Raw genomic sequence first — 110,090 nt, 5'->3', positions numbered from 1 at the left:
CAAGATTCCTTTATTGCTAAAACCATGTATATCCCTAGTGACTTTTTTGCCTGCTAATTACATCAATTTCTAAGTCACATTTGTTATAATTTCCTGCTGTGTTTGTGAATTTGTCCACTTCTCTTGTTTTTAAATACCACCCTAGGAGGCATATACTTTTTAAAGGTAAGAAGAATGAGTCTCAAATAATAACATGTCTTATCTTAACAAAGTTTGCAAAGAATGGATCCAGGATTCTAATTTAGTTGTCTCAATTATGGTAATATGAATTTTATGACTGCTGTCATATGTTTTGTCTAATATACTTATCTAGTGATAACATGAGTCTCTCCCCAACCTATGCAAATCTCCTCCTCCCAGACTAACTGAACTCCTAATCAGAGTTCCCAGCTTCCTGGTCAGCAGTGAATGTTCACAGCATTGGCCATCATAGTATCCTGGGCCACACAAAACAAACGAGGCCTAAGAGAGTGCTTCCTTTGGAAACAAACATATCCATCTTTGCCATATTGCTTCCCAATAGTTATTGGGTTACCAGCCATTTCTGAATGTATCAAGGTAGCTAGTTAGGATATGGAGAAGGCAATGGCACCCCACTCCAGTACTCTTGCCTGGAAAATCCCATGGACAGAGGAGCCTGGTGGGCTGCAGTCCATGGGGTCGCTAAGAGTCGGACACGACTGAGCGACTTCACTTTCACTTTTCCCTTTCATGCAATGGAGAAGGAAATGGCAACCCACTCCAGTGTTCTTGCCTAGAGAATCCCAGGGACAGGGGAGCCTGGTGGGCTGCCATCTATGGGGTCACACAGAGTCAGACACAACTGAAGTGACTTAGCAGCAGCAGCTAGGATATGTTAATGATGTTAATTTTTATTTATCAAAGAAATGTTTCTTCTACATATGATATTAATCTAATCTGAAGAGATCCTGCATTTCCTTATTATTTCATCTCCACAGTTAGGATACATAATGTTCCATTTCTTTTAGTTTAAAAAATTACAGTGCCACCTAGAATTTACTGCAATGTTGAATAAAGCATGTTTTATTTTAAAAAATGATTAAGCATTACCACTTCCTAGGCACTGTGTTAGGAGGAATTGTGGATTTGGAATGGACTAAGACACAGGTCCAGTCTGAAAGGACATACTGCATACAAGTCATATTAACTGTGTGGAATTTAGGAGAGATAGGAATGTGGACAGCGGGGACAGTTCACTCTGCCAAGGGGAAGGCAGTTAGGGAAGTCTTCACAGAGGAGTCGACATTTGAGTTAAACTGCATCTTGAAATAAAAACCGATCAAGAAAGTATAATCCAGGAAAGTGAAAAAAAAAATCAGCAACGAGAAGCAACAAGATTCTCCACAACAAACATTAAACTGTCAAAGTGAATTTTAGTTTATTTTTATTCTTTTTTTGCTTTTGGCTGTTAAATTCCCATTTCTCACTGGCACTCAAATCAGGGTTTACAAATACGTGGTACCTCTGCTGTCACTATCCTGCCTCTCATACCCACCATAGCAACTACCTCTAACTGAACACACAATTCTTTCCTCAGAGAGTCTACTCAACACCAAGTTCCATGACTAATAAAGTAACAATAGAAACAGTCAATCATTATTAATAAAAGAGTGTATATGAAAGAAATTTGCTTACCATTTCTAATTCACTTGGGCAGAGACATGGGAAGAATGGACATCCAGACGTAAGGCAGGGAGGCCTGCGTTTTTTAAAGGTCCAAATCTTAGGACTCCTCCCAGATTGACTAAATCCTAATTTGCGGAGATGGGGGAAAGGCTTCAGAATTTTTCAAGCTTCACAAATAATTTCCAATGTATTGACAAGCTTGAGGATGACTGCCATAAAGGGTCTGTGTTAGAAAAAGTCAAATTCATCACAGATTTAAAAGAGCTGGGAGGATTACTGAATTACAACTCCTAAGAAGAGAATGTTCTAGGGCAAGAGGGAGGTCTCTGAATCTGGACTCTGGTTAATAAGGAGATACCAAGAGTGAAGATCCAGGGGGACAGGGCCAGAGATGTGAGCTGTGTCTATAAAGTTGAGCTGAAGAGCTGGCCTTCAGGTATCTTTTTTAAAAATCGGTTTTCATGACCTGATGCCAAATCTTAGAAAGGGTCATTTCTTATTTTCATTTCTATTTTTTTTTAGAAATGAGTAAGCACTAAAGCTTTAAGAGCAGTCAGCATCACAATTGAATGAGCTAAATTTTGCCACATTAAACTTTCTTTCAAGGTATTAAATTTGCATATGGGGGAGCCCAGATACTTACAAAAAATCAAGGAAATTACATTATGCTGAATTTAAAAGAACATGCCTGTGTAAACAGAATACTCCATAGTGCTACTATTTATTTGCAAGTTATTTTGATAACTCATTGTTTATTTAAAGTAATTAGAATTTTGGGTTAGATAAAAAGAGTATAGAAAGCACTGCTTTGAAAGCAGAGCCAATATCAAGACTATCTGAATCTCTTACCTTTAATTATACTACAATGACTCAAAATCTTAAGCGAGAAAGTCTTCAACTCTCAAGTTCATTCAGAATTTTAAAATCGCTCTCATGGGAGGACAGGAAGGATGAGACAGTTTTCAAGACTTTCCTATACCTTAATGTATTTTTTAACTTTGAATGTAAAAGCGTGTTTGTACTGACAGTACTGTGAAATAAAGATCAATTCAAGTCTGTACTGAAGTTCAAAAGCACCTCCTCTTTTTCTGTACAGGTAACAATTTTACTGATTTAAATTAGAAACTTCTACTTGTGGGGAAGGAGAACAGGAAAGCAAAAGAGAGAAAACAGGTGATCTGTGGACCAGAGCTGATCCTTAACTGCTCCCTAATAGAGAAGACTGAGGATTTCTGGAGCCAAACAAAAGTAATGAAGTGGAAAATGAAGTTTTAAAATTCACACACATCACTGAATTTATCTATTTTCTTTTAGGCAAAGTAATTTTACAAAAGTAAATTCAATCTCACATGATTTCACTCTTTTTCAATCTCTGAACTGAAAAGAAACAGGTCTAAGCCTAGTCTAAAGTATACAAGTTCAAAATACTTAAATGGTCCATACTACCTGTTCAGCACAGTGCAAGTGAGCTATACTAATGTCTGATTAAAAATTACCTTATTTGTTCTTGGTTAAAAGCACATTATCTGTTCTTTGCTCCCTGCAAATTCCACTGAAGCATGCTCCCTAAGAGACAAAGAACTCCGTAAAATTCAGTTCCCGATATAGGGACCCTCTAGCCTGTCCTGGTGGGATAAGTACTGTCAGGAATGAAGCGCCCCCTAGAGGCCAGTATTCCAGATAGTCCCTTCTCATCCGTAAGAACAGCTTTTCTCAAGAATACTCCCTGCAAGAACAGCATAGCATTACTCGAGAACTAGTTAGAATGCAAATTCTGAGGTCCTATCTGGGCTTACTACTTTTGGACTACTATAACAAGATATCACAAACTAGGTATCTTAAAAAGAACAGAAATTTCTTACAGTTCTGGAGGCAGGAATGGGAGCCCACTTCCTAGTTCATAGACTGCACCCTGTAGCTATAATCTCACATGGAGGAAGCAGCAAGGGAGTTTTCTTGGGCCTCTTTTATAAGGGCTCTAATCCCATTTATGAGAGCTCCATCCTCATGACCTAATCACCCCAAGTGCCCCACCTCCTAGTATCATCACCTTGGGGATTAGGGTTTTAACATGTGAATTCTGGGGACACAAACATTCAGATGATGGCACCACCTTAGGCCGACCTTTGTTATGAGTAAGAAACCTTTGTGGTGAGGTGCAGTAGTCTGTTTTAACAAGCCCTCCAGGTGATTCTGATTCTCATGTTTGAGAATCTTCTCAAACATGTCAGAGAATGAAGGTGTTACTGTGTAAAAACTTATAGAGGCATGAATTAAGCTAACCTGTCTTGCCTCCTAGCAGATTAAAAAAAAAAAAAAACTAAGTTGATGCTTGTATCAAACTAATACAAGGAGTTATAATTTAGAAAATGTCATGAGGCCAAACTGTGGTTTAATGTACGAAAAAAAAGCTTTCAGCAACTCTGGAATTACCCTGAAAATATGACTTTAAAGAATGATTGTGTCCCTTGACATAAACAATAAAGTAATGTTAAGTGTATATGATGCCATAAACACGAGAAGAGTGTAGGAAACCTTAACAGCTATTCCACCACTGATGAAGAGGACTGAGTAGCTCCTAGGACCTTTACCCCTTTCCCTTTATTCAGGACTGCAATCTTCCATAGACCAGTTCGTGGTTATCTGACTACAGAATGAGGCTAAACATATGTACAGCTAAGAAGGAAATGAAAATAAGAATAAAAAAAAACACTTTCCATATTTTTCATGATTTTATTTAACATACATAGTACATGTAAACAACTGGCATAAAATTCATAAAAATACAATTCCCCTATGCATTATCAATTTACTCTTGATACATTCTTTCATTTTCTCCTTAGTATCACTGTCCTATTTTAACACCACACTGTTCCTGCTAAGCACTTTTAAGAGGCTTATCTTTTTTTAGGAATACTGCCCCAACTTTTTTTTTCCTTTCCTACTGTCATAGCAATAGCTATTTTTATCACTGCCTTGCCCATTGTAACCTTCCTCACACTAAACCAAAAATATTTTTAAATGCTAAAAATGCATAAAATACTGAGCTCTAATACTGTTTATCATGTGTATCGAACTTACTACTACTCTGTGTTGCCATAAAAGATATTTATAACCTTCAGCGCCGGCTGCTACAGATGTGGCCAATGCCGAGTGTGCAGTGCAGCCCAGGGCGTCTGCTCTAAACTGACTGGCCTAAAACATAATCATAGCTTGCTGGTGGAGCTACCTGAATAAATACTGCTACGGAACGAATCTTCTGGAAATAATAATTAAAAAAAACTCTAATTTGACTAGTTTTATCTTTTCCCAGCATATAAAACAGTTATAACACTATTTTAATGTTTTTCCTATGTGGAATTTCAAATAATTACATACATGTAAACTTACTGGGAAGGGAATTATTTAAAGGTGGGAAAAATAGAGAGTGACTTTAAAAGTAAAATTTTAAAAAGGTAGTAAGTGCTGGATGTACAAAACACATTTATGTGAGAAACAATGGGAAATAGAGCAGAGCACACACTTCTCTCCCCACCCATGGTGGCTTTCGTCCTCACAGGCCTCAAGTGGCCACTTCCCACTTTTCTGCATTGCTGCATCACTGCTGAAATTCTACTCCTAATCCAAACTCCCCAGATGTTTCCTTGTTTTCTAAAACTGGCTAAAGACCAAGACCAAGAAATAAGTCACCCAGTGAGCAAGAACGAGGGAGAGGCACCTGAAGTCACTGACCATCTCAGCCAGAAGGAGACTCCCTGGGAAAGACGGGCTCTGGGGCAGGCTCGGGGCTGCATGTGCTCAGCCTGGGCTGTCTCGGCAGCTGTCTGTTCTAAGCAAGCTAGTGCTTCCCCCAGACCAGGCTTGTCCTTGGGCTCTGGAGAGAAGGCAGAAAGAGAACAGCTCTTCAGAGGCTCCCTGGAGCGGGCACCGGAAACCAGCCCTGAGGACTCAGGTCTCAAGGACAATCCACAATGAGGTTAATCTGCCTGCGGTTAATAAAGAGAACACTGTGTAATTAAATGTGTAGTCTGCCAGAGTCATGGTTTGCTTAGAACGTTAAATCCGAAAACCATTTCTCAGAACTATGAGGGTTCACTGTTTCGTAGAATCTCATTTCACACAAATTAACTTCTAAGAAACAAAAATTCATACGAGGAATTTAAAGCAAGTTGGAAAAGTTTCAAGACACAAGTAAACAGATAAGAAAAAAGTAAAAAGGAAGACTGAATATATTAGTTCCTCATAGTGAAATGATGGTTTTTTAAACCAAAATTATAAGGTTTAAGGCTTCGTCTTATTAAAGACAGGCAATTTTAAAAGTAAAATATAAAAACTCCATTCATTTATCATTATTTATTTACTGTGTGACCAAAAAACTAGTCATATTTTATGGTATCTTAACAATAAAAGAAAAATTACCATATACTACAGTCTTCCACTATAAATTATATCTACTCACATATACATTAGTTGCTAGATGCATCTGTGGTTGTTCAAAATAGCTTTTCTTAAAACAATTATACATGAAAAATTTTAAGTGGTTTAAAGTTATTAAAATACAAACATTCGAATACTACCAAAAATGCAAAAAATACACAATTGTCATTAAACTTTTTAAACCAAGAATAAGTAACTGATAAGCAATTAAATGAGTAAATAGCACTTATTTGACAAAGAATATTAAGAAAGAAACAGACAGGCCAACATACACTAATGCCACATGGTTGGCAGTTATAGGAATCTGGTCCTAATGACTAGGTCCAAGAACTTGGATTTATAACGGGCGGGAACTGCTTCATTAACAAGAGTGACAGAGAACAGAGAATGTGAAGAAGGGAAATAAATTATAGGTCTACGTAGCAAATATCCATGTCTGCCCCAGCTATTCTTACTGAAGTTGATGACAGGGGCTGACACGACTGAGGAGCTTACAATAATCACTGAAATGTTCCAAAGACAAGCGCAAAAGGCAGAGAACAAAGCAAGGGGCATCAATAGTCCACAAACTGTAAAATCAGCCCCTACACAGTTCAGAAGTGACTGTATTTTCACATCACCCTTGTTATGACCCATCATATTTTTTTATACAGGTAGCTTTGCTCACTTTAGGACAAATATTTAAGTCAAGTACAAGCATATACTCATTTGCATAGCAAATTTTAAGGGGGTGCTCTGAAATAGTAAGGAACTGATAAAGGTATAAGTATTTTTACATTCAGACTGACCAAATAAGACGTTTTCTATTTGAAAACAGTTACCTATAAAAGTTTTGGGAATCTGAATTAAAAACAAGGCATGAGTTATTAGCAAAACATGGAAACCATTACTGGTGGAATTCTCTGTAGGCAGCAGTCACTCCTCTATAACTTCTAAGACTTTGTAAACACTGTTCTGGAATACAGTGGTGAAGTGAGGCTTGGACTCCTTTACTAAGAGGTTACATAAGGGAGGTTTCCCAGCATTAGCAGGATCTTCCACATCCCAGATTTCAGGCATACTGCATCCAGGCCTAGAAAAATTAAATGTGCAGATTAAAAAAAAAAAAATCACTGTACGTTACATAATGAAAGATAAAGGAACACACTTTTTATGTTCCTACCCTCATTTCTTTTTCCACTTAAAATAAATTAGCTTTAAAAAAACAAAAAACAAAAAAACCCCTACCATAGTTATTTTTATTTAAGCTATCATAAATCCTTTCTAGAACAAGGTGAACACAGCGAAGGTGACAACAAAGCAAGAAAAAGACATAATACACGCGAGTTCAGGTGGTAGGGTAAAAGGTCTCAGGTGAATTCCGCCTCAGCTACTTACCACAAATGTGGTCTTGGGTAGTTCACCCAATCTCACTCTCCACATTGGTAAAATGGGACATAACCATGATGTAAGGGACTAAGGGGGAGACTGTATCCAGCATGATGCCCAGCACATAATAAGAGGAATACTGATGCAGATTATATACTGCATATACTGACGCAGAAAATTATACAGGATACCTCCAAGAGATCCCAGGTTTGGTCCATACCACCACAATAAAGCAAATATTACATTAAAGTGAGTACCCAAATTTTTGAGTTGTATTGCCAAGTGCATATAAACTTTATGTTTATGCTGAATTCTATTAAGTGTGCAATAGAATTACATATCCTAATTTAAAAAGTCTTTAATGCTAAAAAGTATGTTAACCATCATCTGAGTCTTCAGTGATAAGGCTTCAGAATCTTTTTGCTGATGGAGGGTCTTGCCTCAATGTTGATGGCTACTGATAATCAGGGTAACGGTTGCAGATAGCTGGGGTGGCTATGGAAATTTCTTAAAATAAGACAATATAATGATGCTTGCCACCTTAATGGACTCTTTCTTTCATGAATGATTTCTCTGTAGCACACAACGCTGTTTGATAGCATTTTACTCACAGTAGAATTTTTTTCAAAATTGGAATCAATATTCTCAAACCCTGCCACTGCTTTATCAACTAAATATATGTAATATTCTAAATCCTTTGTTGTTATTTTAACAATCTTCACAGCATCTTCACCAGGAGTAGAGTCCATCTCAAAAAACCACTTTCTGTGCTCATCCATAAGAAGTAACTTCTCATCTGCTAGTTTCATCATGAGATGGTAGCAATTCAGTTACATCTTCAGGCTCTACTAAAGCTGTCTTGCTACTTCCACCACATCTGCAGTCCCTTACTCCACTGCAGTCTTGAACCCCTCAAAGTCATCCAGGAGGGGTGGAGTCAGCTTCTCCCAAGTTTCTGCTAACTCTGAGACTTTGACCTCTTCCCAGGAATCACAAATGCCCTTAATGGTATCTAGATTGGTGAATCCTTCCCCAGATGTTTTTCAATTGACTTTTCCCAGATCCAATAGAAGAATACTGGCTATGGCAGCTATAGCCTTACAAAGTGTATTTCTTAAATTATAAGACATTGAAATGGAAATTACTTGAACTGTGGGGCTGCAGAATGGATGCTGTGTTAGAAGGCATGAAAACAACATTAATCTCACTGTACATTCATTCGAGCTTTGGGGTGACCAGGTGCATTGTCAATGAGCAGTTATATTTTGAAATGAATCTTTTTTTCCCCCAAGCAGGTCTCAACAGCTTATCATAGTCAGAAACCATATTGTAAACAGTTGTGCTGTCATCCAGGCTTGGAGCACAGGCAAAGTAGGTTTATCATAATTGAGTAGGGCCCTAGGGTTTTCAGAATGATAAATGGAGCACTGGTTTCAGCTTCAGGTCACCACCTGCTTTAGCCTCTAATAATAGAGATCAAGCTCCAGCAGTTGATTATGGACAGTGAAGCACGGCGTGCTACAGTCCATGGGGTTGCAAAGAATTGGACACAACTGAGCAACTGAACTAACTGAAGAGAGACAGGCTGTTCTTGGAAGATTTGAAGCCAGGTATTGACTTGTCTTCTCTAGCTATGGAAGTCCTAGATGGCATCTTCTTTCAACAGAAGGCTGTTTCATCATTGAAAATCTGTTGCTTAGTGTAGCCACCTTCAATAACGATTTCAGCTAGACCCAGATAATCTGCTGCAGCTTCTACATCAGCACTTGCTGCTTCACCTTGTACTCTGATATTATGGAGATGACTTTTTTCCTTAAACCTCATGAACCAACCTCTGCTGGTTTCAAACTTTACCACTGTGGCTTCCTCACCTTCTCAGCCTTTACAAAACTAAAGAGAGTTATGGCCTTGCTCTAAATTCGTCTTTGGCTTAAGGGGATGTTGTGGCTGGTTTGATCTTTCATCCAGACCACTAAAGCTTTCTCCATATTAGCAATAAGGGTGTTTCACTTTCTTATAATTCATGTATTAACTGGCGTAGCACTTTCTTTCAAGAACATTTCCTTTGTATTCACTATGTGGCTACCTGTTTGGCACAAGAGGCCTAGCTTTTGACCCATCTTGGCCTTTGATATGCCTTCCTTACTAAATTTAGTCATTTATAACTTTTGTTTCAAAGTGAGAGATTTGCAACTCTTCCTTTCACTTGAACACTTAGAAGCCACTGAAAAATTATTAATTGGCTTATGTTTCACAGAATAGGGAGGCCCAAGGAGAAGGAGAGAGATACGGGAACAGCTGGTTGGTGGAACAGACAGGACACACAACATTCACCTATCAAGTTTGCCATCTTACATGGGTACAGTACAAGGTGCCCCAAGACAGCTACAATAGTAACAGCAAAGATCATTGGTCACAGATCACCATGATAAATATGAAAATGAAAAAAGTTGAAATATTTTGAGAATTATCAAAATGTGACATGAAAGAGATGGGAATACCAGACCACCTGACCTGCCTCTTGAGAAATCTGTATGCAGGCCAGGAAGCAACAGTTAGAACTGGACATGGAACAACAGACTGGTTCCAAATAGGAAAAGGAGTACGTCAAGGCTGTATATTGTCACCCTGCTTGTTTAACTTCTATACAGAGTACATCATGAGAAACGCTGGGCTGGAGGAAGCACAAGCTGGAATCAAGATTGCTGGGAGAAATATCAATAACCTCAGATATACAGATGACACCACCCTTATGGCAGAAAGTGAAGAGGAACTAAAAAGCCTCTTGATGAAAGTGAAAGAGGAGAGTAAAAAAGTTGGCTTAAAGCTCAACATTCAGAAAATGAAGATCATGGCATCTGGTCCCATCACTTCATGGCAAATAGATGGGGAAACAATGGCTGACTTTATTTTTCTGGGCTCCAAAATCACTGTGGATGGTGATTGCAGCCATGAAATTAAAAGACGCTTACTCCTTGGAAGGAAAGTTATGACCAACCTAGACAGGATACTAAAAAGCAGAGACATTACTTTGTCAACAAAGGTCCATCTAGTCAAGGCTATGGTTTTTCCAATAGTCATGTATGGATGTGAGAGGTGGACTATAAAGAAAGCTGAGCACAGAAGAATTGATGCTTTTGAACTGTGGTGTTGAAGAAAACTCTTGAGAGTCCCTTGGACTGCAAGGAGATCCAACCAGTCCATCCTAAAGAAGATCAGTCCTGGGTGTTTGTTGGAAGGACTGATGTTGAAGCTGAAACTCCAATACTCTGGCCACCTGATGCAAAGAGCTGACTCATTTGAAAAGACCCTGATGCTGGGAAAGATTGAGGGCAGGCGGAGGGGATGAGATGGTTGGATGGCATCAATGACTCAATGGACATGAGTTTGAGTAGACTCTGGAAGTTGGTGATGGACAGGGAGGCCTGGCGTGCTGCAGTCCATGCCGTTGCAAAGAGTCGGACACGACTGAGTGACTAAACTGAACTGAACTGACATGGAGACACAAGGTGACCCTTTATTATTTACCAAATCCATTCTTACCTCCACTAAACAGTAACTGATATATTATTTTCAAATCTATTATATTACCGGTTTTATAATCACCAATGTATTAATAATAACTGATTCAGAAAAGTGTAAGAAGTGGATGAGTGGATTCAAGAACTACTTGGTGAAAGGCTTTGATTATAAAGGACATTTATTTGTCTCCTTAAAATGGAGAGAGCTGGGGACATTCTTTAATCAAGTTATCAAACTTACCATCACCAATAACAGAACAAAGTGACAGGTATCTCCAAAAGTGACATAATGGAAAGTACACAACACCATCTATTCAGTGTTCTTGTCAAATTTTGCCAGACTGAATCTAATAATGTGGAATAAGTTAGACAAATTCAAATGTGGGACATTCTTGCAAGACAACTAGCCTAGACTCTTCCAAATAAAATTTTCCATTTTAAAAATGTTAAAAAACAGAAAAACCAAGGAAAAATTATAGAGATATGACAACAGCTTGTGTTTTGTAATAGTTGCTTCACTTTTCTCTATAAGAGAAAACACCATTTCCAACAAGTCCCTTTAATTCCCAATGGCAGCCCCATGACCCTGCTCTTTACCGCGAGGCAAGCACTAGACAGGAATGCACATGCTTTCTCCTTTTCAATAACATCTTTAATTTAAAGGGAACCTTCACTCAAAAGGTGTCAAAATATGAACCTATCAACATAAACAAGCAGAAGCCACCGTCACCTTCAATGCCGTTCCTCAGAGGTGCTTCTGTAAACAATCCAGCACGCATTCTGCTTGACCTTTGTTATTCATCTTCAGACATACAAGCACACAAAAACATAGGCACAGACATTTATATTCACAGGTGCTCCTGGGTTGCTTTTACAAAACTGAGATTAACCTGGGACTCCTCACTTAGCAATAGAAAGTGGTCACTGTCCCATTCCATAAAGACCTACCTTATTCTTTTTCATAGGTGTAGTACTTTTATGCATTATTTAATCACTCTTTTATGGATAGATATCTTGTTTCTCATTTTTGTCATTGTAAAACAATGCTGATATAAATAATTTTGTGCCTTTATCTTTCTATAAGCTAAGTTTTTAGAAGCAGTGCTGTCACCATGTCAAAACGCTCTTCAATTTTCACTATGTGTCTATCAAATTATCTTCCAAAAAGGTATTACCAGTGAGTGTTCCCACAAAAGAGTGTTCAGTGCACACTTTTCTTCACACCCTCGCTGACATGAGATTCTATTAACCTATGAAGATATGACTGGGCTTGGGTTTTCTATCTTTTAATTTTCTCACACATACCAAGGCCAAACTGTTATTATACTGCAGGCCAATGATAGTAGAGAATGAAACACACCTGAAGCACCAGCTACTGAGTTCAACTGCTTTCAGGAAAAGAAGACGGCAAAGAGCTGCCTTAGTGAGCTCTCCTTTAGTCCTTATCTGAGTTTTCTTAAGTTTCCTGAGGCCAGTCAGCTGTGTATTTAAAACAGCATTAGTGAAAATCTCAATAATTTTCTTCTGAATTAATGTATTTTAATTTTATGTCAACTCTATTACGGGAATTAATGAGAAACAGCAGAGAACTGAGAATTAAAAAAGGAGCTAATTAAAAACTGAATCTATAACTTGTATCTGAGTATATTTTCCTACTTGTATTTGAAACACAGGGTATCAAGTATTTCAAGAATAATCAAGCACACAATTAAGCCACTCTGTGAAGGAGAACACATATATATAGTGCCTGCCCACCATGGCAGATATTAGTTTAAGCTCCAGGTGGATTAGTCCCTCTTCCTTTTCTTCTCCTATACTAGTTCCCCATTTGCTCCCCCTGTTCGGGCATATTTTTCTTTTCCAATCACATACAACTGTCTTAGGCTGGCAGGACAGAATTGGAGAGTGAGGGCCAAGGCAGTAAGGAAGGTTCCAACTCTGGTTGACAGCTCTGGCCAGAAACTCAGTGCTTCCTACTGTGAAAGTAAGAGTACTGAGTATTAGTCCTTCCCTTCCCTCTTCTGAGCCCTCCATTTGCTTCTCTGGCAGAACAGAGAGCACAGCTGTGTTTCGTTTTAAGCTCTGAGCGGAGTGCACCTGCCTAAGATTTCCTGAGACGTACAATCCTGTAGAAGATGGAGAGTGTCGTTACTGAGGGGTAAACCAGGTGAGAGGAAACCACTGCCTCTTTTTCCTCTCTCTCCACTCCTGCTGCTCCGAACACAACAAGGGCAATCAGTGCAGCAGGGGAAACCCAGCACAAACCTCCACCCCACCCAACTCTCAGCCTTGTCCCTGGAGGTGAGCTCCAAATGAAGATGATCAGAAGCCAGTTAATTCACTGCTGACTTTGTGCAGTGTGCAAGATTTATTGCCATACTTCCTAAATTTGTCTTTTGATCCTTTCTTGTGTACAAAAACCAGTGCTCTGCCCATCAGAACACGAGACTACAACAATTATGCAACTCCAAGGAGCTCCATCAACATCTAAGAATAAAGGACGCTAGCCTCTGCAATTGTCACATATTCAAATATGCATGGGTCTAGGGGACAATGAAGACTCTTGAATCAAGGTTCATCACTTGCTTGGGGAAGAGAGCTCACAAAACAATTTTTATGTTCCAGTAACCTACAGGTGTTTCAGGTCGGCATCACTGAACTGGAGAGTCAGAAGGCAAACCCTGGGACAGTAAAGATCCCAATGCTGGCAGAAATCCCTTCCAAGAAACTGAGTCCTTATGCCTGCAAGCATCAGGCCAACATTCATTCATTACAATGTCATCATCAAGTTGTTATGAGACATGCTTACTACTTTTTGTCCTAAATTTATACAACAAAGTTAAAGGTTATGTATGTAAGTTTCATATATATCCTTATGTTCATAAAGACGTGGAGCATTTTCTCAATTATGACTCAATAACATTCTCTGCAGATCTTGATTAAATTCCAGTCACTTGGGACATATTCACTGGAGAATCATTCAACAATAAACAATTATTTGAGTTTCTTTGTGGGCAACACTTGACAGATACTGCCTCAGAACTATTTTCACTCCTGAGTCAATATCATTTTATCTTAACACCTTCATGTATCACTGAAATACATGGTGAATGAGATTGATTAAGCCACAGATATAGCAATCTCCTGAAGATTTCTGTTTACTTAAAGAGCAATGAAAATTTTTTTAAAAAAATAGTGTTCCATAAAATATCCTTGATTTCTGATAAAAATTACTTCTATATTCCTTAAGGGATGATGCTTCAGTATTTTAATAACAAGCTATCGAATCACCTAAGTGCAACATTTCTAAACAGTCTACTTTAGAATTTACATTTGCTTTTAAAATCTTACCAACTCTTATTGCTCTAATCTGCTTAGTGAACTTCTCTGTGGAAATAGAAAAAATTTAAAATATAAACCCAGGAGAATAGGGGTTGCTGTAATGTTAATCATTTTCCCACTCAAATAAGATATAAACAGTAAGATAGAAGTTTCACTCTAAGTCAGAAGTTCGCCAACCTTTTTGGCACCAAGGACCAGTTTCATGGAAGATAACTGTTCCACAGAAGCGGGGCAGAGGAGGGTTTCAGGATGAGTTAAGTGCATTACACTTATTGTGCACTTTATTTCTACTACAAAGCTCCAACTCAGATCATCAGGCATTAGACCCAGACGTTGGGGGTCCCTGCTCTAAGGTGATGCTGGGAGAGGGTCCCCTCTATTCCAGGATAAATGCTGCAGAGATGTGGCATGGACAGAGCTGCTGCTCTTCATTACAGTGAGACTCTCCATTACTTGGTTTCAACTCTGCAAGTCTTTTGGAAGAAAATACAACCAACTTTGAATTAGAATTTTTCAAAAAAACATCAAAGGCAAATATGAACAATTTGGGAAATTACCAGTAAGTGCACATGCAAATCATTATAAGTTAAATAGATATTTATAATGATTTGAAAAGAACAAAAACTCCAAATATTTATCAGAAAGGTTTTTCGGCTTATACTTTGGTAAATATACAACTAGTAAAGCACTTGCCATGAGACTGAATTAACTTTAATGTCTTATGAATACAAAGTACTGTTGCTGAGTACTCACTTGGATCTTCTTATACACCACGATTCTTCCAGAATGTAGTAATTCACTTGTAACTTTATCAATTCTCGCTTCACTTCTTCAGCTGCTTTTCGACTATACATCGAATATACTATTTTTGTTCTGGCTCTTTAAAGAAAAATAATTAGGCAGAAGATTTTCAAGATCAAAAGAATGCAATCAACCTATTTGGACAGAAGTACTGAATGGAACTAGAAGACTCTATAGAAAAATCAGGTCAAGAGAACATTCTTCACAAGAGTTCCTGGCTCAGGGGCATTGGGGAGGTCAACCAAAAAAGGCACAATAGCACAAGAGTCCTGAGAGAAAAAGTTCAGTTTAATGAATCCTTTCATCTCCAAACTTAGTCTTTTGGTTTGTTTGATTGCTTGTTTTAAATTTTCCATCACTCTATCACTGATAAGAGTATGAGCTACACAAAGACAACTAAAGGACTACTTTAAAGGTTTGTTGTTAACTTTAAAGGTATGACAGTCCTAACTTTGATAACCAACAATTAGTATTAAATGGCTCTCCATTTTATTCATAATTAAAACAAAAAAATTAAATTTATTCAACACAATTGCTCCAGAAATTAGTTTGCTAAAATTGATTTTTTAATGAAAAAGCTTTTTATTTATAAAAGCTAGGTCCCACTGTTACACAAAATAATATTAAGATTCACCAATCACTTAGGAAATGACTAGCTGACGAACCTAGAAATTAAAATGAAGGTTTCATCTTTTTCCTTTTCAGACAGAACATGGGCTTCCCTGGTGGCTCAGACAGTAAAGAATCTGCCTGCAATGTTGGGAGACCCAGGTTCAATCCCTGGGTTGGGAAGAACCCCTGGAGAAGGAAATGGCAACGCACTTCAATATTCTTGCCTAGAGAATTCCATGGACAGAGGAGCCTAGTAGGCTACAGTCCATGGGGTCGCAAAGAGTTGCACATGACTGAGCATTAAACATTTTTGAAGAGAATACAACATTCTAACTTATGAAAAAATAGTAAAAACAAAAAACATGATCATTCCAGTAGGGCTATATTGGTGAAAACTAGAGAATAAAAAGTAAAACCTTTCCTTGAGTTAGATTCCATTTCAACTGACTCCTCAGAATTCAAGAAAAAATATCCTATGAGAAAACCTTAATAAAAACTATAGGCTAATGAATTTTCTGGAGGAACTTAAAGGTGATAATAATTAATAAGGACCTGGGTGTTTTGGAACCCTGTATAACACAGACACTGTGTGATTTCTTTACACTGCCAAGCAGAGAAGAGAACCCCAAAGACTGCAGCTTTCTTGTCCTATGGGGTCTTAACAGTTTGTACTGAACTTAACCATGTTATCTCAGTATTCTTTGTCCCCAACCTCCATATACTCCAGTTCACCATATCCTTTTTGAAACACTTCTTGTTATGCTGCTGGTTCTCTCACTCATTTTCTATTTGTATGAAACACTTGTTTTCAACAATGTGCTAATTGCGCACTCACCTTAAACCCGCATCTTCATAATGTGGATGATTCACAATGGGCCGAAGTGCGGAGAGTTTAACACTCGCCATCGTGGGCATGGCGCCTGCAAACACTGCATCTGCAAAGCAGGAACACAGGTCTTAGGGAGAAACCTGGGGGATGTGCCAGGGCGCCTCCCTCTGGTCAACTCAGGTACTTCCCAGGTAGAAAAGGTGAGGCCTGAATCGTGACGTAAAGATTCAGTAACAGAACCAGAATGAATTGGGTAGCTGATAAAATGGTGGTCAGCAACCAAGTCTGGATAAAATATTTTTCCTTGTAAGACAAAGCCTCATCACTGAGGATTTCTGTTTCTTTCGGTTGTATGTTTTTAGTGTCTTTTCCTGATTCTAAGAAGAAGTAACACATTGACTAGAGAAGTTTTACGGCACCAAGGAATTCTGGAAGATGATTTAATATTCAGTCACTTGATATTCGATGACAACAAAAAGTTCCCTTTGGATACATGAATCAAGTATCATATTCCTTGAGCTTATTTCAAGAAGGAATGTGAAGGACTGAGATTAAGAATTAATCAGGAAAATAAGCATACCGTAAATCATTTTAAACTGCGCCATGCAAAACTTTGGATATATTTTTTAAAAATTAGAATTTAAGGAAAACAGAAATAAATTATTAAGAAAATACTTACAACATTTATTTTGCAAATTTCATAAGCAAGATTAACATTTCTCTCTTTCTGGATAATCGAGAAACCGGGTTTCTTAGAAAGATTAAAACCATTGGAAGTAACGTTGAGTTGAGGATTGTGCAGTTGTATATAAAACCACAGGGAAAACCACAGCTAAATAAGACTTTTTTTACCTGGTTTAGTACTATATTTAATCCATTCTATAAGTTCTTCTTGTGGCAAATTGCTGAATTCCCCTACAATATTCCACTGGGTTTGTAAATTTGCAGAACCTTGTATTGACATTGCTGCTAACACAGCAAAAACAACAGCACCAGGATGCACTTTGCAAAAGAGCCATCCAAATAGCTGAAATCAGATTAAGAACACATTGACAATGGTTAGTACAAAGCAGCCTGCATCCTGAAATAAGCAAAAGTTCTTCCCAGAGAAGAATATAGTCTCTGCTAGCATCCCAGATACAGGACTAATAATTTGAAGGAAAAGTTCCAGAAACAATAACCTGAGGGGTCAAAAGAATTCTACCATTAGCTTTATATAGGTGGGACATGATTTAAGAAATTATTCTCTCAATTTGCTCTCTCTACTTCCAGATTCCAGTAAGGTCAGGCCTACCTAAATAATCTGCCTAACTCAGTGCAAAATAAAAACACGGGTTCGTTGTCTGACAATTTTTAAGAAGTTCAAAGCAGTGAGATAGCAATGCATCAATCTAGGTGCACAGTCCTTCTGAGTGTGGGCCCCTGTGTGATCACTGCTTTCTGTCAATATCTACATAGTTACCATTCATGAATTTAGCCTGCACTGAATGAATGTTTGTTGTATGCCTCGGACCATTTTAGAAGTTAAAAGGATAAATAATCTGCTTTGGCCACTAACCTTTGGAAAGATTATAACAAAACCATGATAAACTTTAATTATAACAATTTAAAGAACTTCAGGCTATTTAATATTATTTTAGAGCCACTTAGTAACAAAGGCTGGGGTAAAATTATCATAGCAGCTATAATACCAACATAACAATCATCTCACCTGTCTTGAGCAGATCAAGGAAGCCATAACGCACATGTGTGGTGTCAAGAAGAGTTTTAGTCTCATAATTAAAACACCAAGGACTGTATATGCTAGCAGTTGCAACGCGTGATAAACCAGCTGAAAGAGAACATATTTTTTACTCCTAATATTCATGAAGTTAATATATTGTTAAACTGAAAAAGAGTAAAAAATTAGAAAAGAGTACTTTTTCTTAGAAACAATATTTTGATTTCTGAAATAAACAAGTCTTAAAATTCACTTTCAAATTTCTCCATTTTATTAGAGGGCTAAAATTATAAAATTCTTAAGGCAAGTGGAACTATAATTCCACTCAGAATCAAGCCTAGGGTTAATAAAGCCTACACTTCTGAACCAGGTGGAAATATGAAATACAGTGTCATCAACTATAGTCACCATGCCATTGCTAAGAAAGAGGATCCTAAAAGTCTTCATCACAAGAAAAAAATTTTGAGTAACTATGTATGGTAACAATTTTAACTAGACTTACTGTGGTGATCGATCCACAAAGTATGCAAATTCAAATCATTATGTTGTACATCTGAAACTAGCATTATATGTCAATTCTACCTCACTTAAAAATAAACAGGCTGAATCACCAGGAAATGGGAACAACAACCAGTCACATCTCTGAGGCCTCTGGGCAAGGTGAGCAGAGAGGAAAATGATCTCCAATCATGTGAAAGATACTCTGCAAAAGTGCCTAAATGGACCCCAGCAGTGAACTGCTATTACCTTGATGATGATTGGAACAGACCAAGTGAGTTTCCTAGCTACCTACTTTAACAAATGAATGGTCATGTTTGCAGTATTCTCATAAAAACACATACAGGCCTATTTTGAAGATGATTAGTGACTTACCAAAAGTGAGAAAATGAACTAGAAAGAAAGTCCAAATATATACAAACATTAAAACAAACCACATTTTGGTGATATTAAGTCTTTACCTCTCCATGATCAAACTGGTGTTTTCTGAAACGGAAAAAGAAATACTACCGTTGAATCACCACTGAAGCACCTCAGTCATGCGCATTTTTACCTGACAAACATGAGTTTTACAGCTTCTGTAATATTCCCTCAGAACACATACGTGTAAACCAAAAGGACTAAAAGTTATAAACCAAACTGGTGCTACAGTCTTTTAAAACAGCTTATTTTGCACATCCTACATATCTGACTACACGGGTATTTTTAGGCCAACAAGACTTGCTGGCCGCCATGTATCACATACCTCACAAGTAATATCCTGACAAAGGAGAGAGTGGAAAGAAACTCTGAAGCCCTCACAGTCCCAGAGCCCTACTTCCTGTCTCCAGCGGTCCCTCGGCTCCCACATAAACTATAAATGCCACAGAGACAATACAGGAAGCCACATGCAAGACTTTTTTTACAGCAGCAGTTTTGAAACAAAAAATAGCCACAAAATGCCACCTTTAGTTTTGTTTGATGGTTTCAATTTCCTAAGAAAGGATACATCTTTATAGGTCCATCCTCCCCACATCTCACTCTGGTCCCCTTCCCAGCACCCCAACCCTGTGTTGCGTCTCATCACAGCACTGAGAGCAAATTTCAAAAATGGGAATCCAGATATGCCATTCTTTACTTAAGACTTTCCAGTTGGTTGTGGGTTTGGGGTTTTTTGGGTTTTTTGGTAATTACACATAGTCTTTAGATGGTCCCCATCTTTCACCCTTGAAATTCACCTTCTACTGTGTTCCCTCTTGACTAACTGTGCTCCATCACACTAGACTCATTTTATGCCTTAAAATATCAGACAGCTCCTTTGACTCCCTCCCATATTCAGTGCCTCCCACCTTGATCACGCACACTCCATTTCCCTGTTTTATCTTCTCATAGAAAATAAAATGTTCAATTATAGGTTTACTTGAGTATCCTCTGAATCCCCCTACTGAAATGAACCCTTCAGAAGGACAGGGTACAAATTCATCCATCCACTCAATTCCACTGAACACTGAAGACACAGCAGTAAATAAGATTGGGGGCGGGGAAAAACTGTGCCCCAGAGTTTATATATAAGTTGAAGGAGACAAACAGAAAACAAAGAAGCAAACATTAAATGGCAATAAACACCATGCAGAAAAAAGGAAACCAGGGAAAAGATGCAGGGAGTACTGCGCGTCCAAGGTGGTATATATTAATCTGTGTGGTCACCAACTGAGTGAACTCTGAGCAGAGCCTTGAGGACCCGAGAACTGGAGCCTGAGGATCCCCAGTGGAAGAGCACTTCAGGCAGAGAACAGACATGACAAAGCCTCATGGTAGCCGGCTCCTTGGCAGGCTGACAGTAAAGACAGCATGATTAGGGAAGAGGGAGCCAGGAGGAAAATGAGCTGAAGATCCCGCAGAAGTGTGCTGACAGGGAAGCACATTCAGAGGCTCAGTACTGCGTTCACAGAATTTGAGATTCTCACCAGACACCCAAATAGAGATGACAAACAGTGAGTCTATATATAAATCTTAAGTTCAAGGGAGAAGTCTGAATCAGATACAAATACACAACTTGATAACACATGCCTTCTCTATCCTAAACACTGAAATATTTCAAGACCTAGAACAATGCCTAGCAAATACAGTTCAATCTCTCTTTTTTTTTTTTGAATGAATGAACAAATGATTCAATTAACCCCTAATCTAGGTAATCTGGGTAACATAAAATCTGATTGGACGATCTGGTTTCAAAAAGACTGATGTACTAGCAAAGAGTAAACATATTAGGCAAATGAAGGAAGTGAATGGGTCCTCCTTTATTCTTTTTTCATTCCAAGTATAAATTATCCATTACCATTTATTAAGTACCTAGAATGTTAATATGACCATTAACATTACATTAACTCTGATCTTATAACTGTTTATTATCCCAACTGACAACTAAGGAAAGCAAGTCACAGAGCTAGTAAGCAGCAAAGCCAGGTCTATATATTGACTGGTTTCAGAATCAATACATTTTCTACTTCATAATGCTATCTTTATCCTCCTTTAACCCCTAAATCCCTGAATAAAGGAGACACTGGTACTCACATCTTGAGAATTAAAATGTGTATCCTACCCCTCCTCTTTTTATATTTGCATATGACTTTGGTACTTAATGCAAAACAAAATGTCAATGTGCCTTTCTCCTTTCCAAAAAACTCTGATCCTACCTATACTGAGAGCCCCATGAAGCTCAGTGTTTTTCTGTAATTATTTCTATAGTTGAGTTATTATTGAAAAGACTGTCTTGTTTCTGTGAAAAGTTCCACCTTTCTCTTCTGGATGCATATTATAGTTATAACCTTTAGCCCTTTTCTGAGCTCTTAAAAAATTTTCATCTCAATCGAAGATAAATTTTGGCTTTATGTACTAGCAGCTTTTTCCTTTTCCCCAGCCCTCAAAGGTGTCAGGTAGAAGCAAGGGTACAGTTACAATAAATTGCTTCTAAATGAGAACAAGGATTGTCTCAAGAGTACGTGCAATAATTTATCACTGGGTAGAGGTTAAAGAACATATATAAGGCTGTGTGTTATAAAAGAAAATATATAGACACACAAATTCAACAATCTCTACTGCTCCCAAAATAATCCCACAAAAGAATGAAACTAGAATTAAAACTTCCTTTACTCCATCCTCTAATCCCATCCCCTACTAATAATTATAAGTTTTATCTTTCCACATCCCTATGTACAAATAAACATATAAAATCTTCATATTTAAAATAAAAGTATAATCATCCTTTATATGTTTTATAATTTTTAATTCAAGGATGTATGATGAAATATCTCTATACGGAATTCTACTTTCTGACTGGGGTCATAATTAAACCAATACTACTGAATACGTTGGTTGTTTTCATTTTCACATTATACACACCACCACAATGGGCATCTCTATACCATCACCTCTGCATTTCTATGAGAGTTTCTAGGGGACATATTTGCACCAGTGAAACTGCTAGGTTAAAGGACAGGCCCACCATATGTTTTGCTTTATTGCCAAACTGCCTTACCACCCTGGCAAGCACTGGGTATCAATTTTTACAAACCTGTCAAGTAAAAAGGTTTCCACATTATCATGGGACTGAGCACTTTTTCATGTATCTATTTACTCATGCACAAGCCTTTATCACTCAACTACTCTTCTTTCCTCACATGCCAGGCACTGCATATAAACTGCTGAATTGAACAGAAATGGCCATCTCCCCTTTCGGGAGATATAGGCAACAACCCAGCAGTCTGTAAACACACGGTGATAAAAGCTGAGAGAAAGAAAAAGGGTGTGATGGTGGAGAATAACAAGCAAGGAGACAAAGGGTCTACTCAGAGATGACTGGCAGAGAAGGCTTCTTATAGGAGGTGACATTTAGGCAAGGATTAGAGAACTGAGTCATGCCAAGACAGGCTGTGGGAAGCAGGGGGCACAATCACGGGCTTAGGGTACAACCACTGCAAGGGCAGGAAACCAATTTTCATGGTCAAAGAGCACAAAACAGATTAGTGGGACAGGAGTGTAGTGGGATAGAGAAAATGGGAATGTGTTTTCTCAACTGCCTGTGTGTACCTTTCACTCATTTTTCAAATGGGTTTTTACCATTTTTCTTGTTAATTTATAGAAGTTCTTTATGTGTGATGGTCATTATTACCTTGTTATGATCTGCAAATATTTCCCCCAAGTTGTACTCGCTTTAAATAATGCTTACGGTATTTTACCAAAGAATTTATCTGGTCAACCATATCAACCTTTCCTTCTAGCTTATCGGTTTTATGCCATTCTTAACAAGGCCTCTAACCCTAACATTATAATAAACTCTCGGTTTATTTGGGAGTTTCATTTTTCTCTCTATTTAAATCTTTGATCTATCTGGAATTTATGTAAAAAGTGAGGTATGAGTCCACTTTAACATTTCCCTCTTCTTCTCCCAAAAGGCTATCCATTGGTTCTAAAACCATCAACAGAGTAATTTGCTTTACCTGCCAAACTGAAGCACAAAACTGTGTCCTTCAAGTAGAAATAAGTGTAGGGCTACTGTCAGAGCATACTGGATGGGACTTAGAGACAAGTAAGTGATGTGCTTAGCTCTGCTCAGAGAGGGAATAAGGATAAAAGCAGAGAAGGGGGATGGCAACAACTGAAACATCAGTTCACATAACTATAAAATTAATACACTGTAAATACCTACTTAATAAGCTGGAGGAAGTAACAAAGTCAATAATGCCATATTTACCTTATATGTGTCTGTTGTTTAGTTAAGACAACCCACATGTCACTAACAACCTGCAAACAGATTTTTAAACACTTTATAACAGCTGTATTGGAAAAAGAAAATTCAAGTAACATATGTTCTAGACTTTCAAACTTTTACTTACTCTAAAATACAGAAGTATGGAGATAAGAAGTAACTCAGAAATAGTAATTATGACAACAAAATCTTACATTTGTATAATCATATCTATAACCAACCCTGTTCAGATAGGTTTTATTACCATGTTATAGAGGAACAACAGGCTCAGAAGGATTAAATGATCTTCCTGAAGGTGGACAACAACTAAGAAGGGTCTTGAAACCTGACCTTTCAGCTTCTAATTCACCTTTAGTGAATTCCACCACATTCCAGTTTTTGGGAGTGCCTCTACTTAACTATACACATACAGGAATGATAACTATGATGCCCAAAGAGGAGGGTAAAGGGGCCATCTGATTCTCACTCTTCCCTTGCTTTTTAATGGAGATGATGTGAGGCCAGTAACAACCTCTCCCACCTTCCAATTTTGCATTTGCCAAAATGGTAATAATAGTATCTGTACCCTAGAATGTTATTGAAGAACCAACTGAAATGAGGTATGTGAAATATTTAGAGTGATTATAAATATATGATGTGAATAATAATTACAATATAGAATATTCCACAAATACATGACATTGTACTAACACAGAAATAATAGCTCTGAATTAAAAAACCTTTAGGGTCTATCATTTATTTTTCAATCACAGACTAATCCCAAGTCATTCACTTAAAACATTTGTAGTTATAAAGTTCACTAACTCTTAAGAAGTAAAAAGAGTATTATATCACTCTTTGCTGAAGACTGGAACTTCCTTGGCCTGATTTATATCTGGACTTAAGATTTCATTATCAAAGCTAAGCTGGGAGTCTATTTCTTTGGGTTTAGTAATACATTGTTAATATTTTATTTTTCCTTTTGATTAATAATAAACTCTATCCAGAATTTAATGAATACTGCACAAATGACTTAGAAAGGCATATGTTAAATATTTTAATAAAATATTACATAAAAGTTAAAAGTGAGTCAGTAATAATTTACATAAACAGAAACAACTGTATGTGGGTCAATATGATCTCTCTGATCCTATCTTTCAAAATATATGACTATCAAAATGTAAGTGTCCTTTTCTTAGGTTTACTTTATGTTGGTAACTAGCACAATATTTTTTAAGATTTATAAATATTCATCAAAGGCTATTAGTAAGAACATAAAGAATGTATTTCAATAAATCTATATAAGTATTGTGTTAGATTAACATGTAGCCTTGTATATGTAACTACTATGAAGAAATAAGAACATGTTTTATTATGAGAAAGTACTCATAAGGTAAAGGATAGACTTACCTTTCTAATGATTACAATAAACACAACAAGAACAACTGGAAGCAATAATGTCTTTGTATACCTCAAGGGAGTCTGAAATTCAAAGAAGTGTTTCGTTAGAGAAAAATGTTATTCCAAATGAAACTGCAAAGCATGAACCAAGTGAATTTTAGAACATGTTAAGAAACTTGTGCATTCACCAATCTACCCACTGATTCCCTTCATAAAAATGAAGATACATTTCCATAGAAATGAACTTCCCCAAAATGCTGAGTTGAAAACACTAACAGATACAGTTCCCCAAAATGCTGAGTTGAAAACACTAACAGATACAGTTCCCAAACACTTGTAGTGTAAAGCGCAACTAGAAACATTACTATTCACTTTTGCACAGTACTGTTCTAACTAGAGAGCCCAGTATTCAACGAGGGTCAGCAGAATGGCAGGAGCTTTACTGTGCATTTTATCTCGAATAAAAATCGCAAGCATGATGTCCACATACAAACACACACACACAATAATGATCAATGTTTATAAAAGGAGTAAAAACATTTTTACATTTTCTTCAGTAACAGGTAAAAAACTAAAAAAAAAAAACAAAAAAAAAACCCACCGTTTTTTAACTAAAAAAGTCCTACACGTTGCAATCCTATACACCTCTCAATAATTTGAAATCACAATCTCCAACAATTCTCAGCCTGAAATTTCTAAATTGCAATCGATTTGCTCGTTATCAACACATTCTCTCACAAAAGTTTTATCATTACATGAAATTACGCATGCTTTCCTCAATATGTTTATAAACAGAAGGCTAGATTCAACCATATTAAAAATACTGGTACATTTTAATTCTACAAAACATAAGGTAAGTAGCATTTTCTGATTTCCCTCTCCTTAGTCCAATTTTCTCACTTTCTATTCTGTATTAGACAAGCAATTTTGATAATTTATAATAACTATTTTATTATTTCAAAAATTAGACATTTGCTAATAATAACTAACAATAAATATAAGAAAAGTAGTAAGACTGATGTTTTCTTTAAAAAGGAAGTATTTAAAAAATCATGTTAAAAATACTAAACAAAGTTTAATAGAGCTCAAACAATTTTAACATTATATTCCAAGGGTTTATTAGTGTGAAGTATGTCAGAAAGAGAAAAACAAATATATTAATGCATATATGTGCAATCTAGAAAAATGGTACCTATGAACCCATTTGTAGGGCAGAAATAGAGATGGAGATGTACAGACCAGACATGTGGACACAGGGGTGTGCGGAAGGGGGAGTGGGGTGAGTTGGGAGATTAGGATTGACATATACACACTACTATGTATAAAACAGATAGCTAGTGGGGAACCTGCTTGAAAAGAGCTCAGCTCAGTGCTCTGTGGTGATCTAGGGGGGTGGGATTGTCGGTGTGGGGGGTCTTAGACGAAGGGGATATACATATACATACAGCTGATTCACTCTGTTGCACAGCAGAAACCAACACAATGTTGTAAAGCAATACCTTAATTTTAAAAAAAGAACAAATGTAAAGGAAAAAAACCACAGTGAGAGATGTGTGCACATGCTTGTTCTATTAGAATTATAGCTTCTTTTATTTTAATATTTCTCATAATTATTGATTTTATTCTAAGCATAAAAGTTACATACGCTCATTGTAAACACTAGAAAACGGAGAAAAAATAGAGGAGACAATGACTTTCACATTTTCATCAGTTATCAGCATTTCCTCCCTGATGGATTGTATATGTTCACGTCCTTTGCCCATTTCTGCATAGGTGGGTAGGGGAACAGTGTGGAGCTGTACTTCTGGGGCTGAGAAAGAGTGAGGGTCCTTGATAAATTTTCACGGATTTGAACACTCTCCTAAACTAATTAATCTCTAGTTTCATTGATCTTATTTATCGCAAGAATCATCCCAGTTAGTCATTTGATTTTAATTTTTATAACATTTCATGTACAGAACTGTACATAGAACAGTTTTAAGTAATATGCAGACAAACCTATTACTCATTCTCATATGCATTTTGTACTAATATGATGCTCATTAAAATATGAAGTTAAGAAATATTTCTCAAATTAATTTTTCAAGCTTCATTTATATTTAACACATCAACTGAAATGAAGTTTGGCATATGATACAAAGCTTTAACCTGATTTCCCACCCCAATTCAATTTTTCAAATAATATTCATGAAAAAATGCATCTTTTATTATTTACCTGTGTTGCTCTCTGCTCTCTTCATTTCATACCAAGTACACACACAAAAACATAGTTAAGTACATACACATGGGGTCTATCCAGCATTCCCTATTTTTGGCCATAACGTTCCTGTTTTGATGTCTTTGTACTTTAAATACTGTTGCTTTCCATTTTCATATCTAAAAGGCAAAGATCTCCCTCACTGGTTTTTACAATTCAATTAAAATATGACTACTATAGAAAATTTAGAAAACGCAAATTACAAAATAAAGTTAATCACTAATTACCTCTTCACCAAAAAAACAGAAAAGAAAACCAGTGTTAAAATTTGGCTGACACTTTATGTGTGCTAGTCATAGCCCAATAAGATTACAGCATGTTGCTTACCCTGTTATACATCTTACATGTCTTTCCATACCAGTGTGATATTGCGTTAAATTTTTCCCTCTTCCCACCATGCACTAGATGCCCTCTCTCTGAGCCTGCACTGTGCTCTGTCTCTACAGCACAGTCCCTGTGAAGATACCTATGGAGATGAAAAATGGCAGGCTGGACATGGCTTTGCCATTTTCTTCAAATTGTCTGAAGCCACGCTGTGCCTTAGTAAACTATTTCTTCTGTTACATAACTGATGATTCATACTCCCAAGGCTATGTAGTGGCGTGTTTATTTTCAACAATGTTAAAGGATTTACACTGAGCCCTAATTCTCTGTTGATGCCTATACTTCCTTTACCATCTCCTTGAAGGAGTCTTGATCTGCTATAGGCATGCATTTTAATGTTTTGCAAGATACTTTTCCCTATTTTCTTTCAGCAGGCTCAACATTATCACTTATACACTTTTTATCAGCCATTATGTGTCAAAACCACTTGCCAGAACACAGGAAATGAAGACGATAAGTCACTGGAGTAAAGAGTCATCTGCCATGTGGCACACTCTCTTCCAACTGGCCTGCAATTCAATGGCTGACCCAGTGGGGATCAGGGAAAATGAATGTGTCAGCAGAGGACTGTTGGCCAGTTCCGTACACACACACACACACACACACACACACACACACAGCTTTGAAGAAAGTCTCAGAGATAATTAAATAGACTCATAAATCAGGGCCACATGGGTGGTGTGTGTGTAAGTAACATTGCAGACTTCTGTCTCACAATCTACTAAACTACTCTCAGATTTCCTTCTAAACACACGAATACAGTTTTAGAAAGACAAATGTTGTTGGAATGAAAAACGTGTATTCAATGATATTTCAAATCAATGAGATTATTCAAACAAACAATCACAAAGCAAGTGGAAACTGAAAAGCTTGAGAGTTTTTTACTGAAAGAAAGCAACTTGAAGTGCTTCTGTGTTTACTCATCCTAAAAACTATTGCTAGACTGAATGCATGTTTCTAAATTATCAAAATGAGAAGAGATCATATATTTCATGAGGCTGTGCTAACATAAACAAGAACATCTTGGTTTAAGCTACAAGGTTTTCCTTTTCCTTCAAACTGAGATAAGAGCACAGAGGTAAGAATCTGAATAACAGGAGCACCCTTTATGAAAAATGAACAGACCAAAACCTAGAAAAGGATAAATCCCATCTTACCTCCTTCTCCATAAAGTCAAACTCTGCTGCACATGTATACAGTAAAGTGTCAAAATCCTTGTAACTGAAGAATTTTGATGTTAATAAGTTGCCAATATGAGCCTAGTAAGGAGTAAAGGGAGGCACCATTAGATTATGCTGTATATTGCTATAACTCATTTCAATCTTAACAGTACCTAAAAACAGCTTCCAATGCATTGCAGAACTTGTTCTAACACACGGCTGGTTTTGGACCCTCCAATTTCACAGTCTCTGTTCTTTGGCTGACAAGTGATAGCTCCAACAACACCCTGCCTTCCACGCCCCATCAACAACATTCCACAGGCTTTTACCCTTGGGTTTTCCCTGCTCAAGGTGTTAAACCTTGTGAAATACACTACAAGGTAGCCACTGGGCTTGGTAACACACACAGGCATCCATCAATCACAAAGGGACATCATGTTTTAGAGTAAAGAAAAACAAACATAATTCAGAATTTCTGAAAGGCAGACTGAAAAGACTTTTTGAAAGAAGCAGACAACAGGCAGACCTTGGAATAAAACACACCTTTTGACTGACAGTCAGCATCTGTGTATTCTTCACGTATCACCAAGTTCACACTCATATCACCTCACTTACTTCCCACAACGAGCCACGTGAGGAAGCTGGAATTATTTTCATTTAACAAATGAGAAAACATTTGCCTAAATTTCAATTAATTATTGTCTAAAAGAGCAAGAATCGTAGGAAAGGGGATAAATTATATCCAAAGCAAATCATGACTAAAATGATAAACGATACATAAACGAAGTGTGTGTGTGGGGGGGTGTGTGGTCAGGGAGTGAATAGGAACTCAATGGCGATGGGATATCCTGAAGAATCTCAAATGCTGTGTCTCGTGGGGAAGAATTGTATGCTAATAAGTTTAAGAAACCAATAGGGAGAATACCTTGGCCTAAAATTGCATATGCAAACCACCAATCCAAGGAAAGGGAAAAGAATCTAAAAGGAAAGCAAATGCTTGGAAAATCTCAATAAAAGGAAAGAAAGAAGTCACAAAATAATGATAACTGCCATAAATGTAAAGACTTTAAGTTCACTAATTAAAGACAGATGCTCAATTAAAAGTTAAGGGAAAAAATTCAGTATCATGTTGTCTACAAAAGATATGCTTAAAAGTTTGCAGAAAGGCTAAAAGCAGAAAAAGAGAACAAGATATACCAGATACAATGAGCCACAGAAACTTGCATTAGCAAATGTAACGTCTCACAAAACAATTCAAACAAAAACACATGAAGAAGACAACAATGTTTTATGACATTATATGCTCATAAAATGAACAACAAAGGAAGATTATACATATCATAAACATCTTTTCAGTGAATGGTATAGATTCAAAGTGTATAAAAGCACAATTGAAAAAGTCTCTAGGAAGAAAAAATAAGTTCACAATATTGGTTGGATATGTGAATTTCTACAATGCAAATTATATTTTTCTAATCACAAATGCAGCAGAACTGGAAAACAATAACTAAGAAAGACTTTAAAAGTTCTTTCAGCTAGAAACTGAATAACATAAAACTTATCTTTGGGTTAAAAAAGAAAATCACAAAATAGTTCACTTGTAAGATGCAAAAAAGGTACTACTTATAGGGAAATTTATAGATTTGAAATGTGTTTATCATAATATAAGAGAGGTGAAAACAAAAGAGCCAAGCACTTTCCCTCAAGCATCAGAAATAGGTTCAGAGCAATCCCAAAGAAATAAGAATAAAGGAAATGAGGATGACAGATTTAGTTACAAAGAAAAATACAATAAAATCAAAGAGGAGTTTTAAAAAGTGGTACTTTGGAAATATTAATATAATAAATAGAAAGTAGAAAACATAGCAAAAAATAAAAGCACCTCTTTATAGATTAATATAACATTGATTCTAAATCCAAAGAAGGAAAATTAAAGAACATAAAAGACAATTTCACATATAAGTAAAAAATTTCAATAAGAATTTTTTCACTAACTGAATCCTACAATAATTTTTTAAAAACATGACCAATTTGATGACATATGAAATGGGTGAGTTTCTACTAAAGATATAAACTACCAGTAACTTCCTACAGATTTGTAGTAGAAAATCTTCCCATGAACAAAACTTCAGATCCTGAGGGCTTCATGGTCAAATTCTAACAAACATTTAAGGAAGAAATAATATCAATTCTATATAAATTCTCACTGAGAATAGGAGACTGAACATTTTCCAATAATTTTAGCAAGCACAGCATTACCTTGAAACTAAAACCAGGCAAAAACATTACAAGAAAATAAAACTACAGATTAATGTTTTTAAAAATCAACAAAAGTCCTTAAAAACATTAGCTAACCAAATCCAGCAATATTTAGAAAAACTAATACATTGTAAACAAGTAAGGTTATCTCAGAAACCCAATGTTGGATCAACACTCAAAAATCAATGAATGTGGGGACTTGCAGATACAGCAAAGGACAACATTAGTAAATGCCCTCCTCCAGTAACAACTATGAAATTGGACAAAACTGTCAAAAATAATATTAGGTTCAAGAAAATGATCAAAAGGAAACCAAACGTAGAAAATTCATTTATTTAAAAAAAAAGGAAAAAAAATGACCTCTGTGTGGAAATAGTGGTAGTTTGGGGCACTGTTGCTTTGGCCACTGGTGTAGTGGCTATGTTGCGTTCAACTCTTGTGAGCCCATGCCATGGACTGTAACCTGCCAGGCTCCTCTGTCCATGGGATTTTCCAGGCAAGAATACTGGAGTGGGTTGTCATCTCCTTCTCCAGGGGATCTTCCTGACCCAGGAATCAAACCCAAGTCTCCTACATTGATAGGCAGTCTCCAGCCATGCAGGCAGATTCTTTACCACTAAGCTACCAGGAATTCCCACTTTGGCCACTAACACCCAGCATTACATCACCACTGCTTCCCTGAGCTCAGTCAGCCCAATGGTGGTAACCGGATGGGGCTGACCATGGAAGAACATCTGAAGGAGCTGACTTGTTTGGGGGCAGAGAGCAAAAAAATCTATGCAGTCAGTAAAAGCAGCAAAGGGTTACAGCATCAGCTTGGTGAACAGCAGATTTACAGACTAGCTAGAAATGTTAGAGATTCTACAAAAGAGACAGTCCATGAGGGGTAGGTAAGTTCTCCCATCCCTGATGAATGGAAAGCTGTCCACAGATGCTGAGGGATCTAAGAGAGCCCAAGCTCTCTACACATCTATGACCGTCTGGGAGGTGGTATGCACATTCACGCAAGATCCAAGAAGGTGGGTGGGCACGGCAGAAAGGAAAAGAAGAGACAAACTTAACATTCAGATGAGAGTTAACAGAACAGGTCTGAAAGGTATCCTTTGAAAAACCTGCTTGCAAGGTTGACCCCTGGCTGACATCAGGGAACCTGGATTCTGTAAGGACCCCCACCACCCTAAATGATACTAGTGGCTTATACTGAACACCTACATTGCTTCTGGGAGTTTGGAATTTTCATATGTGTGAGGCAGAGGGTGCCTGTGTTACCAGCCCCCAACAAAAAGCTTGGGGCACTAACTGCTAAACTTCCCTGCTGGACAACATTGGTTTTTACCAAAGATGAGAAATCCAGGATAGGCCAATAAATGCCTCCTTGGATTCCTAAAGGACGGGAAAGTATGTGTCTTATTATCTTAACAGAAAAAAAACCAATGCTTTTCAACAGCTATATCGCTTTGCCATTCTTTTTCCTCTGACCAATGTCAAAATTAAGAATTTATGAGCTGATGTTCCTGATCAGTGTTACATATTTCCAGAAATACCAACGCTGCAACTAAATTATTTCTGATTTAGATATAACTTTTTATATTTTTTTTTTACCATGGTTCAACACCAGGCTGTTGACAGAAATGACAACAGTCACTTTAACCTGAATTAACAGTTTAACTGGATTGTCTTCTCCCGGTGGGTAGTCAGATTCCATAAACCGAGAATTTGAGCTATTTCCCATTTCTTCCTGCTCATTCTCTGTGTCCTGGCTGACTTAATCACCTTTTAGCGCTCATCTTCACAGCTGACTTCTAGGAGCCTTCCTTGACTCCTCCTGTGTATTTGTGCAGCCCTCTGTACCTGCTTTTTTTTTTTTTAATGAAGTTTTCAAAATACATTTTGCAGTTTTATTTTTTTTATTTATTTATTTTTGGCCATGCCACACAGCATGCAGAATCTTTAGTTCTCCAACCAGGGACTGAACCCATGCCCCCTGCAATGAAAACTCGGCATCTGGACTGCCACAGAAGTTCCACTCTTTTTATCACGGCTTCTATTACACTGTTTTATAGTTGCTAGAAATTGTCCCTATATCCCACTAGACTGTGTCTTACTCAGTTTTGTTATCTCTAGGATGCATTCGACTGCCAGGCCCAGAGCAAGTACACTGAATAACTGAATAAATGCGTTTTAGGCTATGCTTTTAAACTTTTAAAATATCTTTCCACAGGTTGTAGACTACTCCTTTAATAGTCCAGCGGTTCTCAATCTTTTTTAAGCAAACAATTCTCTTGTTCATATGAAAATGTGTATAGATGTCCACTATGTAACAGATTAAAGCTAGAATATCCTGGATGAAGAGAATCAACAAGGAAACTGGGAAGTAGACAGACCTCACTAAAGAGCCTGTGAAGTCCCAGAACTTCACAAAATTCAGTTTCAAAAACCACAACTTAAATCTATTACAGGAGGAAGAAAGACAGTCAATTAAAATAAATTACAGAAAAAAAAAAGTGTGGTTTATGTTACTCTTTCCACGTTGGTTAGTGTCCTCTTTTAAGTAATGTACTCACCAAAATATCAAAATAAGCAAAATTACAGATAGGGTGAATCTTTTGCAATTATAAAACAGACTTCTCATTTTATTATCTCTCCTACCCAAATACCAAAGAAAGTAAAACCAATAACAAAAATAAAAATGTCTCTTGCAAGACTAACTTGGATTAAATCATCTATAAAAACTTATAAATAAACCTTTCATAAGCAGTGACCAGAAAACTGGAAAAAAAAAAGGAATGAGTCTATAATACAATTTATTATTTACAAGGCTCTGAAGGTGGTGTCTTTGTCTGTTGCAAAAGGGGATTACAAAGAAACCAGAGGAAAATAACTGCATAGGTCTTAACATTTGAGCTTAAGTCTCTAGAGCTTTCTTTAAAATTTTAAAACCTTTGTGATATAGAAAGTCCAATAAAATAAGAGACTGTGTCAAAAATTAATTTTGATGAATAGACTATATACTTAATCACATTTACTTTCTACTAGATAGATAAAATAACAGGTGAATAGACCCCACCTTAAAATTTAGCTTAAATAATGGCACTTGGCAACTCTGGTAATGCATTCTAAGCCTGTTTATTTTAAGTCTTTCAAGTTTAAGCAAAAATATACTTACATCATCTGCAATACCAAAGATTTTAGACGTCAAATACTTTAGTATGACAGTTCCAAATAACCAAAAACATCCTTGGATAACCTACAAAAGAAAAATATAGCAAAACAAAACTAAACCAATGCATCATACAGCCATTGCACAGACACAGCCTAGTAAGAAAAAATAAATGCTTTAATCACATGTGAAGTTATTATCGCTATAGCCAAGAGAAAATGCTGAAACACACGCACCTTAAAATAAAGAATGTTACTTCAACATCAACGGCTGTCACCAGAAAGAAAAATATATACCATCTTCTTATCAAAGTTAATATTTTATAGGAGATTCACACAGCAATTGCAGTTAAATTCCCCTTCTACTGAAAGTTTCTTACACATGTACTGCTCCTCACAAAAAGCATAGGTAATAAAATACAAAAATTGAAATTCTTTAACTACCTATCCAATATTAATCTTGCTTCACGAAAAGAGTAATTTGGCACATTAAAATTGAGCCCTAATATGTTATAAAACTGTTAGACCTCCTGCATTATATAGATCAATTCCTTGAAAGTAAAACATAAAACCAATGATATATTTTAGAGAAGGAAGAATGTATACATTCAAATAGATTGATTCTTACCCATAAACTAAGTTCAGATACATTTATTTTCAGGAAATATGGTTTCATTGCCAGTAAACCCTGCATGGAGAAAATAACATAGCATAAAGTTAACAATTACAGACACAAATTCAGGTACCAAAAAAATACTTATAAATAACATGACCCTCAAAATCTAAAATTCAGCACAATATTCATTGTTTCACACAGAATCAATACAAGCTTATTTGATTTCAAGAAGCCCTGTTTTGTCCAGAATATTTTAGGTCAGTTAGTCACTTTGTAAAGTTGAAAGAAAAATCTCCATATGTTAATTTCTATAATTGACTTCTATGACTGGTTCTGATTTACCTAAGAACCAAGAAATATATAACAATTTCAGAATTTTAGATAGGTGTCTTATAAGATTTTCCATAAGTTAAAATATTACTAACTCCTTGAATAAACTATAAATGAGTTTTTAATGAACCAATTAAATACTTCTCAACCAAATCTGATTTTTTTCCAGATACATAGCAAACTTCCAAAGCATAGTATCTATAAAGATCTAAATCTACTTCCAACTTGGCAAAAATATAGAGATCAAAACATAAATACATGAACCCAAATTAAATCTTTTCAGAAGTTTCCGAGTATCTGAGAATACAAAATGTGTTACGATTAAGGTTTCAAAGTGATAACTAGAAATAAAAATGTGCGTTTATAGGTAAATACATAAAAACGGTCTACATTCTATACCTGTTGCCATCATTCATTTTTATACATCAAAATATTGATACATGAAATATGCATAATGCTTAATCTATACCTGAGACACACCTCAGTATCAAGCACCCAGTAGGAAGCCTAACACACTGTAGGTGTTCAACAGAACTGAAGAGAATTTCCTGCAACATGTACTTAAGGTTAGATTTTATTGACAGGCAATCTTCCATTCAATGGCTTTCCTGTACACAAGTACCAACAGTCATGTACTTCACCCTGAGTAACACCAGGACTTCCCCCGTGTAGGCGTGTAAATATAGAATTGAGTCCACTGTCACATTTCCTAATTATAAGCAGAATTCATGATTGTAAGAACTATCAGTAATAGCAAAGCACAGCAATTCAGTTAATGAGGGGTGTTTTTTAGTCATTATTGAAAACAGAGCATCAAACACATGCCAATTGCTAATTTCTGTGCCAGAGCATACTCAAGTCACACAACCTGAAAGGGATGGTGGTCTAGACTGGGAAGAGGTATTTGGGAAACAGAATCTTAAAAAAAAATTTACTTGTAAAATTGGACAAAGAAATAGCAGATTCCAAATCTGTTAATGGGTTCTAGAAATCAAGAAAGACAAAATGATCTGACTTACTTAAATGACTATTCAAGAAGTAGAATACATTTCAGTTAAGACAGTGCAATATGCTTTCATCTCCAAGAAACCAGTCTAAAACTAAAGCACATGCATGTTAAATATAAGGAATATTTTCTTTCCTCTTAGGTATGCAAAACATTGTAATACAGAAATCCATTGACAAAAAAAGGAGTAACCACCTCTGCAAGTCTTTAAATTTAGAGAGACATTATATTTAGAAAATCATTCTAACGAAAGTGGCAGAAGGTATTAGATGACCTGTTACCCTAATTCTGTAAGACTATTTCTCCATAATCTACATCTGCTCTTAGTGATCTAGAAAAATATAACTGAATCATTACCTGATTTAAATTATCTGAATAAGTCATACAAATAGACATGAAGGGAAAAAACTAAAAAAACAAGTCCTGAAGCCTCTCTCTGATCACAGTGGAACAAGAAGGAGAGACTGCTGTGAGATGCCAAAACGAGGAAAGGGGGTGACAAAGTGGGGAAAGAAGAGAATAAACTCTGAAAAGAGGGGAGGAATCAAGAAAAAGAGGAAAGCATAGAAATCATTCTAAAATAAACCCTGGGCCAAAATTTAGGTGACATAAAAGATTAGAGAGAAAGGACAGATTGAGAGTACAAAGCAAAGCGCTATGTTTCTTTGGATGTGAGAACTTAAATACATTTATCACATTATATGTATTTAGTAAGACACTTGAAACAGTTCTTGAAAGATAATCCCTCATGAATCTCAAGCCAGTGATAAACTGGTAAACCATTAGTTTCAAAACCAGACATTTACTTAAGGAACACTTACCCAAATAATTACCAAAGAGGAAGCATAATAAGAAGTTAATAACATTGAGTTTCCAAACATCAAAACAAAACAAAGTGCAAGAGAAATCTGAAAAAATCCAAGAAAAATATAATTAACATACAGAAAACCAAAAAAAACGATTTTTATTCTGAAAACTGCACATGCCCATGATAAACAAAATTTGAACCATTCAAAAAGGAATATACAAGGAAAAGAGCCCACATTCTATGCCCCACTTCAAAACCCCAGACACCACCACCACCAACTCCCTGTGCATCCTTACATTCACATATACAAATTCTAGTTTACAACTTTTTACAACCAGAAATGAAAAGCTGGCCCAGAAGCTATGCTATTGCTTGCTTTCACTCTCAGTTTGTTTCAAAGAGCTTTACATATCAATTTTAAACCAAGTTAATTCATTCTGTTGAATAACTGAAAAAAGTACTCTACTCTAGACATACGCTGTAATTTATGCAACCAGTACTCTGAACACTTAAGTGCTTTCCAGTTTTGTCTTGCTGTTAGTTTTGTTTTTCCTACTATAAACACTGCTGAGAAAACATCCTTATGTATCTATCTTATATATTAGTACATGTCAACACATTTATGGGATAAATTACTATCGTGGGTCAAGGATACAAACATTTTAAAATTTGAGAAAATATCGACAAATTTCCATACAAAATACCATACTCTCCACCAGTAGAGTATGAGAGTTCCTGCCAATACACACTCCTACCAATATCATGCATTATTTTTTTAAAATATCTGCCAATCTAACCAAAAAAAAAGGTTACTTCATTGTTTCATTTTTTTCTATTCACTTTTCCATTCTTAGGGATGAGATACAGCGTCTTTTCTTCTATTTACTACTTATATTGTTTTGTGTGTATATGAATTGCCTACTCCTAGTGTCCATTTTTCTATTGGGTTTTTGAATTTTCCTAAGCACTCCTTCATATATTATAAAGCATAGCTCCTTACAAAGCAAACATAATATAAATATTTTCCCAGTTCATTTTTATCTTTGTTTGTGATATTTATTATAACTGTTGCCTAAATTTTTACATTAGTCAGTTTATCATTCATTTCCTGTAAGACTTGAGAATTTACCTCCATTATAAGAAAAGCCTTTAAAAATAAAATAATCCATGCTTTCAGTAGTTTTATTTTTGATCCACATACATAAAATTTACATAAGAATTTTATAATCAACCTAAATTTGAAAAAATGACATTTGTATTAAAATTGCTTTATCCTATAATGTACATTACACTATATTTTAGCTACATCTGCCCACCATCTTTAGATTTGAAAATAGTACACATTGTTTCCATTTCTTTAAGTCTTCTTTTACATATATCAAGTGTGTAAAGTTTTCTTCATATAGATCCTGCCTATTAAGTTTATTTTAAAGTATATTATCTGTGTTGCTATTATATCAGAAATCTTTTCATATTTTCTGATTTTTTATATTTAGAAAAATTATATTAAGTATGAATAAATTAATATAAACTTCCATTGTTTCTAGTAGTAATTACTTTATTAATTTGGTTTTTCTAAGTATTCAGAAGCATATCAATTACAAACAATGATACTTTTATATCTTCCTTTTCTATCTGAGACTCTTATTTTTTAGTCGGTTATATTAGCTAATATTGATGCAACAATGTTAAGAGTGGCAGAGATATATTTCTTAAATTTCTGGCATTAATGGGAATAGTTTTATTGATTCATCATGTTGCATGATACTAGCTTTTGGCTTAAAGTACATGTATGTATCAAAAGTTCAATGAAACATCCATCTATTTTCATTTAATTAAGATCTTAAAAATCAGAAACAGATGTTGCCTTTATCAAATGCTGTTATAATAGCAAAGGAAAAGGTGTTCAATACCATTAGTAAATGCAAATCAAAACCACAATGAGACTTCACCTCATAATCTCACACCTGTTAGAAAGACCATTATCAAAAAGCCAAGAGATAAGTATTGGTGAGGATGTGGGGAATAAAAAGCCCTTTGTCCCACTATTGGTGAGTTAGTACACTATGGAGGACAGTATGGAAGTTCCTTAAGAAATTAAAAACAGAACTATCATATGACCCAGAAAATCCACCCCTGGCATATACCCAAAGGAAACAAAAACAGGATCTCTAAGAGATATCTGCGCTCCCCTGTTCACTGCAGCACTGTTCGCAATAGCCAAGACATGAATGGATATGGAAAATGTGGCATATACACAACAGACCAAAACTCAGCCGTAAAAAAGAAGGAAGTCCCTGCCATTTGCATCAGCATGGGTGGACCCTGAGAACACTCACACCAGGTGAAATAACCCACTCAGGAAAAGACAAATACCACATGACTCCACTTATATGAGGTACCTAGAGTAGTTAAAAGTATAGACACAGGAAGCAGAATGAGGGTTTCCAGGGCACTGGGGTGGGGGGCGGGGGGGAAGGAGTATAGGGAGTATCTTGCTTCATTTTTGCAAGATTAAAGAGCTGTGGAAATAGATGGTGGTGATGTTTGCATAACAATAAGAATGTACTTAATATCACTGATGTGTACACCGAAAACAATTAAGATGGTAAAGTTTACGTGTATGATATTATTTTATCATAATAAAAAATGAAAAAAATTCATTTTGGAGGCAATTTCACATTTTTTTCCTTTATGTAATTATGGAGATTTAGGAGTTTGTAAAGCAAAGATAGTCCATAGTATGTAACTGATTCCATAGTTAGTAAGTGACAGGATAAAGCATATATCATTTACCCAAGATAGGTTCTACTATAAACTAACCCTGTGTCATGTTAGTACTTTTAAAACTATAACTTTAAGTCAAAGTCCTCATCCATAGCTGCTTATGTGATGACAGACTAAGGGCTTAACAATTAGTCTAATTTTTACTGCAATATAAAAAAGAAAAAGCATATTAAACACTTTAGGGGAAAAAAATCAAGTGTGGAAAAGGTTAAGTACTGTCCAATCCCATTCATGCACAGGTTTGAAACCCTAACAAAATAATAGTAAATGAACCCAGGAATATATAGTTTTGCTTAGCTCAGAAAAGCAAGGCTGCTTAATGTAGAAAATCAATCAATGTAATTCTTCATAAAGTGAAGTCGCTCAGTCGTGTCCGACTCTTTGCGACCCCATGGACTATAGCCCACCAGGCTCCTTCCATCCACGGAATTTTCTAGGCAAGAGTACTGGAGTGGGTTGCCATTTCCTTCTCCAGGGGAATCTTCCCGACCCAGGGATCAAACCCGGGTCTCCCACATTACAGGCAGACGCTTTACCGTCTGAACCACCAGGGAATCCCATCATTCTTCACAGTAACATATTAAAGAGGGACATATACACAGGACCTCTAGAAAGATGTAGAAAAGCATTTGATGAAACTGAGCCTTTACGGATTTCTTCAAATAAGCACTCAAAGCATAATGAGAACAAAAGACAAAGAAGCTCCAGAAAGTAGCTGGTCAAATCAGGACCAACGCAAGCATCAAGATAAATAATCAAAGTAGTGGATTACACTGCAGTGAATAGAACAAATGACGCTTTTTCTTGGACACAGAGAGAAACTGATGAAAATCTGAATAGGGATGACACAAAGAGAAAACACAAAGGGCCAGAAACATACCACAACACATTCAACTTTACTGAAAACCAGAGAAAAATGTAAATTAAGGTCATAAGATACCATTTTATATTCTCCAGATTGACAAAATTAAAAAAGAAAAAAAGATACAGAATAACAAGGACTGTTAAATGTTATTGTTCAAAGTAGTCTAATCACTTTTGAAAAGCAATGTAATATTAAATTGTGAAACTGAACATATATTTAATTTACCACCTAAAAATTCTACTACAAGGTAAATAGCTTAGAGAAACTCTATATTTATGTCCCAGGAGGTATGTGGAAGAATGCAAAGCATTATTCATAAAAGGAAAAAGAGAGGAAAAAAATCTAAACATCTTTCAATAAGAACATGGATAAATAAACTGTGTTTAATTTATACAATAAGAAACATAAAACAAAGAAAATGCCCAAACTCCAGTAACATACAAATTTCAGAAATCTGAGTGAAAACATATTTCACACAAAAATGAAACGATTTTATAAACCTCAAAAACAATACAAAAATTTAATTACAAAAATTTATTATCTATGCATAAATATATATATACGGTAAAGTTATAAAGGAAAACAATTATAATTTGAAAGGTCAGGCTCATGGTTATCTCCAAGAGAAGTGAGGTGGCTATATTCAGGACACAAGGGCTTCAAAGTAATGATGGTTCCAGCTTTCAGCTGGAGGGTAGGCTCATGATTGTTCATTTTATAACTCTGTTCATAATTTATCTTATAAATGTCCTTTTATAGGTACCAATTATTAGAGAACAAAAAATATATGGCTGTAGTATAAACCCTGAGAGTTGGGATTTTTTTTCTTTTTAGTAATACAAGTGCCTGACTTAAGCTTTCATTGCAATCCACTTCAAATATGGCTATCTCTTGAATAAACATACTGCCAGCCACAGGACTAGATAAAGTCAGGTCACCTGCCCCTACTGAGGCTCCTTTGTTTTAGAGATCTTTGTTAATTTCAATACCTGACCTCTGGGCCAGTCTTTTCCCTTCCTATGATTTAAATTCCCACTCTTATGTTTTAAATCCACCAAAAAGAAGGAGCCCTCAAAACCCTAGGCCCTCATCCTAGATGCCAACAAAGGCAGAATCCCAGATGCACGCTTGCTCCCTACCTCTCCTATTCCTCCCCTTGTCCCCATGACCTAACTGCATGGTCCCAGATGTGCTGTGTAATTTCCAGGTCCTGTAAGTAATAAACCTTGATTATTTTTTCAAAATTTCCTGGTAATTATTGCTAAAAGGCATCTTTTAATGATAATAAGAACCACAAGTACCTGTCAAACCACAAAATCAGTTATTGATAGGCTAAGACTGGCACAAACCCATGGCATATTGTACTTACATTAAAATTATAGGAAAAAGAAAACAAAATTATAAGAATTAATGATGGAGAAGGCAAATGTTTTTTAAAAAAATCAGTATTCTTCAAAATCAACCATCCAGCCTTAAGACCTTTGCTCTATTTCATCAACCTGGAATATCTAATTAACTGACTCCCTCGCCTCCTTCCAGTCTTTGCTCCACTACCCTTCCCTCTTCTCAGTAAGACGTCTCCTGACCACCTCATTTGACATCTCAATCTCCCATCCACTGACAGCTGGCCCTCTTGACCTCCTTGGGGTATCATGGCTTATCCTTCTCTATAGTCCATACCACCTTCTAAAATACTATATAATTTACCAATTTACTATGTTTATTATTTATCTTCTGTCTTCTCTCCTTCCTCTACTCTACTAGGATGTAATCCACATACATGCTGGGATCTTTGCAATTCTATTCACTGATATGTCCCATGTGCCTCAATAGTTGGTGCTCAATAAATGGATATTCCACTTTATTTTAACAGAAGGTTCCTCGATAATATACCATTCCATGGTCTCTTTCACGAATTATCTTTTTTACTGATAATGTATAAGTTGGGCACAAACTCAAATCAGGTAATATGACCCAAAATAAAATTTTCAGGGTGGCCTATTTAAAACAAGATTTGTTAATTGTATCACAGTTTTTGACTAATACTTGTTTTAGTTATGGAACTATGTTAAAACCAGTTTCAGCCATGAATAAATCAAATATTAATCAGGAGCTTGTTTTAAGGTCAAGATATATGGGAAAAAACAAATTTAAAAATCATTACCATGTGCATATAAATGATCTTCCGTAACTTGCTTATGTCAATGTATCCCACAACGTAGAGTGCAAATAATGATGCAATCTGAAATTTAAAAAGTTATGTGAAAACTTAAAATTATACATATATAATGAATAGATTAAAAAATTAAGAAAGGAATTATCTTTATTCTGCCTCAAATTTATATCTATATAGAAAGTTCTTTAGTTTCCTTCTTACCTGCTAATTTATTATTAAACATGGTGAATACATTAATATAACAGATATCAGTTGACTATTCTCTTCCATTCACTTCTCTCTCAATTAACCATGTAAATTATCTGCTTTGCAGATTATCCAAAACAATACTCCTTTTAATGTCAGAGTGACTCTACTGCCGGCATGTACAATTACAAAGTGCCTTGCTCAAACAATATGAAAATGCAATTATAATGTGACAATTAATACATAATTGGGAAAGATACATTAAAAGCTAAAAAATAATTATTTAATGCATGTTTGTGTAAAAATATATTAGGTTCTGCTTGTTAGTCACACTTAAAAAGTATCTCCACTAGTGTTCTCCTTCATACTTGTAACAATATTCCAGTGTTGGCTATAATCAAATTTATCAAATTTCAAGCTAGAAGTTCTTGTATTACAAAGGTATTAACTTTTTTAACAGTTTTGAAGAAAACTGTGAATGTATTTTCCAAGAATTCTAAGAGTACTGGAGTTATTCATATGAATTAATTGATTATATGAATAAATTGATTAAATAATGTACCTTTTAGTAAAATGGCTCAGCTAGTAAAGAATCCACCCGCAATGCAAGAGACCTGGGTTCAATCCCTGGGTTGGGAAGACCCCGTGGAGAAGGGAAAGGCTACCCAGTCCAGGATTCTGGCCCTGAGAATTCCATGGACTGTATAGTTCATGGGGTTGCAAAGAGTCGTAGACGACCAAGCAACTTTCACTTTCACTTTTTTAGATAAAATAGAGAGGTATTCAAACAGTGTCTTTCTATCTTTCTTCATGGAAAAAGCAATTCAAATTAAATTCCATGCTTCTCTTACTACACAAATACATTTTAAACAAACAGCAAAATAGCTGAATACTTATAAACATGTATCTTAAGTTCTATTCATCAAGTTTTTAATCTCCAAGTAATCTACAATAAATTTTCCTAAAAGCAAGAAAACAATGTTTCCCTTTACCCAGATTTCTCCATGGGGAACACATCATTGCTGAAGGGTGACTGATATGACACAACAACTGTGGGCAAGTGTTTTGTTATTCAGTGTAAGCCCCACAGGGAAGCATATTACTACCTCCTCTCACTCCATGCAACTCCCCACATTCCCCCTCCCCCAGATAAAAAACATAAAGCTGGCCATCTCCACTAACTGGAGGGTAGGAACGCTCCCTTTCCATTCCAGGGGTTAAGCAATACACACCAGGCCTACTGGGTTTTAAGGAGTGACCCTCAGGGACATTTTAAACATGAAACATTTAAAATGTCATCAAACTATAGAAGACAAGAGAGTCTAAAAGGTAAGATCAAATAAAGAATTAAGTACAAACAGAGCCACCTGCAATGCAGGAGACCCAGGTCCAATCCTTGGGTTGGAAAGATTCCCTGGAGAGGGAGATAGCTATGCACTCCAGTATTTTTGTCTGGAGAACTCCATGGACAGAGGAGCCCAGCAGGCTACAGTCATGGTGTCACAAAGAGTTAGACACGACTGAGCAACTAACACTTTCACTTTTTCAAAGCTTCTCTTAAAAAAAAAAAAAAGATAGAAACAGCTAACCTGACATCCTGTTAAGTAGTGGTAATGTGTTAGGGATCTTATAATACATACATGACCCCATCTGATCCTAATCACAACCCAATACAGTAGGTTATTTCATTTTCTCTACTTTATATATGAGAAAACTGAAACTAAGAAAAGTTAGGCTGTCTGTCCAACTAAGAAGCTAGTGAAGAGAGTTAGGTCTCAAATCCAGGCTTGACTTCATTTCTCAAGCAAGACATTTCAAAGGACATTAAAAAAACAACTCAAGTTGCTTTCTATGACTAGGAGTAAGGCCAGTGTAAGAAAGAATCAAAGCAGTGGGTGCAGGGGAAAATGAGCACACATTCTACTCCCCACTCTCAAAACTCATTAATAAATAATAAATAAATAATTTTATATAATTTATATAAAATTATATAAATATATAAATAATAAATAAATAAATATTATTTATTGCCCTATCTTGAAATTTCTTTCAAAATATCAACTGAAAAAAACATTTTAGGACTTAGAATCATGTAACATATCAGTTCTATAATTTTAGATAATTAAGTTCTTATAATCAAATATACTAAACTTAATTCAGTTTAAAAATGTAAGCACCTTACCTGAGTAAGAAGTACAAACTGAGCAAACTGCCAGGGAAGCATAAAAAATACATTGGAAATGCAGAGTGCAATCAAGCTTCCTCTGTAAAGTTTCGTAGCCCTTAAAAAGATAAAATAAGTTTAACCAGAAAAGATCCCCTGGAGAAGGAAATGGCAGCCCAGTCCAGTATTATTGCTTGGAGAATTCCATGGACAGAGGAGCCTAGCAGGCTCTATAGTCCACGGGGTCGCATAGAGTCAGACACGACTGAGTGATTAACAGACACACACAACCAGAAAACATTCTAACATGGCTCCAAACCGCTACAAATTAGACTCTCTAAACACAATCTGGTTGTAACGTATAAAATGAGCTGATGGATTAAAAATCATGCCTACTGACACCCAATTACAACAATTTCCTGTGAAAAGTAAATACCCAGAATAACTGTAACAAGGGCTTCCCACGTGGCTCAGTGGTGAAGAATCCACCTGCCAGTGAAGGAGACTTGGGCTCAATCTCCGGGATGGGAAGATCCCCTGAAGAAGGAAACGGCAACCCACTCCAGTATTCTTGCCTGGGAAATTCCATGGACAGAAAAGCCTGGTGACTACAGTCCATGGATTTGCAGAAGAGTCAGAAAGACTCAGCGACTAAACAACAGCAATAACTGTAAAAAACAAAGTTTCCAAAGGAGAGAGGGGGAAATCAGAGTCAGTGTATCCACTGTTTTTTCAAACTATATTTTGGTGAATTCACAACCAAATATATATATGTAAAGCTGCATTCAATAGATTAATTTGGAGAGATAGATGATGTCTATGAAAAAAATCACAGAAGTAGCAGATTCTAAGCAATAAGTATTCTGCAGACAAGCAAGCAAGTGTTTAGGATATGGGCTGAGCAGCTGATAGAGGTTTCCTGGAGGAGATGGATAAAAGCTGGGTCCTGCATGAATAGGACACAGAAAAGAGAAGAGGAGGCAAAGCCAGGGGCATTTGGATCTCTGATCTGAGCAGCTGTGGACAATCAGAGCATATTAGCAAGGGAATGAGAGGAAGAAAAAGTTTGCCAGCGCTGGATTTAAGACTGAAGCAGAGAGGTAGGTGAAAAGCAGAAAATAGAGACTGATGGGCAGTCTACTGTGTGCACTGTATTAGAAAAAAAAGCCACGATCAAGAGTGTGGTTGTGGAGACACAGCACGTGCAGTGGAGAATCAGGTGTTCACACAGCACATCACTTCTTCCCAAAGTATTTGAGAAGGAAACGTCTATCACCGTGCGCCAGAACTAAAGGTTATGAATTCAGAGTTCAGCTTACTTGAAGATGCTAAAGAAGCTCTCATTTCCATAATAAAAGAGGAATTTAAGGCAGAGCAATCAGGCTGGAGTTGCAAAGACTTTAAAAGCTAATACAAAAGCTGCCACCCATCCAATATTTTGTGAAAGGCCGGTCTAAAAACACTACCCAAGAGACAAAGCCACATATTCCTGCTAAGCTCATCATGGGGAAATGGATCACCCAAAGGGTTTGATGTAACAGACGTCAACCAGTTCTCCTGAATTCTGCATTGAATAGAGTTAGACTAGTCTGAGTCATCTCCATATTTTCATCATGCTTTGTTCTATTGTTTCCTACACTCTATTTTCTTTTATCATCACCCTCTGAAACAAGGCAGCATCCATCTAAATTCTGTATCTGTCAATAGAAGGGGAGGGAACTATCCTCCTTTAAACTCTCTACCAGTGTGCTGCCTGCATCTCTATCAGGTCTCTAACTGAAGCCCAGAGAAACAGGCAAGAGCCCAATCCAATCCTGCGTTTCTAGCAGGAATTCTCCTAGTATATCTTTATCTTTCTACCCCTGCTATTCAGTTCTCAGGGATGCTAAACAAATGTAGAAAGAAGAACTACACATGACAGTTCCTGACCACGCCTGTTCTATGAACTGTTCTTGTTTAGCATACACTCTACTGCCACCAGCTTCTCCACTTCTTTCTGTTTTCAGAAGGCTGCTGTGATGGCAGAAAATGACTTGGGGAAGCGGAGATGGCAGAAGTGGAAGCAGACTTGCTGCTCCTCCAGCAGTATCTGTGGACCCCTAACTAAAGGAAAGAAGACTAAAAGGCAGATTAAGAAAATGTTTGGGGTAGTAATATATTTTGAAGTTATATTCTTAAAATACCTTTATGAAAGCAACCTAGCAACAGCATCTTCTTAATTATTTTATTACATTGTTTTTACAACGGAAGTCTAAAAAATTCCAGCTTAAGTTATTCAATGCAAAACAAACAACAACCTCTAAAAATGCGTCATAGTTACCTGAGAATGTGAGTCACAAGCAACATCTGAAGTACAAGGAATGGATATGAGAAACTTTCACGGAGAGGAGGTGTCCACATCACACGGGTACACTGAAAAAAAAAAAATTCACAGTGTATGGTACCTTTGCTAAATGTGTTGAGTAAGACATTCCAACTGAAAGCTGCTATTAAGCTTTTCTCACAATGTAATGGTGTGCCAGAAACCAAGCTATTGATATTAACATTTTTACCAACAGCCAAATTAGGAGGAAGGCACACATGGCATAAGACCTTATGAAACAGTAACATCATGAATTGTCAACAGCAACATCCTAAAAAGCTTCACCTGCAGCTTAAAAGGAAAAGAGGGAGAGCACCAGCAAGAAAACGTTCTGCCAAAACTAAAAACACTACATTTGAGTTGACTATGAAAATTAACTATAGTTTGTCTTCTTTCACATGAATTTCAGCAAAACTATTCATAACTAGTTCAATAACCTCAGATATAACCTCAGATAACGCAGATGACATCACCCTTATGGCAGAAAGCAAAGAGGAACAAAAGCGCCTGTTGATGCAAGTGAGAGTGGAACAGCTGGCTTAAAACTCAACATTCGAAAAACTAAGATCATGGCATCCAGTCCCATCACCTCATAGCAAATAGACGGGGGAACAAGGGAAACAGTGACAGACTTTATTTTCTTAGGCTCCAAAATCAGTGCAGATGGTGACTGCAGCCATGAAATTAAAAGACCTTCCTCCTGGGAAGATAAGCTATAACCAACCTAGACAGCATATTAAAAAGCAGAGACATTACTTTACCGACAAAGGTCTGTATATTCAAAGCTATTGTTTTTCCAAATCATGTACAGATGTGACAGTCATACTACAAAGAAAGATGAACACCAAAGAATTGATACTTTCGAACTGTGGTGATGGAGAAGACTCCTGAGAGTCCCTTGGACTGCAAGGAGATCAAACCAGTCCATCCTAAAGGAAATCAGTCCTGAGTATTCATTGGAATGACTGATGCTAAGCTGAAACCTCCAACTGGAAAAGACTCTGATGCTGGGAAAGACTGAAGGCAGGAGGAGAAGGAGAAAGAATGAGATGGTTGAATGGCATCACTGACTCGATGGACATGAGTTTGAGCAAGCTCCAGGAGTTGGTGATGGACAGGGAAGCCTGGCGTGCTGCAGTCCATGGGGTCACAAAGAGTCAGCCATGACTGAGGGACTGAACTGAACTGATTCATAGCTAATATTTCAAAACTCTCTGGGGACATCACTGTTAGTATTTTTATTGACAATGCCACTTAAAAGGAGCACTCCATTTTTGTTTTTACTTCTTTGACCTGAGCTGCCAAGTATTTATAAAAAGTGGTACAGGAGATCAATAAAATAACAGAAATTCTAAAATAGTTATCAGCCTTTCTGAAAGCTAACTTTAGATTTGATTAAGTAATATAATAGTCCAGTTTTAGTACTCTATCATGTTTCTGCATATACATTAAATATATTAATAAGTCCATGTTTCAGTTTAAAGAATACAGCACTGGATTAAATGTAAAACAATCTGATATCACTACTACTAAGCTAGTCACACTAGAAGAAATCATTGCCTCTTTCAAGTCAAGCAGGGAATTTAAGGAATATATAGAATGACAAAGATCATGATGGAAACAAGCCTTTATTTTAGCTCTGCCTTAGGCTATTAGATATCTCTACTACCCATATAGAAAGTTTGAGTCAATTTATTTCTCTTTTTCTACCAAAACTCACCATTCCCTATGAAATTAATATAAATATAGATTTGTCAATGAACTTACATGGAAGAGAATATGAAAAGATTGGAAGTCTTTAAAAACTCATGTTTGTTGTTGAGATGCAATTTTTAAAAATGTTAGTTTATTAAATTAATTAGTTTATTAGAGATTTCAGTATGATTGATAGAAGAAATATATAACCAAAATTTATAAAGTACCAATCTCTATGTAAAAACCAGTAAGAAAATATTCAAACTATATAATACACAATTTGAAAATTTTCCTTAGAATGTTCACCCACATTTATTTCATTACTAAATTCAACTACGTTGTCATCTCTTAGAAATTCATTTCTCTTAATAGCAAGAGTCACTCAGTTTGCTAAAACTCAATTACATCCTCTGTAAAGTATGGATAAGAAAGCTCAATTATAAATTATAACAAAGAGCAAGGTTTTCTCCTTCTAAAATGTTAAGAGTGAATGAATTCAAATGTATGTGAAAGTGCTTCTTGTTTCTCCAATAACACAGGGTGCTTTTCTAAATCTGATACAAACATAACTGCTGATCCAAATGATACCATACAATATGAAATTTTAAAAAAAGATTTGTTTTAATCCTACCTTAAGTAACAATAAATAGGTATTTTTATTTAACTATAATTTTAAATGGAAAATAAAAATCTATAATTCTCTTTATAGGTTGAAATGTAAGAATTAAAGGAGGAAATATACACATGAACTGCTTCAAAAAGGATTGCAGAAAAGCATTCTGCACTCTGACAAAGAATAAGAAATAAATTCAATAAAAAAATCTTGCACTGTTTAAACTGTCCTCATCCACTACATAATTTTTAATCTATTTTGGCTTGGTAAGGGCTAAATCCTTTAGTCATGCACTCAAGAATCAAAAACAAAGGAATTTCAGCAATAAACAGCTTCATTTTTCAACCTCTCTTTTCAAACAGTTGATTTATACTACTAGAGATTTGAGCATAATCTAACTGATTTCTTCTCATAATTTAAAAATATAAATAGAACTGACTAGTCAATTATAACTTAGTATTAGTATCAAATAGATCATGTTTAAGGCTTGTTCCAAGAATTTTAATTAGAGTTAACATATAAGGTTTGAGCTTAAAACAATGATCCTCCCTCTTGACTGCTGCACTGTTGTATTAGCTACAATATTAAACACTATACAAGTGATTCTAAAATGATTCCTGACCTCCATGGGTTTGGCTAGTCCTTTTCTAAGAACGGTATAGGTTTGGTATTCAACTATCCAGATGTCAACCATAAAAATGCTGGATGCAACAAAAAACGCAGCGGCCACACGGCATCACCTGGCTGATGTTACCTGGGCAGTCCCATTGTTTAGGCAGACCCTTAGCTTGGCACTGGCTTTGTGAGGCTGGTGGGACTGCACCTTTGGAAGTCAGGTAGGTTTCTTGTAGCTTCTCTTTCTGTACCATGTACTGATACACTGCCCAATTAAACCGTCAGTTATTGATACATACATCAATTTGAATCGGTAATACAACTTTTGCTTACACAAAACTTAATGCTTCCATGCCATATAATTGCTATTAATAAGCTTTGGGTGCCTGTGTGCTTAGTTGCTCAGTCATGCTCCACTTTTTAAGAACCTGTGCGCTGTAGCCTGCCAGGCTCCTCTGTGGGATTTTTCAGGTGAAGGTTGTCATTTCCTCCTCCAGGGGATCTTCCCAACCCAGGGATCAAACCCAGGTCTTCCGTGTCTCCTATATTGCAGGCAGATTCGTTACCCACTGAGCCATCGGGGAAGCCCTTACTATCTTAATAAAGTATTTCTACTGGTTCTATGGAAAGAAATGCTTATCAATTTTTCTCTCTGATCTTCCAGGATATCAGCATATCCTACCATAAAGTTTGCAAAAAAAACTTCTGTGAAATGAGTCAGCTTTGTTGGATAAGCAGTAACTTACATCTTCATGACTTCATCCTTTGTAGCAATAACTCAAACCTGACCTTTCCTTACTTATTTAAACATAGAAAAAATCTCTGACAAGGTATTATCAACTCTACCACCTTTACTATGTGGTTGTAAACTAAACTCCTCAAGGTTATCAACACGCTCAATATTCTGTATACAGTATGAAAGTATTCATCATGACACAAAAGCAATATAAATATAAAATGAAACAAATGATTCCAACTGCACTGAATGGTAAACCTAACAGAGAAGCAAAAATAATTTAGGTATATATTGAGCTATTTTACTTTTGAACTCTGTATTCCTTAGCAGAATATGATCTTAGGAAACAAAGAACAGCAAAGAAATCTTAAACTTTACTTAGTAGGTTTGTTGTTAGTAATCGTATTAGTGCACTAATTCTGAAATTATTTTGTATATACTACAGAATAAAGCAAATAAGTAAATACAGTTACACTGTGGGGAGGCAGAAGATACAAACATGGAGTAGGGGAAGGCAGTTTATAACACTGGATTACTAGATCAGAATTAATGGAGGAATCAGTGTGAATTAATGGTTTTTGCTGAAAGAAGCTAGAAGTGATTACATCCAAGCAGTAGTAAGTACACCAAGCACCCTGCTTTTGGTCTCTAAATACCATTTTCCACGCAGGATCTAAGATTCCTTGGAAAATAGCTGATTCCAGATCTAGGGACAGGAAAGTACTAAGTGATTTTGAAACAAATTTTTGTGCAAGAAAGTAAGTGTTCAAAGAATACTGAGGGAAATAAAGAACACTGGACATATCAAAAGAGCAGAGAATAGTACCAAAATACACGTGTGCCTACACACACACACAACATAGGAATTAATCTAACAAAAATCTACAATATAAAAAATATTGCTGAAGCAATAGAAAGAAGACTGAAATAAATGAAGAATAGTTATGTTTACAGATGGGAAGATTTGATATATTTAGAATGCCTCTTCTCCCTAAATTGATCTAGAGATCAAGGCAATACTAAAGTCCCAGCAGGTTGTATATGTGCTGAGGGAAGGAGGCATCATGGAAAACTGATTCTAAAATTCATATGGAAATACAAAGAACCTGGACTACTTAGAGCAACACTGGAAAAAAACAGAGTTAGAGACTTTTACTACCAGATATCAAACTTTTAAAGCTACAATATCTAAGATAGCATGATAATGGCTTAAAGATAAACAGCCAAACTGGAACAGATTTGAGAGTCTAAAAACAAATCTACCGATATTCAGTCACTTGATTAATGACAAAAGCATCAGTACAATTCAATGGAAAAAGAACTGTCTTTTCAACAAACAGTACTAAATTAATTTAATATTCAGATTAGGGTGAAGAAGCAGAGACAAACAGAGACTTTCCCTGGCAGTTCAGTGGTGAAGACTTCACTTTCCAATGCAAGGGTGCAGATTCTATCCTTGGTTGGGGAACTAAGATCCCACCTGCCTCATGGCCAAAAAACCAAAACATAAAACAGAAGCAATATCGTAACAAATTCAATAAAGACTTTAAAATTTGGTCGACATAAAAAAAAAAAAACTTGAAAAAAGAAGAAACACTGAAGAACAGTCAGAAGGCAGAGAGAAGTCACAATCTCAGGTTGTGTTTAGCTTCCAGAAGACTGCTTAAGTTGAATCCACTGATGGACTGATACTAAAAAGCTAAAAATTAACCTCCTCCAAATTCAATTGCTTGTAAAACCAAAGAGATCATACCCTGGAGTGAGCATCTGGGGAAACTGGAGAGTGAGCCACAGGGCAGAAATTTCCTTCATTCATTTGAAACTGGAGGAAAATTTAAATTAAAACTACAGCACTGCCCAGCTTAGCAAGACTCATGACGGGATCCAATTGCTTAGCCCTTACCCTACATGCCCAACACAGGAAAAGATAGTCCCTCTCTGATGGAATAAAAAAATAAAATAAAAAAAAAAAACAAGCAAAAACAATTATTTAATTCAGGCTTTATCATTCTGTTATACAAAATATCTTGCATTAAATAGAAATCTATGAGACGTGTAAAATCAAATAGATAACCCACAAGCAAAAGGTAAATTCTAGTCAGAAAATTTAAATCCATAGAGAACATTAATGTTGGAATTAGCATACAGGGAATTTAACTGTAATCATTAGGTTTAAAAATTTACAGAAAAAGATGGATGAAATGGGTGAACAGATAGGAATTTTCAACAGAGAAATAGAAGCTTGGGGAAAAACTGAAATTTATAATATCTAAAACAAAAAATTCACTAGATGGGCATTAAAGCAGACAATGTATCAGAATAAAGTATCAATGAACTCAGGGACAAATAATATATCCAAATAGAGACAAAGAGAAACAAATGAACAAAAAGATGAAGGGAGTACCAAAAACCTGTGGGACAACATCAAAAGCTGAACATACATGGAATTGGAATCCTCAAAGACAGTAAGAAAGAGAACGGGGAAGACAAAATATCTGAACAAAAGATATTTGCTAAAGTTTTCTAAAAACTGATTTAAAAAATTAACCCACAGAACAAAGATGTTCAGTGAAATCTAAGCAGGGTACATACAAAGAAGACCACATTTAAGTTCATCACCATCAAACCAACAGAAATCAAATACAAAAAGAAAGCTTCAAACCACTACAGAAAACATTACATTCAGGGAAACAATAGTAAGTGTTATACATGACTTTTCAAACAGTGGAAGACAGAAGACAAAGAATGACAAGCTTTCAACCCAGAATTCTTATCCAGAAAAAAAAAAGCACTTAAAAAATAATGAAGGAAAATAAGAATGTTTTTAGAAAGGCAAAAGCTAAGAGAACTTATTGGCAGCAGATCTGCACCACAATGCTAAATAAAGTTCTTAAGACTGAAGAGAAATTATACCAGATGGAAACCCAGATCTGCAGGAAGAAATGAAGAACACCACCGAAACCCAAATTGAAACATTCAGCTATGAAAGATGACTAGGAGTTAACCAGGCATAGATTAGGAGACACAGGGAGAGGGAAATATGCAGGATACAGGAAAGAGCATGTGCAAAGGCCCTGAGACAGGAAGAGGGGCAGTCCCTTCTGGGAACTGGAGGAAGGAAGGACACAGCAGGACTGAGGCAAAAAGAAAATGCCCTAGAGCAGAGAGACCCAGAAGGGCCAGGGCATGAAAGATGCGGTAGGCTGGTTTTCTACCACGTTAGAAGCTATTACTAGTCTTCAGACTACATCAACAGATTCATCTCCAACTAAGACTAGCACACACTCTGTTTATGGACTTTGGGAGTTAAGTTTCACAAATAACACACAGCACTCAACAGCCTGAATAAATAATACATCTTGCACTTACACTATCTATGAAATGAATGTAAAAAATATTTAAATCATGTCACTCATCTGCAGGTAACCCTCCATGGCCTTTCCATCTGCTCCAAATGAACCTTACAATGACTGACAGGAGTGCAGAATCAGCTCTTTCCACATCCCACCTTCCACCTTTCACTGTCTGGCCTTATACTTTCCACTCTCTGCTCCTCCAAAGTGGCCTCCTTGCTTCTCCCCAAATAAATTAGGAAACCCCCCACAACCCCCCACCTTTAGCAGAAGACTGTTCCACCTTCACATCCATAAGGGACCTTTGTTTTACTACTGAAACATCTGCAGCCTCTACAGATCCTGACATAGGGTAGGCCCCTCAGTATATGCTGTTGTTTTTTTCTCCATTTATTTTTTTGAAGTATAATTTACAGTGTTGTTAATTCCTATCATACAGCAAAGTGATTTGACTATATATGTTGTTTTAAATGAGCTGAATAAACACAAGACTCAGAACAAATATCCTTACCATTATTAGGAATGAAAGGGAGGATGGAAGAGGAAAAGAGAAAAGGTTCCTTAAGTTGGCAAGAAAAGATCTCATCATAAAAAGCTAAACAAACCTATTGCACATAAAATGAATTTTTAACAGTCAAAAACTGGAGAAAAGTACTGCATTTAGCTTTTTTTAATGTACTCATCTAAATGCTTTTCAATTAACATGTGAAAAATCAACCAATGCTATAAATATCTTATAATAAAAAAACATTTTAAAAGCAAAGCAAAATTGTTAGTTTTCATCTTAGCAAAAATTCTCAATAGGAACAGAATTAACATTTAATTTAAAAGTTTGATAAAACATCTGCATAATTTTTATTATAAAATAAAAATTTTATACATAGGCTCAGTATTACTGATCATTACTATGAGCCACTAATAGCTTCTTTATTGTGTTTTCACATTTTTCAGATTTGAGGGTTTAAAATTTTCCTTTTAAATAATTTGATTAATCATTTATGTTACATATAGTTCTTCTTTTAAAGCAAAAATTTCCCCTTGTAAAACCATCTGGGAAAGAAGTACTTCAGAAAGTACATCATATAAAGAAATGGCAACCCACTCCTCCAGCATTCTTGCCTGGGAAATCCTGTGGACAGATGAGCCTGGTGGGCTATAGTCCATGGGGTTGCAGAAGAGTTGGGCGTGACTTAGCAACTAAACAACAACAGTGAAAACAAAAATACCTATCTTAGACTCAATTACAAAGCAAATTAAATAATGGAAATAGAACTTAAAAGCAGGAAACAATTCACAACTGTTTTTTAGCACACAAACCACTTACTCACATGATTTAAATAACTCTTCTAAGAAAGAAGGGTACCAGTTAGAAAACGGCCAGATATTCCAGGGCGACACACACTGTGTTCTCTGGAAAACTTCACTAAATACATGAATAGTTACAACCAGAGTAGATGCTGTGCCCCGGCCCCCCCAATATAAAAACGATGTACTTTAAACAACACTTTTAAAAATCAGAAGAAAACAAGGATCTGAAAATCTTACAATCTGAAAACCAAAATAAATAGAAAAGTATAATAAAATCATTTTCAGTTACTTGTGATCTCACAATTATTTTATCCAAAACTACAGTTTATGTTCTCAATTAATGTCATTACTCAAAATGGTCACATATACTTTAAAGCTACAGTCATTGCTGCTGCTGCTGCTGCTAAGTCACCTCAGGTGTGTCCGACTCTGTGCGACCCCACAGATGGCAGCCCACCAGGCTCCGCCATCCCTGGGATTCTCCAGGCAAGAACACTGGAGTGGGTTGCCATTTCCTTCTCCAACAGTCATTAATATAAGTACAATTATTTACTTAACTAATTCAGGAAAACTACAGTTTTAATTCTAATCTCATTTAGTTAATCTTTCCTAAGTAGAAAGTAATCCCTAGGTATGTTTCAATATCCCAAGTAGCTGAAAAGTGTTAAGTTAAAAAAAAAAAAAATCTATCAACCTGAAAAATGAACTGAACTGTCTATTTCATTGCTAAAAACTGAAAAGACTGCTAAGAAAGATGTTCATGCTACATGAGTATCAAAATTATTAGAAAAATGTACAATCAAAAATTAATAACCCCTAATGTCTAGTCAAGGCTATGGTTTTTCCAGTGGTCATGTATGGATGTGAGAGTTGGACTATAAGGAAAGCTGAGCGCCGAAGAATTGATGCTTTTGAACTGTGGTGCTGGAGAAGACACTTGAGAGTCCCTTGGACTGCAAGGAGATCAGTCCTGGGTGTTCACTGGAAGGACTGATGTTGAAACTGAAACTCCAATACTTTGGCCACCTGATGAGAAGAGCTGACTCATTGGAAAAGACCCACCCTGTTGCTGGGAAAGATTGAGGGCAGGAGGAAAAGGGGACAACAGAGGATGAGATGGTTGGATGGCATCACTGACTCAATGGACATTGGGTCTGGGTGGACTGCGGGAGCTGCTGATGGACAGGTAGGCCTGGCATGCTGCGGTTCATGGGGTCACAAAGAGTCGGACATGACTGAGTGACTGAACTGAACTGAATTTACACTGAGAATAACACAGTAGACCTTTCTGCTTAAGAGATGGTAATATTTAAAACTGTGCCTTGCCTTCAAAATTTTTAATAATCTCTTTCTTCTCAACATCTCACTGTGAACACCCAAATGCTCCTTTCTTCCACTGTTAAGCAATTATTTCCTATTTCTTTGGGCATTCTCACACATCTGTGCTTCCAAATGTTTTATGGTCCACACCAAGGCACTAAGCAGCATCCACAGTCAAAAAGAGCCAAATAATTCTTTTATTTCTTTGTTTAAACTTCAGACCAAATCAATTAATTGATGTCATGTTGCAATCAATTGTCAAATAACTCTCATCTATAAAGTCACTCTAGCTTTAAATTTTTGTGATTTTAAATACTATGCATGTGCTAGTTTAAGTCTCATTAGTAATCCACTAAATGATAAGAAAAGTAAGTTCAACCCCGAGTCTACAGTTTAGTTTTTGTATGACTACCCTCAGAGCTTTGTAACATGTATATATTCAAATATTGTAGACAGTGTGGAAACACTTAAAAGGATTAAGTTACTTCACACAAAACAATCTGACCTTTTATATGAGAATTCCCCTCATAGAAAACTTTCATGAAAGAAAACCAAAATATATATATATTATTAGAAATTCATTTATAATTATAATTAAGTTAGTAGAAGGATTTCATTGGCATCTTGAATTTATATTAAAATTTAACCTAAAATAAGTTACCAATAATAATACAAACAATTACACAAGCTAATAATTACTTAGCAGCAACTATGTGTTAAACATTGCTCGAGACACATTACAGATATGAGCTCACTTAATCTCCCAATAATCCAATGAGATGGATAACATTATTTTTCCCATTTACAAAGAGAAAACTAGGGTGGGTGAGATTAAAGGGCTTGCCCAGGTCACTCAGTCACGAAATGGCAGAGTCAGGATTTGAACACAGGTAGCCTGGATGCAGTCTATGCTTTTTACAATGTTATTCTCTTTAGAAAGAACTTGGATACATGCACAAATTTATAGATACAATAAAACATTCTGCAAAGGACACTTAAAAGTATATCAAGGTTTAATATAAATGCATTAAAATAGAAACATATACTATAGCTCCTACATCAAAAGTTACCCCCCACAAGAAGTTAATGGATACATGGCTGGCTTATTTTTATTACAGTTAAAACAAGAGTTTTCACAATTTTAAATTATATACAGAATTAACACAGACCCACTATTTCTTTAAGCCACTAAGAGATATATCAAAAGATACAATGGTTATAAAATTTAAGATAAATGCTAGTGTTTAAAATTTCAATCAAAATAAGATTAAACATTTAAAGTCTGCTGCTGCTGCTAAGTCGCTTCAGTCGTGTCCAACTCTGTGCAACCCCATAGATGGCAGCCCACCAGGCTCTGCCATCCCTGGGATTCTCCAGGCAAGAACATTGGAGTGGGTTGCCATTTCCTTCTCCAATGCATGAAAGTGAAAAGTGAAAGTGAAGTCACTCAGTCGTGTCCGACTCTGCGACCCCATGGACTGCAGCCTACCAGGCTCCTCTGTCCATGGGATCTTCCAGGCAAGAGTACCAGAGTGAGTTGCTATTGCCTTCTCCGATTTTAAAGACTGCTACTATAGATTAAATTTAAAGAAATTTAAGAAATTTAAATTTCTATATATTTCTATATTTTATATTGGTAAAATTTTGTATTAGTAAAATGTCTTAAAATTTTAAGAAATACTTAAATGAAAATCATTATTTCTAGAAGTAAAACCCCTAAACAGTTTGAAAATATTTGTTTACTACCTACCTCTCCATGATTGAAAAAGAAGCACAACACTGTAACCAAGCCTCCTAAACGGCTGCCGCTGGAAAAGAATATAAGAAAATGTAACTCCAGTAACAGAAACCAGGTCGATCCTAATAAAACCCTGAAATAACATAGCATCTGCTAGTACTACAAAAAGTTTTAGCCACACTAGAACTCTATTATTTACAAAACAGCTTATTTCCTCTGATGTATCATTAGTTTAAAAAAAAAGTTTTGTTTTGTTTTTTTAATCATTCTCCATGCTCAAAATGGACAGAAAATCAGAAACTGACAAGGAATAAAAAATTCTTATTCGTCATGTTACTGTGTACCATGCAACCTGATCTTTCTTTTTTCATTTTTTAAACTTCTTCAGTACCAACTATTTTTCTTTGTATATAATATATATTCAGGAAGAGAGGATGGAAGCTAGTACAGAAAAGTCCTTTACGGTCAGAAAGCTGGAAATCACCATACTGCCTCCTGCTCTTGGAAATTCACAAAGTGTGTTAGCACGTTAAAGATTTAACTAATTTAGCACTTCCCAAATCCCATCTCCAAGCTACCTTTATACCTGCTTGTGAAACACTCGTTTACAGATTAAGTTTTATCATTTATTTTCAAAAAATTGGGAAACACAACACAAACATCAAAATATGAGAATCTGGCTTATACCTCTAACTAAGAAACCACAATGGTATAGTTTGACAGTCCTAACAGTTAAAGCTTCACTTGCTCAGGTAAGGGTGAAATACGTCCCTTCTGACCCTGACCAAAAGCATCTGGGCAAGGGAAAGGAAGGCTGTTTTCAGGTTTGTTTCACCATTTCTTTCATCTCTACTCTTGAGGTCTTTGAGTTCTCTTTAGCTCATGCTGCTTTCTTGTAATTTTATCCAGATATCCTTCCTTCCTTCTATCCACCCAGAAATATGTATATATCACAGAAAAGCAACAAAGAATCAGACACAGGTATTCCAGGCCATTCTGTTCATTCTTCAGGGTGTAGGAAAGAGGAAACACAGAGGAGATACATGAGATGGCAGGGATAACTCACGTACGAACATACACCCTCCCCAACATCCCCAGAAGCAAACAGGAAGGGCTGGGACAGTCAGCCTTGGCTCAAGAGGGAAGTGGAGTCTGCATGTTTAATGGCAAGGAGTTTACAGAGTTGCTATTTTCCCCACAGAGTTAGGGCACAGAGCCACGTGCTGCTCAAGAGAACAGGGAGCAGTGCTAAAAGTCTGAGGAAAGTGGAGGAGGAGGTGTCTGAAACACCACTTGCACTTAGGAGATAGGTAAGGAGGGAAAAGAGAAGGGCTCTAGAGCCCTCTTTAAGGGATCAATAGAAGTTCAAGATCACAAATTGTCACAGAGACACTAACAGTAAGGCTGTGTGATCTTTCTCCACTGGTTACTAACTTGGACCGGCACAAATGAAATATAAAGGGGCAAAGAAAGCATGCTGGCCAGACAGCAGTGAAGTGATGGATTACAGGAATAAGAAAGGCAGATAAAGGAGCTAGAAAGGGTACAGGACAGGGGTTGGAAGTTGGGGTTCTCTCCTCAAGAGGCATAGCATGGCTACTTCAAAAGACCAGCAAACAGGCAAACTCTAGGCTCACTGTAAGTGATGAGACTTTAGGAAGCTTAAGAATGTATTATGGGGACTTCCCTGATGGTCCAGGGGTTAAGAACCTGCCTGCCAACGCAGGGGACACGGGTTTGATCCCTAATCTAGGAAGATTACGCATGCCACAGGCAATTGAGCCCGTGTCCTGCAACTACTGAAACCTGCACACCCTAGAGCCCGGGCTTTGCAACTAGCCAGTAGCCCTGGTCACTGCAACTAGAAAAAGCCTGCGTGTGGCAATGAAGCACCACTGAAAATAAAGTTTCTTAAGAAAAAGAATGAGTTATGGATTTAAATAATTAGATGTTTAAATATTAGAAATTAAAGAGACAAATATATTTTAACAATTTGAACATATTCTAACAAGACAAAAAGCTATAGATCTATATATTTTTTAAAAGTGGTTTCCTGCCAGCAGCCCTCCTCCAGTCCTATTCACCAAAGAAAATCAATAACATTTGTTGTGTGTCCATCCTTCCAAATCCTTCTCTATAACCATACAAACACATATTTTAATGTTATTACTATTAACATCCCTCCAAAATGTTCCTTTCCTAATTAATCTGTTATTCCTAATCCATACATTTAACCCAAAGCATTCTTTTCAACAGATGTCATATATTGCACAGTACAAACACTTTGCAATTTGTTCTACCGTTTCCCTGTTATTGGTCATACAGATGTTTTTCAGTTCCTTGTTTTAATTTTTTAAATGATAAAATAACATCTTTGCACATGTAAAAAATAGTGTTTTTACTTCTACCAGATAGACCTGTGAGACTGTCAAGTCAAAGAATGTGGACTTTCCAGAAAACCCACTCCAGTTCACACCCTCACCAGCGTATGAAGGGTTGATTTCACTATAACACAGAAGCCAATGTGCCCAGACCCTTTTACATTTTGCCCATAGAAGGGTGGAGATTTTTTCTCACTGTTATTTTGATTTGTTCTTCCTGCCTATTTGTACAAAGCATTATGTCAGTGGGTTGTTTCATTTTGCTTTCTTCATTTACTCTTTTGTGAATTGTTCTGTTCACATTCTTATCTGTTTTTCTACTGGATTCTCTGTTTCCCTATTTAAAGATTAGGGATATAAATTTTTTACTGTTATATACATGAAAAAATCTTTTGGTATAAATTATGGTTTATTCTACAATAAAAAATTTAACTTTATGTAGCTAATTTTATAGTAAAATGTCAATACTTTTTCTTTTTTTCCTTCTGCATTTCCTGGCTTGTCTGTGAAGGTCTTCCCCAATCTCAAAATTATACAGTGTTCTCCTATAATAAGATTATAGTGCAGCATCTTTTGATTACAGACAGCTTTGCTTAACCAGGCAGAGAGGCAGATTTTCTGGTATACTGAGGCTCTGTATAGCCAAGAGCAGAGAAAAAACTTTGCTTATCTACAAGGAATGTTCCATATTCCAATCATTAGGAAATGATATGACTTGCAATAAATCCAAAACAGTGTTCCCAGCGTTTAACTTCCTACCCTCTGATGTTTAAAGACTATCACATAGGTCATTTTATTTTGCTAAACAGAAAAGATGTAGCAACCAGAATATTTAAAATCATTTTTTTTCCATTACAGTTGATTAGTTGATATTTCAACATTTCCTAGTGGTTAAAAAAAAAGTTTCTTCTGCAATATTACCACCAACTGTCAGAAAATATGAAAGCTCCTATTGTGCAAATTTTAAAGCATTCTAAGCTTGGTAAACATTTGCCACAGTTATTCATACATCCCAATTAACCTTGGACCTTAATTTCCCTAGATATAAAATAAGGGGATAAGAATATAAAAAATCTTAAAAATACTTATCAATTCTAATGTTTAATAATCTTGTAATTTTCTTCTTTCCCAAATCTTTCTGTAAAGTGGATTTAAACCAGTCATCACATTTTGGTAGGCTCTGTTAATCATTGTGGTTTTTACCTCTATATACCAAAGAATTATGAAACACGCAAAGTTCAAAATAAACAAAGAAACAAAAGTAATCACTGTTGTTGTTTAGTCACTAAGTGGTGTCCAACTCTTTTCTGACCCTATGGACTGCAGCCTGCCAGGCTCCTCTTCCACGGGGTTTCCCAGGCCAGACTACTGGAGTGGGTTCTAATTTCCTTCTCCAGGGGATCTTCCCGACCCAGGGATCAAATCCATCTCTCTTGCATTGCAGGCATATTCTTTACTGCTGAGCCACCAGGGAAGCCTGATATTAAATTACCCTGTGTAAATGCTTAAGAAAGAGAATATGAAAGAGTAATTTAGAAACAAATCAATCAAGAGGATTTCACGTCTCGAATTTGAGATGTAAGCCTCAGCACCTGCTAGACCACCAGACCTGACTGAGAGCAGACCATCCTCCCTTGAACTTTTTAATTGTTTTAGTCCCTATGTTGTGCATGACTCTTTGCAACCCCACGGACTGTAGCCCGCCGGGCTCCTCTGTCCATGGAATTCTCCAGGCAAGAATACAGGAGTGGGTTGCCATTTCCTCCTCCAGGGGATCTTCGTGATCCAGGGATGGAACCCGCAACTACTGTTTGGCAGGCAGATTCTTTACCACTGAGCCAGCCACCAGGGAAGCCTTCTCTTAGGGCCAGGGATATTTTGAACATTAAGAAAAGAGAAAGTAAAAGGTGAGAAAGAGAATGAGAATCAGGAAGGCTGAGAAAAGTTCTAAGCTTGGTCCTGACAGTCTGTTATAAGCAAATAATCAATGCCTTTAATTTAACTCTCTGTCTGCTAGGACTAAGAAAAAGAGTTTTATTTACAAGATTGTGAACTTCTTGATACATCACTGCAACTGTTATAGTGCCAAATACTGAGCCTCTCCTAAGGCAGAGATTCAAAAGGTATCTTTAGAGTAAGTGAAAACATGAAAAGTCTTCAATCAGAACACCACTGGCATTCATTTTGGGAAACCTTGTGGTTAAACATACATTTCCGGTCACTGGTACTGGGACCTCCACTCCATGAGGTACAATTTCCTCCCCACCAGCTCAGCCTCTACCGATGCTTCCTTCCCCTCCTGCCCTGAAACCTCACTCAGCTGGGAGAGTCACTCTGTCAGGCTCCTACATGGTTCTAGGCCCGGAGGTGAGGCCAGCAGTCTCCTCTATTGTCATCTTCATTAAACCCTGCTCACCAGAGCTCATTTCTCTCACATGCTCTCCTCAGAGCTGCCATCTCCCAACACTCCAGCTCATTCCCATTATTCACAGCTTTCTCCCACCTCAAAGGCACACTGAGTTTCTTAACCCTCTGCTGAGCACCACTGGAGAAAATTATACCAATGTGCAAACCTGTGCTGTCCTAAAATTATAAAACAAAATTTTAAAAACCTATCAATCACAAATCCTCATGAACTATGCCTCCCAAATATCTTGGAGACCGTCTGCTTCTCTCCATCCCACCCCCACTAAACTAGCTCAGGCCACTACCCCCTTCCCCACGGACAACTGCAACACCTTCCTGCACAGCTTCATTGCTCACTCCTCCTACAATATATTCTCTACATTATGCCATTGTTTGTTACACATAAATGAATACAATCACACTATCCACTCAATCCTTCACTGGCATTCCACTGTTCTCCGGAGGAAATTCAAACACCTAAATATGTCTAGGATGCTGTGTGGGATCTGGTTGTGTGTATACCTCCAGATGCCTTTCACTATTCTTCCTTCTACCCCAAAACCTGTGCTCCAGTTGCACTGTACTGTTACAGTCCCTCAAATGAAATCACACTGACTGCAGTGAGTAAAACAGCCTGGTGGGGAACAGGACCGATGGCAGAAGAGATTCTAAGAAGAGAGATGCCTATGAGAGAAAACCCTGGTATCCTAGTAAGAGTGGTGCTGGGGGGCCCCAGAGAGAGAGAGAGAATGTCAGACTGTCCCAGGGAGACAGAATGCTGGGGGGCAAAGAAACAAGTACAGGGATGCCAGAGATATTCTGAAGAAAGAAACCAACGGGGTTTTGTGACTACTTGGACATCAGAAGTAACAAAAGGGGATAGTCATGGATATCTTCTCAGGCTCAGACTTGGGCAACAAACAGTGTGGTTAGTGTCATTTGCTGAGATAATGACACAAGAGGAGGCAGATTTTGTAGAAAAGACACCAATATTTTCAACTAATAACTTTCATCAATTTAAGCATGAAGAGAAATACTTATCTTTTAAATATTCATATACAACTGTTATACCAAATGATTAAAGACGTGCTAACCCACCAAGCTAATAGAACATTCAAAAACAAAAACAAAAACAAAAAAACATGAAGCTGGAAAAGTCTGAGCTAATACAATTCACAGCCTGTTTAAGACACATTTTTAACCAAAAAATCCAGCCTGTGTAAACAGTAAATACTGATTTATTAATGAAGAACAGAAATGTCAAGTAAAATAATGAAAAAAAATTAGCATAAAGGATAAGAAATTCAACTTCTCCTTAAAACAGGTGAAGGGCTAGGGAGAAGTAAAATCTTGATATAAAATCTTAGTTCTGCCACAGAGCCTAAAAAAAAAAAAAAAAACAACCCACTGCATCACTTCATAGGTGACTGGGGTTGGATCATGAGAAGGACATGTACGAAAATTGGTTATATTAACTATGACTATTCACTTCAGGACAGAAAGTGAAAGTTGCTCAGTCGTGTCCAACTCTTTGTGACCCCATGGACTATACAGTCCATGTAATTCTCCAGGTCAGAATACTGGCGTGGGTAGCTGTTTCCTTCTCTGGGGGATCTTCCCAACCCAGGGATTGATTCTGGGTCTCCCACGTTGCAGGCAAATTGTTTACCAGCCGAGCTACCAGGGAAGAAAGGAGGGTATTAAGCAAAATTAAAAGGGAGGTCTGACATACAGACTAATCTTCCAGGTCCTCAAGGTGTCTGGAACCTATTTAGAAATAAAGTAGTTAAAAAAAAAAATTCTAGTATCAAGGAAGCCACTATGAATCTCCAATGGCCAAAGAAGATAACAGAAGAACAGAAAACCAGAAGAGCATTTTCTTTGCACTGTGTGACTGGTTGGTTCCTCATGTGAAAGAAAAGGCATTTTCTGATGAGTAGCTGTAGTCTACAACAGAATGGCCAGGCTTTTCTCACAATACAAATTGAAGGAGGATCTGCAGGTAAGAGACAATGCAAAAAAACAAAACTTCAAGCTCAAAACTCTTTAGAAGAGCTGGAAATTTCATAGAAACTACAGTAAAACATAACAGGTAAAATAAGGGAGGGGATAAAAAACCCAGAAATGTCTATTTCAATCCAAGAGTCCCCTATCCAAACAATAGGATTTTGAGGAAAAGAGACAATGGAAAAGAGAAAGTCATCAAAGAAGTAATATAGAAAGTTTCCCCCAGAAGAATGCACATGTCCAGAGGAACAAAGCCGTTAGAGTATCTGATATAAAGAATGAAACCAAATCTACTACATCATGACCTTTCCTTAAGATATGGAAAAAAAGAATCCAAAAGCTGCCAGAGAGAAAAAATGAACCAGGTACAAAAGGAACTGATGGCAGAACAGCACCTAACTTTTGAAAAGCTACAGGGAATCTTAGAAGACAGTGGAATAAAGTCTAAAGAAAACTAAGGTACTGAATTAGCCAAAAAGTTTATTCAGGTTTTTTAGGAAAAATCCAAATGAATTTTTCTAAAACCAGTCAAACTATTGACCAATATAGTGTGGAGCCAAAAGACACAGGGTTCCAGGAGAGAGGCCCCAAAGTTTAGGAGTGGGAGAACTGAAATGGTGAATTTTATATATTTGGCAACATATAAATTGTTTTACAGTTTACTTGCTGACTGTGAAGAAAGCTGAGCAGCAAAGAATTGATGCTTCTGAACTGTGGTGTTGGAGAAGACTCTTGAGAGTCCCTTGGACTGCAAGGAGATCCAACCAGTCCATTCTAAAGGAGATCAGTCTTGGGTGTTTGGAAGGAATGATGCTAAAGCTGAAACTCCAGTACTCTGGCCACCTCATGTGAAGAGTTGACTCATTGGAAAAGACTCTGATGCTGGGAGGGATTGGGGGCAGGAGGAGAAGGGGACGACAGAGGATGAGATGGCTGGATGGCATCGCCGACTCAATGGACGTGAGTTTGAGTGAACTCTGGGAGTTGGTGATGGACAGGGAGGCGTGGAGTGCTGCAGTTCATGGGGTCGCAGAGTCGGACACGACTGAGTGACTGAACTGAACTGTGGTTAATGGACACGACTGAGAGACTGAACTGAACTGTGGTTAATAATTAACTGGTATACAAAAAGTGAAGGAAAACAAAATAATAGATGACTCTTAACTACAAGAAAAAAATTGTTTCCATGTAAACAACTATTTACCCTACCAGACTCAGGGCTTCCCAGGAGGGACAGCAATAAAGAATCTGCCTGCCAATGTAAGAGACACAAGAGATGCGGGTTTGATCCTTGGGTTGGGAAGATCCCCTGGAAGAGGAAATGGCATCCCACTGCAGTATTCTTACCTGGAAAATTCCATGGACAGAAGATCTTGGCAGGCTGCATTCCACAGGGTCATAAAGAGCCAGACACGACTTAGTGGGCCAAGCACAGAGCACAGCACTTGACTAAGCAGTGTGCAATGTTTATATGGTCATAACAACATAAATATGGACTACTGTCTGAAAGTGCTTTCTCCGGACAAAGAAGTGGATGGGCGATGGGGACAGACAGGGCAAGGGACTGGTGCTTCATTTCATCACAAAAGCCAACACAGAAAATAATGACAATTAACTTTAAAATCACACTAAAAAGTCTCATACCCAGCTGTAGAATAGAATAAAAAAATAGCTCAATAAACTTATTTGGGAACTTGCTGATTTTCACTGGACAAAGAACTATAAGTAAAACAATCATAAAAATTTCCCAGGTAACAGGAAAACAGACATTCTTATTCATCACCAAAGGAAATAAAATACTACATTGTATTGTTTTTTTAAGCGAGGATAGTGGGTACTATAGAAGATAATCACAGAGATGCATGAAACATAAAATAAGGGGTTTCATATAGTTGTTTCTTATAAAGCCCTAAAAGAAAAGTTCAGTAAAAGTATTTTCCATGGAGAACAACAAACAAAAGCCCAGGGAGACAGCAGGGTCTGGAGAGGTAACAGGCAGCTTAGGTAGACTCAAGAGTCAACTTTACTCACTGCTCACTGTTTTCTACAGAAGATCTGCTCAGATGATGCTTAATCTAAAATAGAAAGCCAAATGCTGAAGGAGCTCCAAAACCAAGAAGAGGTATTTTCTGGGCACCCTGGAGAACACTGAATGGAAAAGGGCTCAAAGATTCTATAACATGATCTAAAAATCATACTCAAAATCAGGTGCTGTAATGATTCTATTTCTTGTCTTATGAATTGTGGGGAAAGGATTTTTATCCATCCTTCAGCTACAGTTTCTATGCCTTTTTACTACAGAAACTCTAAAGATGGTGGCAGCCATAATCATAATCAGTGAGAGACTAAAGAAAAAATTAAGCACAAAAGTGCTGGGCACAGCACTTCTCTGTGAAAACCTTGAATGGCTTCGTGTCATTATTTTACCATCCTTAGGCTAAAAGCAGACAAAAGAATGGCTTGGCCTGGATGCCAGATAATCTCCATAGAAGGGGCTGGTAAGAGGTGGATGAGACCACATTCTCACCACTGGTGTGACCAGATTGCAGTACAGGAAGGAATAGGAATTTTAAAGCTAAGACTGGGGGTGACAAGGACACCCAAGCAGTAGTCCAATCAAAAAATCTTGTTTCCATTTTGTTCTCTGAGAGGAAAATGAAGAGATGTTCCTTGGCAGAAGGGAAGGAATCAAAAACAGACAGACTGAAGGATAGTGACGAATAAAGAATAACTACTTCGTACAAGTAGGGATGAACTCTATAAAACCAACAGGGGGATGAGCCCTAAAGCAAAAACACATCTTCTAAGGGACATCCCTCTTTCAGGGCTAATTCTGTCCTATATTAGTTTTCCACTAATAGAAATATTCAAGGTTTGTTTTGAATTCCTCTAAATTTCAAAGGAAGGCAAAATGATCAAAGGCAACAAACTTGTGAAACAGATGTACTTCTGGAGCACACACACAAACCCCCAGACAGACACCTCTATCAGAGAATTAATAGAGACAGAAGACAAGTCCAGTAGGAGTGAAAAGGAGAGTGAGATGATATGGAGAGGCTAGGCCTCCTTGGGTAAAAGGCCTTTCAAATTCCCAGTTTCAGTTTTTACGAGGCCCAAATAGTTGGGTTTCCTGTTCCCTAATTCCACAAGACCTCTGTATCCCAGGACCACATCCCTCTTTTATTTGAACTAGTCAGAGTATCTCTGGTGAGCTATTTAGAAAAAAGAAAAAAGAAATCCTGTTTAGAAACTCTCTTTTGTATACATCTTTTATATAAATAAAATTTATAATAAATTTTATTAAATATGTATTTTTTTCCAGAGAGCTGGCTGTTAAACATTTACCAGCACACCATAACTTCAGGGTGAATAAATAGTTATATGTACCATCCAATCTATTCTTACTTAACAATCTCAATTTCCAGAATAACACTAAAATCAAACAACAAAGAAGAAAAGGATTAATATTACTTGCATGACACCTGCCCTTCAGGTCCAACAAGAAAAGCTTTTGGCATTTATCAATAAGAGAATTCCATCTCTCAGGAATGAATGAATTTCCCCAAGATGCAATGAGGACTTTCCTAACTGCCTGCTAACTACTCTCACATGTTCCAACCTCCCTGCAGAACAGAGACATGTGGGGTCTTGAGAAACTGGCCCCCAGAAACTTAGTCTGCAGCTGAGAAATATCAGATTATCTTATGAAATACATAACTGTAACTATGACTTAACAACACAGCTTGTAGAAAATAATTAACAATAGGTATTTTGAAGAAATACTAAAATACTGAGAATTCCAGACAAAAAGGTACATTATGAATAGGTCGTGTTTGCAAAAATACCTTACTTCATCTCCTCAAGTCAGAGCTTGGCAACCCAGCCCCATTTCACCACTTGTGTATGCTTTCTGTTTTCCCTTCCACTTCCATTTCTGCTGAAATGAACTGGCTTACTTGACTTCAGGAAACTTACATATGTATTATTTTAAAACAAATATACTTCTGGATTTAAAAACACCATACTCAATTAGCCTATATATTTCTAATCTGCTCAAGAAATTTCAACTTTCATTTCTCAATAGAAACATAGTTTTTATAAAAAAGATTCTAAATTCAATTGAAGATATCCTCTTCTTTATTGTTAACCCACATGGTAAGAAGTCTGCAGCTTTATCCCACTTTATAAAATTAGAAGGGTGGCAAACCTAACAATCAAGGAAGAAAACATTAAGAACTACCTAGTAATTTGAGACTTCTAAAAATATTCATGTCAAGAACATTTAAAAATGCAATGAAAAAAAAAATGATAGAAAAAGTGATAGAAGACTTGATTCACCGTAATATAAACCAAGATCCCTGCTAGAGTATAATTTACACACCTGGGCCCCCAGGGTGCAGTACAACTGTCAAGAGAACAGAAGTGACTCCACAATGCTCATTTGGGGATGGGTGAGGCTAGGAAGATTCTAGATTTTAGGATGTGTTTGGACAGGACTAAAGAGATTATGCAGGGACATGAAAACGTGTGACACTAGTGTGGTCTCTTTACCCAAGCACAGCTCCAGAGGGCAGGCCACCAGGAACAAGAGTCAAACACCAAGGGGGCCAGCGGGGCTCAGAGCAGTGAAATGGGTGCGGCTGAAACAGGACGCAGCACTGAGAGCTGGGGGAAGAACCAGAGACAGCTATTTGGAAAGACCCAAATCCTCTTAAGGTAAAGTCACTCCCTCCTGCTACCCTAAGCAGTGAGTGGTCTAAGATTTTTTTTTTTTTTAAGCCTAAAACTACAGTAAGAAATAAGACTTTATACCACAACTCAGCACACATACATGTATATACATATATACAATAAGCAACAAACAGAAGTTTCTCTAAATAACACCTATTTTATAAACTATGGAGAAGGCAATGGCATCCCACTCCAGTACTCTTGCCTGGAAAATCCCATGGACGGAGGAGCCTGGTAGGCTGCAGTCCATGGGGTCGCTAAGAGTCGGGCATGACTGTGCGAATTCACTTCACTTCACTTTATAAACTATGGTATGTGTTATTATTTATATTTGTATTCTTTTTTCACCTAAGTAGGAATTGCTGGTCCCAACTCACTAAACTGATCTTAAAATCCCCTATGAGGTAACGCCCTCTTGTTTGACAAAGTGGTCACTGGTTGACTTTGGGGTGAGGTGGGTGTCAAAGGTCACATGAGTTCATAGCTCAGCTTTGAATCTTGTCCCTCTATTGGTCACATTTCTACTTCCTTCACTTGCTTGGAAGAGGTTTCCAACCAGTCTGGCATTAAGGTCATTTATCAACAAGCCCAACTCTTTGCTCCAATCTGATCTTCCACAATCCCTCCTCAGTCATTTGTATCCCAGGGAAACGGATCTGCTTTCTATCCCCTCCCTATCCCCAAATGTCCACCTATGCCTCTCCCCAGGGTTCTTTTCGACTCCACCTATCCAAAATGCTCTGATCCTCCAAGACAGAGCTAGCTTGACTGCTCCACACAGAACAAGTTTCTCCTGCCTCCAGAACTGAAAGCACTTTATCCTTGCTGTCTATCTTCTACTGACACACGCCCACCACTGCTGCCATCTCCAACCTCACCCCACCCCCATGCTCTCAGAACCCAAACATGCAGTCTCAGAAAGGGACCACTTAGTATGCACTTCAGGTCCAGACTGAACAAATGAACATGGAGGGAGAATACTGCTCTCTGCAGACTAAAAAATTTCTGGCCAGGGCCCAAAGCACCAAGAATCCTTCAACCAAACCCAGAGCCTCATATTCTCTGCAGCAGATATTGTGTCTTCAGCCTTTTAAATAACTGTCATAGTAAGCATTATAAGAAAATGATACTATATGCTTACTTTTAATGTTTAGAAATTCTTCTTTCAATTAAAAAAACAGTATAACTATAGGTTAGCAATTTAGTAAGAATGTCATGTTCCATGTTTTAACTTCTCTTAAAGTCTGATTTCCCAAATGCAATAAAGACAGCTGGGTACTACTCAGCAAAATGAATAGATCCGCCCCCCTCCACAAGCTCATCTAACTTTGGCTCCTCATGAGACAAAGCACCCTGGCTTTGCTTTCCTTCAAAACTCAGCTTCCTCTCCTGCTTACCAGATACTTCTGTTAAGTTAGTTCTGTGTATCTTGTTTCAAAAACAAAATTTTTCACATCTTTTAATCATGAATTTTCATTTCAGTCTCCCCTAATTACATAATTCAAAGAACTTACTTAGAGCAAAGTCAGAAATATTAGCATCAAAGTATCTTAAATCTTTATGCAAATATATTTTAAGTTGATCTTCTAATAGCTTCCTCATTTGACAAATATTTATCAAGCAACTAGTATATACTCAGACACTAAGCTAGGATGCAAGAGATCTTTGAGGTATTAAACTTAAAATGCCACACTTCCAAAGCAAAGAAAACAACAGGATAATAGCAGATTTGCATGCATTAACCCAAATTGAAAATTACATACATATGCTATACTTCTGGACCTCAAAGAATCAGGAAGAAGTCAAAAAAGAAAATCCTAAAAATACTCTGAAGCTAAAATAATTCAAACAAGTAGTAGAAGGAATGGTCAAAAAGAGGAGAAATAGAAACACAAAACTCAGAAAATATGTTAATCTTTTAGTTTTAGAAATGTTGCTCAACTATGAAGTAAATGAAGGCAGTTATTAAATATCTATATAGACTATATTTCTGTTTAACATTAGCAGAATAGTCACTAACACCATTTGACAATAAATGGTCCTTTCCCTTATGTTCCCAATATTTTAGGTAACCAGTATATACTGCTTATGTACAAAAGCCCATGAATATTTAATATTTATCAAATATCCCTGCCCTCCTCTACTTTATCCTTTAAAATTATTTTAAACGTGGCTGGCTATGCCAATGGTGAAATCATTCAAATAGGAAATAATTTTTTATCTACTAATAGATATATTAGAAATGACATTGTCATAAAACTGAACTATAAGTCAATCATTATCTCACTGTTCTTACTATTCTAGTATAGAGTATAAACCATACATATTAAAAATAAATAGTCTTACCTTAAATATGTGCCATATATGAAGAACAATGCCATCATTAGTCCATTTAAAATAAAAATTACAGCAACATAAAAGCAAGCAGGATCTCCCAATCCTTTAAAAATTAAAAAACAAAATGCTTTAACTATAGATTACTTTATGTGTCTGACAATTCACATTAAAGTGTGACTATTTTGAAAATGGTTGCCAGATACATTAAACGGTTGCCTGGGTTCCCATCTGAACACATGACGCTAGTGTGAAACACAGGTAAGACCAGAGGAGTAGCTGTAGTGGTTATAAAGCAGGGCTGCAAAGTCATGGACACTCCTCCTGCGGAGGGCTGGGGTCTGTGCCCCTGCTTTTAAGTCTGGCTGGGCTTGTGACTGCTTCAGCAGGCCATGGCAGAAGCCGTATGGAAGAGGCCATGCAGTATCCAACTTGGAGCCCTGAGCAACCACATGAGAAGCCTAACTACCCTGAGATACTAATACAAAAGCACAAGATGCATGAAAAGGGCACTTGCGGGTGTTCCAGTGAGGCTCAACTGGGCTCAGCTTTGCAGGTACCCCAGTCAAGCAGCCAGAATGTAAGTGAAGTACCTCCAAGTTAATTCCAGTGTTCCCAGCCATTTGAGTCTAGCAGAGTCCTCTGACATCGCAGAAACAAACCATGCATTCTATACCCTGCCCACATTCCCTACTAGCAGAAACCATAAACACAATAAAATTGTTGTTTACACCGCTAAGTTTGCCGTAAATTTATTATACTGCAACAGACAGCAGAACAATATCATAGAAACTTGCCTTCACAGCTTTCAATAGGGCTGAGTCCTTCTCCTCTGGTAACTGTCCAACATATCTTGGTTTGAATACCAATCAAATCCATTATTTTGGTATAAATCCTGTACCAGCTGGCTAAGATTACCTAATTGAAAAAGAGAGGGAGACATTTTAAGAAAAAAGTATCCTCAACAGTTTCCTTACTAGAATATTTTTGAGATATTTTGACAATTGACAAATTTTCCCTTCCTGTACCATTCCCATCTGGGTCTCTTTAAATCTAGTAAAAGGAGCTTCACAGTCCCCTATGTAGATTCTTCACTGGTCAGTCTTCACCTGTTCACCCATGGCTAAGAATAAGATTTAACAAAAGATATACAAATCTGTAATCTTCAAAAGCTATAAAATTCAACTAAGGGACATAAAACAAGAGTTGAACAAACAGAAAGATATTCTATATTCCTGAACAGATTTAATTTTTCAAGATGTGAATTCTTCCTCAAATTAATTCATAAACATAAAACAAAGCTGAGCAAAATCTCAAGTGTCTACTAAGATGTGTTACATGGAAAAATGACAAGACGGAGATAACTGAAGAAAATGTCCTAACAGATAATAAAATTTGCTACTTATATAATTAAAATAGTGTGATGCTGGCACAAGAATAGCCAAACAGATCAAAGGAACTATGGCAGACGCAGTGGAGTGCCACAGGTCTCTCTTTGGGGCTGAGGCACTCATTCCCTGAGCAGTTGGGAGGGGTGGTGGCTGACAACCCTCAGCTGCGTCTCTCTCTGGGAGCTACCCTCTGCAGTAGAGAGTAAATTCACTAAACGTCACCCTCCCCAAGGGTAACTGCAGCCATAACTAGTCAACAGGGGGGAATATAAAGGTCAGAGGCCCTTGCTTCAGGTAGGACAACTCTGTAGGGTCATCCCAGTTCCAGAGCTTCCCCAGAGATTGGCTGAGGCCTCTGCTGCAACTGGATCACAGCTCAACTCCTCCACCCGCCTCCTCCTAATTCCTTCATCCCCCTTCAGATATTGCCCCCAAGGGAGCTCCCCTATATACTTCAGGTACAGATCTCCATCTTAAAGCCTATTTCTCAGGACCTCAACATAAGGTAACACTGAACAGAAAGTCCAAAAGTAGTTGAAAGCATATGTGTATAATAATTTTGGAAATAATAAAAGAAGCAGGCAGAAGATGGACCACTCACCCAAGTGTTAGGTTACACAGAAGACCATTTTGAAAAAATAAAAGGTTGGATTCCTGCCCCAAAACTGAGTATTCAAACAAATTTCAGATAAATTAAAACTGTAAACCTCAAAAACATAATTATAACAAGAATAAGTTTTGTTTATATATATGAATGAATAAAAAACATAAATCTCAAAGATTCATAGACATGATAGCTCTGACAAGAAAAAATACATTCACATCATACAGTACCAAGCTAAAGGGCAAACAAAAAGCTGGAGAAAATGTCGTATCCATATAGCATAGTATTAACTTCCTGCATATAATGAGCTCTTACAAAACATCAATAAAAATATAGACAAAGGGCATGAATAAGCAATTATTTTTAAAAGTGGAAGTACATTTAATACACAGCACTGAAAATATACATGTACATATACAAATATATAGCAATGAAGCAAATGCATCAGATGATCTTAATTTTTTTAGCCATTAAATTAGCAAGGATCCAGAAAAACAAGCATTTTCAAAAACACTGCCTGTGGTAATTTTCATTAATAAATCCTATCTAGAAAGCATTTTGGCAACATGTACCAAAATCATCACAGTCTATATTCTGTTGAACTAAACAGTTCCACATCCACAAATTTATAGTTTAAAAAAAACATAAGTATATGTGTATCCCCATCCACAAATTTAGAGTTTAAAAAAACATATGGATATGTGTAAAGATTTTGCTTCAAGAATGTTTATTGCAGCTTCAGGATATTTTAAAAGTTGAAAACAACCAAAATTTTCATAAAAGATGAACTAAATAAACAATGGCAGATTGTATTACTGCCATAAAAAATGATGCTGTTGAGAAAAGATGATTTAGGAAGATGGTTTTAAATATTCTTAAAAGACAAAAAGCACTTATAAAAAAGTGTTGTGTGATCCCATTGCTGGAACAGTAAATGCAGACATGCACAGAAAGTACTCAATAAGCACTTTGGTGGTTATTTATTGGTCTCTATCTCCTCCATAATTAAATAGGCCAACTCAGTTCATCTAGAAATTAGCCTCCTCTTACTCAATGGGAAATGACCAAGAGCCCTGATTAGTGCTGATACTGAGCCCCAGCTTCAGATCTCACAGCACCAAGGCAGCCTGCTACAGCAGGCAACACACCTTCTAGCAGCATCAGCATGCTATGAAGGGGGGGCCAAGGGGAAGCGTGCTTAACAGGAGAACCTCAAGAAGGATGTCACTGAGGAAGTCACAACCCAGGTAGGTCCTGGAGAATGCCTCGGGATGCATTAAAACAGTTACTGATAGCACTGCTTTCCTATCTCAGCTCCTTTCTTCCACTCCCACCAGGGGAAAAGTGCATCCGATTAAATGAAGAATCTCAGATAAGGAAGAAACAGTATTCGACAAATGACATGTAAAGGTAATGTAATACCTATAAACACACAAATCTAGTTTTCACATTTTCTAAACCATGCAATCATAATACTCATTTCCATAAAATCACTAAAGACCCCCCAAATTAATAATGATTTTTTTCATATTCCTTTCTAAGAAAAGATACCCATTTACTTTTTTTAAAAAGATAAAATTTAATATATTGAACTAGATCTTAGATTTAGAATCACCATTTAATATAAGTAATACTTTATAAAGTAAAAAAATCATAAATGAAAAAGTATCTTACCTCAGGGTAAAGATTGAACCTTTTTAATGTATTAATAACAAGGGGATATTCAGTCAGTTTATCATTCATAATCATCCATACTCCATTCAAAAATGAGGGTGCTTCCACAATAGTCTTAAAGTAGGAATAATACAGTCCCTGAAACAAGCACATGTTATAAGAAAAAGTACATAATTACTATGCCTCGTATTAGCTTAAAATAAAACTTAAATATACTATTTTTTAAAAACAAAGCAATCCACGCACGTAACAGCTACAATTAATTTCACAGGATTCTGATCACTAATAAACGCTCAGGTTGCAAAAAACTTACATATTTTAGCTAAGTCGCTTCAGTTGTGTCCGACTCTGTGCGACCCCACAGATGGCAGCCCACCAGGCTCCACCTTGTCTTAATTGAACAACTGATCTCAAAACAGCTTAAAAAACAGCTTTAACATTTAAAAAGTCATATAACTCAGACAGCATGCTCATTTAGGAAACCCCTATAACCCTGGTGTGCTGCAGTCCATGGAGTCTCGAAGAGTCAGTCATGACTGAGCGAGTTCACTTTCACTTTTCACTTTCATGCATTGGAGAAGGAAATGGCAACCTACTCCAGTGTTCTTGCCTGGAGAATCCCAGGGACGTGGGAGCCTGGTGGGCTGCCGTCTATGGGGTCACAGAGTCGGACACGACTGAAGCGACTTAGCAGCAGCAGCAGCAGCAGCAGCAGCATAACCCATACTAACTGAAAAGTTAGAAAAGGCTTCTTTCAGTGTCAGAAAAGGTTCTTCTCCGCTCAGCTTAAGCTAAGAAGCCTACAGAACTGGGGCCATGAAAACAGAAGAGAGGGACCGTGGTAGTACTCCCATTTTGAGGGAAAAAATGCTTCACTAGTAGTTATGTATGGATGTGAGAGTTGGACCATAAAGAAGGCAGAGCACCGAAGAATTGATGTTTCTGAATTGTGGTGCTGGGGAAGACTCTTGGAGAGTCTCTTGGACAGCAGGGAGATCAAACCAATCAATCCTAAAGGAAATCAATCCTGAATACCCACTGGAAAGACTAATGCTGAAGCTGAAGCTCCAATACTTTGGCCACATGATGTGAAAGGCTGACTCCGAATGCAATATAACTGGTATCTTTATAATAAGAGGGAAATTTAAACAGAGATATAGGGGAAATGCTTCATGAATACAGAGGCAGAGACTGGAGTCATGGTACCTTACAATGCAAGGCAAGGACTACCAGAACCACGAGAAGCTAGAATGAAGTCTCAGAGAGAACATGTTCCTGCCATCACCTAGATTTTAGACTTCTAGCCTCCAGAACTGTGAGAAAATAAACTTCTGCTCTTTTAAGGTTCAAGTACTTTGTCATGACAGCCCCCCAGGAAGCTACAACCTACCTTGTTTATAGGTTTGATTTTGGAATCACATAAATATCTTATGCAACTAAAATTTAAAACAAAAAAGTTGATATTCCTAAATATCCAAAAATATACAAGAATTATTTATTAAATTGGGAAAGGATTTCAAACAAATTTAAGGTCAAGGCTGTATACTGTCACCCTGTTTATTTAACTTCTATGCAGAGTACATCGTGAGAAACACTGGGCTGGAAGAAGCATAGGCTGGAATCAAGATTGCTGGGAGAAATATCAATAACCTCAGGTATGCAGATGACACCACCCTTATGGCAGAAAGTGAAAAGGAACTAAAAAGCCCCTTGATGAAAGTGAAAGAGGAAAGTGAAAAAGTTGGCTTAAAGCTCAACATTCAGAAAATGAAGATCATGGCATCTGGTCCCCATCACTTCATGGCAAATACATGGGGAAACAGTGGAAACAGTGTCAGACTTTATTTTTGGGGGCTCCAAAATCACTGCAGAAGGTGACTGCAGCCATGAAATTAAAAGACGCTTACTCCTTGGAAGGAAAGTTATGACCAACCTAGACAGCATACTGAAAAGCAGAGACACTACTTTGCCAACAAAGGTCCGTCTAGTCAAGGCTATGGTTTTTCCAGTAGTCATGTATGGATGTGAGAGTTGGACTGTGAAGAAAGCTGAGCGCCGAAGAATTGATGCTTTTGAACTGTGGTGTTGGAGAAGACTCTTGAGAGTCCCTTGGAGTGCAAGGAGATCCAACCTGTCTATTCTAAAGGAGATCAGCCCTGGGTGTTCTTTGGAAGGAATGATGCTAAAGCTGAAACTCCAGTAATCTGGCCACCTCATGTGAAGAGTTGACTCATTGGAAAAGACTCTGATGCTGGGAGTGACTGGGGACAGGAGGAGAAGGCGACGACAGAGGATGAGATGGCTGGATGGCATCACTGACTCGATGGACGTGAGTCTGAGTGAACTCTGGGAGTTGGTGATGGACAGGGAGGCCTGGCGTGCTACGATTCATAGGGTCACAAAGAGTTGGACATGACTCAGCGACTGAACTGAATTTTACTGTACACTCCTCGTTGAATATACATTAAAGTCAAAAATAAAACCACAAACAAGTTTTAAATTATTTCTAGTAATCATTTTTAACAATATATTTGATACTTTTATTCCTCAAATATAGGTAATGTGAAACCAAGATTCTCAGGCTAACAGAAGAGATACAAAGTTAATATCAAAAAAGTAATTAATCCTAAATTTGAATGTAGAAATATAAATATATAATTTATTTTTTTTATTTAAAAAATTGTTTCCTAATTCTATGTACTAAAAAGGCCTAGGCACAATGGCCAATCTAGTATAAAATACTAGCAATGAGTACCTCTATCACCAAACTTGTGGCCTCTAAATACCATTTGCTACTGGAAGGAATCAGGGCTCCTTAGAATACTGGATGATTCCACGTCTGGAAAGGAAATGTTTTGCAGTATCAGAAAGTTAAGGAAGCTACAGCATACTAGTGAGGTCATATCAAGGAGAGTGTGTGTGTGTACATGTGTGTGTAGGTGTATGCACACATGCTCAATCATTTCCAACTCTTTGCAACCCCATGGACTATATAGCCCACCAGATTCCTCTGTCCATTGAATTTTCCAGGCAAGAATACTGGGGCAGGTTGCCATTTCCTACTCTAGGGGATCTTCCCTAGAGAGAAGGGATAGGGATCAAACCCACATTTCTTACATCTCCTGCACTGGCAGGCAGATTCTTTACCACTGAGCCATCTGGGAATCCCATATCAAGGGATCACAGAGCCAACTGCAAGGGCTCTCACCAGCGAAAGACAGGTAAGTTTATGAAATCTGTTAAAAGCTATCAGGCTGTAAACATACACCCAAAGACAGAACTCTGCTTGTCACCATTAAAAGATGCTAGAGAAGCAACTCATTTTTCCGAAAAGTTGTAATAGAAGGAAAGCATCAAGCATTTTCCTGTCTTTCTTGTATAAAGTGTAGCTCAGAGAAAAAGTCCAAATAAAGAAGAACATCAAAAGTTCTTCATTATGGAGTTATTATGCTAAAGCTGAAACTCCAGTACTTTGGCCACCTCATGCGAAGAGTTGACTCATTGGAAAAGACTCTGATGCTGGGAGGGATTGGGGGCAGGAGGAGAAGGGGACGACAGAGGATGAGATGGCTGGATGGCATCACTGACTCGATGGACGTGAGTCTGTGTGAACTCTGGCAGTTGGTGATGGACAGGGAGGCCTGGCGTGCTGCAATTCATGGGGTCACAAAGAGTCGGACAAGACTGAGCGACTGAACTGAACTGATGGTTAGTAAATGCCCATTCCCCCAGGTCATTTAAACACTGTTTGATATTTGATGATACTGAGTAACTGTTCTTCAGTATTTTCAAGTCTGACAATGATACCACAGTTAACAAAAAAGTCCTTTATTTTGAGACATACATGAAAAATATTTACAGATGAAATGATATGGTATCTGAGGTTTCCTTTAAAAAGAGATGGTATGAAAATGTAGACGACAGAAAAATGGCTATGTGTCTTCAGTTGCTGAAGCTAGAGGAATGGGGTAGGGGGAGTTGGGTCTACTCTTTCTACTTTAAAATATCTTTGAAAATTTCCATGATAAGAAGCTTAAAATATTTAGGTTATTAAACTACTACAATAAAATACTACATGAAAACTAACCATTTCAGTGCGAAAAGCCATCTCTCTTTCCAATGTTGAGAGGTGAGAAAAATGACGGTCATTTTCAAAGAGGTGTGTTATATGACTCCTATAAAACAAAACAGTAACAAAGCAACAGTGTTGAAACTTATACTAAGTATAATTTTAAAAGAAACTCTAAAAGCAAAAATAAAATATTAATACTCTACATATTTGCACTTAATTTTGTGATAAAACTCAAACACAACAGTATCCACATTTGCTCTTCCATTCAATATATCTTATATTTCCACTAAAATTTCTCTCTATAAGAAAACACATTCAAATTAGATTTTAAAACTAGAATGAACTAGAATAATGATACTATAAGCCAAAAACAATAAAATTATAGATTAAACTATAAATGTCATTGGGCTACTATTTCAGAAATGTCTGATTTATGAAATTCATATTTCTTCCTATCCAGAAGATTAAAAAACTTAATCTTCTCAATATGAACACTATATTAATGTTAAAGAGTTTCAAATATACCCTCATTAATAATAGATCCCTTTTTTATTAAAAATTGCATTATTCTGGCTCTGATTTATCAATTAAACTACATTTTCATAGTAGTTTGCTGCATGTAATACATATTCATCCTTATACTGGAATTATTCATATATATATAATATATATATAATATATATATAAGAAATAGGATGATAGGTTGTAAACATCTGCCTAAAATATACCATAGGAGAAAAACGTTCTTACCAGTGCAACACTGCTGCAAAGGCAGCTGCAAGAAAAAAGAAACGTAAATCATTATTTTAGCATTAAAAGTGTTTTCACCTTACAGAAAAGCATTGCAAAGATAAACATGATAAAGTCTGGGAACTGTAATCCTGAACTCATAGGGAGTGGATAAAGAATAGGGACTCTTCAAAAAAAGTCCCAGAGCTCTGCTTAAAATACCAACGGACTAAATTATAAAAGAAGTAAGCATATAGCTATAATTTTCATTCACTCAAAAAAATAAATGAGGAGCTATTAATATTATTTGCCAACAACCATACAAGAAATGTTTGGATGGAAAGTTCCACAAACTCAATTGCAAGAAGAATAGAACCAATGGTGAGAGGCAAAAGAATAAAGATATGGTAACTTCAGGGAACAGGACTGGAGAGGGACAGAAAAAAGGAGCTATCACTTCGATACATGCTGCAATATCTGAATTTTTATAATAAGTTTTAATATTTTAAAACAAAGTTAAGACAAAAAGGAAGAAAAAGAGGTAGAGAAAGAAAAGAGAAACACTGGTAATAAAACCAGTTTCGTACAAGAATCAATAGTTTGCCTTCTGTACAAGTACAAAGAACACATTAAAAAGAATCCAGAAAACAGTATTCTTATATCACAAGATTCATCCTATTGTAGGCTTCTGATTAAATAACTACAAGGAAATCAACTATGAAATACTCTTAGAAATGAAAGACAAACAGCTCAGATCTTATTGTCTTATTTTTATAGAGGTATTTCTATTTAAAATTTTTTAAATTCATTTTACCTAGAAGATACTAATGGTTACAAAAGACAAAGAGTTACTCTTTCTAGATCATTGAAACTACAAATGTTTAACTAGGCTTATCTTTTGACATTTGTTTGTAAAGGGTTCTTTGAGCTTTTGAAACTGATTTCTTGTTGCGCAATCTACTGTCCACTTCCTTTAAAGACGTCATACCACCATAATAAAATTTGGGCTTTATTTTCTTAATGTCCTAACTACTACGTCCTGAATAAATCATTCTTCTGTCATAGAATGTAAATACCACCTTTATCATACTGAAGAACTGTTACACTTATACTTTGGTAATCCCTTAGAGATTGTAATTTTTACTTCATTGATAAATAAATATGGGAAGAATCTACATGTTTACAGCACATATATGTTATTATCCATAAACATATAGATTCAATTATTCCAACTCTCTTTACAATTGCTCCTGACAAAACTCCTATCAGTAGAGCTAATAATATAAGCTTAACTCATATTTCTTATTAAGTCTTTCCTGGGAGTTTTAATACTTTCTCCCCTTCTAATAAACATGAAATTTTGTTTTCATTATACTTCACTGGATATTGTTAATGTATTTATTTTTCAAGTGTGTTTATTTGTAATGTATTTCCTTTGCTATACAATTGATTCTTTTAGGGTTTATTTTTTTGTTTATCATCTCTAATTCTCCATTTTAAGTAATATTTTAAAAAGATAATTTTGTTCCTGTTTAATAATTTTACTACTTTATTCTTCCCATGCATGTGACAATAATAATAAACTTCTAGAATAATACTAAGTAATTCTGGTAAAAGAGGGCAAACAGTATTCTGGGGACTTTAACAGAAATGCATTTTACATTATGCCTTTAAATTAGCCTCTGACCTTCACAATTCTGCAGTAATACATATGATTTTTCAAGATCATCAGCTCTCTGTTCCCTCAGAATACGATAATTTCTCAGAAGGAAGACACAAAGTCCTTTTGGTGCCTTCCTTTAATTCAATCCTTGCAGCACTAGTCAATTCTTGGATTTCTCAGCATCTGAATGACCCTCTTTCAGTTCCCAAGGTTGATTCATAATCTGCCTTAAATTCATAATGTTTTAAGTTCCTGTTTTCATTTCAATTTAACAATAACAATAGTTAATTAGTAGCAGTAGTAGTAATAAAGCAGCTAACATTTGAATTCTTATTACCTGCCAGGCATTTTTAAGTGCTCTACTTGAACTAACATAATAAGTCTTCACAAGCATCCTATGTGTTAAGTACCAACACTTCCCTGGTATACAAATAATAAGGGCTTCAGGTGGCTCAGTGGTAAAGAATCCACCTGCCAATGCAGGAGACTCACGAGGTGCAGGTTCGATGGGGAAGATCCCCTGGAGGAGGAAATGGCAACCCACTCCAGTATTCTTGCTGGGAAACCCCACGGACAGAGGAGGGCCACAGTCCATGGTGTTGCAGAGTCGGCAGGACTGAGCGACTTAGCACACAGCACACATATAGATAATAAGCTGATTCTCAGGGAACTTTAGAAACTAGCCCAAGAAACAAAGCAGATGAACAGAGAAAGGGAAGTTGGAAGCAGGAATTCTGACCTAAGACCCCTGTACTGTGTGGCCTCTTGTGGAGGACGGAAGGGCTGCAACAAAGGCCTCCTGACCCTAAAGTATCTTATTCCCCTTCCATCTTTCATTATTTTAAGAAAAAAGAAAAAAATAGCTACAATTCATCTGTTGATACGGGCAGCGTATTCTATAGAAGCTATTTTTATATAAAAGTATAGAATTATGCTTTAATTTATTCAACTGAGATAAATTCTATGTATATGTCATCTGAAAATGAAAACCCAAGTAAAGCAGATACTGCCTTGTGAGCACATAATTTAAGCATAAAGACATATAATGACAAAAACTTCTTAAAACATCCCCGAAGAGCTTTTCATGCCTTCTTGCCTACAGAAAAGATTATGATTTTCTCTAAATATATTCTGGTGGTTATTAATCCTGTATATAATCTTTTGGGAGTTCACAAAATTGATAACCAATTTTTCCAGTTTAACACATATGTTATTTTTGTCATTCTAAACATCAGAACATAAAAAAAAAAAGCTTTCAAAAATTCCAAAACTATTCTATAAGAAAAATGGTGTTCAAAGAGTGAAGGTTTGCTTTGTAATCTAACTCAAAAGACTGCAATCCTGTGGCTGAGAATTCTGTAAGGCTCTTAAGTTTTGCTGGAAGCACACAAATTACCAATACTCTGAAACTAAACTGGCCACTCCTTCCACTTTCTGATTAAAGAAATTTCGTACCAGATTATATGTCACATTACATCAATTTTCAGCCTTACAGGATTTGAGCTGCTTCTTCATTGAAAATTATTCTTCTCCAGTTATTAGAATCTTGTTTAAACAAAAGAGAATGCAATTCCCTGAGGGGAGAAACAATGTTTTACTGAATTCTACCATAGTAGTACTTAGCAAGAAGCTGAAAACAAAGTCCGACTCAAATGCTGAATTAATGCATATAAGGGGGAAAATTAAATAATCCTAAATCATGTCCACATAAACCAAAGTTGAATATACTTTGATAGTTAGCTATACACACACACACACACACATACACAGTGTGCATGTAATTGTTTTGTTTTCAAAAACAGAGTCCCCGTGATCAGTGCAAACCAGACCCTTTGCCCAGGTGCAGCCTGCTGCCTAAGCCTCCAGGTTCTCAGTCCCGAACCCCAGCACAGTGGAGTTCCAGAGGCCCGCCGCAGCTCTGCTCCCCGACACTCCTCTGTCCAGCCGTAGCTCAGAAAGTGCGGATGGGGTGGCCCTCGTTGCTCCCCACCGCATGCATGGCCTGCATCGTTTCACGAGGGCAGAAGGAACGAGAAGGAAACAGGACAGGAGGTGATTCCAGGCTGTTCTGCTCAGTCTTCAAGGGCTCCTGAATCCCATCCCCTCTCCAACCAGCGGATCCTCCAGATCTCTCCGCAGCTCTCGCAGTCTCTCCCTTCCTCCAGGCTGCCTTGCACTAGCCGGTGACTCAGAAGTCCTGGTCTCTTCCACAGACCCTCCCTCCCACCCACCCAGTTAGGGTTCCTCGGAAGTGGAGCTCCGCGCCCTGCTTTCCTAAGGTTCCTCAGCCGAGTCTTCCGCACGCTAAAGTTGGACACCCGCCGTCCTTTCTCTCTTCCTCCTCCACAAGGTAAAAGCAGGAACTGTGACGCTAGGGTGCTGTGGCTCCCTTCACCCCTCCGTGACAACCTGCTGGCCACAGAAAGTGAAAGTGAAGTCGCTCAGTCATGTCCGACTCTTTGCAACCCCGTGGACTGTAGCCCACCAGGCTCCTCCTTCCATGGGATTCTCCAGGCAAGAGTACTAGAGTAGGGTGCCATTTCCTTCTCCAGGGGATCTTCCCTACCCAGGGATCGAACCCAGGTCTCTCCCAGACCTTTAACCTCTGAGCCAGCCACAACTGCAGCTGCCCACCCACCCTACACTGAATCCCTGCGGACTTCATAACTAGGACTTGCCTTAATTCTCAGAATACCTTCACAAGCTCTCTTGAGTCTCACAACAATCTTGTATTCATTCTCATTTTACAGATGAAAAACTCGGCCTCTGAAAGGGTATTTCCCCTAAAGCAAGAACCTGGACACAGCCTCCCTCCTGAGCCTCAGTTTCTCTCCACAGTGACAGAGCTGCCTCCCTTTCGATCTTCATGCACTTGATGACTCCATCTTGTAACAATATTTATATGGAGAAATACATTCTAAGTCCAAAATGACTTGCAAAATTTAAAAATACAACTTATTCCTAAATTGAGGTTAATCCGTACTTAAAACATTCTGCAGTTTTGGCCTCCCTAATGCCCAAGTGACAAAATGACATAAAAAGAAGTTAAGAACTCTTCTTAAATCCACTGGACAAGATTTTCAAATTAATCCTGACAAGTTCCATATTAAACCTCTTCCTAATAGTAATAACAGTTGTTTTCAAGGGACCATTCAGAGTTTAAAAGTTTCTTTTCAGAAGCTGAAGTCACTAGGAAGTAGTCTACCTGTTTCACACCAATAGTCTTTCCTAGAGAAGGAAGTCGATTTCTAAACATACAGATTTAAGCATCTCCTCCCCAAGTCTGAAGTCCCACTGGCTTTTCCATGGCTCATACCATGGAGCCCACATTCTGTGTCCCACCACACACCCTTCACATAGGCTACATAGGGCAATGATCCTCTGAAATACCTAGCATTTTAATAATGCTTCCTGATAGCTTCCCTGATAGCTCAGTTGGTAAAGAATTGGCCTGCAATGCAAGAGACCCTGGTTCGATTCCTGGTTTGGGAAGATCCCCTGGAGAAGGGAAAGGCTACCCACTCCAGTATTCTGGCCTGGAGAATTCTATGGACTACTGTCCATGCGGTTGCAAAGAGTCGGACATGACTGAGCGACTTTCACTTTAATTATGCAATATGCCTGAAAACTCTTAATTCGTCCTTCAAAGTTAAAAGCATTCAAAAGTGGTATTTTGTGAAGCCTGTCCTGCCAATAGGTATTAAACCTTGCTTGTTGTATTGCTGTTGTTTAGTCGCTAAGTTGTGTCTGACTCTTTGCGACCCCACAGATTGCCCGCCATGCTCCTCTGTCCATGGGATCTCCCAGGCAAGAATACTGGAGTGGGTTGCCATGTTCTCCTCCAGAAGATCTTTTCGACCCAGGGATCGAACCTGTGTCACCTGCATTGGCAGGCAGATTCCTTGCCGCTGAGACACCAGGAAAATTCATTACACCTTGTTAGGGAAGTTAAAATGGAGGAAATCTTGTTCAGGCTTCAGAAGCAGGAGAGCAGGCCTCTGATCTGCTTCTAACCTGCTGGACACTGCCTGGAATCCATGCCTGCCTGCAAGCACAGCAAGTCTGGAAGCACTTTAGGTAAGAAAGGGAGTAGGTCTTAGAATTTTCTTGAGCCCCTGATTGTCTGGCCAACCCCCTCTTCCCTGCTCCCTCTCTAAGATGTCTTGTGACTCACAAGATGAAACAAACGGCATTGTAAAAGAGCTGCTTTTTTGTATGCAAACTAATGATGGTATCAGTTTGTGAGTCGGAATTATAAGTGGGATCCCTCAAAGCTGCAATTTGAAGTCTGACCCACAGTCTGGCCACTGCCTGGGACCTTTGCTCAGCTGGGACTCCAGATTGCTCTCATCCAGGACTCGCCAGCGCTGTTCAAGTCTGGATGTTGGTGATGTACTGCTGTTACACATGTACGTTTCACATATATGATAGTGAAGGACAGGGAAGTCTGGTGTGCTGCATTTCATGGGGTCTCAAAGAATCAGGCACAACAGCGACTAAACAACAATGCTATTACTTCTCTCCATTGTTTCTAATTTTTTTCTTTTAATGAGTGAATGAGTATATATTTAAATTAAGTCAAATAATCTATATAAGGTTGAAATTGTTTATGTGTTTGTAAGGCACTCTTTCATTAATGAATCCTTCAAACCTAAAGCGAAAGTAAAAACCTTCCACCAAAGTTACCTTTATCACAGTTCCCTATGCTAGAGTACTTGAGACTAAAATATAAGCCAACATCTGCGCCTTTAAAGATAAAGTCTTTGACAGATAAGATTTAGGTACATAAAATAACAAGAGAACACCCGCACCCAAGCAAATAGCACAAAGTCTATGAACTGTAAGAAATCTGAGATGGCAGATCAATAATGGCCACTCAGGGCAGGGTTTATTAAAGTGGGCTTGGGTGGGCAGAAGTGAGGGGGAGAGGTTGGATTTTAGGACACGATTACAACTTAGCTGAGGATTTATGTTGAGTAGCCAAAAGACAGCTACAATAAAGCTGGATGTGGACCCTGATCCAACATAGCAAAAGAGTTCCCATCACTGATATTGATGATACAGAATACACATGATACTCACAATAATGAGGTATCAACTGAAGGCTCACTCACTATATATATAGTGTGTCTGGCTCTCAGAGCTCTATGAACACCGGTGGCGTAGGGAATTGGCGGGGGGGGGGGGGGGGGCGGGGGTATTGTCATAGCTACTCAACTAGTGGTACCAAGAATGGGAGCCAGCAGAATACCCCCTGGGTGAGACCATTTACTCTCACACTCATGCCACACAAACATCATCATTTTTTACTGTGCACCACGATGTACCAAAAAAGGTTCAGAAGCACTTTCAGTCAGTAAAGAAACAGAGCAAGATTCAGAAAGAACATCATAAAGCAGCAACATAGAGCAAAAGTGATCTAAACCCTGGGATTGCATTAGAATCATCAGTGTTGCTAAATAAAACTAGAGATGTCTGAGGGCTCCTAAATCTGAAACTCCAGGTTTATTTTAATACTTGAATGATTCTAATATACAGTCAAGGTTAATTATCACTGGTACAGAAATGGCTGGAGCAAAATATTCATACTTGTTCACAAAATGTAAGCACTGGCTGCTTTGTATTCCACATGTTTTCTAGCAATAATTAGGTCACCTGGGAGCTTATCAGAAATTCAGACTCTCAGGTCCCATTCCAGATCCCCAGACCCCTGAGCTGATTTATAAACACTTCTAAGGGCAATATCTCAACACTGACAGCACACTGAATCATTGCAGAGCTTTGGACATTGCTAGATCTGGTACTGGGGATGATTCTAACATGCAACTACGGATGAAAACACTGATGGCGGTGGAGCATGTTAAGACTGCATTCCTGAGCCCCCACTCTCAGAGATCCTGATGCAATAGAGCTCACTTGGGGCTTGGAAAGCTACATTTTTAACAATTTTTATTATGAAAAGGGAAACATAAATTCAAAAGGTATTCTGAAGGCAAAATTGTCAAAATCCTGACAGCTGAGAATTAAGAAAGGAAAAGAATTAAAATTAAGAATCAAATTATTTTTTACATTCTTAAGAAGAAATATTCCTTGGATTTCATATGACTTATTTAGCCTCAGTCTCATTTTCATCAAGTGTGAAATGAGGGTTTTTACTTGGTTCTCTCTACTCCTAGCATTTAATAACTCTGCATAGCTACCATTTAATAACTGCATAGCTACAACTGGGGACCTCTCTGGTGTCACAGTGGTAAAGAACCTGCCTTCCAATGCAGGAGACACAGGTTCAATCCACTGAACAAGGAAATGCCAACCCCCTCCAATATTCTTGCCTGGGAAATCCCATGGACAGAGGAGCCTGGTGGGCTAGAGTCCATGGGGTCGCAGAGTCGGACAAAACTTAGCGACTAAACAACAACAATAGCTACAACTACTAACACTAATGACTTCAGAGTCTCCAAAGGGCCTCCAGGATTATTTTCTGTTTTCTTTTTGGATATTTCTGCTCCCCAAACTAAAAGCCTTGGCAGGTTTGACCCTTTTAATTGGTTTTCTTGTTTCAGTAGGCAAAAAATGCACTCAATTGATTAATAAGACATTGACTCTCAAAGTGAGAAACAGGATTATTTTAAAATTCAGTCACGACTGGAAGAAAACTATATAGCTCCTAGATAAGATCAAGAATTCACAGTGGTCTATGTAATTATACTTGTAAGGTTGACTATAGTTAATTTGAATCTCCTCTATATATTTGACACTGAGCAAAACAGTATTACAACAGTTAGGGAAAAATTCAGAAATTTCAATTATCATGAATAAACCTAACTATTTATCAGTGGTAGTTCACTGAGCACTTTTAAAGATTAAGCATAAAGACCCAGAATTCCTTTTGAGGCAAAAAATGGCTCTTATTTTCCCATGAGGCCCAAGGTCACATGACTGGGATAAACCAAGGCTTCCAGGAAAGCCTGGGTTTCATGACTCTGGTTTTCTTCTCACTGGAAGCTCAAGCAGGAAAAAATGCTAATAAGCACATTTAACCAAAAGGATATACTGGCATAAAGGAGAAAACTTCTGAGAAATAATTTAAAAATCAAGGACAAAGGTTTACTTTGAGGTGAATGAAAACAGAACATGGAAAGTAAATACCACCCCCCCCCCAAAGAGTATAAAAATTAGACTTCTAAACAGAGAACTATACAATGTAAATTTTCACACTTTAAAAATATTTATGTATACACATATATTAAAGTGTGTTGGTCGCTCAGTCGTGTGTGACTCTTTGTGACCCCACGGAGCCCACCAGGCTCCACTCTCCATGGAATTCTCCAGGCAAGAATACTGGAGTGGGTAACCATTCCCTTCTCTGGGGGATCTTCCCAACCCAGTGATTGAACCTGGGTCTCCTGCACTTCAGGCAGATTCTTTACTGTCTGAGCCACCAGGCAAGAAGCCAAATATTAAAAATATTTATGTATATACATATATTAAAGTAGGCAATACTTAATCCAACTACCCAATACATGTGTTTTTAAAGCAATAAATTCTAGCTTCCTTTTAAAATATCTTCACCTAACATGGACAAAAATATTTCAGAGATCAAAGAGTAACTTACATTAGCAATTTTAATAAAGTAACTTTCTCTTGACTGAAAAAAAATGCATTTCAGTTTTTAAAGAACAAGTAGCAGGATAAAATATACACCTGAAATAATATGCTAGGCTCACTAAATGCTTCTGAGCAATCAGTGAAACTGTAAAGCTTTAGTAAATCTAACAAGAAAAAAAATGTAGAAGTTGCATCTCTTCCCTAGAGGGGAAAAAAAAAAATCCATATATACACAGTACACCCCCAGGCCCATCATATGAAGCAAGAGATTTTAACAAGTTCATTAATCAATAAGCCATTTAAGTTTTAAGGTTATAGCTATGTATTCTCAAGGGTATGTATTCTCTCCAAATTTCAAACTGCTCTTGGGTAGCATGTTTTGCTTATTTGTTAAACGATTAAGAAAACTATGACACTGATTTTTAATATTTTGCTCTGCTTTTTTTAATGACAATCCCAACCAACCAATCAAAAACAATTCAAAATTTAGTAGCTTGCAAAAAAAAAAAAAAAATAGTTATGCAAAGTCAAAATGGAGGCTGACAAGTTGACCATAAGGATTTAACAAACAGAGTAATTCCCTAAGTGAGCATAAGCCACCAAAGTAGAACTCTTGCTAAAAACGTTATTACGTCTTGGAACATATAATTAGGTGTTGGGACTACTAAACATGTTCCCATTACAGTATCTTTGACAGTTGCCTTAGATTGTAGATCTGAAACCTACAATTTGACAGATGTATCAAACAAGTCAAGATAACTGTTGTTTAGTTGCTAAGTCACGTCTGACTCTTTGTGACCTCATGGACTGTAGCCCACAAGATGACTCTGTCCATGGGATTTCCCAGCCAAGAATACGGGAATGGATTGCCATTTCCTTGTCCAGTGGATCTTCCTGACCCAGGAATCGAAGCTGAGACTCCTGCTTGGCAGGCAAATTCTTTACTATTGAGCCACCCGGGAAGCCCCAAGAAGCCAAGATACCTTAACTTTAATCTCTGACTTCCCTCAGTGAATTCACAAGAGATGTCAGGCCATTCACCTCTCTCACTTTAGTTTCCTCACATATAAAACTCCAGGAGTTAATTTTTAAGTTTTAGATTTTCATGAAACTTCCAAGGAGATCAAAGATGAGAAGAGTGAGAAATCAGGTCTTTTGTTAGGGACATTAAAATGGAGGAAGTCTTGCTCAGGCTTCAGGAGACCAGGCCTCTGACCTGCTTCTGACCTCCCTGGACACTGCCCAGATGCCATACCTGCCTGCAAGCACAGTAAGTCAGGAAGCACTTTAGATAAGAAAGGGAGTAGGTCTTGGAACTCTTGAGCCCCTGGAGGTCTGGCCAACCCATCACTGTCTAACGAAATCCTATGACTCACAAGGTAAAACAAACAGCATCAGTTCAGTTCAGTCGCTCAGTCTTGTCCGACTCTTTGCGACCCCATGAATCACAGCACGCCAGGTCCCTGCCCATCACCAACTCCCAGAGTTCACTCAGACTCACGTCCATCGAGTCAGTGACGCCATCCAGCCATCTCATCCTCTGTTGTCCCCTTCTCCTCCTGCCCCCAATCCCTCCCAGCATCAAAGTCTTTTCCAATGAGTCAACTCTTTGCATGAGGTGGCCAAAGTACTGGAGCTTCAGCTTGAGCATCATTCCTTCCAAAGAAATCCCAGGGATGATCTCCTTCAGAATGGACTGGTTGGATCTCCTTTGCAGTCCAAGGGACTCTCAAGAGTCTTCTCCAACACCACAGTTCAAAAGCATCAATTCTTCAGGGCTCAGCCTTCTTCACAGTCCAACTCTCACATCCATACATAACTACTGGAAAAACCATAGCCTTGACTAGACGGATCTTAAGTCGGCAAAGTAATGTCTCTGCTTTTGAATACGCTATCTAGGTTGGTCATAACTTTTCTTCCAAGGAGTAAGCGTCTTTTAATTTCATGGCTGCAATCACCATCTGCAGTGATTTTGGAGCCCCCAAAAATAAAGTCTGACACTGTTTCCACTGTTTTCTCATCTATTTCCCATGATGTGATGGGACCAGATGCTATGATCTTCGTTTTCTGAATGTTGAGCTTTAAGCCAACTTTTTCACTCTCCTCTTTCACTTTCTTCAAGAGGCTTTTTAGTTCCTCTTCACTTTTTGCCATAAGGGTGGTGCCATCTGCATATCTGAAGTTATTGATATCTCTCCCGGCAATCTTGATTCCAGCTCATGCTTCTTCCAGTCCAGCGTTTCTCATGATGTACTCTGCATATAAGTTAAATAAGCAGGGTGACAATATACAGCCTTGACGTACTCCTTTTCCTATTTGGAACCAGTCTGTTGTTCCATGTACAGTTCTAACTGTTGCTTCCTGACCTGCGTACAGATTTCTCAAGAGGCAGGTCAGGTGGTCTGGTATTCCCATCTCTTTCAAAATTTCCCCCAGTTTATTGTGATCCACACAGTTAAAGCCTTTGGCATAGTCAATAAAGCAGAAGTAGATGTTTTTCTGGAACTCTCTTGCTTTTTCCATGATCCAGCAGATATTGGCAATTTGATCTCTGGTTCTTCTGCCTTTTCGAAAACCAGCTTGACCATCAGGAAGTTCACGGTTCACGTATTGCTGAAGCCTGGCTTGGAGAATTTTGAGCATTACTTTACTAGCATGTGAGATGAGTACAATCGTGCAGTAGTTTGAGCATTCTTTGGCATTGCCTTTCTTTGGGATTGGAATGAAAACTGACCTTTTCCAGTCCTGTGGCCACTGCTGAGTTTTCCAAATTTGCTGGCATATTGAGTGCAGCACTTTCACAGCATCATCTTTCAGGATTTGAAATAGCTCAACTGGAATTCCATCACCTCCACTAGCTTTGTTCATAGTGATGCTTTCTAAGGCCCACTTGACTTCACATTCCAGGATGTCTGGCTCTAGATGAGTGATCACACCATCATGATTATCCAGGTTGTGAAGATCTTTTTTGTATAGATCTTCTGTGTATTCTTGCCACCTCTTTTTTTAATTTAAATTTTTTACTTTATTTTACAATACTGTATAGGTTTTGCCATACATTGACATGAATCCACCACGGGTGTACATGCGTTCCCAAACATGAACCCCCCTCCCACTTCCCTCCCCATAACATCTCTCTGGGTCATCCCCGTGCACCAGCCCCAAGCATCCTGTATCCTGCATCGGACATAGACTGGCCACCTCTTCTTAATATCTTCTGCTTCTGTTAGGTCCATACCATTTCTGTCCTTTACTGAGCCCATCTTTGCATGAAATGTTCCCTTGATATCTCTAATTTTCTTGAAGAGATCTGTAGTCCTTCCCATTCTGTTGTTTTCCTCTATTTCTTTGCATTGATCGCTGAAGAAGTCTTTCTTATCTCTTCTTGCTATTCTTTGGAACTCTGCATTCAGATGCTTATATCTTGCCTTTTCTCCTTTGCTTTTCACCTCTCTTCTTTTCAGAGCTATTTGTAAGGCCTCCCCAGAGAGCCATTTTGCTTTTTTGCATTTCTTTTCAATGGGGATGGTCTTGATCCCTGTCTCCTGTACAATGTCACGAACCTCAGTCCATAGTTTTTCAGGCACTCTATCAGAGCTAATCCCTTGAATCTATTTCTCACTTCCATTGTATAATCATAAGGGATTTGATTTAAGTCATACCTGAATGGTCTAGCAGTTTTCCCTACTTTCTTCAATTTGAGTCTGAATTTGGTAATAAGGAGTTCATGATCTGAGCCACAGTCAACAAAGAAACAGCATGGTAAAAGTTAAACCAGAGCTGCATTTTTCAATGAAATCAGTTTGCAGCCTGAGATTATAAGCAGGAGCTCCCAAAGCTGCAATCTGAAGTCTCACTGGTGGAATGGACACTGCCTGGGACCTTTTCCCAACTGGGACTCCAGATTGCTGTCATTTGGGACTTCCCAGCACTGTTCAAGTCTGGGTGTAGGTTGGCCAAATTTGGTGAGGTATAGGCTGTTACTTCTTTCTATTGTTTCTATTTTTCTTTTAATGATTATTGATTTAAATTAAGTCAAATAATCTTCTATTAAAAAATTGAAACTGTTTATTTGTGAGTAACAAGTGGTTTCTTTCATTAACAAATCCTTTGAATCTAATATGAAAGTAAAATTTTGGCAAAACGGTCTTATTAAAAAAAAAACAACTTTTAAACATACTAGAAAACAGTAGCACTCTGCTAGTTATGTAAGTACTTTATGATTAGTATGAAAACATGGGGAAAAGAGTCTGAGCTGTGACATTTGCAGCACAACACAAAGCAGTGGTTACTGTTAGGAAGTAACAGGAAAACACAACGCAGAGCAATAGCTTATTAGGCAAACTGGAGTTGGTGTGAAAATAAGCATAAATCCTCATTCTTCTCAATTAAAACAATATTCTCAAATTAAAATCTGTCAAGATGGCAAGTTTTCATAAGTTACTGGCCAAGTGATTTATAAACTTCATTTTAAGATATAGTTGGTGCTACTGTAAACTAGAAGATAAACCCTTGGTCACTACAATGAATCACTCAGAATTTCTGTGACTGATTTTGGTGACTATGCTATTAGGTTAACATTTGCTGCTATGATTAAAATTATAAAATGCCATCCAAGAATCAATTACATGTGGTGAAAGTACTGAAAAACACACTTGATAATTTGTTACTTTGGAAAGGAAGTAAGGAAATGTCAGGCAAACATGAAGATAAATGAGCTCTTAAATGCACTTATGAGGGGGGTGGGGGAGACAGTAATAATGCTAAGAAAATAAAAATTAGTATTAAAGCAAAAATAAAAGTTACAATAGTTGTAGATATATGTACTCTAAAAATTAATTCTTCTGGTTTTTAAACTTGTTCCTGCTCAAGGACTGCTTTTTATAAGATTAACTATAATGTTTATAAGTAGTGTTTAAGAGCATGAACTCTGGAGCCATATTGCTTGGGTTCAAGTCTTGACCTTTCCACATTCTAGGGGAGACCTTGGGCAAGTTATTTAACATCTGTGTGCCTCACATCCCCCATTTGGTAAAATGGGTATGACAATCAGTGTCATGGTAAGGACTGAGTTAGTAGTAAAATGAGTTTGAGATAAGTCAGTTAATCTAAAGTAGCTGGAACTATGCCTGGTACATAGTGAACCGCACATATGCAGAAATGCTATCATCAATTTCCAAGAATTTAGTATCACCCATTTGCTGAAGACTCCCTATTTTAGGTTCCCATTCAGCCCTTTTATGTCCCTCACCTACTTGACATTTGTACTTGGACTTCTCACAAAGGTCTCGAAGGTAACATGTCCAAGATAGAATGAATTCTTGACCTTCTCCCTTAAATCTGTCCCCTCACCACATCCCTAGTCCTCACCATCTCCATGAATCTCCAGTTAATTCAACAGACATATCAGATGATAAACGGCAGCCCACAGTCCATGTTGGGAAAACAATAGAAATTAAAAGAAACCTTGGCAAACTTTGTTGTCTGTGTCCACGTTTAAAAGAGGGGAGGGGCAGTTACACTAGTTCCAGGGGACTGCTGCCAAGTAGGAATGTCAGCTCTGTGATGAGGGACATAGATACTCAGATGCTCAGTCATGCCCGACTCTTTGTGACCCCATGGACCATAGCCCACCAGGCTTGTCTGTCCAGGGCAGCCTGTGATGAGGGACAGACTGTTCCTAAAGGGAAGCAGAACATCAGATTTTAAAGCTACTGATGCTTCCTTCCACATCATCCCACCCGATTCTGCTTTGTCTGACCCGTGGCTTAGCCATCAGGATTTTTTTTAAGTTTCCAGGTAACACTAGTATACAGCCAAGATTGAGAACTAGTCTAGTCCAGGCCTCCCATTTTAATATGTGAACAAACTGAGACTCAGAAAAGCTACATGCTTAGCTCAGGCACCAACAAGTCTGAAACAGGTACAGAATCAGCAAACAGTTCTTCTAAGGCTGTTTACAAACAGCATTTTTTGAAAAAGGACAGAACAGAAAATCAGGGTGTACTGTATATTACAGGGTGAGTATAGTACATGATCCTTTAACTTTAAATACTGTGTACATACCGATCCTTAGTCTCCATTTCCCTTTTCAAACTCATTCTTCTCCCTTCTCTGCCTCGTTCCCAGCCCCAGGAGGCTGACTCTGCACAATGATTCAGCTGGGCCTCTTGCCAAAGGTCAGCCAGTGAGCGGCACCAGCGGGAGATCAGAGGGTGGGCAGGAGTGTCTAGGATCCCTCCTCTTGGATGATCTTGCCCCCACTGCACAGCATTCCCTGGGTTGAGCTCCGGAGGGAGCTCCCTTTCCATTTCAGGTCCAGAAGTGGTAGCATCTTCCCACTGGTGACAATCCCTGGGTGCTTCAGTGTCCTTTGTGGGTTCCTTAAACCTGCTCATACTTCTCAAAACAGGCCACTTATTAAATCTGTTTCCTGCCAGGACACTGACATACACAAACAGTTTGACAGACAGACACATAAATGTACAGGGTTGGATTTTCACAACTGTGAGCAGGTTTAATGGACTTATGTTGCTTACTGAAGGTTATAGTCAAAAAAGTTGGAGAAACACTCTCGGTTTTTTCTACTACACCACTGCCTCCCCTGGCTGATAAAGGGAGCTACTGGGTTGAAATTTCTAAAAATAAACATTTCAAGAACCTTCTTTATGACTGTTACCATTAAATAGTAAACAGTGCCTAAAAGAAAGACATGTTTAATAAAACGCATTTTTTTTTAAACAAAGCTTATTCTGCTGAACAGTGGAAAGGGCCACTTTGACAAGAAGTGAGTTTCCCACCACTGCTCTGCACATGTGGACGAGATGAGAGACTAGGAACACCAAGTCATTCTCTCTTTAAAATGTGTGCTTCTATCAGGGAGAACCAAATGGTTAAAATTTCTTCCAAAACATAAATGAAGCAATTTTTGTCACAGCAAAATACTGTACTAAAAAACCACACCATGTCAGCTCAACTCTCACTGATTTGTGGAGGGGAAAGAAGAGTGAAATGAGGCAGCTTTCAAAAATGTCCAAACCCTGCTCCTTTTCATAGGATCTGAAAGTACAGATCCACAGAAAGAACTAAACATCCCAGGTCCGACTATTCTCCAGAACCATCTTTTAACCATCTCTCAGAAACATAAGCTGCCCTATGGCCGCACGTAAACAGCTATCAAGGACAGAAAGTCTCTAGACCTTGGTCTGGTCATCCAACCTCCATCCATCTGATGGCCACACTGCCCAAAGTACATCCAAAACTGTGGGACCTTCACTGTACCTCCTTCTAATACCCGAACTGCCACACTGCTACAGTAATATAAAATTGTACTTAGGTCTGAGCATTACTAGATCCAAATATAAGCCATCCGATATAAGATTCAAAGGAAATTTGAATTCTTTGCTCCTTTGCAATTAGGAGCAAAGAAAATACGCACAAAAATGGCAACAGATATTCTATGGTTTGTTTCTATAACCTCCCTGAAGGAGTGATACCATTCTATATTTTGCTACAAAGTGGTTAATGTTTACAGCAGATAGTCCAGAAAAAAAAGCAATTTCATCCTATTGTGCATGCGTGCCAAGTCACTTCAGTCCTGCCCGACTCTTTGGGACCCTATGAACTGTGGCCCACCAGGCTCCTTTGTCCATGGGATTCTCCAGGCAAGAATACTAGAGTGGGTTGCCATTTCCTCCTCCAGGAGATCTTCCAGATCCAGAGATTGAATCCCACATCTCCAGCGGCTCCTGCATTGCAGGCAGATTCTTCACCACTGAGCCACCAGGGAAGTCCCCTTTATCCTGTCACCAGATATCAAATCAGTATTATGCATGTGCTTTTATAATAGCAACTAAAACTTGTTAAATGCTTAGATACAAACTGTCTAGCCATGCTGTACCCCAGCTCCTTTGGGTTCTGCTCCTCAGGACATGCCCTGGAGTAAGTAGGGCAGGTGATAATCCCGTGTCATAGAGAAGGCAACACTCACAAAGGAAATAACTTCAAACTTAAACCAAACTTAAACACCCTGAACTGGATCAGGAGCCTCTGTCTCATCCACTGTACCATGCTGCCTCCCCAAGGTGAATTTATCTAACCTGCACACTGACAAGATTTTTCATGCTCACTACTGAAAAAAGAGAAATATACTGAAAATACTGAATTTTTCTAAGCTTGAATCTATCACAGAAAAAAAAGTACCCCAACAGCAATATCAACCTACCTGCACCCATTAAAATGCGTGTGTGATGACTGTGGCTTTTTATAACTGAGTGGCTTCTAGTGACGCCTGTGATCTCAGGGGAGGCTGATATGCTATATTTTATTCCCTGATCTATACTGAACTCCAAATTTTGATATCACTAAGGGAATTAGAAAGGACAAAGAGTTAAATAATTCAGTAGCCAAAGTCCATTAATGACATTATATAGGAAAGGCAGTGTTACATCTTTTTACTAGCTGACTTAGAAAAATCAGGCCTATCATTCAAACTGCTATAACTTGCCTTATCAGAATGTCAATCAGGAAACAAAGGAAATCTGAAGTCGTTCCACAACACGTGAATGTTTCAACTTTATTTTTTTCAGCACATCATTACACATTATCCGTTCGGTCAACGTAGTGGATGGAGAGGAGAGCCCTCCATACCAATCATTGCTAGGTCAGCAGGGTCCCAGCTTGGGCGCCCCAAACACAACGCGACCTGAAAAGTACTTGCGGAGGGGAATCACAAAGTGCCATCGGCGGTGTTTCCAGTCAAGACGAAAAAGGCACGCTAAAATTTAATGATAAGTTTAGCAACTTTCTAGAACAGCGGACGAGCTTTTGCTTTGAGCTCAGCAGAATCGCTTCCAACCCAAGGCAAACCATCCTCCCGGACAGGGGCCGAGATAACGGGAAGGCGGCCGGTCCGCGCCAATCAACAGCGCCTGAGTCTGGTTAGCGCAGACCTGCCAGTTCGCAGCCAGGCCGGGCAGCTGTTGATCTCGGGGCCATTTTTTTTTTTTTTTTTTAAAGCAGAGAAAGAGAGCAAGTAGGAAGGGAGCGAGGAAGGCTGAGCCTGAAGGAGGGGGAGTGAAAGAAGAGGTAAGGACGTCCCAGGAAAAGTCGAAGAGGGTTGCAAACTGGCGGCGACCGACCGGCGGAGCTCGGCGGCGCGGAAGCCGGAGGAGAGCGGAGAGAAAGGGTAGAGGGGGCCCGCGCCTCAAAGTTGCGCGTCCCGGCAGCGCCCGCGCGCTGGGCTGCTCACCTAGCAGGAGCGTGGTCCAGGTTCGGCCGCGCCCCGAGCGCCGCAGGCCCAGCGCCCCGCGCAGCCCGGCCGCCAAGCGCCCCCCGAGGCCGCCCCCGGCGGGTGGCGCGGCGGACTCGGCTCTGGGCCCCTTCCTGCCCGCGGCGCCCTTGCGCCGAGGGGACGGGGGCGCGCGCTCGGGCCCGGGCTCCCCGGCGCCGACATCTGGCGACCCCCTCAGCGGTGACTGCGAGGCGCGGGGCGGCTGGGGCGGCTTAGGGGCCGCCTCCCGGTGCTTGTTCCGCGCCTGCAGGACCATCTTGGCATAGTCGCGCCCGCTCGCTGCGCGCGCCCGGACGGCGGCCGGGAAACGCCGGGCTGGCGGGGCGGCCCCGGCGCCGCTCACTCTCCGGCAGGCGGGCGGGCGGAGGGCGGGCCGGTCCCTCCCCGCGAGAGGGGAGGCGGGGAGAGCTGCAAGGCCGGGCGGCGGCTGCCTGCTGGCGGTGCAGCCGGGAGGCGGCGCCGGACTCGAGCGCCTGCCGCCGTTGCCGCCGCTCCGGTTGTCACGGCGACCGCGGAACGCCGGGGGGCGGGGGCGGGGACACTGTGAGCGGCCGCGGCCCCGCTCCCGCCGCCCCTCCGCGACGGACGCGCGCTCCCAGCCGGCCAACGCGCACGCGCGGACTTCCGGCGGGGGCGGGGGCGGGGGCCAACCTGGGGCCGCCCCGCGACCTGTGCCCTGCTTCGGACCCGCGTGGGGCTCGGCCAGACGAGGGCACGAACCGCCTTCCGGGAGCAGCTGCCCCTCCCATTGGGAACGGCCGGGAAGAAGAAAGGGCCCTCTGGGGGAGGGGGCTGCTGGTGGAAGTTTCAGACCCGATTAAGGCTGAAAGTGGAGCCCAGGGAAGCCCGCGTGGCCCCAGCAGCTCGTAGCGGGAGCGGCTGGACGGGTGGAGGCTGCGGGGGCGGGAAGGCGCTCGGGAATGACCACGCGGGGGCGCTGTGCGAGCGCTCTGGCTCCTCGGTGGCCCAGCCGCTGGAAGAAGAACCTAACAAAGTAGAGCCACTGGGTCACGTTACTCCAGGACGTGTGGCCTCTCAGTTTAGAATGCTGCTGAAAGCAGCTCTCTCGCTAACGGATGCGACAGGCAGGGCAGCCTGATTTAAAATGGCATCAGAGTACCTCCAGGGGAGCTGATAAGGATCAAGACCCAAGTGTGTGCCTGACATTAAAACTGAAGGACCGGGGTAGGAGGTGACAAAATTTAATGGACAGAGAAGAAAAAATTATCAACAAGTGTGTTCTGTTTCAAATGCTGTAACCTTGTGGCTTGAAATAAAGCAGAAAAACTTTACTTGCTGTTAAAACACAAAACTAGTCGAAAACCCATTTTTCTTTCCCTTAGCAAGCGGAAGGCATGACTGATGGGAGCCTAGAAAGACTGGGAAAACTAGGCAGATCCCGGTCACCCTTCTCCCGCCACCCCACCTTTGCATTCTTTGCACAGAACCCTACAGCCACGTGATAAGTTCTTTCCTTGCAGTGTCCAGTGGACTTGTTCCAAAAAATTGTCCTTAATTTCCAATTTTGTAAACGAAGCCACAGCATTATCTCCGTTATAATTCCAGTTGCTTCACTTGGCTATGGATCCTTGCCCTTAAGTGTTTTTGTCCAGTGATTTCATTATTTAAGGAAGTTAATATCAGCATTCATTCACTGTTATGCCTTTTTAAGGGCAATTATTTTGTAAAGGGAAAAAAATTGCCATGCTAACTAGTAATCCCTCATATTCTATATTTTGTGAATTTAAATTTTCACTTGTCTTTCATCGAAGCAGGGAACAACTATTTTTAGACTCTTTTAAAAAAATTATTGAAGTGATATTACAGATATCTTAGATTCTGAAATAATGTGTCAGATGATCCAGTGTGTTACCCTCTGGATTCAACTGGTACCGTTTTTGCCAGAGAAAACACTTGTTGAATGAATAAATGAGTGATTGGGGGAATGAATGCAGGGGATAACAACCAGATGAAGATGAATTATGCTGTGTTCTGCAGTGCATCTGACAGTTACTCAGTTCCAGCCCTTCTCTCCCTTGGTCTCGTAATTTCTAGAGGACAAAGAAGCTTTACTTCTCGGCCTCATATTGTCCCACAGAGCCTGACTGTGAAAGTTTGTAAAACTGAATTAAAAGAGGAGCACCTGTTGTTTAAGACACACGCAGTGGGTTTTGACCAGTGCTGAGTCCCTTTGTCAAGTGGAGAATCCCAGAGAAAGGCAGTCTGGTGTATTAGTCAAGACACAGGCTAATGATAGACCCACATTTCAGCCTCTGGTCTGACATATACCAGCCCTGTGACCTTGGCTGAGTTACCAGACCTTTTAGAGCCTCCATCTCCCCATCCCTAAAATAAGAGTAATAAAGATGTCTACCTTACAGATCTGTAAAAAAGAAATAAATATGGCAGTGAATGTAAAGTGAGTCGCTCAGTCGTGTCCGACTCTTTGCGACCCCATGGACTGTAGCCTACTGGGCTCCTCTGCACATGGGATTCTCCAGACAAGAGTACTGGAGTGGGTTGCCATTTCCTTCTCCAGGGGAACATCCCGACCCAGGGATCGAACCCAGGTCTCCCGCATTGAAGGCAGATGCTTTACCGTCTTCCATCAGAGTAACTGCTCCCTAGATGTCCAAAGCAGTGGATGTTGTATATAGAGGATGGTAAGTCCTCTGTCCTCCCAAAGCCTGAGGCTGACAGTCCAGAATGGATGTGAAGATGCAGGGAAGTAGAGTGCGGTAGAACAGGGACAGCTGTGAGATCTTCCAACCAGTTCTACCCTCTCTGGGCTACAAGTTTCTCAGCTATCTGAGCAGTTGCTCCTCCCCTTGAAGTTCCCTGCTTCCCACACATTCTTTACAAATAAGGACCATCTGGTGGATTGTTAAGCTTGTATAAAATGGTAAGCAACTCCTCTACGTCTCTCTCCCCTCCCCCAAGAAAGAAGGCTGCTTCACACAGGGAGGGTGGTAGAGCAGAAAATGGAATAGTCATGAAGGTTATGTGCCAGATTTCATTTTGTTGAAATGCACAAGAGCAGGCAGTGTAGTGTATTCATATCTGTATCTTTAGGCTAAGGACTGCCACATAGTGGTGAATGCTAGAGAGATACAGAGAACTGAAAGCTGCACTTAAAAAAAAAAAAGTGTGTTGTGTGCAGATGATCCTATGAATTAATTCAAGATTATAATGAATATACATTAATATTACAATTACTGGCCAACTTTAATGCCTGTTTTCCCCAGGAGTTCCAGATGTACCAGGAAAGTACTTCCTTATGTGACCTTATAGAAATACTGGATCAAAGCAGACAAATTCTGAGGAGAGAAACCCCACAGGGCAGGACTTCCTGGTGGTCTAGTAGCAAGGGGGGCCTGGGTTCAATCCCTGGTCAGGAAACTAGAGCCCTCATCCTGCAACTAACACCTGATGCAGCCAAATGAATAAATAAATACGTTTTTGTTTTTAAGAAAAAGAAACCCCACAGAACAACCACACGTGAATTCCTCATCTGGTCACCAAGGTACAAGCCCAGTCCTTTTCTTACTAAAAGCTACATTTTGGACATTTGAAATAAAAACTTTTAATCAAAAAAGTAATTTTGTAAAAAATGTTGGGGATGGAGAAATAAGAGATTAAAAGAAGGAAATGAGCATAGAAATAATAAGGACAAGTAAATGCCCCCAAATAAAGTTTAGCAATATTATAGAGACCAGGGAAATACTGTTAAATGAACTACAAAAAGTAAAATTTGGCCAAAGCAAGGCTGCTGGGAACCAATTTTCTTATTTGTTTCCATTGGCATTTTCAAAGCCCTATTAAAAGCCCTATCCAAATTTCCCCCTTTTCCTCTCACTCCCTCTCCTACCTGCAGAGTGAAAGCAAAGGGAGAATCTTGATTGTGGCATCTACTTCTCATTTCCTTAGAGTAAGTCACTTGATCTCCTTTTGCAGAAGTGTCTGGGGCTCACGTTCTAGATTCTGACAGCTGTGTCCCTCAGTGGTTGCTCATATAAAGAGAGGAACCTGTGTAACCAAGGCACACTTTACAGAAGACTAAAATGGGTGCAACAAAGTACATCTGTATAACATTCAACTTTCTACAAAGCTCCAACATTAACTTGTCACTGTGTTATAATGTATTCCTTTAGGCTCTGGTGAGAACAAATGTAAATTGCTACTTTATTGCTTTTCAGATTTATCTTCTGTCTTTCTGGTAGCTGACCTTGTAATTTTAACTGTTCATACTCCAATGAGTGTTCCTGAGAAACTCACAAAGTTCATTATTAGTCTTCGTTCCAGTGCATCATCCCTCTTACACTGTTGGTGGGGATGCAAACTAGTACAGCCACTATGGAGAACAGTGTGGAGATTCCTTAAAAAACTGGAAGTAGAACTGCCTTATGACCCGCACCCCACTCCAGTACTCTTGCCTGGAAAATCCCATGGACGGAGGAGCCTGGTGGGCTGCAGTTCATGGGGTCGCGAAGAGTTGGACACGACTGAAGTGACTTAGCAGCAGCAGCAGCAGCATGACCCAGCAATCCCACTGCTGGGCATACACACCGAGGAAACCAGAATTGAAAGAGACACGTGTACCCCAATGTTCATCCCAGCACTGTTTATAATAGCCAGGACATGAAGCAACCTAGATGTCCATCAGCAGATGAATGGATAAGAAAGCTGTGGTACATATACACAATGGAGTATTACTCAGCCATTAAAAAGAATACATTGAATCAGTTCTAATAAGGTGGATGAAACTGGAGCCTATTATACAGAGGGAAGTAAGCCAGAAAGAAAAACACCAATACAGTGTACTAACGCATATATATGAGATGGTAACGATAACCCTGTATGTGAGAGAGCAAAAGAGACACAGATGTATAGAACAGTCTTTTGGACTCTGTGGGAGAGGAAGAGGGTGGCATGATTTGGGAGAATGGCATTGAAACATGTATAATATCATATATGAAACGAATTGCCAGTCCAGGTTCGATGCAGGATACAGGCTGCTTGGGGCTGGTGCACTGGGACGACCCAGAGGGATATACAGGGAGGGAGGAGGGAGGGAAGTTCAGGATGGGGAACACGTGTATATCTGTGGCGGATTCATGTTGATGTATGGCAAAACCAATACAATATTGTAAAGTAATTAACCTCCAATTAAAATAAATAAATCTATATTTTAAAAAAAGTAAAAAAGAAAGAAAGAAAGAAAGAAAGAAACACTCCATTACAGAGGGGCATGTCTCCCTAAAATGCGGTTCCTATTACTGAGGGCTTACTGTGTCCTTGGTGTCTTAGTGGATTTTAGAGACATTAAAAATTCAGATAAAGTCTTCATTCCCAAAGGGCTTGCAGTTTAGATGGAGAGGCAGGGTAAGCTAGGAGCACATTTGATTGTGCAGGAGAATGTGTGATTCAGAGCCTAAGTACTGAAAGAGTTACAAAGAGGAGAGACCACATCTGACACGATTTAGGAGTTTTCAGGGAGCAGATGAAACTTGTCTAGGCATTATTGGAACAATAGATCTTGCTTAAACAGAAGGAAGCTGGGAAAACACATTATAGAGAGGGAACAGCATGTTTCTGAAACCCTTGTGTGCCTGGCCCATAGTAAGTGCTAATAGGAACATCTTAAATCCTTTTCAGAATGAGGAAGGGAAGAAACAACTAATTTAAGGAATAAATAGATTAAAAAGCCTGGAGCATGAAATGCTTAGAGTGCTCACACATGGATTCTGGGTCCCAGAGCCCCCATATCTCTCTGCAACTGAGCAGACTAGTTGCTAAAGGATGCTGAGCATTCCTGCCCCCGTCTACCCTCCACTCCACTCCACCACCCCAGTGCCCCACAAACACACCCAGGTGGACTTAGAAACACTGGAAGCCAGTGAATTCCACCATTCGCCTCTAATTTGGGCAGAGACTTGCTAGTATCCAACAGGACTTTGCTGACTCATAGCCTGAGCCTCATGCTCACCTGCCTCCGGATGCAGATAAGGTGGGGGATGGGTTCATCTGGACACTGAATGGTCAGTGCTTGAGCCCATTCTCCAGGATAAGCAACTGGATATATCACACAACTTATCTGCTCCCTGCTAAACTGTTTCCTTGACCCCACCTTATCTTGTGCTCCCTGAGGCCGACAATCCATCCCTCACACACTCAGCTCACCTCTGTAGTCTCTAAATCTTGGCTCTTTTTAGAGGTCCTTTCTCCTACGACAGGTTCATTCCCTCATTAACGCCACCCGCTTCTTTCCTTGGATCTCCTTTCTGCCTCCGGGAAGCTCCTCCAGGGCCCTTGCCATCTTTACCTTTCATCATTGCTTTTCTCTTCAGGCAGCACCATTTACTCTAGTCCTGGTCCCCAGGCCTCTTAATTCCTACCATTGCTACAACTAACTTGAGCACCTTTCTAACACTGAACCTCTCATCTCCTTGATATTCTCATCTCTGGTGACCTGCATTCCTACTCTATGACATCCCCCACTCTTATGGTCCTACCCTGCTCTTTGTCATCACCCCAATCTGGCTTTACTCTTGCAGTTAAAATCCAAGCAACCCACCTTCAAGTGCCTCCAAGTCTCCTTGTTATTCCACCCCAGTCCATCACTGCAACTCTCTCTGTCAAGATCCCCACCCGTGGCCCCTGCACCGTCCTTCCATCTCACTCACCTGGCAAAATCCCACTGTCTGACTTCAGATCCCATGCTACTGAGGAATGCCGGAGAAATCCCACAGCCTGGAAGGCAGGAACTCCTATGAATTCTTAGTTTCCATTGGCAACTGGCCCTGAGTGCTGCCCGGAAGTCACACAACATGCTCCTGGTCCCATTCTCCATAGCAGATACAGCAAATGTTCGCTGCTCAATGTATAATGTATAATTCCTGCTCCCCAGATTCATGGGGTAAAACCAAATCTGCAGTGTGATGGCATTTGGAGCTGGGGGGATGTAATTAGAATCTGAACGCAGAGCCCTCAGGAAAGGGATTAGTGCCTATGAAAGAGACTTAGAATTCCTTCTCCCCCTTCTACCATGTGAGGATACAGTGAAAAGAGGGCCCCGTCTTTGAATGGGGAAGGAGGCCCTCACCAGACACTGAATTTCCCAGCACCTTGATCTTGGACTTCCCAGCCTTATCTCTCTCCATTCCCCAGTCCCCTCTGCCCTCTATCCCCCTGAACTTCTTCACATGCTGTTCTCTTAAACTGTCACACTTCTGTTCTGCCCAGCCCCTGGCAGTTCTAGATAACTGAAATCCTCATCCCCTCACTTAGAAATCATCTCCTGCAGGAACTTTCCTCTCCTTTCTCCCCTCACATCCTGAGCCATACATCTAGTAACCTAAACTTTCCCTTGTCATATCACTTATCACTGTCAATTTGCCTGTTTATTTGTCTGATGTCTCTGTTAGACTGTAATTTTCTTGAGGGAAAGCTCTGTATTAGGTCAGGTTCCCCAAGAATCTCTAAGATAAAAATCTGTATGCAGGTGGTTCCAGAGTCGGGGGAGGTACTTTCAAGAACAAAGCTTTTAAGGGAGTCAAGAAAGTAAAGTTAGACAAAGAGAAATTGAACTGCAGACCAAATGCAGCAGAAGCCTCGATCAATCCAACAGGGAGCCCTGGAGCTAGGGTGGTCCTTCACAATCATTCTGAATTGTGGCAAGGGTCCCAAGGCTGTGACACCACACCAACTGGCTATTGGAGGTGGCCTCTTGCAAGGAGTGAGAGAGACGTGGGCAGGCAGCTCCATAGAACGTGTACGACTAAAAGCCAGTCCCAAAATGGGATTCAATGGTGAGCTCTCAGCGACCTACCCCCCTGGCATTAACTCTGGGAAAGTCTGGGTAGCCGACCATGGCCCCCTCTGCTCTGTGCTATCTCAAGGCCTGACACTCCAGAGGTGCCCATTCTCTTTGTACGTAAATCATCAAATGTATGATTAAATGAATTAATTAAAATAGCAGAAAACAAGGTTAGTAGATTAAATAAATTAAGATTTAGAGCCTTACAGAAGGAAGGACATTTTCTAGTTGAAAACAATGAACTCTAGTGCTCAAAAGATTGATGGGTTGTAAATAAGATTTGAAAAAATAGCAAGCAGACATGCTCTGAGGATATGAATTTGTGGCGTGTGGATGGTAGGGATGGCTGAGATGATAGCAGTAATGTCTCTGCTTTTTAATATGCTGTCTAGGTTTGTCATAGCTTTTCTTCCAAGAAGCAAGCGTCTTTTAATTTCATGGCTGCAGTCACCATCTGCAGTGATTTTGGAGCCCAAGAAAATAAAGTCTCTCACTGTTTCCATTGTTACCCCATGTATTAGGTATACTTGATCTCATATATTAGTTATAAGCAGAGAGTCACCATTTGAAATGTCAGGACTATAAATCAGATGTAAGTCTAACCTTCAAAGGTATTCACTGTACATTTCTAAACTATAATTTTTGATCAATTTTGTAGATATATTTAAAACCCAAAATATTTAGTTGTTTTACTTCCCGAGCATCTATTAATTCAAGTCATCTCAGCTCTTGCCACTAATCCTGGTTTGTTTTCAGAAACTAATATTAAAGGCAATAGCTGTAGACAGTTTGCAGCCATCTCAAGATGACCTAAAGCCCACAGTACTCAGCAATGTTGGAAATTCCTTATTTTTTTCCTACCTGAAACTCCATGTTGCTATGGTGTCCATTTTGTCCCAGGCAATAGTTTAGGGAGGAGGAACAGGTAAGGAACCTTTGGCTCTTCAGAGGAAAGTGGCATGGGTTAAAGCACGATTTTGCAACCAGACAAGGGATGTTGTGTCTGGACTCAAGACTGCTCTTGCGAGCGTTGAAGTGCAAAGTTTGGTGAAGCAGAGCACTAGCCCTGGCATCTTGCTGGAGAGGTGGTATACATCATGCTGGGTTGTTGGAAGCTTTGGGAGGCTCTGCCGTATGGATTCCGTGCAGCCTCAGGAGGAATCAAGATCCAGTTGTCATTGGCCTCAAGGTACCGAGAGGATAGGGGCACAGTGAGAAAGAGCTTACCCCAATCCTTTCTGACCTGTCCCAAATGGCCTATTTGTTGGGTATAGTGGACAAAGAAGCAAGAAGTGGCAATGACTGAGCACACAGCCCCAGATTCCATCCTCGGGCCTATGACTGCACACTCCATGAACTGCTATACATATCTAAGGAGATTCCAACTCAGGGTTGGGGGCACTGGTACCAGGCACAGTGGTGTTTGTGATGCTTTGGGGCCAGTGCTTTTCCTGACACTGTTCAAAGTGTGAAAGTCAGAGAGGGTTAAGCTGGGCGTCCAGGTTCCCCTGAACAAATGCCACAGCAACCCACCCAGGGCTTGGCCCAAGTGCCGCATCTTGCTTTGTGCAGCATTTCATCACCCTTGGGTAGAGTACAGCCCTGTAAGCAGTTTTGCACGGCATACTCTGCAGTTACTTTGGCAGCTTGTCTCAGCACACTTGGTTCACACACTAGACTAGATGTTTGCTTGTCTGTCTTTCTTCATTTCCCAACACGAGTTAACACAATCAGTCCTTTAAGATTATCTGCAGGCACTTAATTCCTTCGTTGTCATCTTCAGACTTCTAATCTGCAGTATTATTTTGTTCACGGGAGTGAAACTTGCATGGTAAATCCGATACAAGTTACCTGATAAAACACAGAGAATGAAAGAATACAAGATCAGCTCTCCATAACAGTCATGGACAACCAGAGCAACGCTTGAGCACACTTGAAGTCCACTCCAGCCAGACTAGATGCACAATGAAATGAGAACACTGGGAAGTTAAACACCTTTATTATTCATTACAGCTAAGATAAGTAAGCTACAAGGATGCATTGTATAGCACAGGAAATAGACTCAATCTCATATAATAACTTCAAGTGGAGTATAATCTATAAAGATATCGAATCACTATGTTATATACCTGAAACTAATATAATATTGTATATCAATTACACCTCAATTAAAAAGAAACCTTTTACAATTCAGCAAGTTAAATGAAATATTTTTAAAAATTAGTTCATCTTCCTTATACCTTACCACGTTCTAAATTTCTTTTCTTTTGTGGCTATCTGGACCAATGCATGTGTTTCAGAAGCCACTGAGTGAATCGGCTGGTTAAGGAAGAAAGAGTATGGTGAGACAAGAATTGTTCCAAGGAGGATGATCCTTGGAATGGAGAGGAGGCAGAGGCAGAAGGCGACAAGTCAGGGAACAGACAGCTCAGTAGAAGCACAGATACAGAGACAACGCTGATGTCAGGGGCCCTTCAAGCAGCTGGATCAGCACCTCTGGGAAGCTGCCTGAACCCCCAGGACAGGCCACCTGTTGAACTCCAGACCTGCCTCGTCAATACTTTCACTGGAGGAGTTAACCTT

The 110,090-nt window shown here is 38.5% G+C and overlaps 1 protein-coding gene across 2 annotated transcripts; it reads right to left on the bottom strand.

The window, feature by feature from the left end:
- Positions 1–4,470: 4,470 nt before the first annotated feature.
- Positions 4,471–100,036, bottom strand: DPY19L1 (dpy-19 like C-mannosyltransferase 1). 2 transcript variants are annotated; one of them, XM_040260207.1, is made up of 23 exons: positions 99,650–99,947; positions 81,150–81,174; positions 80,415–80,502; positions 76,328–76,465; positions 73,456–73,576; positions 72,671–72,764; positions 58,812–58,869; positions 47,380–47,471; positions 45,078–45,177; positions 42,698–42,775; positions 36,895–36,981; positions 34,750–34,809; positions 34,129–34,209; positions 28,701–28,802; positions 24,912–24,983; positions 23,508–23,557; positions 19,237–19,261; positions 18,269–18,388; positions 17,410–17,584; positions 16,564–16,663; positions 15,069–15,194; positions 6,975–7,156; positions 4,471–5,521 (listed from the first exon to the last, which is right to left on the bottom strand). In XM_040260207.1, exons 1-22 carry the CDS (start codon positions 99,945–99,947, stop codon positions 7,000–7,002), a joined length of 2,247 nt encoding a protein of 748 aa, XP_040116141.1. In that variant the 3' UTR covers positions 4,471–5,521; positions 6,975–6,999. The 2 variants fall into 2 exon arrangements, with proteins under 2 accessions (XP_040116141.1, XP_040116140.1); XM_040260206.1 differs by having other exon boundaries at positions 4,479–7,156; positions 99,650–100,036.
- Positions 100,037–110,090: the final 10,054 nt, after the last annotated feature.

This window comes from Oryx dammah, unplaced genomic scaffold, assembly GCF_014754425.2.
Source record: "Oryx dammah isolate SB20612 unplaced genomic scaffold, SCBI_Odam_1.1 HiC_scaffold_18, whole genome shotgun sequence".
NCBI lineage: Eukaryota > Metazoa > Chordata > Mammalia > Artiodactyla > Bovidae > Oryx > Oryx dammah.
The sequence above is the reverse complement of the archived record's forward strand: the minus strand, read 5'-3'. Positions and strand labels throughout refer to the sequence as shown.

Coding starts and splice junctions, on each gene's coding strand:
- DPY19L1 (XM_040260206.1), bottom strand. CDS start 99,947: ATGGTCCTGCAGGCGCGGAACAAGCACCGGGAGGCGGCCCCTAAGCCG. Junction 73,577..76,327: donor GGTTCAATCTTTACCCTGAG/GTAAGATACTTT, acceptor TTTTTCAATTAG/GTAATCTTAGCCAGCTGGTA. Junction 18,389..19,236: donor ACCAGTTTGATCATGGAGAG/GTAAAGACTTAA, acceptor GTTCTCTTTCAG/CTGGTTTATCACGCGTTGCA.